Source organism: Heloderma suspectum, chromosome 5, assembly GCF_057233095.1.
Source record: "Heloderma suspectum isolate Gila_16-S chromosome 5, 16-S_ref, whole genome shotgun sequence".
In the NCBI taxonomy this organism is placed as follows: domain Eukaryota; kingdom Metazoa; phylum Chordata; class Lepidosauria; order Squamata; family Helodermatidae; genus Heloderma; species Heloderma suspectum.
Window position 1 is genome coordinate 14,798,276 of NC_139462.1, and position 144,179 is coordinate 14,942,454.

The 144,179-nt window shown below is 46.1% G+C and overlaps 1 protein-coding gene across 1 annotated transcript; it reads right to left on the bottom strand.

The window, feature by feature from the left end:
- Positions 1–46,668: 46,668 nt before the first annotated feature.
- NPFFR2 (neuropeptide FF receptor 2) lies at positions 46,669–115,418 on the bottom strand. The gene is made up of 5 exons (XM_084860198.1): positions 115,175–115,418; positions 67,016–67,090; positions 60,662–61,004; positions 56,425–56,524; positions 46,669–50,589 (listed from the first exon to the last, which is right to left on the bottom strand). The coding sequence occupies exons 3-5, from the start codon at positions 60,990–60,992 to the stop codon at positions 49,743–49,745; spliced, it is 1,278 nt and encodes a 425-aa protein (XP_084716324.1). The 5' UTR covers positions 60,993–61,004; positions 67,016–67,090; positions 115,175–115,418; the 3' UTR covers positions 46,669–49,742.
- Between the last annotated feature and the right edge of the window lie 28,761 nt (positions 115,419–144,179).

The window sequence follows — 144,179 nt, forward strand, 5'->3', positions numbered from 1 at the left end:
CATAAATACCTACACACAGACCACATCTCAAGCTGCCCTGAAAGTAGGGATAGGGGAGGAATCCTCCACGGACCCCAGTGAGGCCAGATTCAAAAGAATCCAGCCCCCCGAGCCCGTCGACGATCAGAAGACTTACCTCTGCCTCCACTAGGAATCCTTGCTGGACAGATCCTCCCTGCTGGCCAGCTCTGAAGTGCCAGCAATACAGCCACCATTGCCATATCGCTGGTGGGCTGGATTGACTGCAGCTGCAAATGGTGTCCCAGACACCATTTGCGGCCGCAGTCAATCTGGCCCACCAGCGATACGGCAATGGTGGCCATATCGCTGGCACTTCAGAGCCGGCTGGTGGCTTCGCAGACTCGGCTGGCAAGGATTCCGGGGGGGGGGAACAGCTGCCCCCCCTGCGGACCCCCATGGAGTCCAGGTAAGTGGGTTTTGTACACCCCTACCCAAAAGTGCAGCCTCAATACTGTGGGTCCATTCTCAGGTCATTCTCCCATCAAAAGGTTTTTTCTCCCATCAAAAATGAGACAGTATTTGCAGCGGGACTAGGAGAATTTCTTCATATTCTTGCCTCTTTAAGAGGGTGTATTTTAACAAATGGCAGAATAGCTCATGTGTGTGCATTCCTCTGGCAACAAATTGGTCCACTACTGCTTGTCATGAGCATCCCTATAAGGTGTTGTGTCCTCTTAGGGATGGCAGAGAATTCTGCCACAGATCTCAGTGAGGCCGAATGCCAGCGCATTCGGCCCCCCGAAATCTGTGGCGGAACGGCCTGCCCCCCCCCGCCCCCCCCCCCGCAGATCCCCTCCGGGATGAGACTTACCTGGGGCAGATCTTCCGGGTGGCAGCCGCCGCCATTTGCAGACTTGTGGTGTGTTTTTTTTCAAGACGTGATAGGCTACGTAAAGATTTACGTAGCCTATCATGGCTGGGTAAAAAATAAAAATAAAAAACGCGTATGCAAATGGCGGTGGCTATGGCCACCGCCATTTGCGTTACTTATTTTTGGTGTCTAAGTCTACGTAAATATTTACGTAGACTAAGACGGCGAAAATAAGGGGAACGCAAATAGCCTAATGGGCGCTATTTGCATCCCTTTTTGATTCGCCATTTTAGCCTACGTAAAGATTTACGTAGGCTAAAATGGCGAATCAAAAAGGGACGCAAATAGCGCTCGCAATGCTATCTGCGTTTCCCTTTATTTTCGCCGTCATAGTCTACGTAAATATTTACGTAGACTAAGATGGCCAAAAATAAGGAACGCAAATGGCAGTGGCCGTAGCTGCCGCCATTTGCGTACGTGGGGTTTTTTTGTTTTTCTTTTTTTACCCAGAGCCCTCCGCGGCCGGAAATCCAGCTGCGGACGGCTCTGGCCTGTGCCTGGCCGGCTGCTCCGTGGAGCTGCCGCGGAGCACAGCTGGCCATCGAGGATTCCGGGGGGGGAGAAACGGAGCGCCTCCCCCCCCCGTCGAGGATTCCAGGGGGAGGGACGGAACGCCTCCCTCCCCATAAACATAATCGGCGGAAAGGTAAGTACATTTCATATATCCCTACTCCCAATGCCCCAAGAATTACACTTGATCAGGACATTGAGTCATTTCAGAGGTGCTGCAGTTAAAAGAAATGGACAAAATGATGGCCCCATAAAAAAAAGATGGTGGTCATCATAGTGGTAGACCTTTTTTGTTTTTGTTTTTTACAGAAGGAAAGCACCCACAGACTGGCTGGATTTTTAAAGAATTTTTTTTAAAAAAAAACTACTGGGGGATGCTGAATTTAAGAAAGAAGCCAACATTTTTGATTCTGCACTAATGCCATCCTTTTACATATCAAAGGCTAAAATATGCTGGTATTTGAAGGTATTTGGGCAAACCCTTTTTATCTTTGCCCCATCACCCTTTGCCTTTAGCACCACCCACCACTAGAATGTGGCCACAGAGAGCTTCTCTGAAAATATGGGGAATGTGGATAAGGAGACATTTTTCTCCCTCTCTCAAAATACTAGAACCCAATGGGGTCATCCTATGAAGCTGATTGATGGGAGATTCAGGACAGATAAAAGGAAGGACTTTTTCACACAGCTGGACATTGTGGAGTTAAACTATGGAATTTGCTACCACACGATGTAGCGATGGCCACCAATCTGGATGGCTTTAAAAGGGGGTTGGACAAATTTCTGGAGGAAAAGTCTATCAATGGCTACTAGTCTTGCTGGCTATGTGCTACCTCCAGTACCAGAGGCAGTGAGTCTATGTACACCAGATGCTGGGGAACATGGGCAGGAGGGTGCTGTTGCACTCATGCCCTGCTTGTGGGTTCCTGGTTGACAGCTGGTTACCCACTGTGTAAACAGAATGCTGAACTAGATGGACCCTTGGTCTGATCCAGCATGGCTTTTCTTATGTTCTTAAAATGGAAATCAGCCCCTGGTCTGGCCTGGAAGAGTTTCAAAACTGCTGGTTTACACTGAACTCCATGCAATGCCATGCAAGTCAATTACTGCTTTTGCAACAGGGCTTCCTCTTCCTCTCTTCCCCCATGCAGCCCTGTGCACCTCTCCCCAATACTGGGCTGGAACCAGACTTAATCATACTTGGAGCTGATGCACTGAAAGCTATGGAACTCAAGTTCACCATGACTAACTCAATTTTACCATGATTTCAAAGTATGATTGAGGCTGGATCCAACCCCTTATCTGGTGAATTATCCCACCCTATGGAGAGGGACAATCCATTGCCCCAGCAGTACTCATTCCATTGCTGGATGGACACCAGTGGAAACAAGACAGTACCATAGGCTACCCTATAACAAAGTTCTCAAGGTGAACAATTCATAATAGGGACGCTGGAGAAATTTGAGAAAGACTAAAATGAGCTCAGCTTTCTAAGAATCTGACCTACATGCAGGGTCCGTGGACTTTTGGATTTTTATTTTTTTACTTTCCCGAAATTTACACATATTTATTCATACAAAAATCCACACATTTCTGCTGTGGAAAAGTTGAATGGAATGGTGGACAATACGCTAAACGTTACATCCTAAGGTAAATTATGTAAATTTTTACAAAATCTCTTAGGTAATTATTTGCGTATTTTTCCACGACAAAAAAAAATTGCATCCATCTGTGAACAGATGATGGAACAAAAGGTGTCTGACAAGCCACGAAACACAGCTGGAGCAGACTTTACCCTGTAAAAATTGGAGAGGACTTTGGCCTTCATGCCCTGTTTGTGCACTGCCCAGGGGCAAGTGCTTGGCCATTAGTGAAACACAGGAAGCTGCCTTAGTTGTACTTTTCATCCATCTAGCTCAGTATTGTCCACACTGGTCTTCTCCAACCTGGTAACCACAACTCCCATGACCCCCAGCCTGTATAGCCAATGGTCAGAAATCGGGGGAATTGTAATTTGAAACATCTGGAAGGCACGAGGTTGGGAAAGGCAATGGGTCTCCCGGATTATAAGCAGGATTCTTAGCCAGCCGTATTGGAAGATGCCAGGGATTGAACCTGTGAGCTTTGGCATCCAAGGCATACACTCTCTACCTGAGGTACATGATGCTGGACTAGCTTATGGATGGAGGAGTAATGTGATCAGTTTACATTTTAATACAAATGTACCTAATTTTCCACTTTTGAATGAACATGTGAACTGGAGCGCAGTTATTTTTCAAAATGCACAATGGAGTTATCCATTCCCCCACCCCTCAAAAGTGTACAGTCCTTTGTATATGAGGGAAGTGTGCACAAAAATGCATACATTAGTGAAAATAACATTAAAAAATCCACTGTATTGGGGAAATTGAATGCAAAAACATACATATCATGCAAAATTGCATGCACAAATTCATGATTAGAAGAAATACATATGAATTTTAATGCATTTTTTCCCCTCAAAGTTCAGGGTGAATCAAATTTAGGATTGGAAAAATCTCAAAGTTTGTAATGCACTGAATTTAAGATTGGGAAGCTGAGAGAAGAAATGGAAATAGACAGATACACACATCCTTAGAATGGATGAATGTTTGGTCTGATCCAGTAGTTCTCTTACAGTAGGTTATTCCAGGATGAGGACATGATTTTTTGCTCAAGATCTGTGGTATCCTTCCCCAGGCCAATATTTCACTGTTCCACCTTTATTCTAGATACCTTTGCATTCCGAGAAACTGAACTCAAGCTTTTCTGCTCTTTTTTCCTTGCCTTTCTGTTGTTTCTCACTCCACATTGCCTTTTGCTGTGGCTGGTTATAGGGATGTATGAACCCCCACTTTCCAGTCTGGGGTCCATTGTGGGGCAATTTGGACTTCTTGGGGCCCTGCAGAGTCCTCCGGAGCCCTGCCACATCTGCTGGAGTTGGTGGAGTGGCTCTCAGGCTTCCTATAAAATGCGATAGATTAATGGTGGCTGCCATTAGCTTATTGCAGGAAAACTACAGCCATAAATGGCATATTTTACAGCATTTGTAATGGAACCAATTACCTAGGGAGGTAGTGGGCTCTCCCCTCCTGGAAGCATTCAAGATGAGGATGGACAGCTGTCTGTCAGGGATGCTCTGACTTGGATTCCTGCAATGAGCAGGGGGTTGGACTTGATGGTCTTGTAGGCCCCTTCCAACCCTACTATTCTATGATTCTATGATTTGTGGCTGCAAAGCACTTACTTTTACCTAAATTACAGCTTTTAATGGCTGTATTTAGGTAAAAGGAAGTGCTTTACGGCCGCAAATGGCATAAAATACACCATTTACGGCTGTAACTTTCCTGTGATAAGCTAATGGCAGCCGTCATTAGCATATTGTGTTTTATAGGAAGTCAGAGAGACCTCATGGGAACTTCTCCAGACCCAGAGGTGAGCGTGGCCAGTCTTGCATGGATTCCAGCAGTTGGATTCATTGGAATCTGGCCTCATTTGTGTCTGTGGTGGATTTCTCCAGCATCCCTAGCTGGTTGCCTCTGATATAACAGATTCAATACCATTTAGTTAATCTAAACACCATGGCAACTATGTGGAGCATAATGAAGTATGGGAGGGGGTGAGAAAATAAGAACAACTCCTAAGAAGCCATTGTGCAGATGAAGAGGAAGGACATTGTGGTAGGTTTGAGCACCATGAAAATAAAAGGTATTGCTACAAAAATGTTAAACACACACACACACAAATAGCGTTCAAAGCTGGGATGCTGTGACTATTTGCTGGTTTCTTGTGGCCAATGTAAAAAGAAAAGGAAACGCACATGCACACACACATTTGCCATTGTGGATAAGCATCCCAAACAGCGAGTTGCTTTATAGTCATGGAGTGAGAGAAAAATAGTGACTGAATGAGCAAGTCAGTTGCATGTGGGATGCAGATCAATGACTGGATTTCTATTGCTTAGGTTTTGTCCTTTTGATATTGGGGGAATCCCAATGGGAATACAATTTAGTGTCTCTGCATTTGCTCACCTTCATTCAAAAGGGTGATTACTTCCTTGTTTCATCTTGCTTGGCCAACATTTACATTGTAAGCTCTGTAGGATGAGAATCTGGGTTGGGTTGTTTCATAGGGATGTAGGAAACCCCTACCTGCCAGTCCAGGGGGAGGGGTCCACGGGGGGGGGAGGCAATCCATTCCTCCCCCCGGAATCCTCTTCAGCCAGCTCTGCTCCATGGCAATTCCGTGGAGCCGCCAGCCAGCTCCGAAGTGCCAGAGATATGGCCGCCGTGCCGTATTGCTGGCTGAAGGGGACTACTGACTGCAGATGCAAATGGTGTCTGAGACACCATTTGTGGCCATAAAGGCCTTAGTTTAAGGTAAATGCAGCTGTAAATGGCTGCATTTACCTTAAACTAAGGCCTTTATGGCCGCAAATGGCATCCAGGACACCATTTGTGTCCATGCTTTTCATTAATGCGATAGGCTACGCAAATATTTGCGTAGCCTATCACGTAAAAGCAGGGATGCAGGGATATTGGACTGCATGGACTCACTGGAGTCTGTGGCGGAATTCTCCGCCATCCCTATTGTTTCGTTTTAATTAAATTAGGGGTGTTAGAGAAATCCGCAATGGGATCAATTGAGTTCAGATTTCTATGAATCCAACCCACGGATTCTGTAACAGACCAGCTTTTCCTGAGTCACACAGAATCTGTGGAACTGCTGACTTTATAAATTTAAAAAAAAAAACTTGCCTGAATTTTTACACAAACTTAGTCATAGCAAAATATGTAAAATAATAATAACCACCACCACCACCACCTGCTGAAAAATCCTCATTTCCCCCATAGGCTAAAGCATGAAAATGAATTTTGGGGGGATTTGTGCATTTTGTGGGATGGGGGTTGTGCACCGGGGGGATTTGTGCATTTTTGCAATTGTGAATTTGTACAAATGGATTTGAGCAAATTCAGGAAATTCAGGAAACCTAGTCCTGCCAATGAGAGGACAATGGAACAAAAGGCTCCTGACAATGGGCAAATCGCAGATGGAACAGATTTTACAAAACCCATACATCCCTAACTTAAACTACTTCATAAGGCATCAAGTATATGGATGAAGTATGTGGAGAAGGCCCGTAGCTCCTTGGCAGAGCACATGCTTTCCAGGCTGAAGATTTGACCTCCAATAGTAGGGCTCAGTAAGGAAGGAAATTTTCTGTGCCTGAGGCTTTGAAACTAAGACCTTTACGGCCGCAAATGGTGTAGCAGACGCCATTTGCATCCACAGTCAATCTGCCCAGCCAGCGATACAGCAATGGTGGCCATATCGCCTGCGCTCTGGAGCCAGCCAGCGGGGAGGATCCGGCCAGCCAGGATTCCTCCTGGAGGCAGAGGTAAGTCTTCCGATTCTCCATGGACTGGGGGGGGGGGGATTCTTTTGAATACCACCTCACTGGGGTCCATGGAGGATTTCTCTTCCATCCCTAGATTTGGCAAGTCTAGCCCACTTTGAGCTAGTTTGCTCATCAGGGTATCATGGGGCACTTTGTTGAAAGCTTTGCTGAAGTCGAGGTATATTATGTCTAGGGGTGTACGAAACCCCGCTTACCTGGCTCTGCCGGGTTCTGCTGGGGGGGGAGGCATTCTGTCCCTCCCCCCAGAATCCTCACTGGGTGGGAGGCGCTCTGCTCTTCCCCCCCGGAATCCTGGCTGGCCGGCTCCACTCCGCGGCCAAGCCGCGGAGCCACTGGCCAGCTCCGGCCGCCCGCAGCCGTACATCTGGCCACTGGGCAGCCCTGCAGGGATGCAAATGGTGGCTGTCGTAGCCGCTGTCATTTGCGTCCCTTTCTTTCGCCGTGATAGGCTACCTAAATGGTGGCTACCGCCATTTGCGTACACTCGGGTTCCCCCCCCCCTCCGTGATAGGCTACATAAATACTTACGTAGCCTATCATGGCCTCCAGAGGGATGCAAATGGCGTCCCTGCGTTAGCCGTGATAGGCTACGTAGGTATTTACGTAGCCTATCACGGCTGAAGAGGAGCAAGCGAATGGCTTGCTTTTTTAAAAAATGGCTTTTTTAAAAAGCGCGTACGCAAATGGCAGCCCTCATAGGGAGCCGCCGTTCGCGTTCCTTATTTGGTCGCTGTAGTCTACGTAAATCTTTATGTAGACTAAAGCGAAAATAAGGGCAACGCAAATAGCGTTGCCCTTATTTTCGCCGTAGTCTATGTAATCTTTACGTAGACTACAGCAACCAAATAAGGAATGCGAATGGCGGCTCCCTTTGGGGGCCGCCATTAGCCGTACGCTTTTTTTTTTTAAGTCACCCGTGATAGGCTACGTGGCGATTTACGTCGCCTATCACAGCTGACTTTGCAAATCTAGCCGTGATAGGCTACGTTAATCGTCACGTAGCCTATCACGGGTGTGTGTGTGTTTTTTTTACTTTCATTGGAATGGCGGCGGCGGCAGCTGGTCAAAAGACCGGCTGCCGCCCCCGCCCCAGACGAAGACCTACCGAACCGCCGCCGGGAGGGACATTCGGGAAAGGTAAGTCCCATCCCGGGGGGGCGGGAGGGGTGGAGAATTTCTCCCCGAAACTACTTCGGGGGGCCGAATACGTTGGCACTCGGCCCCCCGAAGTTTCGGGGAGAAATTCTCCCCCATCCCTACATTTGCGTCCCTTTCTTTCACCATGATAGGCTACCTAAATGGTGGCTACCGCCATTTGCGTATGCTCGGGTTCCCCCCCCCGCGCCGTGATAGGCTACATAAATACTTACGTAGCCTATCATGGCCTCCAGAGGGATGCAAATGGCGTCCCTGCGTTAGCCGTGATAGGCTATGTAAGTATTTATGTAGCCTATCATGGCTGAAGAGGAGCAAGCAAATGGCGGCCGCAGGATGGCCGCCAGTTGCACAGCAGTGCGGATGGGAGCAGGTAAGTGCTCCATTTCGCATGCCTTTCGTGGGGTGGGGGGCAGGGGCTTTGTTACACGACGGGTTTCGGGGGGCCGAATGCACTGGCATTTGGCCTCACCAAGATCCATTGCAGAATTCTCTGACATCCCTAATTATGTCCACAACATTCCCACGGTCCACAAGGGAGGTGACTTGATCAAAAAATGAGATCAGATTTGTCTGGCAGGACTTGTTCTTGACAAATCCATGCTGGCTTTGAGTAATCACTGCATTGTTTTCAAGGTGCTTACAGATGGATTGCTTTATCATCTGCACCAGAATTTTCCCAGGGATTGATGTCAGAGTGACTGGTCTGTAGTTCCCAGGTTCTTCCTTTTTACTCTTTTTGAAGCTAGGGACCACATTAGCCCTCCTCCAGTCATCTGGCACTTCCCCCATCCTCCATGATTTCTCAAAGAGAATAGACAGCGGTTCTGAGAGTTCTTCTGCCAGTTCCTTTATGACTCTAGGATGCAGTTCATCTGGCCCTGGAGATTTGAACTCATTCAAAGTAATTAGGTGTTCCTTGACCGTATGCCTATCGATCTCAAGCTGCAATCCTGCCCCTTCAGCCTGTACTTCACCTTTGCCAGGGGGGTCATAGACCCTCTTTTGGGAGAAGACTGAGCCAAAGTAGGAATTGAGCACCTCTGCCTTTTCTTTGTCATCTGTTATCATTTTGCCATCCTTATGTAATAGCTGAACAACCATTTCTTTCCTCTGCCTTTTACTATGCACATAGCTGAAGAAAGCCTTTTTGTTGTTTTTAGCATCCCTCGCTAATCTCAGTTCGTTCTCAGCTTTAGCCTTCCCAACGCCATCCCTGCAATTCTGTGCTACCTGCCTGTACTCTTCCCTTTGTTGCTTGGCCTTCCTTCTACTTCCTATATTTGTCCTTTTTTGTTTTCAGGTCATCTCTAAGCTTTTTGTGAAACCACATTGGCTTCTTCTGTTGTCTTCCACCTTTTCTTCTTGTTGGAATTGTTTGTAATTGTGTCTTGAGAATTTCCTTTTTTAAAAGCTCCCACCCATCTTGGACTCCTTTTCCTGTTTCCAGGGAGTCCAGGGAGTGGTGGATTGTGTGTCTGTGTTTGTAGTCAGCTCAATGTATGGAAGGCTGGGTTTGATCTACGACTTTTGGACTTCCCTCTGCCAGAACTTATACAGTGTGGAGTTGCCAATGTGAAAGCGGTGGCCTGGAACTCCTTGCATGTGTGGGTATGCCTTTCCCTTGAACTTGCTGGGCCTTGACCATGCAGCCTGGAGTTATCAATAAAAGATTCAAAGTAGGACTCTCTGTGGGTGTGGGTTGTTTAAGCCTTTCAAGAAGTTATCCCTTGATTGCCTGATGGGTTCATTCCAGGAATCATTCCCTTTCCATGTCTGGGGTTGGAACCCCATGAAAGGATTGTCTGGGTTAGGTACCCAGGAATCCAGAGTCCCTTCCCTTGTGTTCAGAAACGTGGAGATGGCAATGGAGTAATCACGTTGATGAGGATCTCAGTCATGGTAGTAATGTTTAGCTTTGGACTGTGTGGGAATTACATCTGGCCTATAGCTACTGACCATCAGCTATATGATTTCTGAAGGGTGTAACCATTAAGCTTTTGCTGTGGAATTCCCTGCAATAAAGAAATCTCACTGATTTAGGTGTCCAGTGTCAGACTGCCTGAGTGCATGCACAAGAAACGTGCGCAAGATCAAGAAACCTGACAATAAGCTTTTCTTTGTATTTTAAACATCTTGGTTATGTTTTTAAACAACTTTATATAGAAGTAATACCAAAATGAGTTTGTTTGTGAAAGTTATATTATATTGCCCCTAGGGATGTATGGATTGTGTAAAATCCACTCTGTCTACATTTCACAGAATGTCAAGTGCCTTTCGTTCTGTTATCTACTCATTGACAGAATCATTTTTATTTTATTTTTTTAGTTTCTGAATTTGGGCAAATTTGCAGTTGTGCAAATCCACACTTGCATAAATTTGCACTTGTGAAAATGCACAAATCCCCCCAAATGTGCAAATCCCCCCAAAATGTTCTTTTTTATGCTTTAGCCTCCTCCCATATGTGCCTGCCTGGACCTTAAGATCATCGTCAGCGGCCCTTCTCCGTGAGCCCCTGCCAAAGGAAGTGAGGCGGGTGGCTACTAGGAGGAGGGCTTATTCTGTTGTGGCACCCCGGCTCTGGAATGAGCTCCCTAGTGAGGTTCGCCTGGTGCCTACATTGTACTCCTTTCGGCGCCAGGTGAAGACCTTTTTATTTTCCCAGGCATTTTAGCATTTTAGCTTTCTAAATTTTTATCTTTGCTGTTTTAAATCTGTATTTTAAACTCCTGTACTGCTGCTAGGTTTTATTGTGGTTGTATTGTTATATTGTGGTTTTAATGTTCTATATATTTTAAATTGTTTTATTGTGTGTTGTTTTGTTTTAGTTTTTGTGAACCGCCCAGAGAGCTTCGGCTATTGGGCGGTATAGAAATGAAATAAATAAATAAATAAATAGCCTATGGGGGAAATGCACATTTTTGGCCAGTTTTTTTTAATGCATATTTTTCTATTACTAAATTTGTGCAAAATTTCAGAAAGCTAGAAAAACAGTCCCAAGTCTGTGGAATCTGCCTGGCTGGTGAAAAGCTGGTCCACTATGGAATCTGTGGATCAGAGTTGTAAACATCTGAACTCATTTGATTCTGTTGCTCATTTCTCCAACATCCCATATGTTGGAATTCTCCAACATTCCTGACATGTGACATCTTAACAGTCAAGGCATACCTAGTCTGTTTTAAGTGATACTGAACATGCGGGGCCAAACGAAGCATGAACTACATGTGACACATCATCATCATCATTTAATTTATATGCCACTTTTCCACAAAAGTGCCCAAAGTGGCTAACAAAACAGCAATACAAAAACAAAAAAGCATATCAATTTGTCATTACAGTAGTACATTTATTACAATAATAAACAACTATTTCACTAATACTAACATTATAACATTTCAAATTAATCACAAATAGGCGAAATCAAACATTACAACATAACATCAATTAGCATTTATGAGTAATGCACAAACCAGAGCCAATTAAATGAAACTGTTCCTATGTATTAAGGCTTGAAGAAACACTACAAAGTGCAAACAGCTGGCCCAGGAATACAGAGTTCAGAAAATAGCAACCAGATTTCTTATCTCATGCTGTTCTGTCGTCCGTGCACAGATTCTGATTTTTTGCGTTGTGCAGAAAAATAAGCAAACAATTCGTTAAGAGGATTTGCAACAATTTCCATAATTTACCTTAGTATGTAACATTTAGCATACTGTCTCCCATTCCATTTAAGCTTTTCCCCAAGTATATTTACCAGTCTCAGTGGAAACTTATGCATTTTCTTACAAATAAATATGCATAAATTTCAGGAAAGTTAAAAAAAAAAAAGATCCGGAAGTCCATGGACTCTGTGTGGCCTGAGGAGGTTGGTCCACAGCAGATTCCGCAGGACAGATTCGTCGAAACATTTTGGTCCATCTCAAATTTCTCCAGCATTCCTAGTTGAAGTCTAAAATGTTCTGAGTGCACCAAGTTGGGGAACGGTGCCCAAATGCACACATCCCACCCCATAGTGTCTCATAACTCAAAAATGTGCAGATTAACCTGTGAAACTGTCTCCATGGCCAGTTCCATAATTACATCCAAGGGAATGTGGGGTGATTTGCAAGCACATCATCTAGTAGCCACATGTCCCATGATTTAATTATGTTTCCTGTGATGAAACTCTCTCTTTGTTCCGAATGCACTGCCAATTTCCTGGGATGCCCGTGGAGTTCTAGCACATGCAGAAGCAGGAAATAATTTCCAGGATCCACTTTCTCCAACTGCTTGGTGTCTTCAGGCTGTAACAGTCCTATAAGTAGTTATGTGCTCATTACATCTTACATCAAAGCTAACCGCATCCCAGCACCCTTTGAGATCAGAGCACATTATCTTGGCCACAAATGAGTTCACACTTACCCAGCAGTTTTTCAGACTCTTTAAATTTTTGTCCATTCATTTGCTTCTCCCAACTGTCATGAGAATGAGATCTTTCGCTGATGGAGATGAAATGTTAGAAGGCAGCAAGAGTGGTTGGAAATGGTGCTGTTATTATAATGAACCAGAATTCTCGGAATTTAACTGAGCAAGCACCCAGCTCCTTAGCGAGCTGCCCTTTTGCAGGGAGAAGGGAGACTTGCGCACAAGGATTGGTGGCGGGCAAGTCCAGCACCTGTCATTGTACGCATGTCTCCCATTTTGCTTGCTGGTGCCCCAGCGGGGAGAAGGGTGACTTGCTCACAAGGCAAGGGGGCAGGCAAATCCAGCACCTATCATAGAATCATAGAATAGTAGGGTTGGAAGGGGCCTATAAGACCGTTGAGTCCAACCCCCTGTTCAATGCAGGAATCTAAGTGAAGAGGCTGTCACTGCACACAACTCTCTGTTGGCACACCAGCAGGAAGAAGGGAGACCTGCACACAATGATAGGCACTGGACTTGTCCCACCGCCTCTTGTTGCCATTACCGCCTCTCGTTGGGGCTCACTAAGGGCCAGGCAGCCTTGCAGTGCTCACTAGGTGCTCATTGGGCCATCCAGGGCTTGCGTGGTGGGGCTCGCGGGGGTGGGCAGCAAGGGCAGCTCCACGAGCACCCGGCAACCATGGATGGAGGTAGATCTGTCCATCCCTATTCTCCATTATTCTGAGTTCTCATTTTGTACTTAAAACTGCTGCGTAAGTACAGAACTCCTTGCCCAGTAGCCAGTGCCCCCAGCTGCATTGCCCCCCTTCTGATCTCATCTTCCTTGAAACACTGTGTGCATCCACTCCTAGCAAGCGTGGCTGTCTTCAGAGACAGTGTTCTAGTCTGACAGCACTTCCTGGAATGCCCATGTGACCACGCCATGTGACCCTCCCTGGTATGGTCACATGACTGTTCCAAGAAGGGCCTTTTGGGCTGAAACGCCAGCTCTGAAGGCCACCACGCTGCTACAAGCCCGAAAGGCTCCCTAATGTACGAAGAAGTTTAGAAAAGCTGCTTTCTGGCTGAAAGGACTGAGAGAAAAGTTATGCAGGCCATGCAGGTGCTGAACATCAATCTCGATTTGAATAACAGAGTTCGTTGGTTAGCCATCCAAGCTCCGTACACATACAAGAATTATAAGCATAGTGGATTCTACTTACGAACCACATATAAGTGTAGTGGTTAGACTGGGACTCAGGAGATCCGGGTTCTAGTCTCCCATTTGGCTGTGAAGCTCACTGGGTGACTTTGGGCTGGTCACTGGCTCTCAGCCTAACTTCTCTCATAGGGTTGTTGTAAAGATGAAATGGAGACAAGGAGGGGGACCATGTGAGCCACTTAGGTTCCTTGCAAGAAGAAAATAGGCAGGATATAAATGTAACAATAAATAAACAATTTTGAGTTTTGCAGGTATCGCTGCCATTTGGACCTGACTCCTGGCTTATTCCACAGCTTCTGGTTCCTGCTGGCTCACTTCAGACTGCTCCCACAGCCCAGACCTGAGATGTACTCAGACTCTTAGACAAGCCATTATCTCTCTGCCTCAGTTCCCCTTCTGCAGTATGTGGATAATCAGATGGGCCAGTTTTACAGAGCAGTTGTAAGGGATACCCAAATCTATGTGAAATTCTTTGAAGACAGAAAACACAATATGAATGCTACGTTGTTGTTGTTTTACCGTGACATAAATTGGAACATGATACTTGGAAAATTACATTAACTACCCTAATACATCTGAAGATCAACAATGGGAAATATGTGTGAAACATGTTTAATTAATATCGTCAAGAAACAGGCTTATGGTAATAATGAAATATCTGATTAAGCAGCATGGTTTTATTTGTTCATTTAAAAAAAATCCATCAGTGGACATAATCCATCTTAAAGTGGATTAGCTTTACTCGCAAATGCTCACACTTCATTAGCATTTTATCTTCAGTTTGAACATGTGGCCCTTAAATGTAAAAATATGCAAATGACACAGGAGCTTGGCAATAGCTGCTATTTGCCCACATGGACAGGATTTTTATTTTTTTTTAAAGAGCCATCTTTTGTACTATGGGCATTTTTACGTGCAAATTTTAAGCCACTTTTCTTTTCAGCCTTTTTTGCACTGTTAGATAAAGGTAGAATTGCTCATTAATGTGAAACAAAAAGGTGGAAGAGAAGCATATCTAATCTGAAAGGACATCCTTAGAAAGGACATCCAAGCCAATGACTGTACCAATTTATATTCCCACTGCAAAGTGATTTAGACTGCGGAAGTGCAGTTTAAATCTCATTTCTTCTCAGGATTGTGGTGTATTAAAGTGGTGACTTTTTGCCTCTGGATGCAAATCTATGCCACATTTCTCAAACTGGAACTTCTCAGACTCCATTTCTCTGGAAGCATCTTTCTGAGCATAAGCCATTTGATGTGAGATAGGCTAAAAATATTCTGACTCTGTACTCGCCTATATTGGCTTTCCTTCTTTTGTTCTCTAAAAAAAAAAAAAGATTGTATTAATTTTCCAAATGTATGAATAAAAACTAAAAGACAATTACACAAAGTTGACAGACAGTGGTTCATTTAACCTACTTTCCCCACTTTACAGGTAAAAAAAAAAAAATATGGGTGGAATCAGTGGTGGCTGGTGGCTCCAGTTCTGGAGGGGCTGTAATTCCATTCTGTGTTTTAGTTACCACCAGCCACAACTCTAATGGTGCTATCCAATGTGCTGAAACATGCTATCCAAGGTGATGAACCTCACCCTATAAACAGGTTCAGTACCTTGGATAGCACCTTTAAGGCCCTGGATAGCACCACCAGTTTTGGCTGGCGGTAAGTAAAATACAGAATGGAATCACAGCCCCTCCAGAACCGGAGTCACCAGCCACGACTGGGTGGACTCCATTGGCTTCTTGGATATTTTCTTCATGATTACTCATAATTAGGGATGTATGGATTCCCCACCGTCCATTCCGGTGGAGAATCCATGGGGGGGGAGGTGATTCATTCCTCCTCCCCACCCCGGAATCCTGTGGAGCAGCTCCGCTCCATGAGAATTCTGAGGGGGGGAGCCTGGCTTGGGGGCCGTTTAGCTTGCCACCTGCTGGCCAGAGCCATTCACCTACTCCCTGCCGATCACCATTTCTTTTTTAAAAATGGTGATCAGCAGGATGTGCCCACAGACTTATACGCAAATAGAGCCATGAATCTTGCATATAAGTCTATAAGTCTATGTGTCCATAGGCTTATACGCAAGATTCACAGCTTTATTTTGCATTTAAGTCTATGGGCACATCCTGCTGATCACCATCTTTTTTTTCAAGAAATGGCGATCGGCAGGGAGGTGGCGAACGGCTCTGGCCAGCAAGAAGCAGCCAAGTGCTGTTCTACCTCCAATCCTCCTGGAGTGGAGGCAAGTGGTGCCAATCTGCCACAGATTCCTCATTTGAATCCCCTGTGGATTTCTCCAACATCCCTACTCATAATAGCAAATTATATTTTGGGCATAATTCTATGGGTGCCTAGCCCAGAGGACAGAAGGTTCTGATCTTGGAGCACTCCATCCATTCTAAGCCCCAGCCAGCTTGGACAATGTTCAGGGATTTTGGTATTTCTGGTAGTTTTTGGACTTTTGGCTGCCCATCCCTCTTGTAAGGCAAAAGGGGGAAGAGACAATGGTCCCTGCCCCATTTTGCTTTCAGCCTCACCCACCACTGGAATGTGCCCCCTGAAAAGTTCTTCAAAACTGAATTCACCCCTCAGAATGAAAGAGGTTTGACATACTTGTTCTAGGGTCAGGACCTCTTTTACATGAACAACAGTTGAATACCCAAATGGGGGGGCAGGATGGAATGGAGAGCCTCATGCTGGGGAACGAAGCTGGACTGGAACCTTACTAGAATCTGGCAGGTTTTACTGGAGGTCTAGGAGGGTTCTTCATTGTCACAGAGCTAGCTGCACCAGAACGATGCAATGCTGTCATCATACCTCAACAACACAGGAGGTCCTCTGAACATGCTCAACATGGCCTAAATACCTCTTTACTAAAGATGATAGTAATGGCTAGATTTTGATACATTTCTTGGTAAATGGATGGACATCCAGAATCCCAAATGGATTCTGGCTCATGGTCACAAAGCTTGGCAGAATCTGGGCTGGAAATTCCTAGTTCAATCTTCCTTGAAGAGGATGGATGGTTCCCCACCCTTCACTACTTTCCCTAATTGAAGATTTATAGAAAGATATGAGTCCATCTGACAAACAGTCAGGTTTTTCTAACATTCCGGTTAAATGTTTGAAAAGATGTGTTGGGTGAACTGCAAGTTCTCTCTTTCTTGCCAGTCTCCCCACTATGGATGGACAAATACGTCAATTTCAGTGCCTCTCAGTTTTTCCAATCAAGTTTTGTGAGCTTTTGTTTTGTTTTAAGTTTACATGAAAAATCATAAACATGGTGTGCACATTTATCCTAATACATGTATTTTATACATCTTTTGCCTAATCTACACAGTTTTACCAAGCTCTTCTCCTAAAAGAATTCATATTTGACGATTATTTTATATAATATACACAAGTTTGTATATTTTGTAAGGGAAGGGCTGAATGAGTAGGGATGGGCAGGCGGCCCCCCTATCTGGGTTCTCCAGGTGCCTGCCCAGTCCCTGCCCCTGTTCGCACACACATGGACTCATACTCAATCTCCCCGCTGCTCACTAAGTGAGCTGGACAACCTCGTCGAGCTCCACGATCACCATTTAAAAAAAAAAAAAAACATATTTGCATATATGCAAAATGGAGCTGTGATACACCCATTCCTGCAAGATTACCATGTTTTCTTGCATGTAAACTTGCGTATATGAGCCATTCACAGCTACATTTTGTATATACACGAATATGTGCATTTTTGACACTGCGCATATCCACATATATGCAAATTGGGGGCACGAATAGCCAATATGGGCAAGATTACAGGCAAGCAAACACTATCATCTTGTGTATATAGGCTATTTATAGCCCCATTTTACATATATGTGAATATATGGATTTGCAAAATGCACATATTCACATATATGCAAATATGCACACAAGTGCCTGTAATCTTGCCTATATGGGCTATTCACTGCCCCATTTTGCGTAAATGCAAACATGAGCTTTTTCATGATCATAATTTTTTTCTCAAAAAATAGTGACCATGGAGCTCGTAACATCACCTGGGTGAGTGCGGATGGCTCAGTGACTATGGGCAGAATGCGAGCAGGGGCAGGCACTTTCTGAGCACGGCTCAGGGGTGCGGGCGAACGTGCCATCCCTATGAATAAGTAGTGTGGAAGTTCACGTCATCTTAGGAGAGGCTCCACAGGAGATCTCTTCAGGTACAAATTATGGAAAGAATATGATTTTGTGCTGGAGATCGTAAATTATAAAAGGAGATAATATATACAAGGACAAATCCTTCCTTGTGGATGGTGGGAATGCTGTGGACATAATATACCTCAATTTCATCAAAGCTTTCGAAAAAGTGCCCCATGATATCCTGATGAGCAAACTAGCTCAAAGTGGGCTAGATGAAACAACAATCCGGTGGATCCACAGTTGGCTACAGAATTGGACTCAAAGAGTGCTTATCAATGGGACCTTCTCAAAATGGGGAGAGGTAACGAGTGGGGTACCGCAGGGCTCAGTCCTGGGCCCAGTGCTCTTCAACAGTTTTATTAATGACTTGGAGGAGGTGGTGCAGGAAATGCTGATCAAATCTGCAGATGACACAAAATTGGGTGGGATAGCTAATGCCCTGGGAGACAGAAACAAAATTCAAAGTGATGTCAATAGGCTGGAACGCTGGTCAGAGAGCAACAGAATGAAATTTAATAGGGATAAATGTCAAGTTCTGCACCTAGGAAAAAGAAACCAAATGCACAGTAACAAGATGGGGGATACTTGGCTCAACAGTACTACAAGTGAGAAGGATCTTGGAATTGTTGTAGATCACAAGCTGAATAGGAGCCAACAATGTGATGTGGCTGCAAAAAAGGCAAATGCTCTTTTGGGCTGCATTCATAGAAGCATAGCTTCCAAATCCCAGGAAGTACTAGTTCCCCTCTACTCAGCACTGGTTAGGCCTCATCTGGAGTACTGTGTCCAGTTCTGGGCACCACACTTTAAAAAGAATGCAGACGAACTGGAGAGCATTCAGAGGAGGGCAACAAAGATGATCAGGGGACTGGAAACAAAGCCCTATGAAGAGAGACTGAAAGAACTGGTCATATTTAGCCTTGAGAACACAAGACTGAAGGGAGATAGGATAGTGCTCTTCAAGTACTTGAAGGGTTGTCACAGAGAGGAAGGCCAGGATCTCTTCTCCATCATCCCAGAGTGCAAGACATGAAATAATGGGTTCAAGTTACAGCAAGCCAGATTCTGGTTGAACATCAGGAAAAACTTCCTGACCGTTAGAGCAATACGACAATGGAACCAATTACCTAGGTAGGTAGTGGGCTCTCCCAGACTAGAGGCATTCAAGATGAGGCTGGACAGCCACATGTCAGGGATACTTTGACTTGGATTCCTGCATTGAGCAGTGGGTTGGACTAAATGGTCTTATAGGCCACTTCCAACCCTACTGTTCTATGATTCTGTGATTCTATGATCCTATGATAATGATAGATTGTAAAAGGGCCATGATAGATAGATTATCAATATTTATTTTATTTCTATACCACCCAATTGGCAAAGCTCTCTGGATGGTTCACTTAGATGGTTCACCATTTGCGTTCCTTATTTTTCACCGTCTTAGTCTACGTAAATATTTATGTAGACTATGACGGCGAAAATAAAGGGGAACGCAAATAGCATAGTGGGCGCTATTTGCATCCCTTTTCGATTCGCCGTTTTAGCCTACATAAACATTTACATAGTTTAAAACGGCGAATCAAAAAGGGACGCAAATAGCGGCCACTACGCTATTTGCGTTCCCCTTTATTTTCGCCGTCATAGTCTACATAAATATTTACGTAGACTAAGACGGTGAAAAATAAGGAACGCAAATGGCAGCGGCCGTAGCCGCTGCCATTTGCATACGCGGTTTTTTTTTTTTTTTACCCAGAGCCCTCCACAGCCGGAAATCCGGCTGCGAACAGCTCTGGCCTGGGCCTGGCAGGCTGCTCTGTGGAGCTGCCGTGGAGCACAGCTGGCCATCGAGGACTCCGGGGGGGGAGGACCGGATTGCCCCCCCGGTGAGGATTCTGGGGGGGGGCGGAACGCGTCCCCCCCACCATGAACATAATCCACGGAAAGGTAAGTGACTTTCGTACATCCCTAAAGATAAGAGCCACATGAAGCAGTGACAAAATGCAGCTCCTGCCAAGCACTTTGCAAATGGGGCCAGAAACATTTCTGGGAATGATGCTATATCATCATGTGGCTTCCCTTCCTGGAGCATTTTATGGGGAGGAAGGATGCAGTTACCTTTGTCAGTACATTGCTGCAGGAGACGTATACATCATCACACAGCACAGACGTGGGGAACCACTTTCAGCTGGAGGGCTGCATCCAATTTCCAAGAAGGTCTCGGGGGCCACATTCCAGTGGTGGGCAGGTCCAAAGACAAAAGGGGTGGGGCCAAACTGCAGGCATATTTTAGTTTAAAGCTCCTACTGCCAGTAACCATGCCTTAGGAGGGTCAGGTTTTCCCCACTCCTGATATAGAATTATTCCCAGGAATATTTTCATAGCCACTTGAAGCAGCTCTTATCTAGGCTATGCATTAATGCCCTGTAGTTTCTTATTTTTTGTATAATATTTAAATATGTTTTCATTTGTATCTTTCTCTTACTACTTGATATATAATTTAGATAGCGGTCTATCGTGTATTCTCTTACACTGATAATGTTTATAGTCTTCCTTGTGTTTGTGCATCAAGACTCTCTTGTAAATACCAGTGACAATCAACTTTTAAAAGGTGCAATTAAATGTGTGTAAAATGCAGGCACCTTCTTAAGACTAAAAATGCACCTGTTCAAAACATTATCGCTCCAATATTTAATCCCCAGATGAAAAGCCTTCCTGCTTTAATGCGTACTAAAGAAAGAGACAGAGAAAAACATCCTTTCATGTTAATGCTTTCTGCTCAACAGCTTTTATTCACAATTTAAGTGGTAGAAGAAAGACCTTGAGGCAGTAGACTTACATACTTGACTCTGCTAGGGACAGCGATGAACCTTTTACAATTTTGCCACCAACTATTTAATTGTATCTTCTCTTGCAGGTTTTCTTTCTTTGTTGCCTTTCATTCTGTTAGATCTACAAAAGAACAAAGTCCACGACTCATTTCCCCTGCCAAATGAGGTGAGGTGTGCAAGGGAGAGCCTTTTTACTGGTGTCATCCCATCTCTGGAATGCTCACCTGGTGCCTACATGATGGTCTTTTCAGCACTAGGTGAAGATCTTTTCTTCTTTTTTCTTTTTAATTTTCTCAGGCATTTTGGGAACTGTTTTAGTGCATTTAGATCTTTGCACTTCTCCCTGCTGGTTTTATCTTGCATGTATACACACACACACACACACACACACACACATATACATACATACATACATACATACAGATGAGATAGAGATAGAGATAGAGATAGAGATAGAGATAGAGATAGAGATGATGACAGATGGATGGATGGATGGATGGATGGATGGATGGATGGATGATTACCAAATCACAGAGCAGTGTACAAAGAATTGTGTGGTGGGACCTTCCATGGAGCCTTTGCTCTCATGGAAGGCTGATCCTGGATCATCTACCACAATAGGGATGGGCGGATTCCCTACCTTCCGGTCCATGGGGAATCTGCCCTCAGGGGGGAGGAGATCCATTCCTCCCCCCAGAATCCTCTTCAGCTGGCTCCGCTCCGCGGTGATTCTGCAGAGCTGCTGGCCAGCTCCGGATTTCTAGCAATACAGCTGCCATGCTGTATCACTGGCTGAAGGGACTGACTGCAGACGCAAATGGCATCCAGGACACCATTTGCGGCCATAAAGGCCTTAGTTTAAGGTAAATAAACTAATAATAAACTTAGTTTACAGCCACAAATGGCATCCTGGATACCATTTGCATCTGCAGTCAGTCCCTTCAGCCAGCAATATGGGATGGCGGCCGTATCACTGGAAATCCAGAGCCGGAGGATCCGGCCAAAGAGGATTCTCTGTTCTGTTCTGAAGTGTTCTGTTCTGCCACAGACCCCAGGTGGGGGCAGATTCTTTAGAATCCAGCCTCATTGGACTCCGTGGCAGAATTCTCTGCCATCCCTACACCACAAAGGTAAAAATAAAACAAAAAGTCTACTAAACTAGGCATAAAAATCAGCAAGTCCCTGGATAAACAGGCGCCAAAACACCATCAAGGTCCTCACCTGACACACTGCAGGCTTGGTTTATTGTAATTACTTACATTGATCTCTTTTATAATCATCTTACTATCTTCCGGGAAGAGGCCAAGCTGCCATTTGCGCAAAAATGGTGGCTGTCAGTGTCCCTGTCACCACGCACCAACCACTGGCCCCTCTCCTCCTTGCAAGGAGGTGAGGAGTGAGCAGGTGGCATGAAGCAACAGGGACTCCTTGCAAGGAAGGAGACCTGGAGGGCTTCAGAGCTGGCAGCCACCAGAGTCCCTGTCACCACACACCAACAGCTTGGTCCTGTCCTCCTTGCAAGGAGGAGAGGAGTGAGTGGTTGGCACAAAGTGATGGGGACTCCTTGCAAGGAAGGAGCCCCAGAGGGTTGGTGCATGGCAACAGGGACTCCAGCAGCCACCATGGTTCACAACAAGGCCGAGCTGCTTCTAGCCACTCACCAAACCCCAGGGCAATTGGTGACTGGCTCTGCAAGCGCCCCACAGCATGGTGATCAGGGTCCAGGGGGTGAATATGAGGGAATCTGCCAGACTCCCAGACCCAGGCAGGTGCTCACGACATCCCGAGCTGCAATAAAAGCCTCACTGAAACCTGCGCCTCAGTGTCGGAAATCAGAACTTGACAATGGGAGAGGGCTATTGCCTCATGTCTTACTTGCGGGCTTCCCATCAGCATCTGGTTGGCCACTCTGGGATAAAGGGTTGCTGGACTAGACTGGCTTCTGATCTGATCCAGCAGGGTGCTTAAGTTCCCCAGAAATGGATATAGAGCAGCGTAGACAGTTGCAAGATTATTAAAATTCACTGAAATCGCTGCTTTGAAACTATAACTTCATTATTATTATTCTTTGCAACATAGATGGTGGTTTCTTTGCTGTTGTTTTTAAAATAAGCTGGTCGATGTCAAGTGGAAGAGTCAAAGAGATTCTTATGCAAGACCTAGGCATTTCAGTTGGGCTTACTCAGTAAGAGTTTCTAGAAGACCTTGTCCAAAGGAGTAACTTTTCCTGCCAGGCAATGTCATCTCAGTGTTACTGAATGAGGTATTTAGCTCCTTGAGGAATAGTACTTCTGCTGCTTCACTCACTGGTGAGTTTAGCTGGTTTTGACATCTTCCCTATTCACACCTAATGCAGTAGCTCTAGTAATTACATTTTGGACAGAAGGTAGAGCAGACTGCAAGGAACACATCTCTTCACATTCTTCACATCCTCTGACACATTCAGGCTACTACCTCATCACTTCTAAAGAGAATGAACATTGAAGTGACACTTCCAAGGGAAGTTTGAGCTAAACTTTTACAAGATGTGCTATGTTCAAGAGTGCGTTGGACACATTTATTTCCTGTATCTGTGCATTGCAGGGAATCACTGGATGATTTTCTTAAAGCACTGCCTTGAAAGACTGCCTCTTCCATGACTCTTCCATGCTACCACATGGATTGCTTGTGTAGTCAAGCTGGCCCTGGCCATAGAAAGTTTAGATCAGGGGTGTTGAAGCTCACCCTGATCTAGATTCCTCCATCCATTCACTCACTCCCTTCCCCCTGGCCACCACTCATTTGGTGCTTTCCTGGCTTTTTTGCCATTTTTTTCCCATTCTAAAAGGTCAGAATGCCTCTCCTAAGGCTTCATCAGGCTCAAAGTTGGGGTGTCAGAGGGATCTGTCTGGGGTGGTGGTGAAGCTCACTGAGCTTTCATCAGCTTGGCCCCCTGGACTTCAGCTCATTTCCTGCAAGCTGGTCTGACTCAATCTGCATTGATTCGGGACAGCTCATGTCTTTCCCATTTGTTTTTGTGGGGGGATGCATAATAAGAAATTTGCACAAATCACAGCCACAATTTGCAGTTTCGCAGACTGCAACCATCATTTGCATAATTTGTGCAAATTGTGGCTGAAAATTACAGTTTCACAAATTTGCGTAATTGTGGCTTAAATCTGTGCAAATTTCTTTTTACACAAAAAAACAAACAAACCCCAGAAAGTTCCCAGATTTCAGGGAAAAGCAGTGCAGCTCGGCCCACAAATGCAAGCTGAGTCAGGTGCTCAGCAGGAGTGTGTGAAGCTCCCAAAGGGCCAGATTTCACACTGACGGACATCCCTTGCTCAAATATACTGGGGTTTTGGCGTTTTTGGCATTTTGGCCTGGCCTGCTTTTGTCTCCAGCCCCACCCACCAATGGAATGCAGCCCTTGAGAGCTTCTCCATTGGGCAAAAAGACCAACACCCCTACTTTAGATGATGGTGGTGGTGGTGATGGTGGTGGTGAGAACAACTAAATAATATTGCTATACTACTTTCAAAATTTCAAGGTGCTTCACGTGCATTATCTAGTGGTAACACTTTCAACAACCCTGTTAGACAAGTCAGTATTATTATCCCCCCATAATGCAGAAGGGGAGATTGATGGTGACAGAGAGGGAGGGAGGAGCTTGCTTAAGGCTACCTAGTGATCTCAGTGCAGAAGTGAGATTCAAATTGGGCCTTCCTGATCTGTACCTCAGTCTCTTAGCCACTACACTACAGCAAGAATTTTGTCAGCGCATGCTTGTCTCTGATGTAATTGACCTCTGGGCATGTCATTGTTGACTATCCAAAGGAAGGAAGAGGAAGCTAGTGAGTAATTGATTGAGGTTACTTATCTCCAAAGTGGTATGATTAAGGGTGCAATCCTACCAGGAACTAGGGCTGTGCAGGGACCCCCTGATCCAACTCAGAAGCCACTTCGCAGCTTCCAAGGTGGGCCCAATCCAGCTCGGGCAGATTGGGGGGGGTGACCCGCCTTGGCCCTGAACCTGCAGGGTTCAGATCTCTTCCTTACCTGGGCAGCCGCCTCCTCTGCTGCCACCGCTGCTCCTGTCTTCACCGCCTCCTGCCGCCGCTGCCATCTACTGAGGCCTAGATGCGCGGCAACTTGTCTTCTTCCGGGGAGTCACCATTTTTAAAATGGCAACCTGCTGATAGTTCCAGGACTTGGAAGTGCCGGGGGGGGGGGCTGGGCAGGGGGCCGAAGCTCCGAAGCACACCGAAGGGGCACAAAGTGGCCTGAAGCAGCCCGCTTCAACTTGGGGTTCACACCTCGGGCCGAAGTGGTGCACAGCCCTACCAGGAACGCCGTAAGCCTCTGAAGTCGGAGGCTTATGTCAATCCAGTGCAGAGCAGGAGGAGCAATGGAGGCGATCTTCGCCTCCATGCCCCTTCTGCTCTGCATTTTTGCTAGACAGGCTTTTTCGCCTGTCTAGAGTGTGAGGGAACAAAGCTGAGGCAGCCTGGGATACAGCATAAGCCAGCCTCCCCAGTCCCCTCCCCTCCCTGCCCACCAGCACACCACACACTCTGTTCTCTCCTCCAAGGTCACCTTTGCAGCTCATTTCTCTCCATGCCAGCTGGGAGGGGCAGGGGGTAGGTAGCTCGGACTCCTGGGTCTGCGGTCAGAGTACTGTCTCTGACCTCAGATCCAGGAATCCAAACCATCCTATGGCCACACTGACTCTTTCTAGGGGCTATACGATTGCTCCCTAAACTTACTTATGATTACAATACAGAGAAATACAGAATTTCTTTTGTTGCTCTCTTTGTTCACTAACATCTCTATTGTTTTTAGGGGAGTTGTGTGGAGGGGTGTATAAGATAGTTCTTTAAAAATGGGGGGAGTTTTTAAAATGCACACACGTTCTGTTTATGAAAAAGGGTGTGCAAAGATTAGAATGTCAAGGGGACAGATAAAATCCCATCAAGGCAGAAGACAAAACAGCCAGAAATGGAACCAACCAGTCAACCTTTGCCAAGGTTAATTGGCATAAAGACAACAGGTAGGGATCTCTTGCAGAGGGCCTTTCAACCCTGGCATTACAATGGGGAAAAAATCTGCTTCCTTCTTGTGCTGGCGAATCTAGCTTCTCCATGTGATGGCATGTGAAGCAGGGTCTTATTTGCAAATCTAGACTGCCAGGAGGATTCACATAGGGGGAGATGCTTTCTGTGATAATCAGTAGCCAAGGCCATTGAGGACTTTGAGAGTCAAAACCGGCACAACAAATCAAGCCTGGAAATGAATTGGCAGCCAATGAAGATGTTTTGGAATAGGTAATATACAGGGATGTGGGAGTAATTCAATCACCTAATTTTGCAATTGATTTCTCCTATCAAAACTATCCAAAATGTAGGATAATGGCCCATTTATGACTGCAATATTACATAGATGAGGCCTGTATGGTGCAATATTAGTTTTATGGAAGTTCCCGAAGTGCCATTTTTCCCCCCACAAAATGGCGACCACGGGAATGATGGGAGCTCAAGGATGGCGCAGGGTAGGTGAGGGTAGCTTGGTGAGCACAACTCAGCAAGTGCGGGAGGGGTGAGCAGGGGTAGTAGCTCGTCTGGCGCAGCCCGGAGGTGCAAGCAGGGGGAGGGAGTCCATCGGACTCCCGGACTGGGTCAGGCACCCGTGCCATCCCTACTTAAGGCTCTGGAGGCCTATGGAAGTTGAGAGAGCCCCCCAGTTCTAACACATTGCATATCAAACATCTTCTTACTAATTCTGTATAGGGCAGATACTAGGGATGTCAGAGAATTTTGCCACAAATCTCAAGGAGGCCGAATGCCAGCGCATTTGGCCCCCTGAAACTGGTGGCAAAACGGTCTGCCACCCCCCCGCCACCCCCGGGACGGGACTTACCTTGGGCAAATCCTCCTGGTGGCGGCGGCTCCGGCGGCGGTTCGGCGGCGGCGGCAGCTGCGGCGGCCCGTCTTCTGACCGGCTGCTGCCGCTGCCATTTCCAGTAAAAAAAAAAAAACATGATAGGCTACGTAAAGATTTACGTAGCCTATCACAGCTAGATTTTTTAAAAATACCGTGATAGGCTAAGTAAATGTTTACGTAGCCTATCACGGCTGAGCGAAAAAAGAAAAAAAACCGGGCGTATGCAATGGCGGCGCCCATGGGCGCCGCCATTTGCATTCCTTATTTTGGCACATCTAGTCTACATAAACATTTACATAGACTACAGCAAAAATAAGGGGAACACAAATAGCATAGACGCTACGCTATTTGCGTTCCCCTTATTTTCGCAGTAGTCTATGTAAATATTTATGTAGACTAGATGTGCCTAAATAAGGAATGCAAATGGAGGCGCCCATGGGCACCGCCATTTGCGTACGCGCAGTTTTGTTTTTTTTTTCACTCAGCCATGATAGGCTATGTAAATGTTTACGTAGCCTATCATGGCTGAGTGAAAAAAAAGAAAAAATGCCGCCATTTGCGGCCCAGCCGGCCAGGATTCGGGGGTGAAGGGATGGAGCGCCTCCCCCCCGGCCAGAATTTCGGGGGGAGGGACGGAGCGCCTCCCCCGCACCGCAAATCAAATTTCGATACAGGTAAGAGACTTTCGTACTTCCCTAGCTGCCGCCACTGCCATTTCCAGATAAAAAACAAAACAAAAAAAGTGATAGGCTAAATAAAGATTTACATAGCCTATCATGGCTAGATTTAAAAAAAACACTGTGATAGGCTACGTAAATGTTTACATAGCCTATCACGGCTAATTAAAAAAAAAACACGCGTGTACACAAATGACGGTGCCCATGGGTGCCGCCATTTGCGTTGCTTATTTTGGCACGTCTTAGTCTACATAAACATTTACATGGACTAAGAGGGCAAAAAAAAGGGGGAACGCAAATAGCGTAGCGTCTACGCTATTTGCGTTCCCCTTATTTTCGCCGTCTTAGTCTACATAAATGTTTACGTAGACTAAGACGTGCCAAAATAAGGAATGCAAATGGTGGCGGCCATGGCTGCCGCCATTTGCGTATGCATGTTTTTTTTAGTCAGCCGTGATAGGCTATGTAAACATTTATGTAGCCTATCACGGCTGACTGCAGGGACGCAAACGGCGGTGGCTACGGCCGCCACCATTTGCGTCCCTGCTAGCCAGCGGCTGGATGTCCGGCTGCTGGCAGAGCTGGCCAGTGGCTCTGCAGAATCCCTGTGGAGCGGAGCCGGCTGGCCAGGATTCCAGGGGGGAGGAACGGAGCACCTCCGCCCTGGCCAGGATTCCGGGGGGAGGGACGGAACACCTCCCCCCAGCATCAGCATAATCTGCGGAAAAGTAAGTACCTTTTGTACATCCCTAGTCAAAACATGACAAAAATTTAATGAAGCCCATGTCCGCAATTATCATCTAGATAAACCCTCAGGACATATTTTCTGCATTAGAGCTGTGATTTTGTCTTGTTTTAAGTATTTGGTTCCTGTACATATTCTGTTTCCAACTTTTAGCTATTTTTTATGGGCCAATGGAAAAACAAGTGAGTTGTGCTCAACTGATCAAGGAGCCCATCCTTGGAGATTATGGTACAGAAAAGTAGTGGTTGTACTTGCAAAATTCCATTGTTCCTTTCCAAGGCTGCTTTAGTAGATGCCTCATTTTAAAATGCCTGCATGACACTACCCAAAGCTTACCTGACTAGGGTAAGGATGGATGAGGATTTGGTTTTCAGTTCATTCTTGATAAGAAATGACCAAAATTTGCAAAGTTCTCCATAGTCAGGACAAAAAGAATTTGAGACTGAAATAATTTGATTGTGGGAAAAATTGAAGCTGACACATTGGTCCATCCTGGCACTAGGAATGTCGGAGAAGTTCGACATGGAATAAAATGAGCTCGGATTTCTAAGAATCCACCCTGCATAATCTGCTGCAGAGTAGGGATGTGTGAACTCACCCCCATCCAGTTCTCTGGATGCCCTCCCAGCCCCTGTCCCCACTCACTGGTCCCCAGACCATGCTCAAGCCCCTCCCATGTTCAGCAAGCAGCCCACACTCACCCCAGCGGCCTTGTCATGCTCTGTGGTGGCCATTTTTTTTGAAAAAGACGATGGCGATCACAAAAATGTGCATGTGCAAATATGCACATTCACAAAATGCACATTTTTAGACGTGCACAAATATGCACATTTTTGCGATCATCATTTAATTTGTCAAAAATGGTGGCCGGGAAACTCACCTAGGCCACTGGGGTGAGTTGCAGGCCATTCACCGCACATGGACAGGGTGTGAGAAGGCAGGAGCTTGGTGAGTGGGGCTCAGGGGTGCAGGCAGAATGCATCATCCATCTGTAGGCTATAGATAGTTAAATCTGTCTGTATCAGTTTCTCCCTCATTTACTTGTTTGTTTGTTTTAATATCATGTTCTTTCTCTCCCAAATATTGAACTTGTGAATTTTGGTAAATTGTTATCAGGAATGAACTGAAATGAGATTCGCACCACCTAAACTCAATAGAAAAAGCTATTCCTACCATGGAATAGGTTCTGCCGGATTCCAGGACTGACTCAGGCACCCATGCCATCCCTAATGTGGAGTGACTCCGCAGGCCACACAGAATCCGTGGATTTAGGGGAGGTGTCCAAAAATGTATGCATATTTATTCGTAGGAAAATATGTAAGTTTCTGCTGATGAAAAGTTGAACGGAATGGGGGATAAAACACTAAATTTTACATACTAAGGTAAATTATGTAAATTGTTATGAAAACTCTTACATAATTATTTGTGTATGTTTCCCCATGATGGAAAAAAAATCACATCCATGTGAGTAGAGATTTTACATGGTCTGCTCATCCCTAGGCACAGGATTTTTGAGTGCTTTCCTTTGAACACTTCTGCATCAACCATGTTAGTGCTTAGTGAGGGTTGCACCCTGTTTTTTCTGACAGACGCCTCATCTTTCACAGCTCTATGGCAAGCATGTGCTTTTGGGCCCGTTCCATGGTAGGAATAGCTTTTTCTATTGAGTTTAGGTGGTGAGAATCTCATTTCAGTTCATTCCTGATAACAGTTTACCAAAATTCACAAGTTCAGTATTTGGGAGAGAAAGAACATGATATTAAAACAAACAAACAAGTAAATGAGGGAGAAACTGATACAGACAGATTTAACTATCTATAGCCTACAGATGGATGATGCATTCGTTACATCAAGGGGTTGTTGCTGTTTTTACAGATTTACCCATTTGCACCTCTCAAGTCTGTAAGGTAGCTAAGACAGATTTGCAGAACAAAGTCAGCCTTGTTGCATGCTTTGTGACACAGCTCACCTCAGAAAAAATGCACACCAAAAATGTGTATTTTAGGGGAAATTGCACACAAAATTTGTAGGGCTTTGCACTGCTTCGGCCCAAGGCCTGAACCCCAAGTCGAAGTGGGCTGCTTCGGGTCACTTGTAGGGATGTACGAAAGTTCCGCCATGGATCTCGGGGAGGCCGAATGCCAGCGCATTCGGCCCCCCGAAATCGGTGGCGGAACGGCCCGCCACCCCCCACCACCCCCCCCGGGACGGGACTTACCTGGGGCGGATCTTTCTGGCGGCAGCGGCTCTGGTGGCGGCTCTGGCGGCGGCTCCAGCGGCGGTGCGGCGGCGGCGGCTGCGGCAGCCGGTCTTCCGACCGGCTGCCACTACTGCCATTTCCAGGTTAAACAAAAAACAAAACAAAAAAAAGTGATAGGCTACGTAAAGATTTACGTAGCCTATCATGGCTAGATTTTAAAAAAACACCGTGATAGGGTACGTAAATGTTTACGTAGCCTATCACGGCTGACTTAAAAAAACAACGCGCGTATGCAAATGGCGGCGCCCATGGGTGCCACCATTTGCATACGCGCGTTTTTTGTTTTGTTTTTTTAATCAGCCGTTTTGTTTTTTTAATCAGCCATGTTTACGTAGCCTATCATGGCTGACTGCAGGGATGGCCGCCATTTGCATCCCTGTTAGCCAGCGGCCAGATGTCTGGCTGCTGGCGGAGCCAGCCGGCGGCTCCGCAGAATCGCTGCAGAGCACAGCCGGCCGACCAGGATTCCGGGGGGGGGAGGAATGGAGCGCCTTTCCCCCCCGGTGAGGATTCCAGGGGGAGGGACGGAACGCCTCCCCGCGCACCATCAGCATAATCCCCGAAAGGTAAGTGATTTTCGTACATCCCTATTCACTTGTGCCCCTTTCAAGGTGAAGCAGAGGGGGCACAAAGCAACTTGGAGCAGGTCGGGGACTCTCCAAAGCACTCAGTGCACTTCAGAGCTTCGGCCCCCCTGGCCCAGCCCCCCTCCCCGGCACCTTCAGTTCCTTCCTGGAGCTGCTGCTGCTGCCAAAGCAGCTTCCAAGTCAGATTGGGGGCCCCTGCACAGCTCTAAAACTTTGTATATTTTAGGAAAGTGCACATAAAACTTCATTACAGCAATGTAAAGCATTTTGATCTGGGTTATGGGACTGAATCAGCCTTGGTCACCCTGATGGATGACTTTTATCGAGAGAGGGACAGGGGAAGTTCAGCCCTGTTAGTTCTGCTCAACCCCCCATCAGCTTTTGATACCATTGATCATGGTATCCTCTTGGATCAACTCCATGGGATGGGTATCGGAGGCACCGTGTTACAGTGGTTCCAGTCCTACCTACAGGACTGATTTCAGAGAGTAACACTGGGTGACTTTTCCTCGGCCCCTTGGCAATTGAGCTATGGAGTGCCGCAGGGTACCATCCTGCCCCCAGTGTTATTTAAGATCTATATGAAGCCAATGGGAGTGGTCATTAGGGGTCTTGGAGCTAAGTGCCTTCAGCATGCTGATGATACACAACTCTGTCTCCCTGTGACATCTGAATCAGGAGAAGCTGTGCAAGTCCTGGATCAGTGTCTAAACTCAGTAATAGGCTGGATAAGGGCCAACAAACTGAAGCTGAATCCTGGCAACATGGAAGCCCTGTGGGTGAGTGGTTCCCGAGTCTGGGAGATAGGGACATTGCCTGTTCTGGATGGGGTTGCACTCTCTCTGAAAGATCAGGTTCATAGTCTGGGGATACTCCTAGATCCATCATTGTCACTGGAGGCCCAAGTGGCCACAGCAGTGCCTTTTACATTCACCAGAGACAGCTTCTCCTGGACAGGATAGCTTGGCCACAGTGGTACAGGCATTAGTAACCTCAAGACTGGATTACTGCAATGCGCTGTATGTGGGGCTGCCTTTGAGGCTGCCCCAGAAGCTGGAGCTAGTGCAGAATGCAGCAGCTTAGCTGATGTCAGGAGCTGCCCATTTTCAGCATGTAATTCCTTTGCTGAGGCAACGGCATTGGCCACCTATTCACTACCGGGCCCAGGTTAAACTATTACTATTAGTGTACAAAGCCCTTGGGACCAGGATACCTGAGAGAGCGCCTTCTTCTTTACCAACCTGCCTGGTCACTGAGGTCATAGAATAGAATAGTAGGGTTGGAAGGGGCCTATAAGACCATACAGTCCAACCCCCGTTGGAGGTCCTTGGAGGGATTGTTCCTGGTAGTAACACATGGACCTATGGCATGGCTGGAGTCCACCAGGAAAAGAGCCTTCAGCGTGGTGGCCCCCTTCCTGTGGAACTCCCTGCCTTTGGAGGTCAGGCAGAAGCCAACCTTGTGTTGCTTTCAGCACCTCCTGAAGACATGGTTATTTCAACAGGCCTTCCCTGAGTGATCAGGCACCATTTATTATAAAGTTCAGAATCTGTTCTTTTAAAATGTTTTAATTGTTTTAATTATGGGGTTTTATTTGTTATCTTGTTGTTCACCACTCCAAAATCTGTGATGTGGAGTGGTATATAAATATTGTAAAATAAATAAATAAATAAAGTGCGGGGGGGGGCAGAAATGCATACATTTTAAAAATACGATAAAATGAGCATACATTAGGAAAAATGTACACAAAAATGTATGAATTTCTGTTTTGTTTTTTTAAAACACAATAAAATAAAATCGCAAGCTGTCGCAGAAATGGGACAGAAAGAACTTCATCTTAAAAAACAGTCACTGTCAGCTAGGGATGGACGAAAGTCACTTACCTGATCCCGAAGCTTGCTTCGCAGTGGGGGGGAGGCACCCCGTCCCTCCCCACCGAATTTCTGGGAGAGAGATGCACCCCATCCCTCCCCGCCAAAATTCTGGCCGGGGGGGAGCGCCCCGCCTCTCCGGCCGCGAAAGTTCTTCTCAAGCCGGGACGCAAATGGCAGCGGCTGTAGCCGCCACTGTTTGTGTCCCTGGCCTGCAGTCAGCCGTGATAGGCTACGTAAATGTTTATGTAGCCTATCACGGCTGAGTTTGGGGAGAAAAAAAAAGCGCGTACACAAATGGTGGCGCCCACGGGCGCCGCCATTTGCGTTCCTTATTTTGGCATGGGTAGTCTACATAAATATTTATGTAGACTACCCATGCCAAAATAAGGAACACAAATGGCGGCGCCCATGGGCGCCGCCATTTGCATATGCGCTTTTTTTTTTTTCAAAGTCAGCCATGATAGGCTATGTAAACATTTACGAAGCCTATCACGGTGTTTTTTGAAAGTCTAGCCGTGATAGGCTACGTAAAGATTTATGTAGCCTATCACATTTTTTTGTTTTTTTTTTACTTGGAAATGGCGGCGGCAGCAGCCGGTCGGAAGACCGGCCGCCGCCGCTGCTGCCGCCGAACCACCGCCGGGAGCCGCCGCCGCGAGGGACATCCGCCAAAGGTAAGTCCCATCCCGGGGGGTGGTGGGGTGGTGGCGGACCATTTCTCCACCAATTTCGGGGGGCCAAATGCGTTGGCATTCGGCCTCCCAGAGATTCATGGAGAAATTCTCCGACATCCCTACTGTCAGCTACATTGACAGATTAGTCCATCCCTGTACCTTCCAGTCTTATCATCAGCTTGTTTGCTAATAACCTGGCCCCAGAAACCCTACTAATGAACCCTGTTCCCGAGGGACATTTACCTCTTTTCTCAGTCATCACATTGCTCTTTCTATGTGAAAGCAAACGTGTCAAGATGACATTTCAAAATAGAGCACTCCCATGCCTACTCAAGTCATAAATTGGTTTTCTTGTGATCCCATAGCTCTGTAAGTGTTGCAGCTACTGGTTGGTAAATTTATAGGAATGGGGCAAGACTTCAAAAAGGCTGCAGGCTAAAATGTGAACTTCCTACACTAGCTTGGTGTTATTTCAAGCTGTCCCCATCCTCTTTGAGCTGGATTGGACTCAAAATAGTGACCACAACCATACTCCACCATTTCCCTACCCTCCCTGGCAGTCTTCCCCTCCCCAAAGTGGGGGCTTATCAATGGGAAGGGGGTAACAAGGAGCACAGGGTCCCTTTGGCTGCTAATGATGTACATCTTGTATGTTCTACTGATTTACCATATAGATTTCAATGTTTTGACCATATTAAAATGTCAATCTGAGAACATGGTTATAGGGTGGCATATCCATTGTATTTTAATATTTTTTACTTCTCAGTACAAAAGCATGCTCACACTACCCTCTTCTTTCCCACTGGCCATTTTCAGTTATGATCTTAGTAGCACTCACGATCTAAGTTTGCTATTAAAAGGAATGATAGAAAAACAGACATATGTGAACAAACTAAATAAACAGAGATGGCCCAACATTGGGAGTGAGGAGGGAGGTGACCCACATCCTGTCCTCCATCCCACCAGCCTTAATGGGCATCAGCCACCACTGTCACTAAATGATGGGACATAATCCTCTCCTGGACACCCGTGGAACCAACTGGATTTCAGAAGCATTGGGGGGAAATGCCACTGACCTTATCAAGAACTTTGTTGATGGCCTATTGGAGTCGGAACAAAAAGTAGACCTTGTCTGGCAACATAACTGTTACAATTTCTCCTTTTCTTGGTTCTACCCTGGTACAAGAAATTTCACTTGTTCTATCATATCTCTTTCTGCTTCACATAGACATCCTCAGATGTTTCACCCTGCACTTCAAAATTTCACCCACTTCCAAGTTTTGAAGCTTGTAGTTTTCACCCACTAGCAACACTAGTACATAAGACATTCTACTACAGATTCACAAGAAATTATTTCTCTTGCCAAAAATCAGTACAGTCATCCCCTTTTTATATTGTATATGTCCTTGTGCTTAATGCTTCTTTTATTAACACAAATTTCTACCATCTGCTACTTCAGATAAACTCGCAGGGCAGTTGTTGATAAAATGGCATTGCATTAGCTCCCTCCCAGGCCTTCTGGCTGGTTCAGGATATATGGGCATGAATGATTGTGACTGGATACAGAAATGTTAATTCCTTACTAAGAGAAGCCAAGAACTTGTTGTCCCATTAGGCCAAATCCACATTCTCTCCTGTATAACTTTCCAGAGGGCCAGTGGTGTGTATGGCCAAAGCCAAAAGTGGTTGGACCAAAGAACACTTTCTATCTCCCTCTCTTTCTCCTGTTACCTGCCTCTTCCCCCTTTTCTCTCTTTCTATCTGCCATTCTCTCACTTTCTTTTCTTTCTCACTCTTCTCTCTTTCTTGCTCTTTCTACCTCTCCTTCCCTTTCTTAGGGAAGTATGATAAATTTGTTTCAGTTTGTTTTTGACCAGAATTCACCTATTCTGCACCTCCTGGACCTGAACATGGACTTGAATGCAATCTGTGGTGGAAATCTGTACATTTTCTACCTTGTTATGTGGTTGATGCTGACAATCAGGAACGCAAATGAGGCAAACCAATTTTTGCAGAGGAATTTGCAGAACCTCATTGAGCTCAAACATCTCATGTCCGCCCATCCCTTGGAGAAATGCACAGTAAACTGTGTATTAATTTCTGCCCTGGTTTTGCTGAATTTGCAAACTGATATGGAAAAGGGCTAGAATTAACTTAAGACTGGAAAAATGGGAAACTGAGCAAAATTAAAATGGACAAATTTGTCAATTCCTACTGTGCACCTTTGGACTGGAAGCTCCTTTGAGCCATGGGTCTGTCTTTGTGCTTCCTTTTTTTAGGGCAGGGGACAAAGCAAAGGTGGTAAACCAGTGCTTAAAGCCTGGCCTATGTAGGGATGTGCAAACCCACCCGTTCCCTGGGCACCCACCCAGCCAGCCCCTGCCCCTGCTCGCCAGTCCTCAGACTGTGCTTGAGCCCCTCCCACACTCAGCGAGCAGCTTGAACTCAGCCCAACAGCCTTGCCAAGCTCCACGATCATTTTTTGAAAAATAAAATGGTGATCGCAAAAATGCACATATTTGTATATACATGAAAATGCACATTTTTGCAAATGCCTATATTTGTGTATATGTGAAAATGAGCATATGCAAATATGTGCATTTTTGCAATCGCCATTTTATTTTTCAAAAAATGGCAACAGAGCTTGATGAGGCCACCAGGGTGAGCATGGGCCACGCGCCAAGCATGGGCAGGGGGAAAGCAGGGGCAGGGGCTCAGTGAGCAAGGCTCGAGGGGGTGGGCAGGGGGGTGGGGTTCTGCCAGATTCCTGGATGGAATAGGGCATCCACACCATCCCTAGGCCTACATGCTGGCTGACTCCTTTGAAGTGTGGTAGATGGAAAACTCCTCCCCAATTCACAATTCCAGAAAACAGAAGAGGACACCCATTTGTGTGGTTAAGGCAGGGGTGCAGAACCTCAGGGGCATGGGCCAAATCCAGCCTGGCTTGGGTCCCAACCAAGCCCTCCTGGATTCCCCAAAGACCACACCCACTTTGCCTGGCCCAGCCCGCTTTCACCAACCATCAATCATTTGGTAGCTCCCTGGATTTTGTGTGGTTTTTGTCCCAGTCTAACAGGTTGAAATGTCACTGTGCATAACAAACACTCTCTTCCAACAACCTAAGAGACAACTTTATATATGGACTTCACCAGACGGTCGACACCGAAATCAGATTGACTACATCCTTCATAGCCAAAGGTGGCGGACATCTATGCAGTTGGTAAAAATAAGACCTGGAGCTGATTGTAGTTCAGATCACGAACTTCTTATTGCACAATTTAGAATCAGACTAAAGAGAATAGGGAAGACCCACAGATCAGTTAGATATGAGCTCACGAATATTCCTAATGAATATGCAGTGGAGGTGAAGAATAGATTTAAGGGACTAGATTTCGTAGATAAGGTCCTGGAAGAACTATGGACAGAAGTTCGCAACATTGTTCAGGAGGCGACAACAAAAAACATCCCAAAGAAAAAGAAAACCAAGAAGGCAAGATGGCTGTCTGCTGAGACACTGGAAGCAGCCCAAGAAAGAAGGAAAGCAAAAGGCAACAGTGATAGGGGAAGATATGCCCCATTAAATGCAAAATTCCAGAGGTTAGCCAGAAGAGATAAGGAATTATTTTTAAACAAGCAATGCGCAGACATGGAAGAAGATAATAGGAAGGACAAGAGACCTCTTCCAGAAAATTAGAAACATTGGAGGTAAATTCCAGGCAAAAATGGGTATAATCAAAAACAAAGATGGCAAGGACCTAACAGAAGCAGAAGAGATCAAGAAAAGGTGGCAAGAATATACGGAAGATCTGTATGGGAAGGATAATAATATTGGGGATAGATTTGACAGTGTGGTCAGTGAGCTAGAGCCAAACATCCTGAAGAGTGAGGTTGAATGGGCCTTAAGAAGCATTGCTAATAACAAGGCAGCAGGAGATGATGGTATCCCAGCTGAACTGTTTAAAATCTTGCAAGATGATGCTGTCAAGGTGATGCATGCCATATGCCAGCAAATTTGGAAAACACAAGAATGGCCAACAGATTGGAAAAAATCAACCTATATCCCCATACCAAAAAAGGGAAGCACCAAAGAATGTTCAAACTATCTAACAGTGGCACTTATTTCACATGCCAGTAAGGTAATGCTCAAGATCTTGCAAGGTAGACTCCAGCAATTCATGGAACAAGAATTGCCAGATGTACAAGCTGGGTTTAGAAAAGGCAGAGGAACTAGAAACCAAATTGCCAATATCCGCTGGAGAATGGAGAAAGCCAGGGAGTTTCAGAAAAACATCTCTTTCTGTTTTATTGACTATTCTAAAGCCTTTGACTGTGTGGATTATAACAAATTGTGGCAAGTTCTTGGTGGGATGAGGATACCAAGTCATCTTGTCTGCCTCCTGAGGAATCTATGTAACGACCAAGTAGCAACGGTAAGAACAGACCACGGATCAACGGACTGGTTTAAGATTGGGAAAAGAGTATGGCAGGGTTGTATACTCTCACCCTACCTATTCAACCTGTACGCAGAACACATCATGCGACATGCTGGGCTTGATGAAGCCAAGGCTGGAGTTAAAATCGCTGGAAGGAACATTAACAATCTCCGATATGCAGATGATACCACTTTGATGGCTGAAAGCGAGGAGGAGCTGAGGAACCTCATGACGAAGGTGAAAGAAGAAAGTGCAAAAGCTGGGTTGCAGTTAAACCTCAAAAAAACCAAGATTATGGCAACCAGCTTGATTGAGAACTGGCAAATAGAGGGAGAAAATGTGGAGGCAGTGACAGACTTTGTCTTTCTAGGTGCAAAGATTACTGCAGACGCTGACTGCAGCCAGGAAATCAGAAGACATTTACTTCTTGGGAGGACAGCAATGACAAATCTTGATCAAATAGTGAAGAGCAGAGACATCACACTGACAACAAAGGTCCGCATAGTGAAAGCAATGGTATTCCCCATAGTAACCTATGGCTGCGAGAGCTGGACCATAAGGAAAGCTGAGCGAAGGAAGATCGATGCTTTTGAACTGTGGTGCTGGAGGAAAATTCTGAGTGCCTTGGACTGCAAGAAGATCAAACCAGTCCATACTCCAGGAAATCAAGCCAGACTGCTCACTTGAGGGAAGGATATTAAAGGCAAAACTGAAGTACTTTGGCCACATCATGAGAAGACAGGATACCCTGGAGAAGATGCTGATGCTAGGGAAAGTGGAAGGCAAAAGGAAGAGGGGCCAACCAAGGGTGATTTGGATGGATGATATTCTGGAGGTGATGGACTCGACCTTGGGGGAGTTGGGGGTGGTGACGGCCGACAGGAAGCTCTGGCGTGGGCTGGTCCATGAAGTCACGAAGAGTTGGAAGCGACTGAATGAATAAACAACAACAACAGGTTGAAATGCCTCTCCTAATGTTAGGTTACTAGCAGGATGTGTGTTAAGCTAAAATATCTTGCTTGTTTTGGTATTTTGGCCTCACCCCTTTTCCTTTGGCCCCACCCTGTTTTGCATTTGGCTCCGCCCACCACTGGAATGCAACCCCTGTTTCTCCAAAACCAAATTCAGCCCCCAGGCTGAAAGAAGTTCAATGCTCCTGGCTCAAGGAGATGTATATGAACCACACTTGCTTTTCTGGAGCTGAATCAGATTTCCAGGTGTGGACATAGGTCATGTCTACATTGCATCCAGACTGGATTATTGCAAAGCAGTCTACGTGGGTTTGACCTTTGAAAAGTCTTTGGAAGATTCAATTGATCCAGAGTCTGACAGGAAGGATGTTAATGGGAATTCACCATGGGATGATATTTCATCCATCCCGCGAGAGCTGCACTGGTTCCAAATTAATTTCCAAGGATGGTTTAAGTGTTGATGATTACCTTTTAAAACCCTAAGTAACTTGGCTCCAGGATATGTTATGGCCTCCCTCCTCCTGATCCATCCTTTCAAAATGGCCTGACCCAGCAACGCACACATTATTTGCAATGGTAGCTGAAGCCAAGCAATCTGCAGAGTTAATTTTTATAAAGCAGTTTTTGTGGGGTGGCCGGGGAATTTAAGGACAACATCTTTGCGTAGTCAAATATGTCTAGCAAAAAGTATCTCTTTTTATTTTTTCAGATTCTGCATTCTTTAAAAAGAAAAAGAAAAATCTCAACTCAACAGGTTTAAGCAGGAGAAGCCAGCCACAGCACAAAAAGTAACAAAGGCAGATGCCAGGAAGTAGAAAATCAACACAAGCACAGGAAAGCCTGAAAATCCTCACCATATGCTGGTTCACAGCCAAAGCAAAAGGAGCAAGACAGAATATGCAATTACCCAGGCAGAAGCCACAGAAATGCAAATTGTCCATTTACCTGGTAGCTGGCCAAAATGAATGCTGGCCTAGGCAAGTCTACCTCTGGAGTGACTGATCATGGGGGCACGAGAGATTAAGCCCATCTCGAGACAGACTTGGAAGTCTGGAGACAATGTTTAAAGCATCATTTCCAACAGAGGCTAGTGGTTAAGCATGCAAAATGTATAGTTTAAGATTGAAAAGAAGTGAAGGCAGGTTGGATGGGGTTCTCTTTTAATGAAGCTTTGCTCTTTCCCCTCCTTTCTGTTTAGGATTCATTTACACTACAAATGGGAAGCAGTTTGGAAACTCTTATGGTCCCGTCCCCCTCGCAAAGCACCATAGGGACTCTCTTTTGGTATCGGCACTGAACATTCTTGGAAGGGGATAAGAATATAAGAAGAGACCTGCTGGATCAGGCCAAGGTCCATTTAGTCCAGTATCCTGCTTTCAACAGTGGCCCATCAGTTGCCTCCGGGAAGCCCACAAGCATGGCATAAGGTGAATAGTCCTTCACTATTGCTGCTCCTCTCAGTAGGGGTGGGTAAGAATTTCATTTCCATTCATTTTTTAAAAAAGAATTTACCAACATTTGCTAATTTCTTCATATCTAAAAAGGAAAGATTGTTGTTGCTGTTTTTTTTCTTTAAAAAAAAAAATGATGTTGGAAAAAATGAACCTGAGAGATTTTTCTATCCCTACTCCTCAGTAGGGTTGTATGACACACACACACACACACACCACCGCCAATGTCCAGTCCGGGAGGTGGGGGCAGTTCTCTGCTGGGCAATTTGGGCTGCTTGGGGCCCTGCAGATTCCTCTGGAGCCGTGCCACATCTTCCAGAGTTGGTGGACCGGCTCTCCAGCTTTCTAAAAAATGTGATATGCTAATGGTGGCTGCCATTAGTCTATCACGGGAAAATTACAGCCATAAACGGCATGTTTTACACCATTTGTCGCCATAAAGCACTTACTTTTGCCTAAATTGCAGCTGTTTACAGCTGCATTTAGGTAAAGGTAAGTGCTTTACATCCACAAATGGCGTACAATACACCATTTATGGCAATAATTTTCTTGCAATATGTTAATGGCAGTCACCATTAGAGTATCACTTTTTTAGAAAGTTGGAGAGCTGCCCCACATGAATTCTTCCAGATGCGGAGGTGAGTGCAGCCAGTCCACATCAGACTCCAGCGGTCAGATTGTTCGGAATCTGGCCTCATTTGAGTCCCCAAGGATTTCTCCAGCATCCCTACTCCCCAGCAACTGGTATTCAGAGGTGGTGTCATGGACCAGTACCCGAAACCATCATCCTCAAAGGATTCCAACCCCTCATCCTCAGAAGAGGCTCCTGAGTCAGTAGGAGAAGATTCAGCCCCAGAAAGAAATTATGAGACTTCTATCTCCCTAAGACCTAATTGTCCAGAGGATCTCCAAGGGGTGGCTCCCCTCTGTAGTCTGTCCAGAGGAGGCTCCATTACCATCCTCAGACTATGAGGATTCAGGCCATGAAGACACTTGCATGCCACAACCACTCCCACATTGCCACAGCCTGAGGCTGCTTAAACAGTCCAGGCCCCTTTTAGGGTCAAAGCCTCAGTAAAGGTAAAGGCAGAGCTAACCAGCCTAAAGGCAGTTAACTTCCTATTTAAGCTTCATTCTTGCTATGACCATTGCTGGAGAAACACACAGATGACTCTGTGTGGCTTCTAACCCCAGCACCACTTGGAGCTTTCTGTGGTGCTGATCTCTTTCCACCTTGCTTCCTGAGGAACCTGACTTCTGCTCAAGATTTGATCCATAAAAAAAGAATCCTGCAATCCACCAGAGCATCATCAGAATGCCTGGTCTGAAATGGTACAGGTACACTGTATATGAACATAGAGGTTCCACATAGACATCATGAGCAGCAGCTATCAACGGAGCTGTTGTCTTTGAATTTGTCTGAACCCTTCTTTGGCAATCAATCCCATTAATTAATTATGTGAGATGAGAGAGAGAGAGAGAGAGAGAGAGAGAGAGAGATCACATTGTGCAGAGGTGCAGAACCTCAGGCTTGTGTGCCAAATCCAGCCCTTCTGGTGTCCCACTCTGGCCCTCTGGGGTTCCCCAGATAGCCATGCCCGCTTTACCCCAACCACCAGTTGTTCAAGTTAGTTAAACTAATGATTGTTATATTTTATGATGGTACTGTATTTTATGGTTTAAATTTGTTTTGTGAATTGCCCAGAGAGCTTTGTCTAATGTGCATTATACATACATAATAAATCAATACATCATCACACAGATTTATCACTTGTTGAGTGAATGTCCAGGATCATGACTCAGCAGCCAGAGATTCCACATCCCAACCTAGCTTCTTAGGTCATAATGTCACAAAGACTGTGCAACAGTCAGGGGGTAGATGAGATCCTGCCAAGGAAACAAGGCAGGAGCCATGATGATCTCCTAATGGAGATTGGTTTGAGCGTTGTGTGATGGTTGAACATAAAGGCCCCAGAGGGGAGAAAGGCTCCAGGGAGCATGCATAGTCTGTTGGGCCTTATTTAGGCCCAAGGAAGATTGGCCCTGTGAATCAGTAAGACATCTGGGAAACTAAACAAGGTGTCCAGAGAATTTTTCCCCTCTGTACACATCTGTAGCTTTGGGGGAGGTACAGAGGCAGGATGACCCAACAGGCTCCACAAAGGAAACATGGCAGCAGTATCATTTATCTTGGATGCACACATGATGCAGAACCAAGCAGTGACTTGAATGGGCCAAGACAGACAGAACGCACATACCCGAGGTCAACACAGCCACAATGCCTTCTCTTTTTTTGGACAGAAATGGTTTTCCATGTTCAAGGATACTGATGCCGCCAAATTGAAATTTCATAATTAGTTGGCTTGTTGGTTGAAAGTCATGCATTCGTAATGCTCACCTTTGTAGCGAGCTTGGGTCTCTGTCTTATGAATTCGTTATTAATTTCTGCTTGGATTACAAGCTTCAGAGCATGCACAGTCTGCATCTAAACTATGGCATTTCTGTGCATGCACTGAGTTGGCTGGTTTATCCCTTTTCTTCCAGGAGGAAATGTGATGATGTCACTTTAACCCTTTAGGGAAAGGTTGGCATTTGAACTCTTTCCACAAGCCAATCGTGCTTGAAGAAAGAGCTGTATAGGTTGTATACACCACCATATACTGATTCACATCTCTCTCCTCCATATACCAATCAGTGATGGCGAGCAAATATTACATAAAAAGACCATGTGGAAACAACTGATCAGCAAGGGGTATATAATGTGGTAATGCATGACATGATGATGCACCACGCAATTCCAAACTACAGCTCCTGAGAGGCAGTTTGATACTGCTCATGCCAAAAAACTCATATACACAGAGTAAGATTTCAAATGAAAGAAGAACTGTCATCCAGGATTCCATAGATGAATTTGTTATTTTCCAAGGAAATAAATTCATTTCAACTAAGTTTGTTCATCACTACAGATTTGGGGTCCAGTGTCAGATTGCCTGAGCATGTGTGCTTGGCAGATCAAGAAACCTGACATGTGAGAATATGACCACAGGAATGGGTGCAAGGAGACAAGAAAACATTATTTGTTCCATGATGGACTTCACCATGGGAGTTTGGGCTTCAAATCCACCTGCAGCAGTGACTCAGTGGGATACTCACAATCTCCTGTCCTCACTTCTCCATCAATAAAATGGTGATAAATATAATCCACTTTGCTGGGGATATTCTGCAGATGAAAAAGACATGTAAGTCGCTTACTGTAGGCCTCGGGGTCCCAGGTTCACACACACCCTTTCATTTCAATGGAGAGGAGCAGATCAGCGCACCCACTCTTTTATGAGCATGGGTCTGTGCCATCCACTGAACTGAATGAGGTAGCCATAAGACAAGGGGCTCTGGATTAGAACCATGAAGCCACTCAGAGAGCAATCCTATAGTTAGGGATGGCGGAGAATTTCTCCCCGAAACTTCGGGGGGCCGAGCGCCAACGTGTTCGGCCCCCCGAAGAAGTTTCGGGGAGAACTTCTCCACCCCCCCGCCCCCCGCACCCTCCCCCCGGGACGGGACTTACCTTTCCCGAATGTCCCTCCCAGCGGCGGGTCCTGGCGGCGGTTCGGCAGGTCTTCGTCAGGGGCTATTTGCGTTGCCCTTATTTTCGCCGTAGTCTACGTAAAGGTTTACGTAGACTACAGCGACCAAATAAGGAACGCAAATGGCGGCTCCCTATGGGGGCCGCCATTTGCATACGCGCTTTTTTTTTTTTAAAGTCACCCGTGATAGGCTACGTGACGATTTACGTAGCCTATCACGGCTGACTTTGCAGAACTAGCCATGATAGGCTATGTTAATCGTCACGTAGCCTATCACGGGGTCATTTTTTTTTTTTTAACTTTTAATTTCGCGGCCGGGCGAGGCGAGGCGCCTCCTCCCCGGCCTGAATTTTGGCCGGGCGAGGTGGGAAGCCTCCCCCCTGGCCTGAACTTCGGGGGGAGAGCAGCGAAGCGCCTCCCCCCCACCACGAACAAGCTGCGAGACCAGGTAAGTGGCTTTCGTGCACTCCTACCTATAGTCCCTGGGAGAGTATCTCAGGGACCACAGCATTTTTCAGAGTCCCCCTCCAGAGGCAGTAGATCATGTCAGAACCTCAGGAGGGAGACTCTGGGTTCAGATCCCTCCCTCCCTCCCTCCAACCCAGCCCCCACCCCTCACAACTGCTGCAGAAATATCTGTGGTGGCTGCTTCATGAGGTTGCAAATGTGCCTTTGGGGAGAGGAAAAAGGGGCCATTCTGGCGGGTGGGAAGAGAAGAGGAGATGCCAGGCTCTCGTGAATCCTATGGCCTCTCCAGTGCCAGCACTGGTCCCAACAGTATGACTCCTCTGGACAGGGTCAGAGGCCTGTCTAGAGGATAAAAGCAAGGAGAAGGATGGAGAGGTGAAGACCACCTCCATTGTTCCTCCTGCCCTGACAGGAGCAGCCTAGCAGAGCTTAGGATTCTTGGAAGCCTCCAAGAACAGAGGCTTCCTTCTAACAGCTCTTTAGGGCAAGGATGAGCAGATGGTAATCAAGGTCTATTGTATTAGATCTCTGAGTGTTTGGGAGTAGAACATAAACAGTTTTTGACTCCCAATTCTTTAACAGTAGAAACAAAAAAAAATGACTCCCACCCCCTAAATTATATTGCTGAAATGGGGGGAGCACCATGGGAGGGGCAGTAACAAGGAGTAGATGGTTATGTCCTGGTATTCAAAAGAAATTCGTGGACTCAGAATTCTTTGATTCTAAGTGCATGCCTTTTTGCACGTAGCCCTGGTTGGTGGATCTCAGGATTCTTGAGATGATGATGATGACGCCGACAGTAGATCCTACAAGCCTGAAGTCTGCCCTCCCCTGTTTTAGGGCAATTCAACTGAACTTACAGAGGGAAACAGGTTATGTATGGCAACCTATAGAAATTATGAAAACTAAACCCACCACTGTATGACATAGTACATGAGGTGTTAGACTATATGACAGCTAGAGAGGAATCCAAACCATCATTTTAGTTTCACTTTCAGTACTGTTGAAAGGGGGCTCCATTATTTCCAGTGTACTTTTGAGTATAACCTCAACATTTTGTTCATTTTTCATCCAAGTCTAGGGTAGCCACGTTTCCTCTATTTGAAGGACAGTCATCTATTTGAAAGGCTATCAGAGGTTTAGAGTCCAAATCTTGTTTAGAGAACCATAAGAAGGGAAAGCAGGGCTCTTGAAGTTGCCCATCAGCAGTCAGCACCTAGAGAGCAAACTGAGTAGGCACAGAGGTCACCTGGTCATACTCTTCTCTCCTACGATGAAATGTATTATTTCTATTTAAATTAAAGGAATTCTTTATAAATGTGCATCTATACATATAAGTTAGAATAGTCAGATCTTTGTCTTCTTTTTTCATGATCCATTTCCTCTTTTTTTTGGGGGGGGATGCATAAGTGTCCATCCTATAACTTCATGATGCGAGAAGGACCAACATGAAGCCACCTGAAGGTTGGCGTTTGAGACTCTTGGAATGCCACAGTCCTAGGACACAGGTCAAAGAAGAGTCCCAGCCTCAGGAGCAAAGGACCCGTGCGATCGCTAAGCTTGTCCAGCCAAGCCTAAACAAACTCCAAGCATTAGGCTCCCACAAATTCAGAAGCATCTGGGGTTTATGCGAACAAACTGTGGGATTCCACAGCTCCCTTATTCATAGGACTTCCTTGATCTATGCCCTGTGGGGCTTTTGCATAGCTCTGACTGAGCTGTGATTAGTGCCAAGGACTTGAACAGGCAATTTTGATTTCCATGCGATTTGGTTAATGGTTCCACAAGAGCTTCTCCCCCATTGACACATGAACATTGAAACTCAGGAAAGTTCAATTCACTTTGTTCTACCCCTCCCCATTCAGCCACTGGGGTCATCAGCATCTCTCAGCCTGATTTACCTCAACGGCCCTTGTGAGGAAGATGTGCTTGACTGTGTGAGGACACTCTGGCCCCAGTCAGATGTTAGTCATGACAACATTCCATCAAAAACAACAGAACAAGTTAGGCTTGATGTCAGTGGTACTTAGAGCACAATCCTCTACATATTTATGCAGAAAGTTAATTAGAATGGGTTGGCTCCAAACTTAATAACAACTAACTTAAGTCCCTTTGATTTCTATGGATCTACTCTAAGCACGGCTAAGCCTGGATCCAACCCATTGTGCAGCTTCTCCCAACCTGGGGCCTTCAACTCCCATTAGCCCCATCACCATGGCCAATGATCAGGCATGCTGGGAGTTGTAGTCCCAAACATCTGGAGGGCACCAGGTTGGAGAAAGTTGTCATCATGGTTAATGGGTCTTACTCCCAGTTAAGAGTTACAACTGACTTCCATTTATTCAGTATGCCCTGTGCATGCCTTTCCAAGCAGCTTGAAGAAAACATGTTACAAATGTGATTTTTAAAAATTACAAACAGAATCATCTTTAAAATACACTCCATTAAAAACACCACATTCTTTACAATGTCCAAACAGCATTACATCTGAAATTCACAATGAGATTTTGCAAGACTTAAAACAGTTCTGTTTTTCCTGCCACTGCTTTGGCAAAACACTTCCCAAATATTAGAAAGTAGGATGTGCACCAGCTGTGCTTTGGCATACATCACATTCACAAAAGTGATAAGCAGATGTTGATTACATGCAAGCAAGGTAAAAATTAGCTGCACAGGATACTTCCAGTATTTATGGAAACTCTTTCTTAAAAACCCTTCGTAAGAATGTTTGCATTAGGGGACACTGTGGAGTGATGATAATAATTGGGACGGCACGAAAACCAGTGGTCCCAAATTTTGGGAAGCAGTAAAATAATTTGATATTAGTTGCCATACCACAGCCTTCCCCAACCTGGTACCCTCCAGGTGAGTAGGACTACAACTCCCATAATCCCAAGGCAGCACAGCCTGAGAGGTGGCCTCCTTTCCTGGGCCTATTATTCCCTACACTGATAGATTTCTTCATAATACCACCCTGAGCCTAAGAACAGAGACGTTAGGGGTAAGCACTTCACATTCACATTTACCTCCTTTCTTTCTGGAGGGTAGGATCACCTCGCATGTTATCACATACAGAAGACAGGGAGCCAAAGTGGCACATGCCTAGACCTGTGCTGAATATTCCCTCATTTCCATTTTTGTTTTGAAAGGGCCCATTCGATATACCCAAATTAATTATTATTACGGCTTTAGGCAGGCACCTGATCACCATCGAGGATAGTTTTAAAGTAGTGCGTAGTGTGTTACGCTATTTCTAACAACAGCGGTTGCCCATCCTGAACTTCCAAGATATAAACTGAAATGTGATCTAAATACATATACACCTGTGTGCATGTATATACACACGAACATGTAAACCAGGGCTGGGGAACACATGGCCCATGAGCCACGTGTGGGCCATTAAGGCCCTTTCTGCACCCCCCAAGGGTGCCCCTGGGGTACCGCTGAATTGCCACTGAAATGCCCCCTCCCAGGGCAGAAGAAGCAGCCCCTGTTCTGTGGTGTTCCATGCCCCAAGCAGACTCACCACTGCGGCATTTTCAGCAGCCAGCAGTCTTACCTCTGTTCTCCTTGTACACGTATAAGACACTCTGGTCTGTTCTCATAGGGCTTTATGGTGCAGAAGGATGCTCTTTTAGCCTCCTTCACCAGAAAGTTGATTTTACTGAGCTGGGTACCATCAGCTCTATGGTACAGGATGGTGACAGAGTGTCCTCCTGCACCATAGAGTGCTGTGAGAACAGACTAGAGTGTCTCATAGGTTTCCAAGAGAGAGCGGTAAGATTGATGGCCACTTCTTTTCCTATGCAGTGGCAGTTCTCTGGGGGAGGGGCCACTTTTTTTTCCCTGTGTAGCAATGCCGATTTTGCTCAGAGTGGTGCTTTCTTGTCTCGGTGATTTGTAGCAGCGTCACTGATGTGGGGGCAATACTACTCAATAGCACTAGTATGGGGGGTGAGGTTAAAGCCCTCCCCCCATGATGCTACTGTAGATCTGGTGTGTGTGTGCAAGTATGTGTATGTGCCTTGGGTGTTTACAGCCCCCAGCCGCCATCCCAACACCATATGTGGCTCTCGAGGCCATAGACGTTGCCCACTCCAATATAAATAAATGATTAAAACAAGGGCAGTACTGTATCTAGCTGAAGGGAAGAGGTAGTACCGAGCCAAAATCTGTCCTCCAGTTCCCTGCAAATTTTCTTCCCCCATGAAAAAGGCTTCCATTGTTCTGCCTCATTCTCAGGGTGTTTTATAATTCTTTTGTGGGTGTGGCGTTTTTGAGCTTACCTAATCACTGCTACCCTCCCAGGCTGCCTGCACCTCCTGATCTGAAAAGGCCCTGTGGAAGGAAATACCTCATGAAGTGAAGGAAGCTGAGGAGGATAAAGGCTGCTGAAGAAAGGATTGTTAGGGATGGCACGGGTGCCTGACTGGGTCCAGGAACCCACTGAATCCCCCACCCCCATCTGCACCCCCCAAACCCAGCTCAGCGAACCCACACCCACACCTCCTGTGCCACACAAGAAGCCAGGACTTACGGCAGCCACCCAGTATCCTCGCAAGCCCCATTTTAGCACAAAATGGGGACTCTGTATTTTTCATAGATCTACCGTTGCACACAACAGTGGCCATAAAGGGTCATTGCAGCCATATTAGAGGCCTCTAATATGGTTGAAATGGTCCTTCATGGCAGGTCCTGGCCATCTCTAATGATCGTACCATGAAAAACAGGACATTTGCACTCATTCGTTGGCCACCTCCTGAAACCCTAACCCAACCCAGGAGAATTTCTCTGAAATTTGTTCATCATTGAATATCTTTTCAAAAGCAATTTCTTTTCTATCAAATTAAATGAGAATGGTCAGGAAAAAAATGTGGGAGAAATTTCCGGCACAGCACTAATACATATTAAATAAATAACACCACTGGATTTCAGACCAGGCACTGGAAGCCAAGGGGACAGTTCTGTGAGGGTGGAGAGAATTCTCTGGGAGGCAATATCTGCTATGTAAGTGATATGAAATATTTTAAAACAATTAAAAGCAAAGGTAAATGTTTTTGCAGTATCCTCCATGTTAAGGCAATGGGGTGTTTGGGTGTGTTCACTCTATATCCAAGAAATCTCTTATGTCCAGAGACTGGAAATATTCTAAATCTGAAGAGTTTCAGTCATCTAAATGAAAGTATCTCTTGCAAAAGTTGTTCAAGCTTTTTTAAGAAAACCTCACACACACACACGGATGTATTTGCAATTAGCTGCATCCTGCTAGAATCCAAAGCCCATTTGTAGCTATGACTTTTGGACTGTTGCAGTGGTGGAATCAAAATATTAGTTTTAGATGAAGAGGGAATCACTCCTGATTCATATTTGACACTACACACTGTACAAGCAGTGAAGCCCAAAAATAGTTGCTGTTGTTTTTGCCAGGCAGGGTTTGAATGCCATGAGTAGTTCAACAAGGTCATCAAAATGAACCGTTGAGGTAGCTTATACCAAGTCTTGCTTAATGCCATTGTTGTTAGAAGTGTTTTCGAGATTTTCCATCATCAAAACTTGTGTTTTGTCCACCCAGTTCCCTTTCTGAGCCGATGCCCCTGTCCCTGTTGATGTAAGGTGATGGCCCGGCTGCTGAGGAACAGCTGCTGGTAAAACAGCATTGCTTTGTCCCCGCTGGGAATAGATTTCCCTGGGCACAGCATCCCCTGAGCAGAGCTGAAAGCGGAAGGCTGCTTGGAAACCTCGGCGGAAGTTTTCATTGAAGAAGCCATAGATGATGGGATTGACACTACTGTTAAAGAAGGCCAACCAATGCGCAAAAGGGTAGACATATATATTGATGATTTGCAGGTGCTCTTTGCTCAGGTCGGCATAGTCAGAGAGCATTGCCAAGGTCCACAAAGGTAGCCACGAGAGGATGAAAAGCAATGCCACGATGATGAGCATCTTGATGACTTTCAGCTTCTTCTTGTAAACAGAGCGGCGTTCTTGGCCTTGCTTCCCACAGGCAGGCACTGCTATGTTGAAAAGAGTGATGCCTATCCGAGCGTACATGATGACAATGAGAGAAAGAGGCGCCAAGTAGATATTGGCGAAGAGTACAGTGGTATAGATCTTTCTCATGTCCTGGTTGGGCCAGTCCTCCCGGCACCAGTAGATGGGGCTGGTTTTGTTGCCATAGCCAAGCACCACTCTGAAATGCTTTTCTTCTTCCACTTTCAGCATCACTGCAGATGGGCACATAATGGCAATAGCCAGAACCCAGATGACGGCTATGATAACAACTGCCGTCCATATAGTGAGCTTTTGTTTGAACGGATAAACAATGGAACGGAACCTGTGATGGAGAGAGAAAGCACCATTATTTGCAGCTCAGATTTCAAAACACACCTTCCTGTGACAGCGGAAAAGGAAGGAAAGCATGAAAATCAGCACGGTCCCACTCAGGGATATGTGGATCAGGAAAACTCAAGCTTGTCCAGGTTCTCCAAGTTCCATCTTGAAGCTCGTTCTGACTCATGCCCATATCAGATTGTGAGCATTATTGTTTGTTTGTTTTTTCCCAATGTACACACAAACTGTGTGCATGTTTAAGATGAAAGCATTTTCTCCCACTGTTTAAAGTGTGTTTGTGTGCATTTTTCAAAAGTATGCATTTTTCATGTGCTTTTTTCAAATGTATGTATATTTAAAATGCTTTTTTGTTGTTGTTTCTTTGCTTTTTTTCTTTGATGCAAATCAAAGGCTCAGAAATGACTTTGACCATATATTGCATTTGGATCTGTGTTCAGGTCTGCATTCGATTCCAGGAAGTGGGAACTGAGTAAATTCTGGTCAGAACCAAACTGAAACTAATTTTGCATACATCCCTAGGTTCACCCACCTACCAGACTTCTCCACAATGTCCAGGACTCCATTTGCCTTCCTAGACAAACAGAAAAATTTCATCTTAACTACCAGGTATCCTGCAGAAAGCCACTAGAGGAATGCTCTGAAGGCTGCTAGCTAATTTGGAAGGGATAATCTATCTGGTGAAAGCGTATATGTGTGTGTAATCCCAAGCTTTGGAAGTCCACCCTTTGACCACATGATTATTCTTATCTGAAGATAAGAGTGGAAGCATCCACTTCCATGTGTTAAACTCACCAGTTTATCATTACAGCCAAACTGGGACTATAGTTTGTGGAAACAAGCCATGATCACACCATGGTTTATGATGCTAGCTTGTTAACAAAGCATAGTTTAAATTAATCAGAATTATCCCCCATTTGGACAGCAAGATCAACTCCAGGTATTTTTAAAAAAGGAAGTGGATGCTACAAATCACCTCCTTGGGGTTGTGTCAGAGGACGAGAGGGAAGCCTGCTTCTGCTCATTCACATAGTTCTAAACTATGGTTTACCATTACATCCAAAATGGGCCATCAAGTCAAACCATTGGTCCAGTGTATTTCCTCTGATTGCAAGCAGCTCTCAAGTTCTCAGATAGAAGATCTTCTCAACATGGTACTTGACCAATTTTTAAACTGAAAATGCCAGGGATTGAACCTGAGACCTTCCACATGCAAAGCATGTCATCTACCCTGTGCTACATCCCCATATTTATAAGCCCTGAATCCTGCTGAACCATCTACCTACACTGATAGTCTCCTTGCATGGAATCTCCACTCTTTATCTCCTTGTACATCTTTTTTTCCATGAAGCTTGATGTGCAATAGTTCTGGACAGGACTTCTCATCCATCCTTCCAGTAGTTAGAAGAGGGACAGAAAGGGAAAGAAAAATACTCCGGGTGAATGACTGGCTACAAAGCTAGTGCTGGCGCAAGAGATTTGGATTCTGGGACCATCTTCCTGGAAGATCGACTGTTGGCAAGGGATGGGTTGCACCTCACAAGGTCTGGGAAGAATGTGTTTGGCCACAGCATGAAGAACTTCATCAGGAGGGCTTTAAACTAAATCCTACGGGGGCGGGAGACATAGAGTTGGGGGTAACAATGGTCAAAGGTTTATGCACCACAACAGAGAGAACAGCTCAAGTACTGCCCAATAATAGTCTTCCAAAAAATGTAGGAAAAAAACCAGACTATAAAGCACATGATCTTTGATGTCTATATACTATTGCCCAGAGTATGGGAAACAAACAGAACAAACTTTAACTCTTTATACAGGAGGGAAAATATGCTTGATAGGTATAATGGAAATGTGGTGGGATGACTCCCATGACTGGAATACAGCAATTAAGGATATACTGTAACTTGTTCAAAAGGAACAGAAAGGGAGGTAGAGTTGCACTATATGTTAAAAATATATATCTCTGCACTGAAATACAGGAGGATGAGCTTGGTAGCCCCATCAAGAGCATCTGGGTTAAAATAAATGGAGCAAAGAATAAAAGGAACATGGTGGTCAGAGTCTACTACCAACCACCCCATCAAGGAGAAGGCAAAGATGAAACTTTTGAAAAGCAAATTGCCAGCGTTTCAAGAAAGCATGATGTAGTAATAATGGGAGACTTCAATTTCCCCGATATCTGTGGGAAATTCTGCAAAACATGGCCCCTCCAAGAGATGCCTGACTTGTGTTGCTGATAACTTCCGCCTAGGGATGTTAGAGAAATCCGCTGCAGATTCAAATGAGGCTGGATTGTTTGGAATCCGGCCTCAGGAATCTGCGGCGGATCAGCACCACTAACCTCCACTCCAGGAGGATTGGAGGCGGAACAGCGTTCGGCTGCTTCTTCCAGCAGAGCCATTCACCTCCTCCGCGCCGATAGCCATTTCTTTTTTAAAAAAAATGGCAATTGGCAGGATGTGCCCATAGACTTATATGCAAATAAAGCCATGAATCTTGCTTACAAGTCTATGTGTCCATAGGCGATCAGTGCGGAGGAGGCAAACGGCTCTGGCTGGCAAGGTAAGTGGCCCTATAGCCAGTGCGGCTTTGTGGAATCCTTGTGGAGCGGAGCTGCCTCTGTTTGATTCTGAGGGGGGGGGAGGAATGGATCGCCTCCACACACACACACACACACACACACACCACGGATTCCCCACCGGAATGGACGGTGGGGAATCCGTACTTCCCTACTTCTGCCTACAGAAAGTAGAGGAAGAAACTAGAGGATTGGCTATCTTTGATTTGATCCTAACCAACAGAGATGACTTAGTGGATAAAGTAGCAGTTATGGGGGAAACTGACCATGTTACATTTGAAATTCTTGGTTCTAAATGGGGTGGGTGGACGCCTTACCTCTGGGTCGGGGGGGCATCCGCGGGGGGGAGGCAATCCATCCTTCCCCCCAGAATCCATCCAGGCTGCCTCTGCTCCACGACGATCCTGTAGAGCCGGCCACTGGCTCCTCAATGCTAGTGATACGGCCGGCTGCCATTGCCATGCCATATCGCTATGTTAAATATCCAGATGCAAATGGCGTATTGGGTGCCATTTGAGGCCATAAGGCTGGTGCATTAGCCTAAATGCAGCCGTAAATGGCTGCATTTAGGCTAATCCACCAGCTTTACAGCCGCAAATGGCACCCAATACGCCATTTGCATCTGGATACTTAACATAGTGACACGGCATGGCAATGGCAGCCAGCCGTATTGCCAGCATTGTGGAGCCGGTGGCCGGCTCCGCAGGATCACCGCAGGGAGGGAGCTGACCTGGACAGATTCTGAGGGGAGCCAGAGGTGAGTGCTCCATTCCGCCACAGGCCCCAATGGGGCCAGATTCTTGTAATCCAGCCTCATTGAGGTCTGTGGTGGAATTCTCAGACATCCCTAGTTCTAAAGGAAGCAAAAGCTGAGTGTAGCCAAACCCATACTCTGGATTTTAGGAAAGCCAATTTTAATAAACTCAGAACAATGATAAGTAAGGTCCCATGGCAAGTGACTCTAATGAGAAAAGGAGTCTAAGATGGGTGGGGGTTTTTTAAAAAGGAAATTCTAAAGGCACAACTACAAACAATTCCAACAAGAAAAAAAGGTGGAAGACAACAGAAGAAGACAGTGTGGCTTCACAGAAAGTTTAGAGATGACCTGAAAACAAAAAGGGACACATTTAGGAAGTGGAACAAAGGCCAAGCTACAAAGGAACAGTATAGGCAGGGAACACAGAATTGCAGGGATGGCATCAGGAAGACTAAAGCTGAGAACGAGCTGAGGTTAGCGAAGGATGCTAAAAGCAACAAAAAGGCTTTCTTCAGCTACATCCATAGCAAAAGACAGGGGAAAGAAATTGTGGTTCAACTAATCAATGAGGATGGCAAAATGATAGCAGATGACAAAGAAAAGGCAGAAGTGCTCAATTCCAACTTTGGCTCAGTCTTCTCCCGAAAAGGTAATGTACAGGCTGAAGGGGCAGGATTGCAGCTTGAGATCAGTAGGGTTACTTACCTAATTACTTCGAATCAGTTCCAATCCCCAGGGCCAGATGAACTGCATCCTAGAGTAATAAAGGAACTGGCAGAAGAACTCTCAGAACCACTGTCTATTCTCTTTGAGAAATCATGGAGGACAGGTGAAGTGCCAGATGACTGGAGGAGGGCTAATGTTGTCCCTATCTTCAAAAAGGGCAAAAAGGAGGAACCTGGGAATTACAGACTAGTCAGTCTGACATCAATCCCTGGGAAATTCTGGAGCAGATGATCAAGCAATCCATCTGGAAGCACCTTGAAAACAATGAAGGGATTACTCGAAGCCAACATGGATTTGTCAAAAACAAGTCCTACCAGATGAATCTGATCTCATTTTTTGATCAAGTCACCTCCCTTGTGGACTGTGGGAGTGTTGTGGACATAATATATCTCAACTTCAGCAAAGCTTTTGACAAAGTGCCCCATGATATCCTGATGAGCAAACTAGCTCAAAGTGGGCTAGATGAAACAATGATCTGGTGGATCCACAGTTGGCTACAGGATCGGACTCAAAGACTGCTTATCAGTGAGATCTTCTCAAACTGGGGAGAGGTAACGAGTGGGGTACCGCAGGGCTCAGTCCTGGGCCCAGAGCTCTTCAACATTTTTATTAATGACTTGGATAAGGAGGTGCAGAGAATGCTGATCAAATTTGCAGATGACACAAAATTGGGCAGGATAGCTAATACCCTGGAAGACAGAAACAAAATTCAAAGTGATCTTGACAGGCTGGAGCACTGGGCAGAAAACAACAGAATGAGATTTAATAGGGAGAAATGCCAAGTTCTGCACCTAGAAAAACGAAACCAAATGCATATACAAAATGGGAGATACTTGGCTCAACAATACTACAAGCGAGAAGGATCTTGGAATTGTTGTATATCACAAGCTGAATATGAGCCAACAATGTGATGTGGCTGCAAAAAAGGCAAATGCTATTTTGGGCTGCATTAATAGAAGCAGAGCTTCCAAATCATGTGAAGTCCTAGTTTGCCTCTACTCAGCACTGGTTAGGCCTCATCTGGAGTACTGTGTCCAGTTCTGGGCACCACACTTGAATGAAGACAACCTGGAGAGGGTTCAGAGGAGGGCAACAAAGATGATCAGGGAACTGGAAACAAAGCCCTGTGAAGACAGACTGAAAGAACCGGGCATGTTTAGCCTTGGGAAGAAAAGACTAAGGGGACATATGATAGTACTCTTGAACTACTTGAAAGGTTGTCACAGAGAGAAAGGCCAGGATGTCTTCTCGATCATCCCAGAATGCAGGATACGGAATAGTGGGCTCAAGGTACAGGAAGCCAGATTCCGGCTAAACATCAGGAAACACTTCCTGACTGTTAGAACAATACAGCAATGGAACCAATTACCCAGGGAGGTGGTGGGCTCTCCCACACTGGAGGCATTCAAGATGAGGCTGGACAGCCATCTGTCAGGAATGCTTTGACTTGGGCTCCTGCATTGAACAGGGGGTTGGACTCTATGGTATTATAGGCCCCTTCCAACCCTACTATTCTATGATTCTATTAGTTGAAGGACAATCACTAAATCCCACCTTTGCAATGATCAAGATTCTTTGCAGGGTGCCCTTTTACTGACCAATAAGCTTTCATATCACCCCATCACTCTGCAGTTACATTGCTTGTCATGTGTGAGTTCTTCCTGATGTCACCGCACAATGCTATTGCTCCCAATGAATGTTACCTTGGGAGAAACGGGAAACCAAACTGCATTGATTTCTAGGCTCTTATACAGTCATACCTGTCAACTGCAATTGCCACCAAAGTGAAGATGGAAGCCGAGACAGATATCCCCTGGACCATCCCATTCATCTTGCAGACAATATTCCCAAAGGGCCACCCTGGAATATACAATATTGCATCAGATGAAGATATCAAGACTCACTTCATATCATATCAACAGTAAAGGACATATAAGGGCCCATCTAGATGGGAGCTGCCACATGTTTAATCTTGTGCTGGCCTTTTTGATGTATTAAGTCAGGGGTGAGGGGGTCTAATGGTTACATCAGAAGGGTTGCACAAGTGAGGGGACATGAACATTTTGAATTTTTGAAATGCTAAGTATTATCATCATTTTTGTGGCAGATCAAGCAAATCTTTTTATATATTTGCATCATCTTACCCCTGCTGCTCAATTAGGAAATTCTATAATCAAATGGCTCCTAGAGAATTCTGGAATTAACAACAAGATTCCAATGCCCGGTACCACCCAGTGTAGCCTTCTGACCCAGGAGTAATAAAAATGTCTCATCTCTGCAGTTTGCCAGATGAGAGACAACTGTAACAGGCCATTAGAAACAGATCATCAGCACCCTGTTACTGATCAGAAAGGAATCCAGATAAGGAGGTGTCAGTGTTATATTTAGAGTCACAACTTTCACTTAGCAGGGTATAGTGAAACAGTGAGGCCAGATGGGCCATCAGATAAGTGACAGAGGGACCTCATTCCATACTGTAAATATGTAAGAAAAACAAGTTCACAAAACAGGATGATGTCAAGGAAATATGTTTGCATCAAAAACACACCTGTAACATGTCAAAGAGAGCTAAAATGTTTGGATGAATAGGTTATGTGCATTAATCTCGATAAGAAGCTTCAAACTTCAATAATCATATGAAGACATATGACATATGAAGATTTAAAGCAGAAAGGCTATCTTTGGAATTCTTAGATAAAAATATAAACTGTAGTAAAAACAGGTTGGACATATTTTATAGCATCCAAAAAGTATATAAAGGAGTTAGAACACACAACAGTGGAAGCTATCCTTTTAAGATCAGATTTCCTTAATGTGCTGCCCGTAGAATCACCCTGGTAAGCTTGATACTGATTATCTTTGGGATGTAGCAAACGTACTTGACTCTGCTTAGAAGCCCTGTTTAAGAATGATGTTAGATATTTCACGTATTTGAATTTATGCATGCATAAGCTCTTTTATTGGTACTGTTATGCTAATACTTTGTAGTAAAAAGACAAAAACACAAATCTTGTCCAAAAGAGTTTTTCTTAAGAAATAGAATTCTGTATCACCCATATCAAGAGTGAAGTATTGAGCTTACTCTTAGATGGTATCTGGTTTTAGAAGAAATCTGACTGTATACAGTAGACAGGTAAACAGTGGTTGCCAACGTACTGACAATATAGTTTGAGAGGATCTCTGAACCAGGGCATATGCCACATTATTGTTCAGGGAGGACTCTTTAGGAACAATAGCAGGGCTGGGCAACTTGGTGAGGGATAATGGGAGTTGGAATCCAAAAACACGTGGCGAGTCAGTTTTCCCACCCTTGAATTATAGAAATCAAAAGCAGAGCTAGGATGCAACAATTTTACTTCTTTGAAATTCATCTTTTTAAAGTGGGAATATTTTCTCCTTTTCTTAGAGGAGTAGTCTAGGCTGGATCCAGACTAAGATAGTTGAACTTGGTTCTCACTGAAACCAATGGAACTCAAGTTAAATTGTGACTAATGTGTCCTATTGACTTCAGTGGGACTTAGGGATGTTGGAGAATTCCGCCATGGACTCCAGTGAGGCCGGATTCTTTAGAATCAGGCCCACCGGAGTCTGTGGCAGAACGGACTGCTCCCCCCGCCACCGTGCAAAGTCCCCACGGACCAGACCTACATGGCGGCGGCAGCAGCTCCGGCAGCAGCAGCTCCGGCGGCTCTGGTGGTGGCTCCGGGTCGTCTTCCACTGCCAGGCTGCTGCAGCTGCAAATGGCGGCCGTCGTAGCAGCCACCATTTGTGTCCCTGCCAAGCTGTGATAGGCTACGTGAGTATCTACATAGCCTATCACAGCAAAAGACAGGGACACAAATGGCGCAGCGGCCACCATTTACGTTCCTGCCTTTTGCCGTGATAGGCTACGTGGATACTTACGTAGCCTATCACAGCTAGGCAGGGATGCAAATGGCAGCTGGCATAGCAGCTGCGATTTGCAGCTGCAGCCCGGCTGTGGCCAGACGTCCGACTGCGGCTGGCCTTGGTCAGCAGCTCCGCGGCCTTGCCGTGGAGCGGAGCCAGCCAGGGAGGATTTTTTGTGGGGGGACGGATGGATCGCCTCCTCTCTCCTGCGGACCCCAGCAGACGGAGGTAAGTGGGGTTTTGTATACCCCTAGTGGGACTCATGTTCAAGTCTGATATCAAACCCATGGAAAAAAGTACAAAAGTAATGCTTTTACTTTGGAATGACCTCTACAGACTACGGGTGGGAGAACAAGTGATGTTTGAGCTCACCAAAATACTCTGAACATCAGATGACTTCTCATCTCTCCTTCATTTGTGCTTCAGTTTGCAGTCGCTTGTTCATTTTGCAGAAATGTGGACATTGCACAGAAAAACCCAAATTTACACAAATTTCCTCCATAGACTAAAGAATGGTGTCAAATCCCAAACCCTCCTGGCATGTTTGTAGTCAAACAAAGAAGTCAATCTCCAAGTAAATAGGCTTTATTATGCAAATCAATCAGTCCAACAGCGGTTCAGGTTAAAGACCTTGTCATCCTATGGCAACCTAATGCTAACATCCCTGATTAACCTGGCACAACACTAAATGGCCTATCTAAAGATCCCTTTGAGGGATGCATAGGGATGTACAAAAGTCACTTACATGGTCTCGCAGCTTGCTTCGCGGTGGGGGGGAGGCACTTTGCTTCTCCCCCCGAAGTTCAGGCGAGGGGAGGAGGCTTCCCGCCTCACCCGGCCGAAATTCAGGCCAGGGAGAAGCGCCCCATCTCCCCAGCCGCGAACTACGAAAGTAAAAAAAAAAAAAAGACCCCGTGATAGGCTATGTAAAGATTTATGCAGCTTATCATGGCTAGATCTCCAAAGTCAGCCGTGATAGGCTACGTTAATCGTTACGTAGCCTATCACGGGTGACTTTGGGGGAAAAAAAGCGCGTACGGAAATGGCGGCCCCCATGGGGCGCCGCCATTTGCATTCCTTATTTGGTCCTGGTAGTCTACGTAAACCTACGTAAGTCTACGTAGTTTTTTACTACGTAAAAAAGATTTACGTAGACTACGGCAAAAATAAGGGCAACGCTATTTGTGTTGCCCTTATTTTTGCCGTAGTCTACGTAAAGATTTACGTAGACTACAGGGACCAAATAAGGAACGCAAATGGCGGCGCCCCATGGGGGCCGCCATTTGCGTACGTGCTTTTTTTTTTTCAAAGTCACCCACGATAGGCTACGTAACGATTAACGTAGCCTATGACGGCTGACTTTGGAGATCTAGCTGTGACAGGCTACGTTAATCGTTACGTAGCCTATCACGGGGTTGTTGGGGTTTTTTACTTCAGCTGTAATGGCAGTGGCAGCGGCAGCCGGTCGAAAGACCGGCTGCCACCCCCGCCCCCGCCAAAAGCCCACCGAACCGCCACCGGGACCCGCCGCCAGAAGGGACATTCAGCTACGGTAAGTCCCATCCCGGGGGGGGCGGGGGGGCAGAGAATTTCACCGCCGATTTCGGGGGGCCGAATGCGTTGGCGCTCGGTCCCCCGAAGATTTGGGGAGAAATTCTCCGCCATCCCTAGGGAGGCACTTCTTTAGGAGAGACAGTTGTTGCAAATATGGCACCAGTCTGCAGCATAGAAATTGAAAGGATTTCTCAGTCCCGCCCTCAGGGAAGGTCTTCTTCTAGAGACCACTTGCAATGGGCCAAGTTTGTGTGCATTTTTAGAAAGTTGTGCATGTTGAGAAACTTGTGTATTTTTCAAGTACACAATTTGTGAACGCAAGTTCGGGACTTTGCGAACATTTTCAAAGGAAATATACTCCCATTCACATTCGTGTTCAGGATTGCAAAAGGGGCATTTCTGAGCGATTTGCAAACTGAAACAAAATACAACTTTAAAATAGATGTAGTAATTCAGAAAAATGCAACTGTTCACATGGCTCGGATCAGATTTTGCAGGCCACCTTGCCTGAAGCGATGCTAGTCTCCAAATATCAAGGGCTGTGACAAGACTTACCAGATATAATGTTATCCAGTAAGGTGGTGGGCATGCAAAATATCCCCACCAGCAGATCACTGACAGCAAGATTCAGGATGAACAGGTTGGTGACGGTGCGCATGTGTTTGCTCCGCAGGACAATAAAGCACACCACTCCATTGCCAATCATGCACAGGAGAAAGATGAAAAGGTAGGAGATGATGAAGACCGCAGCTACCAGTGGCTGGTGGAGGTAAAAATCCACATAGGAAATGTTGGTCTCCATGTTACAGGTGCTTATACGTCCGCTGCAATTTCTCACAGGGGGTCCATTGATCGAAGAACTCAGCTCCAGGTTCTTGGTATCCATGTTAAATTGTGCCTTACAGCAGAAGTAAAACAGAGTCAAGGAGGAAGGGTAATGATATGGCTGTTCTAATCAAATATGACTGATGCTCTATAAGTGTTCTATGATGTTTGCTTTGAACAATTACCAGTTCTTGGATTCCTTTCATTTTGTTTAATTCAAATGTGCATAGGATTATGATATATCTACCACAACAATCTTGGCTGTGATTGTTTATAAGTTTATTATTTGCCCATTAAGTAAGCAGGTGTCATCCCCTGGACTGCAAGGAGATCAAATCAGTCAATCCTAAAGGAAATCAACCCTGACTGCTCATTGGAAGGACAGATACTGAAGCTGAAGCTCCAATATTTTGGCCACCTAATGGCTAGGGATGGCAGAGAATTTCTCCACAAATCTCCAGGAGACCGAATGCCAACGCATTCGGCCCCCCCGAAATTGGTGGTGAAATTCTCCACCCTCCCCCCGCCCCCCGCCCCGGGATGGGACTTACCTCTGTCGAATGTCCCTCTCGGCGTCAGGTCCTGGCGGCGTTGCGGCGGGCGCTGCCGCCGTCACCATTTCCCCGTAAAGTATTTAAAAAAAAACACGTGATAAGCTACGTAACGATTTACGTAGCCTATCACACCTAGATTTTCAAAGTCAGCCATGATAGGCTATGTAAATCGTTACGTAGCCTATCACGGGTGACTTTGAAAAAAAAAAAGCGCGTACGCAAATGGTGGCGCAAATGGGTGCCGCCATTTGCGTTCCTTATTAGGGCACGGGTAGTCTACATAAAGATTTACGTAGACTACCCGTGCCCTAATAAGGAACGCAAATGGCGGCGCCCATGGGCGCCGCCATTTGCGTACGTGCTTTTTTTTTTCCAAAGTCACCCGTGATAGGCTATGTAACGATTTATGTAGCCTATCATGGCTGACTTTGAAAATCTAGCCGTGATAGGCTACGTAAATCGTTACGTAGCCTATCACGTGTTTTGTTGTGTTTTTTTTACACTTTATTTTTTTCTTTCGTGGCCGGGGAGACGGGGCGCTTCCCGCCGGCCAGAACTTCGGCGGGGAGGGATGGGGCGCCTCCCCCCCGGCCTGAATTTTGGCAGGGAGGGGCGGGGCGCCTCCCCACCCACCAAGAATTTTCGGGGGGAGAACCGAAGCGCCTCCCCCCCACCCTGAAAAAAGCTGCAGGACGAGGTAAGGGACTTTCGTCCATCCCTACCTAATGCAAAGAGAAAACTCTCTGGCAAAGACCCTGATGCTGGGAAAGATTGAAGGCAAAAGGAGAAGGGGACGGGAGAGGATGAGATGGCTAGATAGTATCACCGATGCAATGAATATGAACTTGAGCATGCTCCGGGAGAGAGCGGAGGACAGGAAGGCCTGGCGTGCTATGGTCCATGGGGTCACGAAGCGTCGGACACAACTGATCGACTGAACAACAACAACAAGCAGGTGTCAACGTCGGTCTGATTAGTAGGCAATATTCAGATGTCTTGACCACCTTGAGCCCCACCTCCCCACACACACCTTAAAAACACTTCCAGAATCCCTGGATATTGCTGGTGTTTCTGTGAGCCCATCCTGCCCTTACCTATTGGCCAAGTTGTTCCAACCATAGCTCAATGGTAGAGCATTTGTTGCACGCAGGAGGTCCCAGGTTTTGACCCATTTCTAGTCAAAAAGTTCAAGTAGCAGGTAATGTCAAAAGCCCTGGAGGGCCACTGCCAATCAGGTTATCCATTACTGGGCTAGACAAACCAATAACTTGTGCTGAAATAAGTTACCTTCCTGTGAGCTGCTGTGACATACTGGAATCCATGAGCATTCTAGTTCTACCACATTAGGGCACCCAGTTAGGGAATGCTGGCTTAGGGTGGAGGTGTCAGCAAGAGACAAATGGTGTGGCTTTGGTAAGGGAAATGAAAGATCAGAGTGGCTGGCAGGGATGCAAGGAGCTCATTTTCATTAGTAGAAAGAGGGACAGAGGGACAGGTGCTAAGCTAAGAGGGAACAAAATGAAGTTTAACTAGCATTTTCGGAGGAATCTGTCGGGGGGAGAGATTGATGAGCTTTCATTTGGGGTGTATGAAACCCCACTTACCTGGCTCCGCTGGGTTCTTTGGAGGGACGGAGATACTTGCGTAGCCTATCACAACAAAAGCAGGGATGCAAATGTTGTAGCGGCCGCCATTTGCATCCCCACTTTAGCCATGATAGGCTACATAAATATTTATGTAACCTATCATGGCAAAAGACAGGGACGCAAATGGCGTAGCAAGAGCAATTTGTATGAATTATGCAATTTGCAGTCAAAATTTGAATAAATCATGCAAATTGCACCCCACAATTTGCATACATTTGTATTTATGTAAATTTGAAAAATGGGGAAAGTTCTCCAATTTCGGGAAAAGCCTTGAGGCTCAGCCCGCAAATGAAAGCCAAGTTGGGTGCTCACAGGGAGTCCATCAAGCCCCCAAAAGGGCAGGATTCTGTAGCGATGGACATCTCTAAGCTTAATCCAGAAAACAGAAGTACTTTTGGTCAGTCAAAAGCAAGATCAGGGAAGAGGGATTCAACCTGTGCTGGATGGAGTTACACTCCCCCCAAAGACTCAGGTTGGCAGTTCAGGTGTACTCTTAGATCTGGCCCTGAACCTGGCTGCCCTTGGCAGTGTCTCAGCAGTGGCCAGGGGTGCGTTTGCACAGCACAGGCTATAAGGAAACAGGACTCCAGGATGCACAGGCTCTTGAGAGCTGCAGCCAATAAATTCAGCCAATGAGCAAAAGTTATCCTGCCCAATTGCTGCCCGATTGAGCAGAAAAAAAATTCATATCCAAACATGGGACATTAACAGGAAAAACACTACAATTACTGTAGGAATCTATATGGATGGTGAAGCTGCACATTATATTTTGCAAGTGCAAAAACATGGAGTGGGGGACATGTGCAAAAGCCCCGCCAAGTTTGAGGGGCATGGGCTAAGGTGTTTACCCATCCTATCCCTGTTCTCTGCATCACCCTCCTTTTTTTTTTTTAAAGCTAGCGGCAGCTCTGTCACCGGCAGTTCCTCCTCCTGCTGCCACTGTTCTACCAAAGGGAAGAACTATGGTTGTGGCAGCCAACCAATTGAGGCTGCAGCCCTGTGGTGCACCAGTTTAAATTAAAGTTTTTCTTTTTTATTTTCTTTTTTGAGTGGCAGCAATCTGAACCAATCAGACACTGCTTTGGGGTGGGGGTAAGAGGGTGCAGCCCTTGAGGGTGCCAGAGAGGTGAAGGGGCAAGTCCTCACATAGGGATGTATGCGAATGTTGCTTTTGCTCACAAAACTTGCAATCATGCCCTATGCAATGCTCCGAACACAGGCGCGAGCATGCGTCCACCGAAAATATCCACAAATGGGTGAACACCTGCTTGCAATTGTCTCATTCCTCATTCCCAGATTGATTGATTGATTGATTGATTGCATTTATACCCCGCCTTTTTTCCTCTTGCAAGGAACCCAAGGCGGCTTACATTATCATTCTCCTCTCCATTTTATCCTCACAACAACAACCCTGTGAGGTGGGTTGGGCTGAGAGTCTGTGACTGGCCCAAAGTCACCCAGTGAGCTTCCATGGCCGAGTGGGGACTAGAACCCGGATCTCCCAGCTCCTAGTCCAACACTCTTGCCACTACACCACACTGAGCAAACATCCTAATTTGCGTGAATTTCCTCAGCTGACTGAATCAGCCCCACAGCAGTCTATGGAGGAAATTTGCACAAATAAGGAAATGTGCACAAATTTGGGGAGTTTTGCATGAATTTGCGGAGAGTTGCGCAAATCTCCCATTCGATCACTTCTTGATTTCTACAAGTTTCCCATTTGTGCAAAGCGAGCAGCAATGGCAAACGGGAACAGGAGCTGGGCATCAGACCAGCAATGAGATGATGTTCGGAGAATCCTGGCGATCTGGAACATCACTCGTTTGCCCACTCCTGTCTTTGCACTGCTCCGGGGCCCTCACTGGATGTGATTGCCAAAGGTAGTGTCTGACAGGTTCACATCGCTGTTCCTCAAAATGAGCAAATAACAATTATTTAATTTAGCATGGCTCACCGTGGGGACCAGGCTGCAACCTCAACTGGCTATCCAGCAATGCCACAGCACTTTCCCTCGGCCACCTTTTTTTTTTTTCAGCAGTGCAACAGCAGCAGCAGGAGAAGCTGCCACTGCTACCACTGCTGCTGCCAGTTGTCCAGGCATTGTTTGGGGCTCTCCCAGACTGCAGGGCCTGAACCCTCGCCATGTGGTCTGGACCGGTGCCTCTGTGTGTGCGTGTGCGTGTGTCTGTGTCTGTGTGTGTGTATGGTGATTATTTCAGTGATTCAATGGCATGGTGTTATCGATTAATGAACCCAATTCAAATTCGCATTACAGCAACTCAGTACAAAGTCTAAAAACAGAAAATTGCAATCTGAAACCTCACTGCCAGGGCTGGCCCAAGACAGTTTGCTGCCTGAGGCAAAGAACAAGATGTCCCCTCTCTCATTCTATGTACAGAAGCTGAACGAACTGGAAGATGAATCTGTCTTGAACACTGATGGTAGGACAGTGTCCTTCTCAGTGGGCGCAGAGCAGTTCACACGGCCCGTAGTTCTGTCCTGCAACACTTTCTGCCACCTCCCAGAATCTGCCACCCAAGGCAACTGCCTCACTCTGACTAACGGTAGGGCTGACCCTGCTTGATGTGCTACATATACAAAGGGAGAGTTTGCCTGCCCCAAATACTCTCCAAAAGACTCTCTCTCTCTCTCTCTCTCACACACACACACACACACACACACACCAAATATACTATGCCTTTTCCATACTGCCCTTCATGGCAGTGCTTCAGTGCATTTTTTGGAAAGAGGCTTCCTCTCCTTGCTGGCTATATTTTATGTACGTACGTACGTATGTATGTATGCATGTGTGATACTTATATGCTGCTTAATATCAATAAATCTCTAAGTGGCTCACATTTAAATATTAAAACCACATTTAAAATACAATATTAGAAACAATTCTAATTACAGTAAGAGCAATACAAGGTGGCGCGGCACAATTAATTTAATTACAGGCCAGGGAAAGCCTGGACAAACAAGAGAATTCCCAGGAGGCCTTTGAAAGATGCCACATTTTCTGCCGCCCAAACTACATGGAGAAGGGTTTTCCAGAGGGTGGAAGCTGCTACTGAGAAGTCTCACTGCCGAGGTATTATGTGGAGAAATTCCATTAATTTTGGACTAACCAGCAAGGCCTCCTATGACAATCTTAAAGGTTGGCAGGGTATACGTAAGGGAAAATCTGCTAGTTATCCTGGTCTCAAGTTGTTTAGGGCTTTGTATGACAATAATATAACCTTGAACTTGGTTCAGTAGCTAATGGGCAGCCAATGCAGTTCTTTTATCGCAGGTGTCATGTGAGCGTAGCCGGATATCCTGGTGACCATCTTAGTTGCTGCATTCTCCACTAGCTGCAGATTCTGAACCAGGCACAAGGGCAGCCCCACACAGAGTGCATTACAGCAGTCTAATCGTGAGGTTACCAGTGCATGGATCACAGTGGCTAGGCTATCCTTATCCAGGAACAGGGGTATTTGGTGTACCAACCAAAGTTGGCAATGTTTCACGTTATCATACTGCCACATTGCCAATCTGATTGGGCTATATGCTAACATCACAAGGCCAGGTCAGAGTGATGGCAATGTTTCATGCATATTATTAATCATTTATAAAGCACCAAACATTTTCTAAAAGCTGCACAGTCTTTAAGAAAAACAAGAGAGTCCCCCTGCCCTCAGGTTTACAATCTGACAGGCATGATACAAAAGGAAAGAGGAATGGGGAGGGAAGAGAAAAATAGTCAAATACAGGGACCATTTCTTAAAGTTCCATAACCTATTTCATAGTGAGGAGCTGGAAGGATCACCGAGATGAGTTCTGGAAGAGGAGTGAATGGCCATTGGTCCAAACCTAGGCCAATGGAATGGACCTCAATGCCTCACCTCAGGATGTATGGACCGCGTAAACTCCTCTCCGTCTGTATTTTGCAGATTGTCAGGTGCCCTTTGTCCTGTCGTCTGCTCAGAGATGGATACGAATATTATTTTTCATCATATGGAAAAATACATAAATAATTATTTAAGTATTTATGCAAGTATTTACATAATCTACCTCAGTACATCACATTTAGCATATTCTTCCCCATTCCATTCAATGTTTCCTCGGCAGAAACGTACGTATTTTCCTACAAATTTATATGCGTAAATTTCAGGAAAGTAAAAAAAACCATCCGAAAGCCCACGGACTCCGGGCAGCCTGAGGGGGTTGCTCCACAGCGGATTCCACAGATCAGATTCTTAGAAATCCGAGCTCATTTTAGTCCATCTCGAATATCTCCAGCATCCCTAGCCTTACCTCTTCCTAGGACAGCCACTTACAAATCACCAGGAAAGAGGGATTGCATCTCCCAAAAAACAAACAGAAGAGACCCAAAGAGGGCACCATTTTGTATAAAATTCCTATGGGGTAATTTATCAGTATGGATACAAATTTAGAAATTATTATCATAATTTACCTAAAAATATAATACATCTCACTATAGTGGAGAAGCCTGTGACCTGGCAACCTCTCTCTGCCTGCTCATTCGGCTGTCTACCTGCTGATGGGCAACTTCAAGGTCCCTTTTCTCCCTTCTCAGGGTTCTTTATCTTTAAAATGGACTTTGATTGTCACTAGGCAACCCTTTAAAGAGAGAACCCCTTCCAACAGAAGACTTCTCTCTGTAAAGCAGGACACATGGCCATCCTACCTCTTCCTCTGAGGCAGCCAGATTGAAATGGATGTCAGAGGACTCAGGAAGGGAACCTGTGCCAATCGTAAATAAGAGCTGCCTAGTAAGCCAAGTTGACATTTGTGCACCCCTGACCTTCCTACCCCCTTACCTATAACGCATGTCACATTTCTGACACAGAGTTGGATCCAGACCTTGGCATACTTGCAGCAGGTCCATTGAAATGAATGGGAGTAAATTTGGCTGTGACTAACTTGTCCTGCTGAGTTCAGTGGGTCTATTCTAAGCATTACTAAGCCTGGATCCAACACATTATTTTTAGTACTGTTGTCCCAACTCACAAATCTATATTATTATTTTAAAAAAATTAATCCACACTGAGAAAAAATAGAGAGAAAAAGTAAGAACTTAGATCAGCAGAGAAAATTCCTTTCTCTTTCCTTTTTCACTCTGCTTAGCTTACAAAATATTTTCACTATATGTTTTTGACACAGTATGATCCATCTTTACGGAAATACACCAAAGAATCATCTCTGGTTCATCCCAATACCATTCTTTCTTTGTATTTTCTTCCTGATTTTGTTTAACTCAATTCCTGACGTTTGTGTCAAAAAAAAGCAAGGACTAGGGATGTATGAGAAATTCATTTCCATTCAGGTTTGATCAGGATTTACCCAGACCACACTTTCTGGACCAAACATGGACTAGGACGCAATCTGCAGTCAAGTTCTATACATTTCTAAGCTAGCAATGTGATTTGCAAGCCCCAAAAACGTGTTCGACAACATGCGTACATTTGAAGAATGTGCAGGAAAAAAACGTGTACTTGTGAAAAATGTGCAAAAAATGTGCAGCAGTCTATGGGATAAGAATGTGCATATTTCAAAGATGTGCACAATGAATGCATACATTTGGGAAAGTATGCATCACAATATGGATAGATTTTTATGCAACCCCCCACTCCAAGCTTGCATTCTGATACAGACTTGAGTGGGAATGAGCATCAAGAGAACTTTGGAGAACTTACATTTACTAATTCGCACATCCCTAGCAAAGACAAACTTTTTTTCCCCTCTTACACAGAGTAACAGAGAGAGTGCATGTAGAATAAAGTGGGTTGGACATATGAAATTACTCTCCCAGAAAGAGTATCTAGCCATTTACAGTTAGAAGGCAAAGAGTACAATCTTGTTCTCTGTGTGAGGAGGGTAAGGTACAAAGGTGTAAGACAGGGCTGCAGAATCTCTTGCCTATGAATCAAACCTGACCTCCCCCCTCCAGGGTTCCACACATGGCTACATCCCTTTCCTCTCACAGCCAATTGTTCGGTAGCTTCCTGGCTTTTGTGCAGTTCTTTTTCCCCATTGTAAAAGGTTGAAATACATCTCCTAAGGCTTAGTTCCTGGTAGTAAGATCTAAAATATGCTCCTATTTTTAGTGTTTTGGCCCTGCCCACTTCGTCTGTAGCCTCACCCTGTTTTCCCTTTCACTCCACCCCTGGAATGTGGCCCGAGACCTTCTCTGAAATGTAATTTGAGCTGCAAGGTGAAAGAGGTTCTACACCCCCAATGTAAGGGCTAGATAGGGATGTACAAACCCCCCACTGTTCAGTCTGGGAGCAGTCCAAGAAGGGACAATTTGGGCCACTCAGGGCCCCGCAGAATCCTCTGGAGCCCAGCTGCATCTGCTGGAGTTGGCGGCGCAGCTCTCCAGCTCCCTATAAGATGCGATATGTTAATGGCAACTGCCATTAGCCTATCATGGGAAAAATACAGCCATAAATGGCATATTGTATGCCATTTGTGGCTGTAAAGCGCTGACATTGACCTAAATTGCAGCTGTTTACAATTGTATTTAGGTCAAAGTAAATGCTTTACAGCCACAAATGGCATACAATACACCATTTACAGCTGTAACATTCCTGCAATAAGCTAATGGCAGCTGTCATTAGTGTATCATGTCTTACAGGGAGCTGGAGAGCTGCCCCATGGGAACTCCACCAGACCTGGAGGCAAGTGCAGCCACTCCGCCACAGACTCCAGCGGTCGGATTCTTTGGAATCTGGCCTCATTTTTGAGTTTGCAGTGGAATTCTCCAGCATCCCTAGGGCTAGGCTGTGGGGGGCAGTCTGAAGTGAGCCAGGTGTAGGGCCCCAGGCCTGTAAGCCAGCTAATAGTAGTTTTATAGAAGCTTAGAGATCCATAATGCTCTCTGCTTTGGTTCATTACTAGTTGCAATCCCTTGCAGTTGGGCCTCTGGGCTCATAAGATGAGTCAAAGACCAGTGTAGTGCCCCCTCAGCACATTCCAGAGCTAATGAGCTCTGGTACTGTTTATCTTATCAGAGCCTAGGATGTGCCTGAGAGTAAAGCTAAGCCACAGGTGTCTATGCTGAGAAAGTTCTGATAGTCCTGCTTCTGCCAAATATTTCTTACCAAGCACTGCTAAGCTATGCTGGGAAAGTTGTAGATGAACTCTAATTAATGTTTGCACCTCTGATATTACCTCACTGCTATGCCTGAATAACATGTATGATATAAAAGTCATCTTGCAGCACAGTTCTTTGTTCAGAGCTGTTGTCTGATCCAACCGTTGGGTACGCCTGTGTGCTGTAAGTAATCAATAAACGTCTCCTTGTAAGCAAACCTGGATCTGACTTATCACTTTCTCGGCATCTCTAAATTAGGGATGGCGGAGAATTTCTCCCCGAAACTTCGGGGGGCCGAGCGCCAACGTGTACGGCCCCCCGAACAAGTTTCGGGGAGAAATCCTCCGCCCCCCCCCCCCGGGACGGGACTTACCTTCCCTGAATGTCCCTCCCGGCGGCGGGTCCGGCTGGCGGTTCGTCCGGTGTTCGAGCGGGGAGGGAGCGGCAACCGGTCTTTCGACCGGCTGCCGCCCCCGCCATTGCAATGAAAGAAAAAAAAAAAGTCCCGATAGGCTACGTGACGATTCACGTAGCCTATCACGGCAAGATTTGCAAAGTCAGCCGTGATAGGCTACGTGAATCGTCACGTAGCCTATCACGGGTGACTTTAAAAAAAAAAAAAAAAAGTGTGTACGGATAATGGCGGCCCACATAGGGAGCCGCCATTCCCGTTCCTTATTTGGTCGCTGTAGTCTACGTCAATGTTTGCATAGACTACGGCGAAAATAAGGGCAACGCTATTTGCGTTGCCCTTATTTTCGCCGTAGTCTACGTAAACATTGACGTAGACTACAGCAACTAAATAAGGAACGCGAATGGCGGCTCCCTATGGGGGCCGCCATTCGCGTACGCGCTTTTTTTTTTTTTTTTAAAGTCACCCGTGATAGGCTACGTGACGATTCATGTAGCCTATCACGGCTGACTTTCCAGATCTAGCCGTGATAGGCTACGTGAATCGTCACGTAGCCTATCAGGGGACTTTTGTTGTTTTTTTTTTACTTTCGTGTTCGCGGCCGGGCGAGGCGGGAAGCCTCCTCCCCGGCCTGAATTTCGGCCGGGCGAGGCGGGAAGCCTCCCCCCCCGGCCTGAATTTCGGCCAGGTGAGGTGGGAAGCCTCCCCCCCCCGGCCTGAACTTCGCGGGGGGAGCAGCGAAGCGCTCCCCCCCACCGCGAAAAAGCTGCGAGAAAAGGTAAGTGACTTTCGTTCACCCCTACTCTAAATCTTGGAAGCCCATGGCTGGGGCATACACCAGTAGAGTCAGGCCTTCCTTCTATCGTGTGCCTTCTCTAACCCTCCCTCCCCAATGCACTCCCATGTTCTCTTGCTTTGCTTGCAGTCTAGCTCTGAAAAGCCTTTTATTCATTAAAATAAGAATCATAATGCACCAGGGCAGACACATGAGTTGCTGGAGAAATGGAAAGTGGAATAATGTCATTATTGCCTATAGCAATAATAACCTAGTGATGGGGTGGGGGTGTGGAACTGGATCTTGTAATGTGCACGTTTGACAAGGGCATCTGCTGAAGTTCATAATTAATTGCTTAGAATACAGAGATAGAAGTGAACAGGAGGCTGAGGGTGGGAGTGCCGAGACTTTAAAAATACTAATTAAAAAATAATCCACAAGCAAAGTTCACCACTTTCTGCTGATGCAAATCAACAGTGTTCCACCCAAGGAGACACTGTTCCACTCAGTGTTCCACCCCATGTCTTGCAAGGAGACATGGGGTGGATTTATTTCAACCAAGGTAATTTAATTCACATAGAATGAAGACCAATTTCACTCCGTGATTTAAATCAGATTTCCCATTTTGCAAGACATTTATTTCCAAAGAAGTGGGCCTGCATGACAATTGGTCATGCTGAAACAATTAAAGCACATCAGTTTGCAAGGTGCTCCAGCTGGTCCAGGGACTACAGAAGCAGGCAAGGTCCCAGAGAGCGAGTGAACAGACCGAGCGAACAGGGGGAGCAAACAGGAGTTGGCCAGGGGAGTTGCAGTGGTTGAAGAGACAAAGGAGACAAAAGAGACAGAGGCTAAGAGGTAAGTGGGCTGCAGGAAGCCCGGCGGGCTGCCCTTTATCCTTCTGATTGGCTGTGAGCTCACCAGGTGCTTCTGAGAGCTCCAACTGAATTGGAGGGGTGTGGCCTGAGTACTCCCAGCAGCTGAGTGGGTGGGAAGCTTCAGTCTGTTTCCCGCCTCCCAGCTGAGCAGAGCAGTGCAGAGCAGAGCAAGCTGCTCCAGCTGGTCCAGGGACTACAGAAGCTGGCAAGCTCCCAGAGAGCGAGCGACCGGAGCGAGTGAACAGGGGGAGCAAACAGGAGTTGGCCAGGGGAGTTCAGCAGGGGAGGTCAAGGGGGAGGCCCCTAACATTTTTTTTATTTTTTATTTTTTTAAATAACTTGTTTCCATTTATTTGTCTTGTAACACACATTTTCACACCAGTGGGACTCTGCTTTTAACCTCTAGTGAGTAGAGGAGCAGGCACAGGCTAGTCTAGAAAAATCACAAAGCTAGACACAAAAAGGGAAAAGAGGCTATGGAAGGACAAGACTCTCCAGTGGTGGTGACCTGCAAGGTGTGTGCAATGTTTGTTTCCTTGCCTGAGAACAACATGGCCTACACCTACAACAAGTGCAAGTTGATCACACTGCTGGAAGAAAAAGTAAGTGGACTGGAGCGGCGACTGTCGACCCTCCGGGGAATAAGAGAACACGAAGAGTTCTTGGACAGAATGGGGGAACTACAGCAGCAAAGGGAAGACCAGAAGCTTGAAGAGCAACAGGAAGATGAGGCAGTGGGAAATGCTGAGGTGAAGAAAAATGGAGTAGAGAATACTCCTTGGAAAAGGGTGACAGTTAGGAGAAGAAGAACTAGATGCCATTCTGCACCAGTGGAAGCAGTGGAGCTGTGGAACCGATTCCAGGTACTTGTGGATGAGACTGGAGGACAGCCTGCAGAGGAAGAATCACAGGGGAACCTGCATGAGAGTGAGCAAGAGGCTGAAGGTCAGTCAAACAGAGGCGATGAAACCCAGGCCTACAAGAAGACGAAGAGAAGAGTGGTAGTAGTGGGAGACTCCTTGCTGTGTGGGATCGAGACTAGGGTTGGCGGAGAATTTCTCCCCGAAACTTCAGGGGGCCGAGCGCCAACGTGTTCGGCCCCCCGAACAAGTTTCGGGGAAAAATTCTCCACACACACCCCGCACCCCGCACCCCCCCCCCCGGGACGGGACTTACTTTTGGCGAATGTCCCTCCCGGCGGCAGGTCCGGCCGGCGGTTCGTCGGGTTTTCGTCCGGGGCGGAAGCGGCAGCTGGTCTTTCGACCGGCTGCTGCCACCGCCATTCCAATAAAAGAAAAAAAAACGCCCCCGTGATAGGCTACGTGATGATTAACGTAGCCTATCACGGCTAGATCTGCAAAGTCAGCCGTGATAGGCTACGTAAATCGTCACATAGCCTATCACGGGTGACTTAAAAAAAAAAAGCTTGTACGGATAATGGCGGCCCCCATAGGGAGCCACCATTCATGTTCCTTATTTGGTCGCTGTAGTCTACGTAAAGATTACGTAGACTACGGCGAAAATAAGGGCAATGCTATTTGCGTTGCCCTTATTTTCGCCGTGGTCTGTGTAAAGATTTACGTAGACTACAGCGACCAAATAAGGAACGCGAATGGCAGCTCCCTATGGGGGCCGCCATTTGCGTACACGCTTTTTTTTTTTTAAGTCATCCGTGATAGGCTACATGACGATTTATGTAGCCTATCACAGCTGACTTTGCAGATCTAGCCATGATAGGCTACGTTAATCGTCACGTAGCCTATCACAGGGGCGTGGGTTTTTTTACTTTTAATTTCGCAGCTGGGCGAGGCGAGGCGCCTCATCCCCAGCCTGAATTTCAGCCGGGCGAGGCGGGAAGCCTCCCCCCCAGCCTGAATTTCGGCCGGGCGAGGCAGGAAGCCTCCCCACCAGCCTGAATTTAGGCCAGGCGAGGCAGGAAGCCTCCCCCCCCGGCCTGAACTTCGCGGGGGGAGCAGCGAAGCTCCTCCCCCCCACCGCAAAAAGCTGGGAGACCAGGTAAGTGACTTTCGTGCACCCCTAATCGAGACCCAAGTATGTTGCGAAGACCCGTGGACTTGCCAGGTATGTTGTCTCCCGGGAGGACAGATTAGAGACGTGACTGAAAGGTTGCCTGCACTCATCAAGCCCACTGACAGGTATCCCTTTCTTCTCATCCATGTGGGAACAAATGATACCACCAAGCGGAGCTATGAAGAAATCACATCAGACTTTGAAGCTTTGGGAATGAAACAAAAAATACTCCGGGTGAATGACTGGCTGCGAAGGTGGTGCCGACGACAGAGATTTGGATTCTGGGAACACGGGCTATACTTCCTGGAAGATGGTCTGTTGGCTAGGGATGGGTTGCACCTCACAAAGGCTGGGAAGAATGTGTTTGGCCACAGCATGAAGAACTTCATCAGGAGGGCTTTAAACTGAATCCTACGGGGAAGGGAGATGTAATGTTGGGGGTAACAGTGGACATAGGCGTATGCACTGCAACGGACAGAACAGCTCTGATAGCGCCCAATAATAGTCTTCAGACACATGTAGGAAGAAAGCCAGACTATGAAGCACATGGTCTTCGATGTCTATATACTAATGCCCAGAGTATGGGAAACAAACAGAACGAACTTGAACTCTTAATACAAGAAGGAAATTATGACCTGATAGGTATAACTGAGACTTGGTGGGATGACTCTCATGACTGGAATACAGCAATTGAAGGATATAACTTATTTAAAAAGAACAGGAGGAACAGAAAGGGAGGTGGGGTTGCACTATATGTAAAAAATACAGATCTCTGCACAGAAATACAGGAGGAGGAGCTTGGTAGCCCCATCGAGAGCATCTGGGTTGAAATAAATGGAGTAAAGAATAAAAGGAACCTGGTGGTCAGAGTCTACTACCGGCCACCCAATCAAGGAGAAGACAAGGATGAAACTTTTGAAAAGCAAATTTCCGATGTTTCAAGGAAGCATGATGTAGTAGTAATGAGAGACTTCAATTTCCCCGATATTTGTTGGGAGACAAATTCTGCAAAACATGGCCCCTCCAGGAAATTCCTGACTTGTGTGGCGGATAACTTCCTCCTACAGTAAGTAGAGGAAGGAACTAGAGGATCAGCTATCCTTGACTTGATCCTAACCAACAGAGATGACTTAGTGGAGAAAGTAGCAGTTACAGGAACTCTGGGGGAAAGTGACCATGTTATACTTGAGTTCTTGGTTCTAAGGGAAGCAAAAGCCGAGTGTAGTCAAACGCGTACCCTGGATTTTAGGAAAGCTGATTTTAATAAACTCAGAACAATGATCAGTAAGGTCCCATGGCAAGCGACGCTAACGAGAAAAGGAGTCTAAGATGGGTGGGAGCTTTTAAAAAAGGAAATTCTCAAGGCACAATCACAAACAATTCCAACAAGAAGAAAAGGTGGAAGACAACAGAAGAAGCCAATGTGGCTTCACAAAAAGCTTAGGGATGACCTGAAAACAAAAAAAGGACACATATAAGTGGAAAGAAGGCCAAGTAACAAAGGAAGAGTACAGGCAGATAGCACAGAATTGCAGGGATGGCGTCAGGAAGGCTAAAGCTGAGAATGAGCTGAGGTTAGCAAGGGATGCTAAAAACAACAAAAAGGCTTTCTTTTACTACGTGCATAGTAAAAGGCAGAGAAAAGAAATGGTGGTTCAGCTATTAAGTAAGGATGGCAAAATGATAACAGATGACAAAGAAAAGGCAGAGGTGCTCAATTCCTACTTTGGCTCAGTCTTCTCCCAAAAGAGGGTCTATGACCCCCCCCCCCCGGCAAAGGCGAAGTACAGGCTGAAGGGGCAGGATTGCAGCTTGAGATCGATAGGCATATGGTCAAGGAACACCTAATTCCTTTGAATGAGTTCAAATCTCCAGGGCCAGATGAACTGCATCCTAGAGTCATAAAGGAACTGGCAGAAGAACTCTCAGAACCACTGTCTATTCTCTTTGAGAAATCATGGAGGACGGGTGAAGTGCCAGATGACTGGAGGAGGGCTAACGTTGTCCTTATCTTCAAAAAGGGTAAAAAGGAGGAACCTGGGAACTACAGACCAGTCAGTCTGACATCAATCCCAGGGAAAATTCTGGAGCAGATGATAAAGGAATCCATCTGGAAGCACCTTGACAAGAATGCCGTGATTACTCGAAGCCAACATGGATTTGTCAAAAACAAGTCCTGCCAGACAAATCTGATCTCATTTTTTGATCAAGTTACCTCCCTTGTAGACCGTGGGGATGCTGTAGACATCATATACCTCGACTTCAGCAAAGCTTTCGACAAAGTGCCCCATGATATCCTGATGAGCAAACTAGCTCAAAGTGGGCTAGATGAAACAATGATCCGGTGGATCCACAGTTGGCTACAGAATCGGACTCAAAGAGTGCTTATCAATGGGACCTTCTCAAGCTGGGGAGAGGTAACGAGTGGGGTACCGCAGGGCTCAGTCCTGGGCCCAGTGCTCTTCAACATTTTTATTAATGACTTGGAGGAGGAGGTGCAGGGAATGCTGATCAAATTTGCAGATGACACAAAATTGGGAGGGATAGCTAATACTTTGGAAGACAGAAACAAAATTCAAAGTGATCTGGATAGACTGGAGTGCTGGGCAGAAAACAACAGAATGAGATTTAATAGGGACAAATGCCAAGTTCTGCACCTAGGAAAAAGAAACCAAATGCACAGTTACAAGATGGGGGATACGTGGCTCAACCACACTACAAGTGAGAAGGATCTTGGAATTGTTGTCAATCACAAGCTGAATATGAGCCAACAATGTGATGTGGCTGCAAAAAAGGCAAATGCTATTTTGGGCTGCATTCATAGAAGCATAACTTCCAAATCCCGGGAAGTACTAGTTCCCCTCTACTCAGCACTGGTTAGGCCTCATCTGGAGTACTGTGTCCAGGTCTGGGCACCACACTTTAAGAAGGATGCAGACAAACTGGAGGGGGTTCAGAGGAGGGCAACAAAGATGATCAGGGGACTGGAAACAAAGCCCTATGAAGTGAGACTGAAAGAACTGGGCATGTTTAGCCTTGAGAAGAAAAGACTGAGGGGAGATATGATAGCACTCTTCAAGTACTTGAAAGGTTGTCACAGAGAAGAAGGCCAGGATCTCTTCTTGATCATCCCAGAGTGCAGGACATAGAATAATGGGCTCAAGTTACAGGAGGCCAGATTCTGGCTGAACATCAGGAAAAACTTCCTGACTGTCAGAGCAATACGACAATGGAACCAATTCCCTAGGGTGGTGGTGGGCTCTCCCACACTGGAGGCCTTCAAGATGAGGCTGGACAGCCATCTGTCAGGGATGCTCTGACTTGGATTCCTGCATTGAGCAGTGGGTTGGACTCGATGGCCTTGTAGGCCCCTTCCAACCCTACTGTTCTATGATTCTATGATAAACAGAGTCTCCTAACTAGGAGCATAAAAGAAACCCATTGGCCATGTCTTTTGCATACCCTCCAACATTTCACAGATGAAAACAGTGTCACACTTGAAATACCCCTATATTTCCAGCCAGGGTCTACAGTGTTCGCTGGGCTTTCTTAGCCAAGCCAAAAAATTGTGATAGCTATGTTGGAGCACTCCAAGGAGTGCCACATCTCGATGCTCAAGGAAGTCCCTCAGAGTGGAAGGTGGTGGCTCTGATTTCGGTGGGGCTGTGAATCCATTCTGGGTTTCTCTCAGAACCATCCAGAACTCTAAAGGAGCTAGCCAAAGTGCTGAACCTATTTGGGGGAAAGGTGTCAGCACCTTTGATAGCTCCTTTAAAGTTGTGGGTCATTCTGACTGAAACCCAGAACGGATTTACAGCCCCACCAAAATTGGAACCACCGGCCTCCACTGGTCCCTCACCAGCCTCCCATGTGGGAAAGGCTGGCAGGGATGGGGGAAGAAGGCGGGGGATTTGCCTGTTTTCGCACTTTCAAACCTATACATAAACATAATCAGTTATGCTTTGAAATTCGCATTTCTCCAAATTTTGCAATGGAGTTCTCCTTTCAAAAGTGCATACAAAAATGTGTGCATTTGTGGAAAGTACACACAAAAATGGGTATTTTGGTGAAAGATGTTTTACAACTGAATTTATGCATGCACAGGAAAATTACTTGCAAAAATGTGTATATTGGGTGAAATGGCATACAAAATACATGTACTAGGACTAGGAGTAACCCACACACAAATGAACACTTAAAAATAAAATAAAATCTCAACCTTTGGGATGACCCAAATTTAAGATTGGCAGACTTTTCAAAATTTGGGGCAAACCAAACTTGGAATACTGAGAAACTGAAAGAAACTGAAATTGACAGATTCATCCATTCTTAAAGGCCATTGGGGACTTCCCAGCATAGGGGCTCCAAGGTGAAGCATAAGGTGTCACTAGGGAAGTACAGATTGTGTAAAGTCCATTCTGTCTCTGTTTCACAGATTGTCTGGCACCTTTCGTTCTGCAGTCTGCCCATCGAGAGAATCATAGAATCATAGAAGAGTAGGGTTGGAAGGGGCCTACAAGGCCATCGAGTCCAACCCCCTGCTCAACGCAGGAATCTAAGTCAAAGCATCCCTGACAGATGGCTGTCCAGCCTCGTCTTGAACGCCTCCAGTGTGGGAGAGCCCACCACCTCCCTAAGGAATTGGTTCCATTGTCGTATTGCTCTAACAGTCGGGAAGTTTTTCCTGATGTTCAGCCAGAATCTGGTTTCCTGTCACTTGAGCCCATTATTCCATGTCCTGCACTCTGGGATGATCGAGAAGAGATCCTGGCCTTCCTCTCTGTGACAGCCTTTCAAGTACTTGAAGAGCGCTATCATATCTCCCCTCAGTCTTCTCTTCTCAAGGCTAAACATGCCCAGTTCTTTCAGTCTCTCTTCATAGGGCTTTGTTTCCAGTCCCCTGATCATCTTTGCTGCCCTCCTCTGAACCCTCTCCAGCTTGTCTGCATCCTTCTTAAAGTGTGGTGCCCAGACCTGGACACAGTACTCCAGATGAGGCCTAACCAGTGCTGAGTAGAGGGGAACTAGTACTTCCCGGGATTTGGAAGCGATGCTTCTATGAATGCAGCCCAAAATAGCATTTGCCTTTTTTGCAGCCACATCACAAGGTTGGCTCATATTCAGCTTGTGATCTACAACAATTCCAAGATCCTTCTTGCTTATAATATTTTTGAACCAAGTATTCTCCATCGAGAGGATTGGATTTTTTTTTGTTCCCGCATTTGTGCAGATGCTCATAATGTGCATTTATTCGTACATGCAAAAATGCACAAAATCCCCCCAAATCTGTATTTTCACAATTTAGCCTATGGAGAAATGCACATTTGGGGAGGTGGGTTTTTAAAATGTGTATTTTTCTATGACAAAATTTGTGCAAAATCGGGGAAGTTAGGAAAACCATCTGCAAGTCAGCGGAATCCACCCAACAGGCTAGTCAGATTCATCAAAATCCAAATTCATTTGGTTCCATTGTGGATTTCTCCGATATCCCTAGGTGTGTCAGGTACCCCCATCTGTGCAGAAGTAAATAGTCCACAACTTTCCTTGAAAACTTGGAAAAGGGACAAGGATCATCACATGACCGTCAGGAGATTCCCTACTCTGCTTACGGCAAGGATTATCACATACATACACTCACACACACACACACACTTTCGAAGACTTTGTTCTATCCATTGCATTTTACCTTATCAAAATATTTATACCTCACCTTTCCACCCCATGAAAGCAGCCCTCATGATGGATTACAACTCATAACACAGCAATTAAAAATAGTAACAACATGAGATGGAAAAAGTCACATGGCAGCAATGGAAACACAAAAAATCAGAAAGTTCCCAACTAGCTTTAGGGAACAATTCAATGCCTCTTAGACAGAGAAAAGTCCTACAACTCTCAGCATTCCCCAGCCAGCATGGGTGTTGCTGGAAGTTGTAGGACTTTTTTCCGTCTAATGAATAGGATTTTACCCTGAGGCAATTAGTTAATGCAAAAGCATGCTTTTTTGCTTTTTTTAAGGCACTGTCTTGCTCTGATTCCAGAGATCAGGTACGGGAAAAACAGAGATCAGCCAAGGTTTCCCAGGTGAATTGTACAACACATTTGCCGCTACCAAGAAGGCCCTGTCCTTTGTCCTCGACCCACCACATCTCAGATCAGATGGCAGAGGAATATGGATCAGGAGGAGTGTCTCATGAATGAAACTCAAGGGTATGTATATTTGTGAGAGGGACAGTCCTTTTGCCTTAGGATGCAATCCTATTCATGTTAAGACAGAAAAAAAAGTCCTACAACTCCCAGCATTCTCCAGACAGCCATGCTGCCTGGGGAATGCTGGGAGCTGTTGGATTTTTTTTCTGTCTAAACATGAATAGGATTGCACCCTTATTCATTGATTCTACATTAGCCTATCCTTCACTGATAAATGAATTTATTATTTTAAATTTATTTCTTGGGTTAAAGGTATATCAGAAAAACACAGTTGTCTGAGATGATGTTATAACTGTTCAAAATATATCACACAGCTGCAGTTTGGAGGGAAATGAGGCTGCAGAAAGGGAAAGTTGAGGGAGTGTTCCTGTAGCAACTCGCAAGGCTTTTTAAAAACATTATTGAACTGACTTCCCCAAATTGCCAGGGTGAAAAGAAAAAGGCAAGTTTCATTCACTTCTTAGTAATTTCTCTTTGATGACAAGTAAATTGCTAAAAGGGAGAGAAACAGTTCAGCCATCTTTTCTTGTTTCTCTGAAGTAGAAACTGGAAGCACACCAAGGAAAGAGAAGGACCATATTATTAAAAAAAAACCAAAATGAAGTGTGAAAGGTTCGCTGTTATCAGTAACTGGAATTATGCCCTATACTCCTTGCTCTCTTTTCAAGGGGATGGGGCAGAATTAACCAGGAGGAACACATGGGGGGGTGGCCTTTTTCATCTAAGTCAGGAGAAATTGCTCGACACCCTTTAATATGCAGAGCAAACCTGTTCTGTTACATTTTGATCACATTGGTGGTGTTGATATATGCGGTGTCAGAGAAGGCACTTGACCCACAAGAAAAATCACTCCACCCCTGTTCCCCTGTGGTTGCTTAAAGACAAGGCTTATGCCCCCCAAATGTACTTTGCTCCTTCTATGTCCTTCCCAATATTTTTTTCTGGTGGCACTACTGGGTCCTGACAGCAAACCCCAAACCACTTAGGGCTGGTTTACACAGGGTTGTTTATCAGTTAATGACTTCAGGGTCAAGTCATCACTTGAATGTGTAGATGGGCCATCAAAGATGAATTGACCACAAATGGGCACAAAGGGACTCTTTTTTTTTTCAATAGTTCTCAGTTCTCCAGGGATTTCTTCTATTCTATTGCAGAAGGGCAGCCCTGCTGGATCAAACTAAAGGTCTGTCTCCTCTGGCATTCTGTTTACCCACAACAGGGGCCACGGCTGAGTGGTAGAGCACCTGCTTTGCACGTAGAAGGTCCCAGATTCGATCTCCAGCACCTCCAGGCAGAGCTGGAAAAACTCCTGCCTTGAAACCCTGGACAGCCACTGCCAATCAGTGTGGACAATATTGGGCTAGATGGACCCAGGGTCTGATTCAGTATAAGGCAGCTGCTGCCTACGTTCCTAGCTAATCATTTACCCCGAGGAAGCCCATGAGAAGTTTCTCAACAGTTCCACGTCACATTCTGCCTTAGGTTCTACACTGCCTGAATTCTGGTTGAATGGGGTAATGTCCAAAATTAATTCCACAACTAGAATGCAGAGTTTGCTGCAGCTTCCAGTTTTTTCACTCCATTTTTATCCCCTTTATGTCACCAGGGTGCATGGATGAAACTATGCAAAACAAACAAATCACCAAAATTCTTGGTGTGATTATATATACTGGGGGGGGAGGTGTGGCCCATGGGCCATATGCCATTTTTGTGGCCCCCCACAAGTTCCCCTGTGCCACCACCACACTGCTGTGCTGCCCTGGAGCAGTAGGCTCCCACCAGGCCGCCAATCAGCTATTCAGCAGGTTGGTGGGAGCCCAACGCAGCACGGAAAGAGAGGACACAAACAGCCATCCCCAAGTGTCTATTCCTGGAGAACTGGGCTTCTGCCAGCCTCGCATACAGCTGTTCAGTGAGCTGGTGGGATGCTGCAAGGAAAAGGGGCACATGGGGATGATTACTCTTTCCCTGGTGAAGTGCTGGGATTGGGGAGATGTTAAATCTTGCCCCCATTGCATTGGAGTGATTCTCCAAGAAAAGAGGGTGCACAAGGAGTCATCCCTGTATACTCTCTTTCCGTGGAAAATCACTATGATGGGGTTGGGGCAGATTGAACCCTACCCCTCACTGTTGGGGAGAAATCTGCACTGGAATCCAGTTAGTTTGGATTTATATGAATCCAACCCATAGATTCCACAGCAGACCAGCTTTTCCCGAATCGCATGGATTACCTGGACTTGCAAACTTGCACAAATTCAGGAAATTGAAAGAAATCTGATTCCGTGAATGAGTGGACAACAGAATGAAAAGTCCATGAAATGCAGATGGAACGGATTTTACAAAATACAGAAATCCCTACCCCCACCGCAGCTATCTTCAGCAGCATTGCTGCGACAGAAGGGAGGCTTTAACCTTGCCCCCATGCCAGCAATATTACTCAATATTGCTGAGATGGGGGAACAGTTGACTCTTACTCACAACCCAGCAACCTTCAGCACTATTGCTGCAATAGGAGGGAAGCTTTAACCCTGCCTCCATCCCAGCGATGCTACTGAATAGTATCAGCACCTCACTTTGGTTGAGTTCTGATCTTTAGTTACATCACCAGTAGAAGCTTGCTAGAAAGAAACAAACAAAAATCAATGGGAGTTCATGCAGTGTAGTGGTTAGAGTGATGGACTGGAACTCAGGAGACCAGGGTTCTAGTCCCCACTTGGCCATGAAGCTCATGGGGTGACTTTGGGCCAGTCACTGAGCTCTCAATGTAACCTACCTCACAGGGTTGTTGGGAGGATAAAATGAAGATGAGGTGAATCATGTAAGCTGCCTTAGAAAAAGTTCCATTGACAATGGAACCAATTACCTGGGGAGGTGGTGGGCTCTCCCACACTGGAGGCCTTCAAGACAAGGCTGGACAGCCATTTGTCAGGGATGCTGTGACTTGGATTCCTGCATTGAGCAGGGGGTTGGACTCGATGGCCTTGTAGGCCCCTTCCAACCCTACTATTCTATGATTCTAGTCTATGAAAGACAGGATATCAATGTAATAAATAAATAAACAAACATGACAGCAGACATTCTCTGACTTCTGACTTCTGCAATTTCAGAATTTCACATGGTTCTGAATATGAGCCAGTTTCAACATAACTTTGTTTTAAGGTGTTTAAAAAGTCATGCTCTAAATATATACATTTTTCACTGGATTATGCAAGTAAGATTCAATCCACCACGAAGTCATCTCCTTTGCAGAAGCCATGCTGGTTTCTCTCCAGCAAGACCTGTTCTTCTGTATGTCTAACAGAACAGTTAATAACAATGTCTAATAAGAGAGTATACATGTGCAGTTACTGGCAAAGGTTCTCAAGTCAAGCAGAAAATAGTCTGCAGAACCAGTACCATATCCAAGGGGGCACTGAGCAACCTTGATGGCCTTCCCTTGTTAGCTTACCAGGCAAAGAAAAATGGGGGTTCCTTCATTCTTCTCTTTTAAAAAACATTTTTACTAGGGTGACCCTGATGTAACAGAGCCCAGAGGCATTCTGGGGAAATACAGATGGAAGGTGGCTGCAGCCTCTTTCAGTGCTCCCCTTTGCAGCATGCCTGCCACCCTAGTCAACATGCAAAAATGAAAGAAGAAACGGCAGCAATCAAAGTCACTAGTCTGATAGCCTGTCTCATGGGTCTGTCTTTGAGATGTTACCGCTTCCTCTGGAGGCCCCAAGCCAAAACTTAGAAAGTCCAAGCCGCTTGCTGTTAATGTTTTTCCCATCTCTCTTATCAAAAATTACACCATCTATCCTCATCTCTCTTCTAGAATGTGGATTTATATTATCTCTTCTTCCAAAGCTCTCAGGCAACCCCACCCCACAGACATGTCCTTGTCATCTTTTGACTGACTGTCTCCAGCTTTGCAAGCATGTTATTTGGAGGGATGGAGGAGGAGAGAGGGCAAATAGAAAAACACAACTCTTGGTTCATCACGGCATCCATTTCTCTTCCGTGTAAGCCAATGTCCACTTGTACGAATGTGATTATCAACCACATTAAATGGAATCAATGTAGAATGTAACACTACCCCTTCAGACAAGCTTGAATCCCTAAAAGAGGGATGAGTGGACTCCCCAACTTTGCGGGGGGGGGGGGCAGGGATAGGACCATGTGTGAAGTTAATTAGCCCAGCTCACCACTTCATGAAATCCCAACTATCAAAATCTCCGTAATTGGCTGACCCTTATACTGTAAGATGCAATTTTTATTTTTGCTGCAGAAGCAACAAGAAGTCATTGAATTCTCAAAGAGAAAAATGCAATTAAAAAACTAATAATAATATATCACATAGACACTGACCTGCCTTGACCAACCTACCTATTATTTCCCATTTCCCCTCAAACAAGGTTCTTGTTATGTAGCTTGCTAAATATAATGTCACTTAGAGCTCAGGTGTACATTTCCAGGGGACACAATTGTGGTTTGCTTTGGGACAGGGGTGTGTGTGGATGAATCATTGTGCAAGAAGGGAGCTCTGAGGATTTCAAGAAGATGAGCAGCAATGGACCTTAGGCTGATTTTAATAAAAACACAGAAGTTGCCTTCTTGAATGTATGCAGAACAATTCTGCATTGAAACTTCCCAACTCTCTTTAGTGAGTGATGTGGCATATGGTGCAATTTAAGGCTATATCTTCTGTTGATGCAGCTATAAACTGTCAAATTTGATGGTTGCTGAGGAACAGAAGAGGGAGGGTGGTAATGCATACATGTCCTGTTTGTGGGCTTCCCACAGGCATCTGGTTGGCCACTGTGGCAGCAGAATGCTGGAGTAATGTGATGATAAAGCAGGTTTCAAGTTTTCCTATGGTCAGCGATCAGTTGGCTTGTAGGAAGTCAGAGAATGAAGAAAATAATCAGCAAAGGATGGAAACTTCTTTCCCTTTCTTTGATAGAGTGCCTTCCTTATGCTAGCAGTTTAAATGGTAACACATCTTTTCAGGATTGCTTGCATTTCTAATTAAAAGCTAAAGGCTGCATTTTGGCTGGCTGAAGGTCTCCTGTGAAAGCTCAACATGTTATGCAAGTTGAATCTATAAAGTCAGAACTAAGAACCACTGAATACAACGGATCATATTCCCAGGTGGTTAAACACAGGAGAGCAGTCACGCTGTGATATGAATCCTGGTTGGATCTTTGCATCTTCCTGCCAATTGGGCAGGGGGGAATTAAAGTATGTACATGCACAGACACATTTTCCTGGGATGGGACTATGGATTCTCCTTGGGGTTGTGGCTTCGGGAGGCTCTCATGATGAGCTCCTGTACTTCAAAATTTACCACTCACCACTGCTCATGTACATACTGGGAACTCTCTGTGCAGCAGAATTGTAGCCCCAGAAGCCTTATTTTTAATGATGATGATAAATGCCCCCCCACATACATACATACATACACACACACACACACACACACACACACATATTCCCCTCTTCTACTGTGCCTTCAGATTGCTTTGTTTTCTCGTTACCTTAAAATACTTTGTAAATTAAATATCTGCTTGGCTCTGCAGACTCCACAGGCCAAGTAAAAAAAAAAAAGTGCCTATTTAGGATTTCCCCATCATTTAATGCATAATGGTTTTCTCATGGTCAAGGCCCCCATGGAAGAAGAAACAACCACTTCAAACACCTCATTAGATCAAAGTGGTAGATGTGCATTATGCCTAGTTGGGCCTTTCTGCATTATTGCTCATAGGAAGCCAGTTAGTGAAAACATATTCTGAAAGCTTTAAGCCTGCTTCCCTCAATCAATCTTGCTTTTTAAATTATATTTAGCAGGAACACGGGGCATTCTGACCTTTATGTTTTTGTTGAAGCAGAAGGAAGAAAGTGTTTGGTTTTTGCAATTAGTTAACTCAAGCAAGGTTTGAAGACACTACTGGGCTAAAACAGCCCATGTTTCTCTTTTATGAATGTCTTGCTGTCTATATTCCATAAAGGCTCCGACCCCAGGCTTTCTAGTCAGTGTGCTGAGAGCTGAACACTGATCACCGAATTTGCCATTTGGCACTTATCATTCATTTGCTCTGTTCAATCACATTTCAGTGGGGCTCATTTGGTGAACATATTGTCAAATCCAGGCCCAAGAGGATATAAATTGCATGGCTTGTCAGGGTGAAGGGCAGAAAACAAGCTTGGAATACAAGGAAGGTGCAGATCTGCAGAAGAACCCAGATTGGTTGTACATCAGTAGAGAATACAAGTACAATGGGGCAGGGGAGGGGGATGTCAACAGACATGCCATTTCTGATTACTGAGGGCCAAGCTAAACATAACACTAAAAACATCACTTGCTGTAGTGTCTTTGTTAAAGCAATTAATAACAGGCATGAGGAAGGGGCTTTAACTCTCTCCATCCCCACCACAGTCCCAACAAAATGTGTCCATGCCTGACCCAACAATGATTAGCCCCACAAGGGAAGCTTCCAATGGGCCCTGAGAATAGCTCCTAAGTCAGGGCTAGCATCAAGAGTAGGCATCATTGGGCTCCTGCTGAGGGCCCACACCCAAGCAGGGGTCCACTGAAAAGAGCCCCTGGAGAAGGTCCTCCTCATTACCATCACACCTGGTTGTTCACCTGCCTCTCACTCTGGCCCAGAAAATGGTGGTGCTGAGAAGAAGGAGCAGTAAATACCTCTGCATACTTGCTCACTGGTTGGATGAGGATGAAAAGCAAGAAGAGCTAGTAACAATGGTGGTGAGAAGGCAGACTCACTGAAGGAGGGACCCATGGAGGGTGTCTTGCCCAAGGCCCTTCAAAAACCTAGAGCCAGTACTGCCCTATATGCAGACATCTATACAGGCATATTTTCACTATGTCTGAACATGCAACCAGCAAGGAGAGTGGCCAGAAAACATGTTGGCAATGGAAGTGGAGCTAGCTGGTGTGATCTCGTGAGGGGGTGTGCATCTCCCCTGAAGAGAAATTCATTCAGGATCAGTGCCAAGCTGAAATAGTGGAAAGGGTATTTGTGAGACTCTAAAGGGGGCTCTTTGGGGGCATTTTTTCAGGGACCATTGCAAAAAGGCTGAGAAACTGTTCATTTCTTAGAGTGATCCACCATTGGCCCCCAGGAAGCATCACAGCAAAGGAAGCACAGGTGCAGAAAAGGGCTGTTAATGTGATCAAGGGGCTGAAGCAACTCCCCTATGTGGAAAGGTTGCAAGATTTGGGGCTTTTTAGCTTAAGAAAAAAGAAAGTAAGAGGGAATATAATAGGGGTATATAAGATTGGGTGTGCTGTGGAGATCCTGGATTGGGAGAAAACCTCTCCCATGATATTAAATCAAAGGGTCACCCAATGAAGCCAAATGGTGGGATTGTCAGGACAGATACTTCTGCCCACTGTGCAGAGTGAGACTATTGAATTTGCTACCACAAAGAGTGATGGCCACCAGCTTGGATAGCTTTAGAAGTCAAATTCATGGAGGATAAGGCTATCAGTGGCTACTAGTCATGATGTCTATATACTACCACCAGTGTTAGAGGCAACATGCCTCAGAATATAGTTGCTGGGGAACAAGAGCAGGAGGGAGCTGTTGGCCTCATGTCCTACTTGTGGGACTCTCAGAGGCCTCTGGTTGGCCACTGTGGGAACAGAATGCTGGGTTAAATAAGCTTTGAACTGATCCAGCAAAGCTGTTCTTATAATCAGTCCAGGAAACATCACTGTCACTCTAATGGGATTCATTTGCCCTTCGTGATGGCAGCACTCGATCTTAGTGAAGTCTAACTGACTAGCACTGTGGCTTCATAATTTTTAGTACAGAATTCCTTAAACTGCGACAACTCAGAGAGGAATGTAATGGATGGAAACAGCCGCAGAATGGAAGACTGTGGGGAAAGAGTGGCTGCAAATAGTTATGAACAGCCATGAAAAAGGTAGGCAAAAATAGTTCCTTTTCAAGGAAGTTCCCCACCCAAATAATTAGCCTCATGGCAAAAATCAAATCTGAACATCATTTGGGTCAGCACTACTCCAAACAAGCCAGGCTTTGTATCATTTTCTGCAACCAAGTTCCTGAAGCCACAGGACATTTTGGACCTAGGACGTTTCTGGTGAGAAGGCAAGGAGTTAGACAGATTGATGATGCTTTATGAACCAGCACTGTTCCCCCCAAAGCAAATACCACATGCCTGGAGCCTCAAAGGGTTAGTTCCAGTTTTAGTCATACTTAAAGTAGACCCACTAAAATCAGTGCAGCTCAAGTTAATTGTGACTAACTTAACCCCATTGCTTTTCATGGATCCATTCCAAAGATGGAGGGGCTTGAGCCCAGAGAACCAGGATGGGGGTGGGTTATCACATCTTCCAATACCTAGTATCTATTGAGATCAAATTATTAGCTATCAGTAAAAAAAAAAAAAAGGCTAGAGAAAAGGTCATAATCACTTGAAAGCAAGCTATATCGGAATCCTACTGTAAATAATGAGATGGCCGAACAGTTTTTGAAAACCAGCTTTTTGTGAGACAAGATCATGGAATTGGAATAATCAATCATGTATATTTTTCAAATATGGACCAGAATTCTCAATTACTACAACTCTGGAAAAAAATATATATAATTGTTATGTGGGTTGATGATTCTTAAAGAACAACCTAGTGACAAGGAATGTGCCCAAAATGGGAAACCGCTAGAAAGGGACCCACTTTATATTCTTGTGCTTTTGTGGGAAGATTAGGCATCACAGGTAATTACAACTGTAACAGAAAATTACAAGATATATCTACCATTGCACCAGCTGTATAGTTTCTGAGGATATTTACAAAAAGTCTCATAAAAATTAACAACATGAGAGACAGTAGTTTACTGCCTTGGCGGGAAGGAAGAATTTGCTTCTGAATGCAAGGGTAAGAAACTATGCAATCCTATACATATCTACTCAAAAGCAAGTCCCATTGAATTCAACGGGACTTAGTCTCAGATAAGTATGTATAGGATTGCAACCTAAAGCTACCTAGGAACAACTTTAAATTAATTAAACCCATAAGTCTACTTAAAAGGAGGAGATAATCACATTTTGTTCAAGCAAGGTGATTCCCTTTTTACATTTTTACTAATGTTGCTTGAAAAAAAAATTGATTACCTCCCCCTTCTTTTAAGTAGATTTAATTAGTTCAGAGTTGTTCCTAACGTTCTGTAACATTACGAAATAGGTCGACTATGGTTTCTACTTGCTGCTGAAAAAAATAATCAATGAAAAATCTCAGTTATGGGGGTGGGGGTAGACACAAATGAGAATTTCCTGGAGAAAACACATACACACCAAAGCTTTTTGATTTCTTCCCAAATTCTAATGTGGATGGGCATCTATGGGCTAGGGATGGACAAATCAGTTTATTTCTGGCACCAGGACCAGCCCTCCCATGAGGCCGGGTGAATCCCTTGCCTCAGGCAGCAGATGAGAAGGGGTGGTTGGATCACGTGCTACTATCACAAGGAGGGCCTTGCACTACCACCACCCAGTGCTACCGTCTATACCCATTTCTTTTTATTTGTTTGTTTGTTCATTTATTTATTTATATGCCACCCAATAGCCAAAGCTCTCTGGGCAGTTCACAAAAATTAAAACCACAAGGTACAGCATTAAAAAAAATATAAAATATGAGCGCTTAAAACCACCACATAAAAGTACAACCAGAATAAAACCTAGCAGCAATGCAGAGATTTAAAATACAGCAGAGATGTTTAAAATAGCAGAGATAAAAGACTAGAAAGCTCAAATGCTGGGAAAATAAAAAGCTTGTCACTTGGCACCCAAAGAAGTACAACGTAGGTACCAGGTGAACCTCTCTAGGGAGTCTACTCCACAGCTGGGGTTCCACAGCAGAAAAGGCCCTCTTTCTGGCAGCCACCCAGCTCAATTCGTTTGGCAGGAGCTCCTGGAGAAGGACCATCTGAGCTGATGTCTCACTCTAAGGAGTCCTCGGAATGAGGCATTAGGTGGGCTGGCTCTCTGGAGAGCTGTGCCGGCTGTTTTTCAGCTGTGAAAGTGCATATTGCTTGTCTCCTCTCTGGTCCACATCCCTTCCACTTCTTTATTCATTGGGAGAAGGCACTACCCAAGCTGGGGCCCATGCTAGTCCCCCCCTTACCTCATCTGCCCAAAAGGGCAACCCCTCCCTGAGCAAACACTCTTCCCATCTCTTGAGAAATGGACAGAATGGAAGAGAGGAAGCGGGGTCAGCCATAGTGTGCGGAAGGATGAAAGGTCACTTCAAATGAGCTTCATGATGTGGAGGATCAGATGGAGACTGCAGGGGCAGCCTTTAGACACCACCCAAGGAAGGAGAACAGCTGGAAGCCCCAGAAAGATGGAGAGTAGGAAGGCGTAGAGATGTGAGGCTCCCTCCCTTGGAGAAAGAGAAAAAAAGGGAGGAGAGAGAGCGGTGGAGAGGGAGGGAGAGAACATACAAGCAAGGAGAGGGGCAGGACTCTAACCTAGGAGTGAAGTAAATCCCTTTCATTTTTTTCCCCCTCTAGGTAAAGAGGGCTTTGTGGTGGTGGTGGTGTGTGTGTGGGGGGGGGTGTCCTAGACCTTGCATGCCTTCTAGTGGCCACTTATGGGAGTGCAGTTACTCAAAGCTCTCTTACACCCAGGAAGGCCTCTTACCGGGGGGGGGGGGGGGTGTCCAGGCAACCCAGCCATACGTTGAAATAATATGTGAGGAGGCTGTCATAGGGTCACATGAGCTAGCTCGGCCCCACCAAAAGCCTGTCTAAATAAAAGTGAATTTGCCTGCTGGAGGAAGGGCCACAAAGATGGCGTTAGCCTCGCTTCCTCTGGCAGGAAGTTCCAGAACCAGGGAACATCCTCCAAGATGGCTGCCTCTCACTTCCCTGCCAAATGTGCTCTGCGTATATACATTTGTTTGCATGTCAGACCCCTTCTGACACACTCTAAACATCTGGATAGCAAGTGTGTGATGGGACTAGTCCAAGTGGCCCTGCCACATCTCTAATGTTCTCTTTCAATGCATGTAGGGAGGCTATCTCTAATCTCAACCCCATATACTTTTGGCTTATATAGCCCTTGCCTGTTCCTTTGACCAGAGGAACTAGAGAAACATATTCGGTTTTCCTCTTGCTTCACTGTCTTAAGGGCTATCCCCACTGGGAGTTGGGAGCCCCAGAGAATTGCACACTCTTATTTCCATGCTCTAGCCCTTTCCATGACCTGAGCCCAGGGCGGGGGGGGGGGCTGTTACATCCATAATTCAATTCCATTTCCACATTAATCTGCAATTTAAAAAATAACCAAAAATACCCTCTCAATATACATATTTAAATATGAATTTGAAAATATACTTAACTTTGTAACTTCTCTTTCAAATGTGCATGTTCTCTCTACATATTTGAATGTGTATTTTGAGAGGTTTAGACTAGTGCTGCGCCGAACCATGTCCCCTATTTTCGGGAATATTTTATCTTCCTGTGAAAGAGGAATTGTTCTGAATGTCTCTCTGCAGAAATCCTCTCTGCAAAGAGCTCTGTACAACTGCAAACAAGATCAGAGTTTTTTTAATGCTCTAAAAGACCCGTTTGTTCTTGTAGCAGCCCAGGACTCTTTGCAGAGATGTTCCTGAAACCCAGGAGTGCTTCTTGAATGCCTATGAGAGAGGGTGAGGTTGTGTGGTCTCATGGGAGGTCAGGAAGAGCTATCCAGCTGGAGAAGCCTCTCTGGAAAGAGTTCTGGCTTTTCAAATAAATAAATAAATAAATAAATAAGTGAGTAAGAAAGAAAGAAAGATAGATAGATCCCTCAGCCACTGCTTATGCCTAAAAAGGAAAGCGGAAATCCTGTCCTCCTCCCCAAGGAGAAAATTATTCAAAATTCTCACCTCCCCAGCCTCTTTCACCAGAGTTCTCATTTCACTCCCCGATCTACACTTACCTTACAAACTGCTGAAACTGATAGAATTGAAATATTCGGCACAGAGCTACTTTAAACTGCTGAGGCCTGCAGCTTGACATGTGGAGAAGAGCAAAATCCTACAGATAATTAAGTTCCCATCCTCATCATCATCCAAAAGGGGCTTTGGGCCACACCAGGGAGAGCATTCCAAAAGAAAGTCCAAGCTGCAGTTCAGGGGCACTGGGCCCGTGGATCTATTCCCCAGAGCAATGAGTATCCATTGGTGCCTATGGGAGGTTTTTTCCTTAGCTTAATTGTCATGCAGAGGACAGTTTGCAGTGGGAATTGCAGCTGGGGAGGGAAGGGTTAACTCTCCCCTCCCCACACGTTGCAACACGCACACACACACACACACACACACACACACACAAAATCTCTCCCTGCATGGCAATTAAGCTTAAGTTTGGGATGACTTGGGCCAGGGTGCAAATTAATGGATTATTTTATTTGAGATGATTTGCATGAGAAATTAATGGCCTCCTTTGGCCTCCAGTGAAATTTAAATAAATCTGAGCAATTATTTCTACATTTGCATATATAGATATAAATAAACCTATACACATTTTAGACAGATGTGTGTCCCATCTGTCTAATCCTTAGTCCTTTAAGTGCCTAGCAGTACCCCTGGTGCAGTTGCTAACCCCTTCTGCCAGCTCTATCTGGTGAGAAAGCTTTAGAACTAGATCTCCCACGTAGACCTGACAGTGACTATCATTCTTATCTTTGTAACCATGTGGTGAGACTACTGTAATGTGCTCTATGTAGAGCTGCCACACTGAGTGTCTACAAGCTGCAGCATTTGAAGAATGGGCTGTTCCCAGATGTGCCACTTTAGCCCAGGGCTCTAACATTTCCACCGGCTATTCTTTCACAAGCCCAAGTCAAAATACCAGCATTGACTGTAGAGCTCTCTGTGGCCCATCAAGAGTGTACTTATACAGTCATTTATACCTGGCTTCTTCTGCTCTAAATAGGGCCCTCAGAGCAGTGTACAAATATTGTGTTAAAAGAGAAAACAATATTAAAAACTATAAAAACTGCAGAACAGTCCATAAATCATGGCAAATCCAGCCACAGCCGCAACTGCACACAGACGAACAAAAACCAAACAGCAGCCATAGGTCAAGAAAAAATGGCAGGCTCAAAACAAAGCCATCGAGTTGTGTCTCCTGAACATAAAAGTAAGAACAAACTACTAAGTATCCCAGGGTGGTAAACTCCACAGACTAGGCACTGCTAATGAGAAGGTCTGATCCGGCATCTAGGGATGGATGGACTCGCCCACGTTCACAGTTGGTGGGCGCTTGAGGAACTGCCACTGCCGCCCACACCAGTTGGGCCATGGGAGCCCCTGGAGAGCTCAGTGAGTGGTCTGAGAGCTCCCTGCAGCCTCCTGCTCCTCCATGAGAGCTGCCATTTTAACACAAGATGGTGGCTCTAGTTTTTCATATATCTGATGTTGCGCACAGTGGTGGCTGTAAAGGGCCATTTCTGCAACATTACAGGTCTCTTATGCTGCAGAAATGGCCCTTTACAGCCACCGTTGTGTGTAACATTAGATATATGAAAAACTAGAGCCCCCCTCTTGCGTTAAAATGGCGGCTCACATGGAGGACCGTCATCTCCCAGGCATGATTGGACAGGTCCAGTAAGTCCTGGCAGCTCATGGGTGGGAGCAGTGGCTCACCAAGCAGGGTTCAGGGGGGCTGGGAGGGGAGTCCAATGGACTCCCAGACCCAGTCAGGCAGCCACAACATCCCTAGCTGTATCCCTCACCTTATATGGCGATAAGACATGTAACAGGGCATCTCCCGACAAGTGGAGCAGAGAAACGGACTTCCAGTTCCTGGGAAGACTGATCAACTGAAGCCTGAGGAGGATATGGTTCTGGTACCACCACATGTTGTACCTCCCTGCCATGTAAGTGTTAAAGATGAGGAGTTTGTAAAAAAAAAAAGAGAGAGAGAGAGAAAAAATCAGCATGGAAAAGATAGTTGAATGAATATGCATTTATTTACTACATTTCTGTACCACAAATAACCAAAGCACTCTGGGCGGTTCCCAATAACACACTTCAAACTTTTAACAGTTAAGCACTCAAAGCCAAGGATGGGCAAATCTGTCAGTTTCACTTTCTCCCACATTAAAACTTACTGCGATTTCAAGTTCTTTCAGTACCATTTATGATGAAATCCGTGAAATTTGACAAGTTGTTATCAAAAATACCCAAACTGAACAAAATCCTCATCCTTCCCTACTATCATGCTGTTGTTCCACAGCAACTGGTCTTCAGAGGCATGCTGACTCAGATTCTGGAGGCAGCATAAAGGCATCACAAGGCCATCATTAGTAGCCATCAAAAGCTTTATTCTCCATTCATTCATCTAATCCCCTTTAAAGCCATCTAAAAAACATTTTAAAAGCTTTCTAAAGCCATCCCCTTTTAAAGCCAATTAGTTTAGACCACATTGTGTAAACTAAAAAAACAAAACAAAACTGAGATGCTGTGACCTTTTCTCATAAGGGAACTGCTGGGGGTGTCAGAGAAATCCATTTGGGGGGGTGGAGTTTGATGTGTTTTCCTAGGTTCGCACACACACGCCGGCTTCGTTCTGGACCCCGTTGGGTGCCTGACTCCATCTGCAGTGAGTTGGGCCAGTTCACGGATTTTGTGGGCAATTTGAGCATTTTCTCCCTGCAGGTTCTGCAATCTGTGCAAATTTCTGAGCAGTTTGTGCAAATTTGGCCAAATCAGACATTTGCAGGAATTCCTCAGAAATTTGTGCAAATTGCAGAAGCTGCACACACAAAAATACGCAAAATAAGTTTCCAGAATTTGGGAGAAAGCCTGCAGCTCAACTCACAAATGCAAATCAAGTCATACATGCCGCAGAACTCTGTTGAGTCAAACAGAACCAGATTTCCCAGTAGCTGACAACCCTAGGAACTGCTCCAGTACCCTCATCCTTTGGGTTACTCTTTCCTGCACCTTTCCTACAATATACTTTGTTAAAATTAGATCAGGGGTGCAGAATCCATGGCCCATGGGCCTAATGTGGCCTGCCAGACTACCCAATCCAGCCCATGGGACTGTCTGGGGTGGGGAATCCTCCATAGCAGGACTCCAGGCTGTTATCACCAAGCTCAGATTGGAGATAACAGCAGGGATACAGATGGTGGGGGACTCAGCCAGCACCGTCTGAGTCCCTTTTTCCATGCTGGAATAGGCATGCAACTCCATGCTTCCCTCAGCACGGAAAAGGCTAAAATGGCCGGACTGGGGTGATGACATCAGTGGCCATGGCCACACCCAATGACATCTTCTGTCCTGTGGAGGTCTATTGGTGTGGGGTGGCAATATGGCCTCCCACCCAAATATTTTTCTGTGCTCCTGATTTAGATCTTGTTCTGGAGCACCCAATGTGAACTTCTTTCCTGATCATGCCACTTGTTGATATGTTAACTACCTTTCGCAGGTATACAATTTCACAGAGCATTTGCTAACATTTCAGTTTGGGACCATGTAACTTAAGAGTACTTCCTAGCCAAGTTGCAAAACTTGTGCTGTTTCCCCCCTGCCTCAAGGGTTCACACATGCAGACACACAGACCATTACCTCCCTATAGTTGCTACTGAGAACGGCTAGCCAGACAGCTGAATGTTGATACAAATTGGATCGCACTGGAAAAGCTCTTGTTAGGGTTTCCTGCACAGACTGGGTCCATGCCAAGCTCCACAATGGGTGGTAGTGGGGTGGAACAATCACTGAGCCTCATCATCATTCAATCACAGGTGATTTTAGACTGAAATGCCACTAGCTTATCTATCTAATAACAATGTCAAATGTGAAAGCGTTTCTAGAAAGAAGGGTATTCATCTAAATAAAGACATTAGAGGTCTTTGTAGAAGAGGAGGAAAATCACTGCTTTTTATGTTACTTACATTTGGAGGGTGGCATTCTTGGCAATACTCACAAAATTTTTGAAACACTCTCCGGATCTTAGAGTTCCAAATTACATAGGTGCTATTTTGTAAAAACAGTCCAGTATTACCATTCTCACTGAAAATAATAATCATTCAGATGGTGTTCAGACCACTGCATGGATGTAGTTTTGCAGCAATTTTCAGTTTATGCCCCACCTCCCCTTACAGGTTTCTGATGTGCTCCAGCACATGGGTGTACACATTAAATTGCAAGGGTTCATAACACAAGGTGGGACATGTGCTGCTCCCTAGTTATGGCAAATATACTCTCCTTCCTAGCCCAAGGAACTATAGATTTGCACAAGTGATTGATGCTTTGAATAACCATCCAAACACACTGGCATCTACATTTGTCTGCATGTAGGATCTAGCTGGCATATAGAAGGGGAAGAAATGGAAGCAGTGACAGATTTTACTTTCTTGGGCTCCAAGATCACCGCAGACAGTGACTGTAGCCATGAAATTAAAAGATGCTTGCTCCTGGGGAGGAAAGCTATGGCAAACCTAGACAGCATAGTAAGAAGCAGAGACATCACCTTGCTGACAAAGGTTCGTATAATCAAAGCTATGGTTTTCCCAGTAGTAACGTATGACTGTGAGAGCTGGACTATAAGGAAGGTTGAGCGCCGAAGAATTGATGCTTTCGAACTGTGGTGCTGGAGAAGACTCTTACGAGTGCCCTGGACTGCAAGGAGGTCAAATCACTCCATCCTAAAGGAAATCAACCCTGAGTGCTCATTGGAAGGACAGATACTGAAGCTGAAGCTCAAATATTTTGGCCACCTAATGTGAAGAGAAAACTCTCTGGAAAAGACCCTGATGCTGGGAAAGACTGAAGGCAGAAGGAGAAGGGGACGGCAGAGGATGAGATGGCTAGATAGCATCCCGATGCAATGAATATGAACTTGAGTATGCTCCGGGAGAGAGCGCAGGACAGGAAGACCTGGTGTGCTATGGTTAGGGGTGGACGAAAGGCACTTACCTTTCGTCGAAGCTTGTTTGCGGTGGGGGGGAGGCGCTTCGCAGCTCCCCCCGCGAAGTTCAGGCCGGGGGGGAGGCTTCCCGCCTCGCCCCGGCCAAAATTCAGGCCGGGGAGGAGGCTTCCCACCTCGCCCGGCCGCGAACTCCATTGTTTAAAAAAAAAAACAACCCGCCCCCGTGATAGGCTACGTTAATCGTCACGTAGCCTATCACGGGTGACTTTAAAAAAAAACAAGCGCGTACGCTAATGGCGGCCCCCATAGGGAGCCGCCATTCGCGTTCCTTATTTAGTTGCTGTAGTCTACATAAATGTTTACGTAGACTACAGTGACCAAATAAGGAACGGGAATGGCGGCTCCCTATGGGGGCCGCCATTATCCGTACGCGTTTTTTTTGTTTTTTTTTAAGTCACCCGTGATAGGCTACGTGATGATTAATGTAGCCTATCACGGCTGACTTTGCAAATCTAGCCGTGATAGGATACGTTAATCGTAGCATAGCCTATCACGGGGGCGTTTTTTTTCTTTTCTTTTCTTGGAATGGCGGCGGCAGCAGCAACCAGTCGAAAGACCGGCTGCCGCTCCCGCCCCGCTCAAACACCCGCCGAACTGCCGGCCGGACCCGCCGCCAGGAGGGACATTCAGCGAAGGTAAGTCCCATCCCGGGGGGGGGTGCAGGGGGCAGGGGGATGTGGAGGATTTCTCCCCGAAACTTGTTCGGGGGGCCGAACACGTTGGTGCTCTGCCCCCCGAAGTTTTGGGGAGAAATTCTCCGCCATCCCTAGCTATGGTCCATGGGGTCATGAAGAGTTGGACACGACTGAACGACTGAACAACAACAACAAGGATCTAGCTAGATCCTGGTTGCAGATCTAGGATTGTCTGGTTGCAGGATTTCACTTTCCTACTTGCAGGGTTTTTTTTCTTTTCTTTTATTACTGCACTCTGGTTGTTTGTTTTTAGGAAAAGACAAATCCATAGAGGTCAGATAGTATACTTTAATAGATTCTAATTTTTTAAGTCTGTTGGTTTAAGAGAACAATTAAAGCACCTAAGTTTACTCATGCATGAGAAAGCATGGGAATTGTAAGTTAAAACCCCCAGCTTCAACCTCTGCATTATGTAAAGAGCAAACATGTTCAACAGTCTCACAGATGCTGTGCTTTCTTGCAGCATCACCTCCACGCACCTACATTTTCCCCAAGTCTAAAGCACAGCACATGCAAACCACCAATATCAGCCTCCATTTCAGCCACACACACCCCTCCCCCTCTTCCCCTCTTCCCCAGGGCTTAATGCGCATGAAGACTCAGCCTGAGAATCTGTTCGCAACACTAGCCTTAAAATAAGCAAAGGGCTAACAGACCAAAGTGCACTCTAGAGTATGTGCAGAGTGCCTTGCCTACACCTCTGAAATAATCGCAGTCCGTCCCCTCCCCTTTCAGACTCTGGAACAGAGCTCTTTGGCAAGTGTGACAGCTCTTGACTGCAACATCACCTGGAATTTGAGATGCTCCAAGGCTCAGCCCAAGGGAGGGAGCAAGGTGTCTGCTCTCTCCTCACAGCTCCAGGGTAATTGCTGCCCTTCTCCAATCCCCAGAAGAACGTGTGGCTCTCACCAAAGTTGAGAGAATTTATGGACACAAATTTGAAAATTTGAAATGTGACTGACTGCATGCCAGCCATGTCATATGGAGACCCTCCTTTCCATAGCAAGACAAGAGTAGTAAGCCTGAGTCATCAGCACTTCTTGCTTGCACACAAGCAGTTATCACAGTGGCACAATTGCTTCATGCGCCCTCTTGAGGTTCTGTTTCCGGCTGCCTGCACTTGCAGCATATGGCCAGGGGGAGCACCTTGGCGATGTGGCACAGTTGGGTGGGGACAAGGGAGAAGAAGTTCTCTGGAGTCCTAACCCATTTGGAGCTTAAACCCTAAGGAGATGCTGCTTTGGGCTTACTGCAATCCATCCCCAAAGGCACAGTCTTCCAGGATGTTCTCCTGAAAGATCCTCACCAAATCAGTGGGAAACCCTTCAGGGATTGTGTGACTGGACTCTGCTGTGCGCACACATCATTCTTCTTCATTTCATGCACAGTGAGAGAGAAATGAGTCAAAAGGGGAGACTGTAAAGAGATGGGACAGAGGCCACGGAGCCCAGTTGAGTGATGGGCACGGAATTTGTGTCTGTGCAACTGTAACGAAAAACCAAAACCAAAGACACATGCACTTTTAACAGCCTCGCGAGGGCCACTCTTGGAATGCCAGCTGCCATGCAGTAAAATGAAAACAGCAGCATCAGGATTCTTGGACGGAAGGACGAAATTCAATACAGACCAACCCTAGTCCTGTAAAAAGTGCAACCTTGCTGGTGACTGCTACGGATTGATCAAAACTAGGAATGTACAGATTTTCTTAAATCTGTTCCATCAGTGTTTCATGGACTGCCACATTGTCCACTCACTGACAGAATCAGATTTAGATTTTTGATTCTCCCCTCCCCCTTTTTAAGGTATGTTTGAGAAATTCATTCCATTTGCATTAATATGCATTACCACAAGTGCAAATTTGTGCAAGTGCCCCCCCCCCCCGGGTTTAGAAAAAATAGTCTGGAACCCAGGGGAATCCATGAAACTTGAAAAAAAACAATTTCTTGCAGATCATATTCATAGAAATCCAAACTCATTTGAATCCATTGTGGATTTCTCTGACATCCCTAATCAAAATACTCCAGAGGAACAATCCCATGTGGTCAGAAGCTAGGGTGAAGAGCTACTTTAAAAAGAACAATCCAACTTTACAAAGGACAGTCCTCTATTTTGGACAGCTGGCAGAGGACAGTCCTTGATTTGAAAATGTCCTCTGTTTGATGGTCTATCCAGTCAAAGTCTGATTGAAAGATAAAGCATCATAAGAAGGGAGAGCAGGCAAGTTGCCCATCCACAGTTAACACCTGGACAGGTCACCTAGTCAGTCATCTTGACTATGGTGAGATAAATTATATTTCTATTTAAATTAGCAGTGTGCTGAATTTTTTGACCTATTTATTTTTGACTCTTCATAGGGGGGAGGGGGGGAGAAACTGGACCTGAACATTGTGGGAAGGGATGAGGATTTTGGAGAGATTTCTCAGGGTGCAGGGCTTCAGTACTTTTCTTACTGGAAGGAGGTGGCAGAGGCTCTTTCTGCGTGCTCTTTCTTTTGCCATCCCCCCTTCTGTCCTTGCAGCCTCTCACTGAGCTTCTCAGAAAGCCCCTTGGAGGACTTAGCCAGGACTCCCTCCCTGGGGGCTTTCCAGTGCTGCTGCCTGTTGAGCGCCTGAAAGCTGAGAGAGGCAGTTTGGTTTTGCTTTGTCACTATTAAAAGTCCTGTTAATAACAAGGATAACAAGAATGACAGCAACTCCTCTCTGTTTTCAGGCACTGAACAGGCAGCAGCACAGGAAGCCCCCAGGGAGGGAGTCCTGGCTAAGTCCTCCAGAGAGCTTTCCAAGAAGCTCAAGCAGCCGGAGAGACTGTGGCTGGATCTACACTTACCGCCTTTTTTCACTTCCAATGAGGTTTCACCGCCCGCCTTTCACGCTACGCAGTAGCCACCTTGAATTGGAACTAGAATTTCCCACTTCCGTGCTCCTGCTTTCAATATCCTAATATCCCGGTATTTCCCCTTAATGTGCTCTGATTTTCTGCCTTCGCTACCATATCCGGTCGTAGTCCCCTCCCCCGCCTGTCCATATGTGTCGGTGTTTGTATTTCCCTCCTGTCCAATCACAGCTCTCGACGGCCCCATGTCTTCTTCCGGCTACCAATTGCATAGCTTCCTCAGCAGCCCCCGTTTCCTCAGCAACAAGCAAAGGGCTGGATGTGCATGTGCTTGTCTGATCTTGGAAGCTAAGCAAGGTCAGTCCCGGTCAGTGCTTGGATGGAAGAACGCCTGGGAATCAGGCTTCCTGCACTGAGCAGGGGGTTGTTTTATCCCTTCAAATGAGATGAAAAGTCAGCAAAGCTTTTGACAAAATGCCCCATGATATCCTGATGAGCAAACTAGCTCAAAGTGGGCCAGATGAAACAACGATCTGGTGGATCCACAGTTGGCTACAGAATCGGACTCAAAGAGTGCTTCTCAATGGGACCTTCTCAAACTGGGGAGAGGTAACGAGTGGGGTACCGCAGGGCTCAGTCCTGGGCCCAGTGCTCTTCAACATTTGTATTAATGACTTGGAGGAGGAGGTGCAGGGAATGCTGATCAAATTTGCAGATGACACAAAATTGGGAGGGATAGCTAATACTTTGGAAGACAGAAACAGAATTCAAAGTGATCTTGATAGACTGGAGCGCTGGGCAGAAAACAACAGAATGACATTTAATAGGGACAAATGCCAAGTTCTGCACCTAGGAAAAAGAAACCAAATGCACAGTAACAAGATGGGGGATACATGGCTCAACCACACGACAAGCGAGAAGGATCTTGGAATTGTTGTCGATCACAAGCTGAATATGAGCCAACAATGTGATGTGGCTGCAAAAAAGACAAATGCTCTTTTGGGCTGCATTCATAGAAGCATCGCTTCCAAATCCCGGGAAGTACTAGTTCCCCTCTACTCAGCACTGGTTAGGCCTCATCTGGAGTACTGTGTCCAGGTCTGGGCACCACACTTTAAGAAGGATACAGACAAACTGGAGGGGGTTCAGAGGAGGGCAACAAAGATGATCAGGGGACTGGAAACAAAGCCCATAAAGAGAGACTGAAAGAACTGGGCATGTTTAGCCTTGAGAAGAGAAGACTGAGGGGAGATATGATAGCACTCTTCAAGTACTTGAAAGGTTGTCACAGAGAAGAAGGCCAGGATCTCTTCTTGATCATCCCAGAGTGCAGGACACGGAATAATGGGCTCAAGTTACAGGAAGCCAGATCCCGGCTGAACATCAGGAAAAACTTCCTGACTGTAAGAGCAATACGACAATGGAACCAATGACCTGGGGAGGTGGTGGGCTCTCCCACACTGGAGGCCTTCAAGACGAGGCTGGACAGCCATTTGTCAGGGATGCTCTGACTTGGATTCCTGCATTGAGCAGGGGGTTGGACTCGATGGCCTTGTAAGCCCCTTCCAACCCTACTATTCTATGATTCTATGAGATTAAGTTTTACCCCCTTCTATCCCCCTGCTCTGGATGTGTGTGTGTGTTTTTTTAATTCAAGCATTATCCTCGCAGAATCAGGGCTTCTCCACAATGTTTTTTTTTCTAATTGAGGCATGATCTTCGACGCTTCGAAGTTGTGAAGCTTCACACATTTCAATAGTACTTATTTCTAAATCTGCACCTATCCATATAAATTTGCATGTACCAATGCCATGCAAATTGGTTCCCTCCTTTTGATGATGCATAAGTGGCCACCCTATGAGAAGCAAAAGACAGGGGACTTCTCTCTACACGCACACGCACGCGCACATGCACATGCACACACACACACACACACACACACAGTCCTTCCAAAGCGGAGACCTGCTTGGTGGAAGGCAGGGTTCCCAAATACTTTTTCGCTATCCTGCTTCTGTCATCTTTTAATGACAAGACTGGTAAACTATGGAAAATGCTATGCATCATACTTCCTGGAGCATTTAATGCACTGCGAAAGGGAAATGATACCTCTCCATGGGTTTTATAGGACATTTACACAGAACACTGTATTTTTATTGTCAAACATTATGATCTACATGCAGGTCTTCTTGAAACAATCTGGATAGGGGCTTTGTAAAAGCTTATAGCAGTTCTAATCTAATCATCACAGCTGGTGTCTATATAAGACCGTGCTCAGCATCCTGCTTTAGGATATGCAAGCCGAGCATCACCACTTCGGCAGCAGCCAGGTCCACTCCTGATGGTGACACCTGCCAGGGCCTCCAAGTCAGACCCCTGTTGTATTCTCCATTTTTGTAACCCCAACAGGCAATGCTCTGGAAGTTCCATCACTCTGGGGCTGGGGTCTCCAATGCGGTTCCAGTGGGCACCAGAGTGCCCACAGACACCTCTCTTGGCACCTACGAGGCTCCTGGCCCATCCCAAATTTTATTTTATTTCTGAAGATTTTTAAAAAATATATTATTTGTTTTTAGTGGGAGGCTGCCATGGTACAAAGCAAAGTGCTGCTTTCCAGCACCATTTTTACTTAGGTTCAGAAGAGTGGTTTTGTGTTTTGGAGCTCAGACTCCACCTCTCCCTTTTTCTTGGACAAGCTATTTTTTGTTTTCCTCTCACCACTTTGCCTGATGGGAAATTAATGTTTTCTGACCAGCCGTGCCCACCATGGCAGCCATTTTATCAATGAGCAAGCCCATCTCATGGGAGCCATTTTCTAAGATTGCCCACAACACTCTGGTTTCAAATGCGCTCACTGTCCCAAAAGGGTTGGGGACTCTGGGTTTTCAGAGAAAAAAATGGTCACAAAAATATGTCTACGGGGGAGGGGGCACCATGTTTTTGTGGCAGTGGCCATTCTTTTCACCCATGATGCCCTGGAATGACGGAACATCCAGAGCATTGAATTTCCCAAGCACTAAGGCTTCTGGTCCCTATTTCATGGCCCCCGAACAGCACCTCCTCAACCCTGGAGCCAACTCTGTCAGGAGTAGGTATGTCAGAGAAATCTGCTGCAGATTCAAATGAGGCTGGATTCTTTGGAATCTGGCCTCAGGAATCTGCAGTGGATCAGGACCACTTACCTCTGCTTCAGGACTGGAGGCGGAACGGCACCTGGCTGCCTCTTGCCAGCCAGAGCCGTTTGCCTCCTCCCTGTCCCTGCCGATTGCCTTTTTTTTTTTTTAAAGACAAGGCAATCAGGAGGATGTGCCCATAGAGTTATACGCAAATAGCGTGATGAATCTTGTATATAAGTCTGTGTGTCCATATAGGCTTATACGCAAGATTCACAGCTCTATTTTGCATATAAGTCTATGGGCACATGCGATCAGTGTGATGCGCCCATAGACTTATATGCAAAATAGAGCTGTGAATCTTGCATATAAGTCTATGGGCACATCCTCTCGATCGCCTTTTCTTCTTCTTTTTTTAAGACATGGCAATCGGCAGGGACAGGGAGGAGGTGAATGGCTCTGGGTGACAGGAGGGAAGGTAAGCACCCCCAAGCCAGTTCCCCCCCCCTCCGAATCCAAGTGGAGCGGAACTGCTCTGGAGGATTCCGGGGGGGGGGAGAACAGATCACCTCCCCCGCCCCATGGATTCCCCACCGGAACATACACCCCTAGTCAGGAGGAGCACTTTCAGGAGGGGATGCGCCAGCTAGGGATGTATGAGAATTTTATTTTTGCTTGCAAAACATGCAAGCATGCCTTGTTCGAAGCCTGAATGCGAATGCTAGCGGAGGACACGTCCACCAAAAATGTTTGCTAATTGTCAAACATGTGCTCATGGTCATCTAATTCCTAATATGCACAAATTTCCTCAGTAGACTGAATCAGCACCACTTTAGTCTATGGAGGAAAGTTGCACAAATTAGGAGATTTGTGCAAATCTCCCATTCGATCACTGCTCGATTTGCCAAGTGTCCTTTTCATCAGTGATGGCTGGTGAGTCCAGTTCTGCAATTCCATTCAGGGTTTTAGTTACCACCAGCCAGAACACTTAATAGCACTATCCAAAGTGCTGAAAGGTGCTATCCAAGGTGCTGAAGCCTACTCCCAAAATGGGTTCAGTGGGTAGTGCCTTTCAGCATCTTGGATAGCACAGTTAAGAGTTTTGGCTGACGGCAACTAAAACCCTGAATGGAAATTCAGCCCCTCCATATCTGGAGTCACTAGCTGCCACTGCCATTTGCACAAAGAGAGCAGTGATCACAAATGTGAATGGGATTTGGGCATGAGCCAAGTGGTGGGAGGATGTTCAGAGAATCCTAGGGACCTCTAACATTGCTCGTTTGCTGATTCCTAGGGCTAGACCCTTCCCCATTCCCCAAAGTGATTTCCCAACAAAGAAGATTTCCCTCCTCACACCACTCTTGTCTTAAGATGCGATGGGGAGTAGCTGATACTCTACCCCAAGGAGACCATTTGGACCTTTATTGATCCCTACTATAGAAGGCATTCAATGGTCTGCATTAAATATCAACAAGTAAAATGGGAACATAAGAAAACACACACAGGAGGATGAGGCTTGTTTAAGATGTTATGTTCCTGCTTGCTTGTAACCATGGTTATGCAAATAGAGATACAAGAAAGCAAGCAAAGGGAAACAACTAAATAACAGTCTGTGCTGCATTGTAGATGATAACCTGAATTCTCCCAGTCACACCCCCACCCCCATGGAGATCTTCCCACCAGCAGCCAGGCAGTTGACTGGCTGTAGCAAGATGATACAGATCAAAGAATGTGTGTTTTGACAGGAAGGGACCTTCTATCAAGGCAGGCTAATGTGTAACACAATGCCTGTTATCAGCGCTGCTCGCCTAACCTTGCCTGGAGTGGATCAAACACACACCCCAAAACTATTCATGTCTCAGCAGCCTGCAACCTTTTTCTTTTCTTCTGAGGGAAGTATACTAGGCAATTAGCAGTTGGAACAGAAGTCTTGCAACAGCCAGTCTACTGAGCTAAGAATTCCCAGCCCAGCAGCTGAAGGCACAATGAGATCTCAAAAAAACATTAGTGGCGGCAGAGTACCTGCTTAGGGCATCGCTGTTACGAAGTCTGCTATATGAAATCAATTAAAGCAGGGGCACACGACCTCTTTGGACCGGAGGTTGGCTGGCACTGGGGCACCAGGAGGCACCACAGACATACCACACACACACACAGCCATGCACACAGACAAAACAAGACCAGGTGCTAGCAAGGAAGCCTTTCCATATCTATGATCAGAAGAAAAGGAATGATACTGCTAGCAGTGCACTATCCCCAGCCACTGCCACCCATGGGCCACACCTTTTGCACCCTTGAAATGAAAAGATGGAATAACGTTTTACTTCTCATTTGGGCTCTCCAAGACAAGTCCTGAAGCCAAACGCGAGGACCTTGCCCTGCCCCAAAATACCATATTTAAGCCAGACTGAGACTTCATCCATTGATCACATTATTCTTTAGCGCAGTGAATATTTTTTGCTGTTGTTGTTTTCCAGAGTTTACGTACTGGAAGGGGTTTTGTGACCAATCGATGGGGAAGGCAAGGCATCTCTGTGAATGGCGCACCCAGAGACACATCACCTCCTGGGCTCTTGGCAGCTTTGCCTGTGACAGGGACCCTAAGCAGCTGACAGGGTGGCAGCTGGGACAGGAAGCCTGTAGGGCTGTGGCTGCAATTTTACTCTCCTTCCTCCAGGGTTCTTACCAGCCACATGGTGGAGGTGCTATCACTGAGTGACAGGCAAAGCCACAGGGAGACATCCCCAATGCACACCATCAAATGGATAAGAATACTTCTCAGATCCCAGGAGACATTTTTAGGGGGGTCATATCCTAGATCTCCTTCACATATATTACCTCTGTAATGCCTTACTGCAACCATGTAATATAGGTAAGGATGTCAAAGGAAACCGTCTGTGGGGTGGAGCTCACCAAGCTTTCATCAGCTCAGCCGTCCAGACTTCAGCTCTTTTGCCCACAGATTTCCCATTTTTTTATTTACATAAAAAGTAATTTGCACAAATTGCAGCTGTAATTTGTGCAAATTGCAACTGCGATTTGCACAACTTACACAAATTTGGGGCGTGATTCGTGTAATTTGCATAAATTTCTTTTTACACATTTTTTTTTAAAAATGGGAAAGTTCCCGGATTTCAGGAGAAACTATGTGGCTCAGCCCGCAAATTTGAGTCAAGTCGGGTGCTCATCAGGAATCCATTGAGCCCCAAAAGGGCCAGAATTCACAGCAACAGACATCCCTAAATGTAGGTCAGTAGTAGTAGTAGTATTACAGATGGGGTTTACATGCAAGATAGTAACTTGCCCAAGGTCATCAAACAAATTCATGGCAGTGAAGAGGTTTGATCTGGGGACTTTCTGTTCTACACTTCAGTCCATTATCCACTACATCAGGAGTGCATAATTGTGGCCCACAAGGGTGATTTGACTCCACTACCATCACCAAATTTCCTCCCCCATGATCCTAACAGAGATCACACTTCCCTTGCTGGAGAGTGTGATCTGTATCAGAATTGCTAGAGGAAGGGGCAAAGAGAAGACTCTCTACTCCCTCCCCCACCAATCTGCATAGACTTCCATACACTGCCTTGCGTACCATTTTTTTTTGGTAGAAAGGCAGGGTACAAACAAAATAAATGAAATAATTAATTAATACAGTTCACCCTTTCCCAGATGCTGCCAACAGTGAAGAAAGCAATCTGCATCAGGATTGCTGGGACGCATGCACATGCCTGCATATGTCTATCTGTGTGTATATGCATGTGTTCATGCACACGTGTGTATGTACAGGGCTAGCCATAGGGTAAAATGTGCTCTGGGTGAGGTACGCCTTTAGCAGCATCCCCCATCAGCCTACAGCTTTCTTGTTTAAAAATTAAAAAGTATTTGTAGTGCTTGCTGATGCTGCCTCAAAGTAAAGCAGCGTTCTCCTGGTTTTTCTTCAGTACGATATACATCAAGCTGGAAACTGTGGTGGGGAATTACTTTAAAGCTAACTTATGGAAGACCATTTTTGTAGTACCAAGACAACTTGTAGAACTCTGGAGGAGAAACATTGCAGGCAGTTACTGCATTTTGTCAATATAGCTCATTGCAGATAGTACACTAAAAAATACCATCATCAAACTCTTCTTTGTGCCCCTTCTGCTTGGTGTACAGGGCGAGCACTCAGCACACCCACCCCTAAAGCTGGCCTTGTGCATGCGTGCAGCCCCTCATCCCCAGGCCAGCATCACAAGCAGCATGGCTGCACTACATTATAGTAAATCTCTCTCTGCTGCATCCACTTTGGCTTAGAGGAGGGATGTCCGGAAAATCTCCAACACATTCTAATGCCTTCAGATTTCTATGAACCTGACCTGTGGATTCCACAGCAGCCTTTTTTTACTTTGGGGGGAGATTTGTGCAAGTGTGCACTTGTGCTTATGTGCATTAGTGCGAGTGCACATTAGTGTGAGTGCATTTAGTGCAAATACGTATTAGTGCTAGTGCACATTAATGCTAGTGTGCACTTACACAAGTGTGCATTAGCACAAATATGCATTTGCAATCCAGAACAAAATTCTTGTACATCCCAGGGGGGGGAGGGGAAAACATCCAATTCTGTAGATGAGCAGTTGATGGAGTGAAAGATGCCTGACAGTCCACAAAATACAGAGAATGGATTTAACAAAATCCATACATACCTTGCTAAGAGACAAAAGAGAAAATGCTTACCTTCCATGCATTTGGTTTCTTTCTGAATCGAATAGTTGTGTGTGTGTGTGTGTGTGTGTGTGGTGTGAGAATACAGATCCACATCCCACACCTTCATGCTGCTATAATTGGATTAAGAGTTCTGCACTCTTAATCTTACAATATATTGCACTCATGTAAGCAGCGTAAAAGCAGAAGTCCTAATCCCTCAAAAAGAATTGGGTTTTTTGCCGGTGACTTTAATGGAATCTGGATGGCAGCTCTGAGTTAGATAAGCATGCACTTACTGGCATCAAAAGCCACACAGAGGAAAACACATTCATTACTTTTGTCACTGCTTCAGACCTGAGAGCATGCATATTTTAAGACTGGAACCTAACCAACTGCAGCAGCTCATCCGAGAAGTATTGCAAGGGTGGTCCTATCATTTTTCAGATAGTTCTGAGATCTATTTCAGCATTCAGGACCCTGGCTAGTAACTTCTTTCTTTCTTTCTTTTTACGGCAAACTAGTTTCATTTTGCGAATGGAGTAGTGAGCCAAGGCTCCTCAAAGGGAACTGCTGAGAAGTCCAAACATGGCCACAGGTAATGCTCCCTGAACACACCCCTTGTTGCCTTCCTCTGGGTCGGTAACAGGGAGAGTGGCAGTTTTGACCCAGGTGCCACCAGCCGCTGATCTCCAAGAATATGAGCAACAGCTGACCAGGTTCAATGTAGCAAGAACCATTATGAAGTATGAATCTCTTTAGACAAGTGACCACTTAAAAAGGATGGGGAAATTGACACAATAATACCAGTGTGCTGTAGTGGCAAGACTGTTGGACTAGAAGCTGGGAGATCCGGGTTCTAGTCCCCACTCGGCCATGGAAGCTCACTGGGTGACTCTGGGCCAGTCACAGACTCTCAGCCCAACGCACCTCACAGGGTTGTTGTTGTGAGGATAAAATGGAGAGGAGGAGGATCATGTAAGCCGCCATGGGTTCCTTGCAAGAGGAAAAAAGGTGGGGTATAAATGCAATCAATCAATCAATCAATCACTGTACATTGTACAGTACATGTACACAGCACCAGAGAGTTACACACTATCAATCGTAAAAAAGAAAAAGTATGAGCGGACAACTTGGTGGCCTCCCAATGTTTTGTACTACAACTCCCATAAGCCCCGTCAGTGTGGCCAACAGGCAGAGACTGTGGAAGTTATAGTCCAAAATGTCTGGAGGGCACTAGGTTGCCTACTCCTGTAATAACGGTTCCTGTGTCAAAGAGAGAATTTGGGCAAAGACAGAGTTTTTGTTATGTTACTCCAGGGGAGTCAAAATGTGTACCTGTAAAATGTCACTGAGATAAGGAGAGCTATAAATTGGCATGAAATGTGCATGTGCAGTGTATGCAAATGTTATTTTTAGACACATCCACACCTAGGGATTGATGAGTCTCTCAATTTTGCTTCTTTGAGTGTCTTTTAATCTCAAGTTATTTCCATCCCGTTTGTGAAGAACTCTGCATATTTTGGCAAGTTGTTATCAAAAAACCAACTGGACAAATTTCTCATCCATCCCTATGCACAACACTGAACCCCAAAGAACACAGGCATAAGCCTGAAAACATACTAAGCCCTCAAACTCCAGTTTAACTATCTTGGGAATTGCACAGTCTTCTTCTTACAAAATATAAAAGACAGCACTCTCCTAGTAACCTCTGTTCCCTCTTCCTCCCTAACTTGAAACACTCTTTTAAATGATTTTTTTACACATTTCTTTGATCAATGCCAGCCCTTTTAGTACTGTCAAACAATTACTCAGGAAGAATCAAAGCCTTAGATTAAAGATGATCTAATGCTCAGATCAAGGACTCAGATTTAGAAATCTTGTTCGTTGATTTTGGGAAGGCTGAAATCTTAAACACCAATATCATCAAAGCTTCACAGAACTGAAGGCACCTGTGCTGTAAATAAGCCTGAAACTCTGCATAATACTCCATGCATCTAACAAAGTGGGCAATAGTCCACAAAAGCTTATGCCATAATACATTCATTAGTCTTTTAAGATGCCACAAGACACTTCATTGTTTTTAGCAGAGCTGTTTCTGCACACAGGATCCCATTTCCCTGCAGAAAGCTAGACCAGGTTATCTTTAGTTAATATCTGTGGGATTTAATGCCTACACCAAGGGAAGCTCAGAAGATGGCAGCAAAGGAGAGGGCCTTCTCAGTGGTGGCAGTGGCACCCAAGTTATGGAATGTTCTTCCCAACGAGGCCCACCTGGCGGCAACACTGTTATCTTTTCGGCACCAGGTTAAGACCTTTCTCTTCTCCCAGGCATTCAGCAGCATATGACAAGTTTTAATCGATCCTGGAACATCTTATGGTTATGGTTGTTTCCTTTTAAGATTGTTTGTTTGAAGTTGTTTAAGATGTATGTTCTTTTGTGTATATTGTCTGTTTGTGTCTTTTTATGTAAGTGATTTTTCATCTCTGTCTATTGTATTTTTAATGTTTTTCATCTTTGTAATCCGCCCAGAGAGCTTCAGCTATTGGGAGGTATAGAAATATTAACAACAACAACACCTGTCCTTCTGGTTTAGAGAGATCCAACTTTAAAAGGATGAGCCATTCCATACCCTTGCAGCTGTAAAGTGGCCCCTTTTGCTGTGCACTTGATTTGCCTGTGGCTACTAATACCAATTCATTCTGTTCTACAAAGTCGTCCCTTCCTACCCTTCCCTCTTCCTTCCTCCCCCCCCCCCTTTTTCGCTACCTGAACTATTGGAATTTTGTTTCCAAATGCCTTAGGGCAGAGGCCTGTCTTTTATCTTATATTGCTCTGTAAAGTACCACATATACTGATGATGCTGTAATAATATGCAATGATGGTCAGCCCTGGCTAAGGGGGATTAAAGTACAGCCACCATTGGCCAGAGTTAAGGGGATTTTAGGAAAGATCAAGCATGACATCAGCCTATGAACTCTGCAGACAGGTTTTCAGCACCTCCTTCACGAGGAACGTTCCTGTCCCTGTCCCTAGAAGAAGCAAGCAACCCTGTGCACATTTACAGCTCGGTCTACAGCGAACACCATAAGACTTACCTCTGCTGCAAATAAACCAGGCAGGACTGCTTTGCCAGAGGCCATGGTTTTGGTTTAAGAACCTGAGAAGAGCCCTGCTGGATCAGACCCAGGGTCCATCTAGTCTAGCATTCTGTTCCCACAGTGGCCGACCAGCTGTCCACAGGAAACCCACAAGCAGGATTCGAGTGCAACAGCATCCTTCCACCCATGTTCCCCAGCAACTGGTGTACATAGGCCTATTGCCTTTGAGACTGGAGGTAGCACAGAGCCATCAAGATTAGTAGCTATTGACAGCCTCCTCCTCCAGAAATTTGTCCAATCCCCTTTTAAAGCCAACAGAAGCGGTGGCCATCATGGCATCTTGTGGAGGTGAATTCCATAGCTTAACTATGTTGGGGGTAACAATGGACAAAGGCTCATGCACCGCAATGGAGAGAACAGCTCTAATAGTGCCCAATAATAGTCTTCACAAACTTGTAGGAAGAAAGCCAGACCATGAAGCACGTGGTCTTCGATAGCTATATACTAATGCCCAGAGTATGGGAAACAAACTGAACGAACTTGAACTCTTAATACAGGAGGGAAATTATGACTTGATAGGTGTAACTGAAACTTGGTGAGATGACTCTCATGACTGGAATACAGCAATTGAAGGATATAACTTGTTCAAAAAGAAGAGGAGGAACAGAAAGGGCGGTGGGGTTGCACTATATGTGAAAAATACATATCTCTCTGCACAGAAATACAGGAGGAGGAGCTTGGTAGCCCCATCGAGAGCATCTGGGTTAAAATAAATGGAGCAAAGAATAAAAGGAATATGGTGGTCGGAGTCTACTACCGGCCACCCCATCAAGGAAAAGATGAGGATGAAACTTTTGAAAAGCAAATTGCCAAGGTTTCAAGGAAGCATGATGTAGTAGTAATGGGGGACTTCAATTTCCCCGATATTTCTTGGGAGACAAATTCTGCAAAACATGGCCCCTCCAGGAAATTCCTGACTTGTGTGGGGGGGAACTTCCTCCTACAGAAAGTAGAGGAAGGAATGAGAGGGTTGGCTATCCTTGACTTGATCCTACCAACAGAGATGACTTAGTGGAGAAAGTAGCAGTTACAGGAACTCTGGGGGAAAGCAACCGTGTTATACTTGAGTTCTTGGTTCTAGAGGAAGCAAAACTGGAGCGCTGGGCAGAAAATAACAGAATGAAATTTAATTGGGACAAATGCCAAGTTCTGCACCTAGGAAAAAGAAACCAAATGCACAGTTACACGATGGGGGATATGTGATTCAACAACACAACAAGTGAGAAGGATCTTGGACCTGATGTAGATGACAAGCTGAATATGAGCCAACAATGTGAGGTGGCTGCAAAAAAGGCAAATGCTACTTTGGGCTGCATTAATAGAAGCATAGCTTCCAAATCCTGGGAAGTACTAGTCCCCCTCTATTCAGCACTGGTTAGGCCTCATCTGGAGTACTGTGTCCAGTTCTAGGCACCACATTTTAAGAAGGATGCAGACAAACTGGAGAGGGTTCAGAGGAGGGTAACAAAGATGATCAGGGGACTGGAAACAAAGCCCTATGAAGAGAGACTGAAAGAATTGGGCATGTTTAGCCCTGAGAAGAGAAGACTGAGGGGAGATAGGATAGCGCTCTTCAAGTACTTGAAAGGTTGTCACAGAGATGAAGGCTAGGATCACTTCTTGATCATCCCAGAATGCAGGACACGGCATAATGGGCTCAAGTTACAGGAAGCCAGATTCTGGCTAAACATCAGGAAACATAACTCCCTGACTGTTAGAGCAATACGACAATGGAACCCATTACTTAGGGAGGTGGTGGGCGCTCCCAAACTGGAGGCATTCAAGACAAGGCTGGACAGCCATCTGTCGGGGATGCTCTGACTTGGATTCCTGCATTGAGCAGGGGGTTGGACTCGATGGCCTTGTAGGCCCCTTCCAACCCTACAATTCTTCCCACAGCACATAGAATCATAGAAGTACTGATTCAGCCTTCCACAATCTAGTGCCTTCCAGGTGGGCTAAATCACAACCCCCATCATCCCTAGCCAGCATGAATGATGGGAGCTGGTGCTCTCCATATGTGTTTGACTCCAACTCCCATAATCCCCAGCCAGCATGGATGATGGGAGTTGTCACCCAACACAACTGGAGAGAGCACGCGCTTGGCAAAGGAAAGAACTAAGGCTTAACCAGGTAATGGATCACAGCCTTGTAAAAGTCTCCTTCATCTTCTAGCCTAGGCTGGATTAAAAGAGCCCCGCACCATTCCTCAGCATCAGTTAGCATCCAGCATCTTGTCCCTGTCCTCGGATCTCACCTCTCCCCATAGAGACAGATTTATTTCCCAGGCTGTTCCTTTGAGCAGTTTAAGCAAATGCTGTTTCTTCCAGCTCCAATACATCCTACCTGTCCTTCAGGAGGGGATTCAAGGGAGGCCTGCAGAACGCAATGGTGATCATCCTATCCCCATTGACTTGGGAACAATTCCTACTGTTCTGGGTGGGGCTACTCACAAGTAAAGAAACAGAGGAGGTAGGGCTGTCAAAGCAGGCCAGGGCTTACCCAGTTGTAAGCCAGCCTCCCTCAACTCAGTGCCCTCCAGAGGTGTTGGGCTAGAATTCCCATCATCCCCAGCAAGCATTGCCACCGCTGCCTTGGTCTCCCCACCCAAACCCAGTCTCGGAGTATTATTATTTATTTTATGCTGCTCTTTCATCTGTTGCTGATTTTATTGTAGGCGTATCACGTTTCAGCTCTCTATTAACGTATGTATGTATGTATAGCGAGGAGCCCCAGGAAAGCTATTTGCGACGCGTATTGACCCTGGGTGCAAATGCTGGGAATGAAAGGAAACAAAATAAACCCATTCCCCAGGGCAGCTCTCAGTGCAGAACCTCCAGAAATAGAAACACCTCCTCCAGCGTCTCGGTGCATGTCCAGAGCGCTTATTACATTGAGGGAGTGACCACAGCAGCCCCCAGTCAACGCCTCTGGGAGTGACGGAAAAGGGGTGTGTTCAGGTCGCTCAAGGTGTGGCCCGGGGAAGCTTCAGCCCCGGAACCTCCTCGCTTTTAGAACTTAAGAAACGAAAAAGCAAGAAGAACGGGTGTGAGGGCTGAGGAGCAAGTCCCTGATCTTCCGCTCCCCTGAACCCAGGACCGCGACTTTCCCATCGGTGTTGCAACCCGCCTGTGGAGGTTGCTCTCCTGCCCCCAGCAAAAACCACACACGCACGCACCTTCTCGCGCGCGCGCGCTCTTTCGATGCACTCACCGGACTAGGACAAGACCCCCCAGGGGAGCGGGGCTCCGGGGCGGAGGGCGCCCCCTGGGCGGGGCTCCGCGAAGTTGCCCCCGGCCGGCGCTCGGCTCCAGCGAGATCTGCCGCTCCGCGCCGGTCCCGGTTCCACGTGCTCCATGCCCGGCTCTCCTCGCAGCCTTTCCCCCTGGCCTGCGTGTGCCTGGGCAGGAGGGGCGCAGCTTGGGCGGCGCGCGCTGGCGACCGGGCGGCGCCAGCCAAGCGAGCGCTCTGCCGCGCTCTGCCCGCCCCCGTGGCGTTTTGAGCACTATGCGAGAGGGGCGGATCTGGGCGGCGCCCGCAGCCGCCCCGATCCTCCGAGGCAACCGAGCCCCCCCCCCTCTCTCTGGCCCGCCCTCCTCGGCTCAACCCGATCGCCCGGGCGGGGCGAGGTCGGACTTGCTCTGCTCTCCGAGCCGCATCTTTCCAGACAAGGCGGATGACATCGCTGAACGGGACGCGTTCTCGATCCAAAGCGAGGGGCTGCCCTGTTTAGTTTGAATAAGTCGCTAGTCCTCGTTACTGTGCAAACGGACACGGGTAGAGACAACAGCGAGAACGCTTTCCCATTTGCGATGTCTGCCACGTGCCATCTCTGAGGTGCGTGGACCATCTGCTACAAGGAGACCCCATCGGACGCAGTTGGACACACCGAGCTCTGAAGCCTCAGCGTGCTGGGAGTTATAGAACTTTTCCCTGCCTGGACATACATAGGATCGCAATCTAAGCCTGTAGTCATATATACCCGCTTACCTAGGAGTAAGCCCCACTGAATGAGGACTTACTTCTAAGTACACATGCATAGGTTTGTGCTGTTAAAAAAGTCTGATCCTAGGTAGAGGTCACTGATTATGACTGGGGTAGCGGGTAGCACCCCAGCATTGCATAGAATCGGGATGGTAGGTGCAATCCTGCCTTATTCAGAAGCACATCCTACAAAATGCAGTGGTGCTAACGTCAGCGTAAAATTGCATAGACTACACACACACACGTATGCTGCAGTCCTAACACAATTTACCCAGGAGTAAGCGCAATTGAATTAAATGGGACCTGCCTTCTGACTACTAGACATTTAGAGGATTTTGCTGTTAATATAATAATAATCCCACAAAACTCTGGGACTGACTTCTAAAATAACCACGCATAATATTACAGTGTTATGATCCAATCCTATCTTGCTTACAAGTACGTCCCATGGAAAGTGAGGTTATTTTTTCCCCCTCCCCTAACAAGCTCGCTTTAGACTGTAGCCTGAAAAGAAACACAGGCAATCAAATATTGTCTCCATTCAAGATTAATCTGTGCTCTTGCAGGCATGGTGAGGGCTATCCATCAAGTGTAGATTTTGATTCTGGAGCTCCGCTGATCGTGGTAACCTTCACCTGATGATGATGATGATGATTTCAACTGCACCGGTGACTGTAGCCATGAAATTAAAAGATGCTTGCTCCTTTGGGAGGAAAGCTATGGCAAAACCTAGACAGCATAGTAAGAAGCAGAGACGTCACCTTGCCGACAAAGGTCCGTCTAATCAAAGCTATGGTTTTCCCAGTAGCAACATATGGCTGTGAGAGCTGGACTATAAGGAAGGCCGAGCGCCGAAGAATTGACGCTTTCGAACTGTGGTGCTGGAGAAGACTCTTACGAGTCCCCTGGACTGCAAGGAGGTCAAATCAGTCAATCCTAAAGGAAATCAACCCTGAGTGCTCATTGGAAGGACAGATACTGAAGCTGAAGCTCCAATATTTTGGCCACCTAATGCGAAGAGAAAACTCTCTGGAAAAGACCCCGATGCTGGGAAAGACTGGAGGCAAAAGGAGAAGGGGACGGCAGAGGATGAGATGGCTAGATAGCATCACTGATTCAATGGATATGGACTTGAGCACACTCCAGGAGAGAGAGGAGGACAGGAAGGCCTGGCGTGCTATGGTCCATGGGGTCACGAAGAGTCGGACATGACTGAACGACTGAACAACAACCATCAATGAATATGATGGCTTATAGAGTTATGCAGGCAACACTGACAGGTTCCTGCTCTTAAGGAGTTTAGGATCTAAAACAGACAGTAGGGAAACAAGTGAGGGGAGAGAGGAGACTGTAGGAAAATTCCTTTAAGTACATGAAAAGCTTGGAAATGAGGGTTAAGAGAATAAAGCAAAGGTGTTTCCAGTTGCCTGCCTTTCCACACCACATCCCTGGCCTTCAGTCAGGAACTCAACAGGAGCCCTTGTCATCGTGCTACAGCTGGGATCCTATGTTCAGGGATGAGTCAGGGTTCAACCCCACTGCCCCATCTGAGTCAACAACATTCAGATGTTGGGGTTGCAATCACTTAGCCTTAGCTGCTGAGACTTTGGAAAGAACAAGAGTGCACTGCTTTTTGTGCATGAACAGAGTGCCTTTTGCTTCTTTTTGGACTAACCAAGTGGAGAAAAAAAAAGAGACATTGAGATCAGTCAGATGGACTTCCGGTTTGTTTTCAGTTCCCATAAGTCTCCTTTTAGAAATTAAGAACGGTGTGAAAAGAATCGTACTGGCTGATTTTTCTCACTGTGGCATAACTGTTGAGCCACAGGCATTTTCATAGGCAGCATTGCAAACATCACTGATCAAAAGTCATTTTTACCTCTGGCTAGTGATGGCAACCTCACCAGCAAATGCTAGATCAGGAACGAGTGGCCGTGGGCTGCCCACTGTTTCCATCCAGTGACCTCAACATATTACTCAGCTGCTGACTCAGGCAGGGTCATTTCCCCAAAATATGCACATAAGGCAGACCTTTTGCATGGAAGCATTCAGTGCTCCATGCACAAATTGAAGAGGAGTGCAAGTGTCCATTACTGCTGTAGACCAGAAGACAGCCATCACTTCCCATGGAGAAACCAGACTTGCTACCTGTGGTCTGGCACATGTACTGTCCATCCATTGGATAAGAGAACAACTTGCAGCCCTCCAGATCTTTTGGGTACACCTCCCATACCACAAGGGAGAGGGCCTTCTCAGTGGTGCCCCCCCCCCCAAGTTACGGAATGATCACCCCGATGGGGCCCGCCTGGCACCAACATTGTAATCTTTTCAGCACCAGGTCAGCACCTTCCTCTTTTCCTAGGCATTTGGTAGCATATGATGACTTTTAATTGATCCTGGATTTGTCTTATGGTTATGGTTGCTTGCTTGAAGTTGTTTTTATATATATGTTGTCTTTGTGTATATTGCCTGTCGCTGTGTTGTTGTTGTTATGTAAATGGCTTTTAACCTCTGTTTACTGTGTTTTTTAATGTTTTTAATCTTCATAAACTTCCCAGATAGCTTTTGGCTAATGGGTGGTATAGACATGCAATAAATAAAATAAACTCCCACAATTAGCTACACTGGTTAGGGCTGGGAGTTCATAGAATCATGGAACAGTAGGGTTGGAAGGGGCCTATAATACCATCGAGTTCAACCCCCTGCTCACTGCAGGAATCCAAGTCAGAGCATCCCTGACAGATGGCTGTCCAGCCTCATCTTGAAGGCCTCCAGTGTGGGAGAGCCCACCACCTCCCTAGGTAATGGGTTCCATTGTCATATTGCTCTAATGGTCAGGAAGTTTTTCCTGATGTTCAGCCAGAATTTGGCTTCCTGTAACTTGAGCCCATTATTCTCATATTCTGTGTCCTGCACTCTGGGAAGATTGAGAAGAGATCCTGGCCTTCCTCTCTGTGACAACCTTTCAAGGACTTGAACAGCGCTATCATATCTCCCCTCAGTCTTCTCTTCTCAAGGCTAAACATGCCCAGTTCTTTCAGTTTCTCTTTATGGGCTTTGTTTCCAGTCCCCTGATCATCTTTGTTGCCCTCCTCTGAACCCTCTCCAGCTTGTCTGCATCCTTCTTAAAGTGTAGCACCCAGAACTGGACACAGTACTCCAGATCAGGCCTAACCGGTGCTGAGTAGAGGGGAACAAGTACTTCCCGGGATTTGGAAGTTATGCTTCTATTAATGCAGCCCAAAATAGCATTTGCCTTTTTTGCAGCCACATCACATTGTTGGCTCATATTCAGCTTGTGATCTACAACAATTCCAAGACCCTTCTCTCTTGTAGTATTGTTGAGCCAAGTATCGCTCAGTTGTAGGGCAAAGCACCTGGAGGACCCCAAGTTGCCCAGTCCTGCCTTATCAGCCACCAAGACAGGTAGAAGTTCAATCAGTTTAGCTTTCTCAGGATGGAGATGCAATGAAATGCATCTACCCGAGAAATGTCTGCCTTCCATGGAGCCCTGCTTGGCAGGAAGATGGCAGGCCCAGGAGAGAATGGGTGGGTAATGCAAGGTAGAGTCATCACAAAGACTCATCTCTCCCAGAAAATGTGAATCTTGGAGGGCTCATAATGCCCCCCATAAGGCAAATATCACAACCCCCAGATTCTTCTCCAGTTGGTATGGGAGAATCAGTAAGGCCTTTGGTCCTCAAGGTTCGCCAAGTTCCATCTCGAAACTCCATCTGCCTTGTTCCCATTCCCAAATGCAACATTTTCATTCCTGATGTTCAACAGGAAAAGTGCGCATTTGGTTGGGCATTTTTTTAAACATGTACTCAAATGTAAACTCCTCCCCCCACTGACTAAAGCATGAAAATATGTAGATTTTTTTTCCAAAATGCATTTTGAAAGTGCACATTTTTCTAACAAACACATTCTGTGAATACAATTGCAAGCTCAGGAATATGCAGGCTTTGCCCAAAAATGTGCTCGCATTTAGGAGTGCAAACAGGGCAGGTTCTGGTCAAACCAAATTAAAATGAAATTCTCATCCATCCCTGTTCCAGATCAGATTTAATGTGAGTCGGAATTAAACTCTTTTGCTGGAGATCTTCAAGCAGAGGCTGATAGTAATCTATTGGTGAGGATTTGGCAGAGGGGTGCAATCCGGATCTTTAAAAGTCCATCCTTCATGCTAGGGTCCCAGTTGTGATTGGCCCAGTCCCCCACTTCCACTCTAGAGTGACAACAGAAGAAAAAGAAAGGCATGGCTTTAAAGAAATGTCTGTTTGGGCCCTATGCAGAGCTTTCCCCCCAACAAATCGGAAAACAGCTTCTCTTAATCCGAGCCAGTGCAGTTCAGATCTGGGGGAGCTCACACATGAGTAGCCACAACTTCACATTGAACAGACCCAAGAGGGTCAAATGTCTTTTGTTTAAAGTGGACCAGGGGCATCCCTTAATATGCCATAAAAAGATCACGGATGCTGAGGTCTCTTCTTTCACACTCATCCTCCAACATGCCGAAGTCCTTCATGCTGCAAAATAGATTCCCAATCTGAAGGGGGGGGACGGCTCATTTCCCCCTCCCTGTTAATTGATCTGTGTTTAATCAACATGTATCCAGCCCAATGCAATCAATTCCCCATTTGCACAAATGTGACCTGACCTGTACTTGGTCTTAAAACCCAAGCCCTGCTCATTCACTGGCAATGTATTTATTTACAAAGGCTTCAGGGGACAGAGAGTCTCTATTAAAGTAATTGCAAAGGAACCCTTACCATAAAGCAGGATCTACCATGCCTGGCCATTCCTCTCTTAGGGGCACACAGTAACAGACACACATACATATGCATTCTGTATCATAGTAACCCAATTTCTCTTCAAAGAAGATCAGCCATCTGCAGCTTGTATGCAAGGTTGTCAATTGACCATGAAAACATGGTCTGGCCAGCTCTTGTGCCTTAAACAGCAGCTTGCTCTGAAAAACCCAGCAGGCAAAGTTTTTCACAGCATGGAGATAAACTTTGTGTTTGCAGTTTGCACATTAAGCTGCTGCTAAAAGCATAGTTGCAGAGGTCAGTTGAAAAGTTGGCAACCCTGGGAACCACGACTTATTTTGTTTTATCTGAGGCATGTACACCCCACTGTCTGATTTTAAAAGCCAATAAGGTAACTTACAGAAGAAATTAACTTAAAAGAAACGATTACAGTAAAATATTTATAAAGAACAGCAGACAAACAGCACAATATAGCACAGCAGAGCAATAAAAGCAAGAGGGGTTTTTAAAGGTGACTATCAATGTAAGAGTTAGATACAATGTAAACCTTTAAAAAAAAACGGAATTGCATTCCATCGCTTTATGCCTCTGCCACGAATGATATGACAAAATGACAGACCTCCCTGTATTCATGGCATACCGAGGCAGTTGCGGCACGAAGCAGAAAGGGAACCGCAGAATGCAAAATGAGATTGGTTGTATGGAACAGCTGGATCCAGCATCTTGTGACAGCTGGCTAGCTGCCTGGGGTCCCAATCCTGCCCCCTGTGATTATCCAGATGTCTATGCCCCTTTTCCCTGGCCTGCCCGTGCCCGCTTTCCCTGCCCACTAGCCCTTTGGTGGTTCCCCGGCCTTTGTACATCCCCCCCACTCCGAGGTTGAAATGCCTCTCCTAAAACTTCATTGCTGGCAGTAAGAGCAAGAGCGTGAACAAATTCATGGAGGACTACTAGTCACAATGGCTACTAGTCACAATTGCTACTAGTCACAATGGCTATATATTAGCTCTAAATGATGCCAAAGATACTATGCCTCTGCATGCCAGTTGCTGGGGAATGTGGGCAGGAGGGTGCTGTTGCACTCATGTCCCGCTTGTGGGTTTTCCATGGGCATCTGGTTGGCCAGCGTGGGAACAGAATGCTGGACGAGATGGCCCCTGGGTCTGACCCAACACGGCTCTTCTTATGTTCTTACATTTAAGCTACAGTATGCTAGTATGATTGGCATGTCGAGGCCTCCCATTTTGCATTTGGCCCTGCTCTATTTTGCCTTCAAGCCCAATTTATTACAATCATGTGGACCCTGAGAGCTTTTCTGAAATTGAATTTGGCCCATGAGCTGAAAGAGATTCAACATCCTGATCTATATGGATGCTCCCCAGATATAACAGCCTGTAGATCCTGTTCGTGAATAGCTTGAAATGGGAGATTAGGCAAAAGGGGGATTAGGCAAATATGAATCCTCCATATTCAGAAGCAGTATACCTCTGGATGCCAGATGCTGGAGACAAAGAACAGGGCACATTGCTTTTGTGACTGTCTTGAAGGCTTCTTGGAATTATTTGATTGGCCGTTGCAGGAAATAGAAGGGTGGATTAAATGGATTTTCTGTTTGATCCAACAGGCCCAGGGATCTTTATGTTCTTATATACAGAGTAGATACAGAGTAGATATTCTCCAGCTTATATACAGCTGGAGAATATATTGAGTGCCAACAAACATTCGCAGATAATTTCTGTGTGCAGCTTCATTTCAGCTCTAGCTGGAGAGGAAATGTATTTCTTCAGCCTTGCTCGCTTGTGTTCCTATTGATTGCACAGCAACAGAACTTGGATGGTCAAAACAAGATGTGCGAAATGTAAAGATTCATTCTGAGACCACCCCAAGTATGTGGCCAATGATGATTTACCAAAGGGACTATAAGCTAGCTACTAACTTCAAATAATGGTGGGTGGCAGAATGTATAAGATGAATGGTAATAAAATTAAACGTGATGAATGTCTTCCACAAAATGGACAAGGAAATTGCAGTAGATGAAACAGACGTTATATGGATCAATGCATTTTATTGGCCTTGGCAACCAGCTCACCACAGACAGCTCTACAGAGAAAGAATGACTTGCAGTGAGGTTTTTGTTATTATCATTTATATGTGGCACTTTGCAGAGTTTCATGGGCAATGGCAGGTAGGTCTCTCCTCCCAAAGTGCTTGAAAACTAAAGCAACGATGGAGAAAATGGGGAGGGGGAGGGAATATCTCTAGAAGTTTTTCCTTTAGGAATGAGCTTTTGGCCCTACCTTTTTTTTAGCTTTTAAGGGCACAATCCTGTCCAGATAGGCGGCCACCTCTGAACTTGGAGGCGACCACCTATCCAAAGCAGCGCAGGAGAAGCACAGAGCGGATCGTTCCCTCCGTGCTCCACCTACCCTGCATTTCCAGCTAGACAGCCAATTGCGGATGTCTAGCCGCGGGAGGGCAGAGCGGGGGAGGAGGCTGCTGGACGACACAAAAGATGTGTCGTATCGGCAGTTACACCCTCCCTGCCCTGGAACGCCCCCAGCCACACCCCTTTCCTGCCTCCCTGTGCTCCTCTTGTGAGCGTGGAGGATGGGGCTGTTCCACGCTGCCTCCGAGGCAGCACAGCAGTGGAGGGAGGGAGGTTCTCCAGGAACCGACCTCGGAGCATGGGCTCCAAGGTCGGTTCCCAGATAACATGATATCCTATGACCATCTAGCTGCTGTGTAGCAGCCATAGAATTGCTCCCTAAGTCGACTTTAAAAACTTCTTTGGTTCCAATCTGCATTTTTGTAGAAGGGTTACATCAGGCTTTTAAACTGCTGCCGTTCTTACTTTTGCAGCTGAATTGTGTTTCAAACACTGCTTTATGTTTTAATTATGACTGCAAGATGCCTTGGAAGGGCTTTGCCCTGAGTGGTGGAATATGTATTTTTTAAAAAACAAACAAAAGCCAGAGGCCTCAGGGTCATTCATCCTTGGCATTAAAGAATTTATAAATGGATGCATCTGTCTCTTTTACAAGGCTCAAATTCTTTCTGTCCCTAATATGAAGACATTAGCGAACGTTGGCAAGTTCATTTCATCTTATAAAAAATAACTGAAACAAAATTTCACCCATCACGCACCAGCTAAATTAAATCGCTACGGTGATTCCCAGCATGGAGAGGACCATTACGCACCTGCCTGCCAGGCAGCTGTTAAAGATGTAGAGCCTGCCAGAGAAAGAAAGAAAAAAGGGGTGGCAACCCTAGTTAAGCACATGGTTGAATACTTAGGGATTCAGACCCAGACTTTGAAATACTAAGCACTCAAAGCCCAGGGCCTGGATGAATTAATCGCTCAGTTTCAGTTTCTCCCACGTTCATTTTTTAAAAAAAATGTTTGTTTTGCACCAGATAGGAAGAAATTTCAATACTTTGGTAAATTCCTATCAAAAACAAATGGAAACAAATTCTCCCATTAGTAGGGGAGAGTGGCAGGCAGGGCCCTCCCCTTGTTATCCCTGATCATAGATTGGAGGAAACATGGGCGTTCCTATCTCATCCCAGGGGTAGGGCTTGGGGAAGGGGGGTCAACAGAGGAGACCAGTCCTCCACAGGCCAGATTGCAACCCCTCCCATAGGCCCAATTGGGCCCGTGATCGAGAGGTTCCCTTCCCCTGGCCTATGAGGTGTGGAGTGTCAAACTGCCCAGCGTGTTTGCAGTGCAGGAAGTCAATCTCTTAGCAAATAGCCTTTATTATGCGAATCAGTGAGATCAATAGCATTTCATGTGACAGATGTCCCCAACCTCCAGCAGCCTAGGGCTGAGTTCTCTAACTAGCTTTTCACAATACCACATAGACTATCCAAAGATCCCTTTGATGCCATGAAGGTTGCAATGGAACTGGCAGCAGCCCAAAGTAAAAAACAAAACAAAAACCATGAGTGACTTTTCCAGTCTCATGGTGTTCCCCTAGGGACCTCTTTTGATGGGCTGACTTTGTCGAATGACTTACTTCCCAAAGCTGCTCCTCCCAACGCCTGATATTGGCATCCATGACTCCCAACTCCTCTCTCCCGGTAAAATCTTGTACTCCCACAGATTGCAAAGTTTCTGTTTGGCTTTGAACTAACTGATTAACTGGCATCTGGAAAGATTCCTCTCCTCCCCTGTCCCCCTCCTCTATCTCCTGAAACCTTGGCAACTCCCCCACCGCTTCACTCTCTTCCTCATGGACTCTGAGTCAGTTCCCATGCCCTCTCGAGATGCTTCTGCAGAGGTGCTGGGCCCAATCCTCACATGGGGTGAGTTCTGGTATCCCTCCATTTGCCATAAAGGCACCTTTGGGTGCTCACCTATGCCTGACTCCCTAGGTGTCCTATCCACACTTCCCACCGGTGCTGATCAAGCCCGCCTTTTTAGCTGCTACATCCCATGACTGCCAATGACATCCTGGTCTCCTCAGTAAGTAGTAGGCAGGAAAAGCCAAGCACCCCAAAACAATCTGGGTGCTTAACTAAAAAAAGTCTGACTCAGCCCTAATGCGACCAGCAACACCCGTACTGACACCAGCATCTGTGGGGGTAGGGGAAGCCAGAGAGGAAGTGTGCACAGGGACAGGGCTGGCTTAAATAGCCCCCTCCTGCCCTGCCTGCACTATGCTGCTTTGCATGCTCACCCCACCCAGAGCAACTGGCCACAAATGCCAGCTCTCCCACTGAGTGGGCTTCTGCCCATTGCTACCATCGCCGTTCTTCAGCATCCATCTCCCTGAACCAGGTGGATAGAATGTAAATGCATGAGTTGTGTTGGTGAGGTTGTGTGGACACATCTTATCTCTAAAGCACAGTCAGCGTACACATAGGCACATCAAGGTGCCAACTCATTTGCAGGCTGTCATTCACTCCCTGGCGAGGCTGATTTTGAACCATTGACTAGGGATGGGCAAATAAGTGACTTTTGCCATCACCCCAATTCTCTGAACACCAATTTGAAGCGTGCCTCATTTTCCCACATTCATTTGCACCCTTTTCTCATTTCAGTTGAATGGGGAAAGTGCGCATTTTGGATGGCGAAAATGTGGAAGTTTAAAAGAGTGCACCCCAAATGTGCCCTTTACCCGCATAGAGTAAAGCAGGAAAATGCACATTTTTTAAAATAAGAAATTAATGAACAAGCACACAACTGTAAATGGGTAAGGTAATACTAGTATAATGTTGTAACAATATGAAAACACACAATGAACGTAGTGGGTGTTAGTGATGTTGTTGTTGTTGTTAATATTGTTGTTGTTGTTATTTCTATTGTTATTATTGTTGTTGTTATTGTTGTTGTTGTTATTATATTGTTATAATGTTGTAACAATATGAAAACACACAATTAACATAGTGGGTGTTAGTGATCTATTTAAAATAGGATTGTTGTTGGAACAATATAATTATACATATGAAAACAATGTGAATACAATTGTACATATATTGGAAGATAACATATTTTAAATAGATCACTAACACCCACTATGTTCATTGTTTGTTTTCATATTGTTACAACATTATACTAGTATTACCTGACCCATTTACAGTTGTGTGCTTGTTCATTAATTTCTTATTTTTAAAACTGCACATTTGTTTAAAAAGCACATTTTTAAAAGTGCACTTTTTCAGCAAGTTTGGGAATTTGTGAGCATTTGGGGAGAACATACTCTCCTGCTCACGTTCATGTTCAGAGCTGTGATCATGGCATATTTGCATGATTTGCAAACATTAACAAAATTCTCATACTTCCCTGCCATGGATAATAGATTGTAAGGCAATTATGATTTTCTAGCATTTCTTTAACCAAAAGGGCAGGCAACATCTTGCTTTTTTTTAAACAGTGCAGGAGAAACTATTGCTGAATAAACAAAAAAAGCCCACAGCAGATGAAATAGACCTTTCAGCAATGTGTAATGGAGTGCCCTTGTGGGGGGAGTCTTGGGCAGGGGTGGGCAGAAGGTCGATCTCCAGAAGCTTGGGACTTCAATTCCTAGCATTCCTGACCATTGGCCATGCTGACCCGGGCTTCTGGGAGCTGAAGTCCAAAACTCTGAAGATCTATCTTCTGCCCACCCTTAGTCTAGGGCATTGATCCTGAGTATGGGAATGAGGGTATGAGTGTGTCCCTGTTTTTGTCTGTGAAGTCTTGGAGAGTAGGGCACAGTTTATTTTGGACCACAGCACAGATGCCGTAACAGATATAACCAGTGCTTTTTTCTGGAGAATAAGGTACCGGAACTCTTGGATTACGCTTCCTCGGGAATAGATGGCGATGAAATTGTAATGAAGAGTATTAAAATAGTGTACAGACACAGCACACACACACCCCAGTATGAAAATGGCGGCGGGGGGGTTTCCTTAATAAGATGTCATCAGGAGAATGATTATCATTATGCATATCTAGTGTGTGACTGATTGCAGAAGCATCATGCTTTTGAATTCTGGCTGCAGCTAGAACAAAAGCAAGCCACCTAGTAATGGGATGGCCATCTCCCTGCTAAGTTTGATGTGTTTAATATACCAGTGATGATAACATCCTTGTTAAAACCTTGCAGTTCTGATTAGCTGAGAAAAAGAAATTAAGGAGCAGTTTGCAGCTCGAGACAAAGGGTGTTGAAGGCAGTATGCCAGAGGCAACTTTTCCTGCAGGATTCACATTCATTTTCTTTCTGACTTGCTGTTGCCTGTTGAGCTTTGCAGGTTTCCATAGTGCTTCAGAATCTTGCAAGAGCTATAAGTAAAGACAATTATCCAACCATGGGTAATGCCTAGCCCACAGCCAAAGATATGCAATATCCATCATAGCCAACATTTCATTTTCATCACAAATTAATTATCAACTAGACTGTAACTTTCTATAAGCTGGAAATAAATGGCTTACGTCAGGGTGTAGTAAGCCATTGCATCTCCAATACACTCACAGTTCCGGGAGTATTCGATTTAGGGATGTATGAAAGTCACTTACCTTTGGCAGATTATGTTGATGGTGGGGGGGAGGCGTTCCGTCCCTCCCCCCGGAATCCTCGCCGGGGGGGGAGGCAATCCATTCCTTCCCCCCAGAATCCTCCGTGGCCGGCTGTGCTCCGCAGCAGCTCCATGGAGCAGCTGGCCAGGCCCAGCCAGGCCAGAGATTTCCAGCCACGGAGGGCTCTGGGGGGGGGGGGAACCGCATATGCAAATGGTGGCGGCTACGGCCGCCACCATTTGCGTTCCTTAGTTTGGGCCATCTTAGTCTACATAAATACTTACGTAGACTAAGACGGCGAAAATGGGGAACACAAATAGCATAGCGGACACTATTTGTGTTCCCCTTATTTTTGCTGTCTTAGTCTACGTAAATATTTACGTAGACTAAGATGGCCCAAACTAAGGAACGCAAATGGCGGTGGCCGTAGCCACCGCCATTTGCGCATGCCTTTTTTTTTTTTTTTACCCCAGACATTTTAGTTTTTACGTAGCCTATCACGTCTCTGTAAAAAAAAAAAAAACTGCAAATGGCGGCGGCAGCAGCTGGTCAGAAGACCAGCCGCCACCGCCGCCAGAGCTGCCGCTGGAGCCGCCACCGCCTGGAAGATCCACCCCAGGTAAGTCTCGTCCCGGGGGCGATCTGCGGGGGCATGGCAGGCCATTCCGCCACAGATTTCGGGAGGCCGAATGCACTGGCATTCGGCCTCACCGTGATCCGTGGCGGAATTCTCTGCCATCCCTAGGCCTGTTCTCTTAAATGCTGTGGCAGTTCTTCGCACATGGTTGGTGTAAGCAGAGCAATCACCAACACAGAAGAGAATGAAACTGCTCCTAACCACTGGGAGCACTGGGTGAACACTGGTGTTACGGACACAGCAATGGCATTTTGAATCGGCGGTGCAAGGCCGTTCTTAGCTGGTGGAGCAGTTTGTCTGATTAATTCCATGAACAGATGAGATGCTAGTGTAAGGGGGGCGGAATATTGAAGCCAATTGATCTGATGAAGAAGACTCCTCCTGGCTTACTAGAGACAGGCCTTTATTTCCTGTCTGTTTGGATTAGGTTCAAAGATGTGCTCTGCCTCGGTTGCTTTGGAAGTAATGATCCACACAGACGATGACTTAAAACGCTAAAGAATGCTTTTTGTAAGGTGCAAAGCATCGTTCACATGCACCATTCATCCTTTATACAGAAATAGAAAGAAAGTAAGAATAAGCTCACAATATTTTGCTAGCAAAGGTTCTGTCTCCTCTCAAACACCCTCTCAAATGGAACAGAAAACACACACACACAATCCAAAACCCTTGTTTTACACCTTCTTTTATACCCTGTGCCAGCTTCTATGCCCGTTACTCTAAATGGAAATGAAGGGCGCAATCCTATCAAGGTAGTTGGTCACCTCCAACCTCCTCTGAAGTCGGAGGCGACTGCCTATCCAATGCAGAGTGGCGGAGGCACGGAGGAGAGGATTCCCTCTGTGCTCTGGCTGTCCTGCAGTTTGCCTTAGACACCCGATTTCAAGCATCTAAGCACAGCTCCGGCGAGGGAATGGGGCTGGAGGCTGCATAGAAGGTGTCTAAAGCAGCTTCTGTGGTCTCCTCCCTCTGCACCCCTGGGAACGCCCTGTTTTTGCCCGCTCCATGCTGCAAGCACAGAGAGGCATGGAGGGGCAGCCACCACAGTTCTGTCTGTGCCAGCTATGAGGGGAAGGGGGTGGGGAGCGCCGTTTCCCAGCTCTGAGCTCTCACCACTGTCTATGAGCTCAGAGCCAGGAAACCAAAGAATCCTATCTCCCCCAGATTCTGTCTGGAGGAGATAGGATTTCTCTCCCCAATGCTTTAAGCTTGCTGATTGGTTACAATCAGGGTGGTCTAGCCTCCTCAAGGACCCTCCTCAGCTTCAGGCACTACCGCTTTTGTTTACAAACTTGGCCACGTCTTTAGTGTTGAACCTTGCAGAATGTCCCCATATTTCTCAACCTGTTCTTTTGCAGTTGAACCCATGATCATTCCTGTCTGACAGTTGTCCCCATGGGCAAGAAGCCACAGCCAGTTCTCATAAACTTCTCTTTTTCTCAGCTTGGGATGACCCTGCTTGCTAGGAAAACAACTTTGGTTCAAACAGCATCTTGAAGCAGCTTTTTAGAAGCCTTTTTTTGGTTGGTCTATATAACTGTGGCCTTAATAAGGTTTTTTGCATTGCATTTCGAATTCCTTACACTGGTCTGTTAATTAGATGTGATACCACTGAGCAGATGGCTTAAGGAAGAACATAGAAATCTGCCTTATGCCCAGTCAGACCATTGGCCCATTTATTTATTTATTTATTTATTTCATTTCTATACCGCCCAATAGCCGAAGCTCTCTGGGCGGTTCACAAAAACTAAAACCAAACAACACACAATAAAACAATTTAAAATATATAGAACATTAAAACCACAATATAACAATACAACCACAATAAAACCTAGCAGCAGTACAGGAGTTTAAAATACAGATTTAAAACAGCAAAGCTAAAAGTCTAGAAAGCTAAAATGCCTGGGAAAATAAAAAGATCTTCACCTGGTGCCGAAAGGAGTACAATGTAGGCGCCAGGCGAACCTCACTAGGGAGCTCATTCCAGAGCCGGGGTGCCACAACAGAAAAAGCCCTCCTCCTAGTAGCCACCCGCCTCACTTCCTTTGGCAGGGGCTCACGGAGAAGGGCCGCTGCTGATGATCTTAAGGTCCGGGCAGGCACATATGGGAGGAGGCGATCCTTGAGGTAACCTGGCCCCAAGCCGTTAAGGGCTTTGAATGTTAACACCAGCACTTTGAATAGGGCCCGGAAATGGACTGGCAGCCAGTGCAGCTGGAAAAGTACTGGCGTAATATGAGCTCGCAGGCCAGTCCCTGTTAACATTCTTGCTGCCCTATTTTGGACCAGCTGAAGTTTCTGGACCGTTTTCAAAGGCAGCCGCACGTATAACACATTGCAGTAATCCAGACGAGAAGTTATCAGAGCATGGATAACTGTAGCAAGGCTATCTCTGTCCAGATAAGGGCGTAGTTGGTATACCAGCCTAAGCTGATAAAAAGTGCTCCGTGCCACTGAGTTCACCTGTGCCTCAAGTGACAGTTCTGGATCCAAGAGCACCCCCAAACTACAAACCTGATCCTTTAGGGGGAGTGCAACCCCCTCCAGAACAGGTTGAATATCACCTAGCCGGGCAGACGAACCACCCACTAACAGTACCTCCGTCTTGTCTGGATTGAGTTTCAGTTTATTGGCCCTCATCCAGTCCATTACCGTGCCCAGGCACTGGTTCAGAACAGCCACTGCCTCACCTGGTTTTGATGAGAAAGAGAGGTAGAGCTGGGTGTCATCCGCATATTGATGGCACCTCAGCCCACACCTCCGGATAACCTCCCCCAGCGGTTTCATGTAGATGTTAAACAGCATGGGGGATAAAATATTTATTTATTTATTTATTGCATTTATACCCCACCTTTCTCCCTCTCGCAAGGAACTCAAGGCGGCTTACATTATCCTCCTCCTCACCGTTGTATCCTCACAACAACAACCCTGTGAGGTAGGTTGGGCTGAGAGTCTGTGACTGGCCCAAAGTCACCCAGTGAGCTTCCATGGCCAAGTGGGGACTAGAACCCGGATCTCCCGGCTCCCAGTCCGTCACTCTCACCACTACACTACACTGGCTCTCATAGAGAGCCAAATAGAGCCCTGTGGAACCCCATGGCACAATTGCCATGGCACAGAGCAATAATCCCCCAGCACCACCTTCTGGAATCGGCCATCCAAGTAGGAGCAGAACCACTGTAGTGCAGTGCCTCCAACTCCCAACCCAGACAACCTATCCAGAACGATACCATGGTCGATGGTATCGAAAGCCGCTGAGAGGTCCAGGAGAATCAACAGGGTCGCACTCCCCCTGTCCCTCTCCTGGCAGAGGTCATCCCACAGGGCGACTAAGGCAGTTTCCGTTCCAAAACCAGGCCTGAAACCCGATTGAAATGGATCTAGATAATCCGTTTCATTCAAGAGTGCCTGGAGCTGTCCTACAACCACCCGCTCAAGCACCTTGCCCAGGAAGGGGATGTTGGCCACTGGTCTATAATTGTTAACATCCTCTGGGTCCAGGTTAGGCTTTTTCAGGAGTGGTGTAATTACTGCCTCTTTTAAAGCAGCAGTCACCACTCCCTCTCTCAAGGAGGAATTTACAACCTCCTGGACCCATCCGGACAACCCCTCCTTGTTTGATTTAATAAGCCATGAAGGGCAAGGGTCAAGCACACAAGTGGTCGATCGGACTTGGCCAAGCACCTTGTCCGCATACTCAGGCCTCAGTAACTGAAACTCATCCAATAAAACTGGACCAGACGGTGCTCTGAACGCCTCTACCAATGGAACTGCATTAATGGTGGTGTCCAATTCATGACGAATCTGAGCGACTTTATCCTCAAAGTGCCGCGCAAACTCGTCACAGCGTGCTACCGAGGGTTCCACCGTCTCTCTCCCTGGCCCAGAATGTAACAGGCCGCGAACCACTCGGAAAAGCTCCGCTGGACGACACTGAGAAGATGCAATGCTGGTGGAAAAGAACTGCCTCTTTGCCACCCTCACCGCCACAGAGTAGGCTCGATAGTGGGCTCTTACCTGTGTTCGGTCAGACTCAGCACAAGTTTTCCTCCACCTGTGTTCTAGCCGTCTCCCCTCTTGCTTCATTGCCCTCAGCTCAGGTGTATACCAAGGAGCTGGCCGGGCTCTGCTCAGAGGGAGAGGGCGCTTGGGTGCGATCGTGTCAACCGCCCGAGTCATCTCTGCATTCCACAGAGTGACCTGGGCTTCGACAGGAGCACCAGCCATACCAGCAGGAAAATCCCCCAGAGCCCTCTGGAATCCATCGGAATCCATTAATCTTCGGGGGCAGACCATTTTAATAGGTCCCCCACCCTTGCAGAGGGGAAAGGCCGCCAGAAGTCTAAACCTCAGCAGGAAGTGATCTGACCATGACAAAGGGACAGATATTAATTCCTCCACTTTCAGATCACCATCCTCCTGCCCAGTCGAGAAAACCAGATCAAGCGTGTGTCCTTTTATATGCGTTGGGCCGATGACATGTTGGGACAGCCCCATGGTTGTCATGGCGGCCATGAAGTCCTGAGCCGCCCCGGATACAGCGGCCTCGGCATGGAAGTTGAGATCCCCCAGGACCATCATCCTGGGGGTCCTCAACACCAAGTCCGAGACCACCTCCGTCAGCTCAGGCAGGGAGTCCGATGGGCAGCGGGGTGGGCGGTACACCAACAGAATCCCTAATCTGTCCCGGGTACCCAACACAAGGTACAGACACTCAAGATCTGCACTCGAATGAGCAGGAAGCCTGGAGAGGGAGATTGAATTCCTATAGACCACGGCAACCCCCCCTCCCTGACCCTCAAGTCGGTGTTGGTGCTGCACCGAGTACCCAGGAGGGCACAGCTGGGAGAGAGTGACCCCTCCCAGTTCCCCCACCCAGGTCTCAGTAATACATGCCAGGTCAGCCCCCTCATCCACAATCAAATCATGGATGAGGGAGTTCTTATTTTGGGCCGACCTGGCATTCAGCAGCAGCACCACCAGACCCGAGGGCAGACTGGTAAGGCTGCCAGGAACCATCAGGTTGGGGGAAGAACCAGAAGAGGGGACAGCTGTAAGGTGTCTAGCCCTTCTTCTCCTCAGCTGGCCTGTTAATCCCCCAACGCCATACCTCCCCCTGCCCGTGACCACAGTTATGGTGGCACCTCCCCCACCCCCTGAGTTGCCCAATAGTCCTCCCAGGCACATATTAAAATATTAAGATATAAAATATACAACAGTTTAAAAGAATATAAAAAAGATAAAAGAGAACAGCAGCTAAGAAGGAGCAGATAGTCCACGTTTGCCCCTTCCCCTGGTCTTTAAAGCTGCTGCCCTCTGCTGCTGCTGCTATTTGCTGCTGGTGTTGTGGCTGCTGGTGTCTCTGGAGAGGCAGGTGGGTAGATCTTCAGGTCCTACGCGACTCCAAGTGCGACGCTAAGTGCACACTTAGTGTCGCACTTGGCGCAACGCCGAGGCGCACGCCGAGGTGCTGCCTCTGGCAGCCCCGCCTCAAGTACCTGTGGGCGGGGGCAGAAGCAGGCTCAGGCTCAGGATCCACCTGGTGCAGCTGCTGGCTGGTCCTCCTTCCCCAGGCTCCTTCCCGAGCAGCCTCTGGCAGCCCCGCCTTAAGTACCTGTGGGCGGGGGCAGAACCATCTGGCCCACAATTGTGTCTTCTGCTCCCATATGGGGAAGGGTAAGAAATTTACTCCATCATTTTTTTTTTCAGGTTTACCCAGTCTAAACTGTCCAGAACTGAAGGTGGAAATGGATGCAATTTGTGGTCAGAAATCCATACATCCGTGGGCTTGAGATCTGTTCCATGAAAGAAAGAAAAATGTGTTCAACCATGTGTGCACATTTGAAAAATGCACAGAAAATGTTGTATACATTTCAAATGCACAGAAATACACTCTAGGCAATGAGTCTATCAACGCATCCATTAATGCATCCATTTGAAATTTGAGCACCAAAACGCATACAGATTGTGTTTTAACTGTTCTTTTCTGTTAAAAAAAATTCAACATGGAACTGGTGCAGAATGGACTTGGAGGTGGAGAAAAGAGGATCTCCATGGAAATGGACTTGACAGATCTTCCCTTCTTTACTCCAGGTTCCCAGGCAGAGGTCACATTTTCCACCATCTTCTACCACCTCTTAATTGGAGATGTTTGGGATTATACCTAAGACCTTCTGCATGCAAACATGTACAGTACATAAGGATGTATGAGAAATTTGTTTTGGACACATTTACCCAGTTCATATGTCCAGAACTGAACACAGAGCTGAACACAATCTGCAGTCGAAGTCTGTACATTCCCACGCTTGTTGTGGGATTTGTGGACACACACACCCCAGATGCATTTGACTGCATGTGCACAGTTGAAAAGTATGCATGAAACAAGTGTTGAAAAATGCACACAGCATCCTTTAATCAGTGGAAGAAGATCAGGTACATTTCAAAGCTGTGCACAATTGATGCATACGTTTGGAAAAAATATGTGCAAAAATATGCACAGATTTTTCACATATGAAAATTGTAGGAAAGGTGTGAGAATTTTTTGAGAAAATTTTTTTGAGGGGTGAGGCTCTGATGCTTACTTTGCTAGTAGGAGGTCACCAAGAGGTGTGTGTGTGTATGTGTTTCTTCCTTTTACATTCCACATACCCTGTACTTGCAAAGGCTCTTCCCTCCCTTGTCAGGCAGGGAAGTGGTTGCTGGCACTTCCCTCCAGAGTGGAAATAGTGCAAAGGGCTTTGCAGGCACAGCGTCTGGTGGCTGTCAGCCAGTCATCTCTTCCTACTCAGGGAGGGAGATGGCTGCTGTCGCTTCCCTCCTGAGCAGGAAAAGTACCTTGCAAGCACAGGGTATGCTGACTATCAGCTGGTGCCCCTGTGCTTGCAAAGGCTCTTCTGTCCCTGCTTGGGTGGGAAGCAGCTGCAGCAACCCCCTCGCCGCTTGGTTGGGGAGAGCATTTGGCAAGCACAAGTCATGTTGGCTGTAGTTAGGGATGTTTGTGAATTCTGCAACAGAATCAAATGAAGTTGGACTTTTATGAATCTGACCCATGGATTCCAGAGCAAATCAACTTTGTCACAGTTGGGCAGATTAAGAACATCAGAACATCAGAAGAGACCTTCTGGATCAGACCAAGGGTCCACCTAGTCCAGCATTCTGTTCACACAGTGGCCAACCAGCTGTCGACCAGGGACCCACACACAGGACACAAGTGCAGCAGCACCACCCTCCCACCCATGTTCCCCAGCAACTGATATACATAGGCTGCCGTCAGGAAGGCTAAAGCTGAGAACAAGCTGAGGTTAGTGAGGGATGCTAAAAGCAACAAAAAAGCTTTCTTCAGATACCTGCATAGTAAAAGACAGATGAAAGAAATGGTGGTTCAGCTATTAAATACGGATGCCAAAATGATAACAGATGACAAGGAAAAGGCAGAAGTGCTCAGTTCCTACTTTGGCTCAGTCTTCTCCCAAAAGAGGATCTATGACCCCCCTGGCAAAGGTGAAGTACAGACTGAAGGGGCAGGATTGCAGCTTGAGATCGATAGGCATATGGTCAAGGAACACCTAATTACTTTGAAGGAGTTCAGATCTCCAGGGCCAGATGAACTGAACCCTAGAGTAATAAAGGAACTGGCAGAAGAACTCTCACAACCACTGTGTATTCTCTTTGAGAAATCATGGAGGACGGGTGAAGTGCCAGATGACTGGAGGAGGGCTAACGTTAGGCTAACTGCCCCTGGTACTGAAGGTACCACATAGCCATCAGGACTAGTAGCCATTGATAGCCATTTCCTCCAGGAATTTGTCCAACCCCCTTTTAAAGCCATCCAAATTGGTGGCCACCACAACATCCTGTGGTAGTGAATCCCATAGTTTGACTATGTGCTTTGTGAAGAAGTCCTTCCTTTCTGCGGACTTGAGAACCATTTTTCTAACTTTTCAGAATGTTGTGCAAATTTAGTAATGGAAATTTTTCATATTCCAGGCTGAAAATGTGCATTTACACCAGAGGCTAAAGTGTGAAAATGTGGATTTTGGGAGGATTTGTGCATTCTCACCAGTGTGAATTTGCGCAAATTCCAAAACTAAAAACAAATCCAGTTCCACTAATGAGTGGGTGATGGAACAAAAGGCAGCTGGCAATCCATGAAATGCAGACAGAATAGATTTTGCACAATTTGTACATCCCTGCCTGTGGCCAGAGTTGCCTGCCTTGCCCTCCCTATTCAGGAAGGGAGCTGCTGCCACTTTCCTCCTGAGCAGGGAGCTCTGAGTAGGTTGTGACATGAGCTGGGAGGAAGGGACTGCAGTGCGTCTGTGGGAAAATGTCTTCGCATGAGGTCCTTGAAATGAGCTATAACCAGTGGAGGCTGGTGGCTCCAATGTCAGTGGGGTGGTGAATCTGCTCCGGGTTTCAGGCAGAACCAGTCAGAACTAGGGATGCTGGAGAACTTTGAGATGAACCAAAATGAGCTTGGATTTCTAAGAATCCAACCTGTACAATCTGTTGTGGACCAACCTCCTCAGGCCGCATGGAGTCTGTGGATTTTGGGATCTTTTTTAAAACTTTCCTGAAATTTATACATATCTATTCATATGAGAATATGAATGTTTCTGCTGAGACTGGTAAATACACATGGGGAAAAGTTGAATGGAATGGGGGACAATACACTAAATGTTACATACTAAGGTAAGTTATGTAAATCGTTGCAAACCCTCTTATGGAATTATTTACATATGTTTTCTACATAACGAAAATGTATTCGGACGATGGAGCATAAGGCGCCTGATAATCCATGAGACACAGATGGAGCGGACCCTGCCCAATCTGTATGTAAAGCACCTTGCATAGCTCATTTATAGTTCTGACTGAAACCAAGAGTGGATTCACCACCCCATTGATATCAGAGGCACCAGCCTCCACTGGGTATAACACGAATCACACACACACACACACACGCACATACACACACATGCACACACACTCCCAGTCATACCCTCTATTAGCGGCCTTGCCTGATATCCAAACACCCTAAAAAAGTGGAAATGGAAACTGCTGGTTTCTAATGCTGCAAACAAGAATTTCCAATGTTGCAAGCAGGAACAGGAGATGTCTAAAGTTCCAAGAGCATTGAAACAAGTTCCATTCCTGCTTCCAGTAATGCAGCCTTTTCCAAGAGGCTTTTAGTGTAGCAGCAGTTCCTGGAAGAGCTATGTGATCATGTGGCATTGGACATTCCAGGAACGTTGCTGAAGTTAAAGCTGCACTGTCTGTGAGTGCACAGGAGACATTCTGCAAGTAAAAAAAGATAAGTAGAAGTAGGGATGGTGGAGAATTCTGCCACGGACCCCAATGAGGCTGGATTCTAAAGAATGTTGCCCCCCGGAGTCCATGGCGGAATGGAACACTTACCACCACCTCCCTGTGGAATCCTGTTTGGCCGGATCCTCCAGCTCCAGAGCACCAGCAATACAGCCGCCATGACATATCACTGGCTAAGGAGTATTGACTGCGGATGCAAATGTTGTCCAGGATGCCAGTTGCAGCTGTAAAGGTCTTAGTTTAAGGTAAATGCAGTCGTAAATGGCTGCATTTACCTTAAACTAAGACCTTTACGGCCACAAATGGCATCCTGGACGCCATTTGCATCTGCAGTCAATCCTCCTCAGCCAGCAATACGGCAATGGTGGCTGTAACACTGGCGCTTTGGAGCCGGCCGGTGGCTCCGCAGAATCACTGCAGAGTGGAGCCAGCCAAAGAGGATTCCAGGGAGAGGAACAGATCACCTCCCCCCAAGGGCGGATTCCTGGCTGGGCCAGCAGGTAGGGAATCCACCCATCCCTTGGTAGAAGTCTCCTGAGCCACCTCATACACTGAATAAGGTAGATGGGGCTCCTGCCTCACCACTCCCATTAGAAAATTCTTCGATCCCACCCCCCCTCCCCCAGGAAGGAGGCAGAAAAAAGATGCCTTTTTCATAGAGAGGGGAGAATTTTGACAAAGTAGGGCGCAGGGTTCAGCACAGCACAAATTCTCATGCAGAAAGAAGAAGGAAAAAAAGCATGCAATCTGATACAGACTCGAATCAGAATGAGCTTCGCGATGGAATTCAGAGAACCATGGTGAGCTCAAATGTTTGTCAGGAATGAATCTGAGCATGTAGAGATGTCTGGCAGCTCAGAATTGGAATCAGAATTGGAACAGAAAGAACAAAGGGAGGCACCCTCCCTAGTGAGCCCAGATACGGTGAGACGTTCTTCCCAAGACCTTGACATACAGATGGCCCAGTCTGAACTGCTCCCCCATTCCTCCACCATGAGAACTCAAGTTCCAGAGGAGGAGGAGGAGGGCGAAGGGCATGACTTGAGGGATGCTAGGATCTGTCACAGAGCAAATTGGGAAAAGTTAAGGGCAGGGCTCAGATGCTCTGTCAGGTTGGCCACTCATGGAAGCCAACACAGGAGGGAGCCACCCTAAGGGAGGGGCATCCCTGTGAAGAAAGTCAGGCTGTGAAGTTCATGCCCAGACTGCTGGCAACTTCTCTAACTTCCACTTTCGCTCCTCTATTGATATTCGTGGATGTGTGAATTAGCTGGTTCTCTGCAGTCTGAGAGTTTCCTAGAATCTGCATTTGTAAATAAGCTAGTCGTTAACAAATAAAGTAGTGTTAGCCTGAAGCCTTGTTTCCTGGAGTGCATTGATTGCGAAGGGAGAGGATGTAGGAATGTGACAGTTTTGCTGAATCGCACATCCCAACGTGTACTCTGCCACTGAGCTATGGGAACTTCCCCTTTAAAAGGGGATTGATCAAATTAACAGAGGGGAGATCTATCGACATGATGACAACTAGGACCTTGAAGCTCAGAGCCAGTTTGCTTATGCCAGGGGTACAGAACCTTTGACCTGCAGGCCAAATTCAGCCCATCTGTGGTCCCAGTCTGGCCCTCCAGGGTCCCAGTTCCCCAAACAGCTATACTACCTTCCCATGCTCCCTCCCTGTCTTCCCTGGCCACCAGTTTTTCAGTGGTGTCCTGACATTTGTGAATCTTCCCCCTTCCTAAAAGTCCAAATGCCTCCCTAAGGCTGTGTCACTGGCAGTACGAGCTTTAAGTTAAAAGACGCTGGTAGTTTTGATATCTTTGCCCTGGCATCTTTGCCATTGGGCCCACCTAATTTTGCCTTCAGCCCCAGCTACCATGGGAAAGCTTCTCCAAAATGGGATTTGGCCCTCGAGCTGCAAGAGGTACTGTGCACCTGCCCTATGCAGTTGCTAGGGGTAAATAATGGGGGGGGAGCTGTTGTCTTTGCATCCTACCTGTAGTCTTCCCAGAGGGCATCTGGCTGTCCACTGTAGGAAACAGGATGCAAGACTAAAGGCGCAGTCTTATCGAGATGCCCCTCAGCCTCTGAACTCGGAGGCTGACAGGCATCCTATGAAGAGCGGGATGAGCATGGAGGTGATCTTCACCTCCGCCACCTCCTGCTCTCCATATTTTGCTAGGTGGGCCCTTTGTCTGTCTAGTTGTGACTAGGGATGCTGGAGAATTCTGCTGTGGACTCAAATGAGGCCAGATTCCAAAGAATCCTACCTCTGGAGTCTATGGAAGACGGCTGCACTTACCTCCGGGTCTGGAGGAGTTCATGCAGGGCAGCTCTCCGGCTCCCTATAAGATGTGATACACTAATGGCGGCTGCCATTAGCATATCACAGGAAAGTTACAGCCATAAATGGCATATTGTATGCCATTTCCAGCCATAAAGTACTTACTTTGACCTAGATACAGCCATGAACAGCTGCTATTTAGGTCAAAGTCAGTGCTTTACGGCTGCAAATGGTGTACAATGCCATTTACATGTGTATTTTTCCCGCAATAGGCTAATGGCAGCCACGATTAATGTTTTGCGTCTTATAGGGAGCCAGAGAGCCACTCTGCCAACTCCGGCAGACATGCCTGGGTTCCGGAGGATTCCATGGGCCCTGAGTGGCCGAAATTGCCCCTCCATGGACCTCCCCCGCCCCAGTAAGGGGTTTTTACATCCCTAGTTGGAACTCTGGAGAGCAGGAGTGAAGGAGGCTGGGGAGGCCAGAGGATTCTCCATAAGGTGCCCTCCCCAGTCCACTCCCTGCCTCTCCCCACCCAGAAAACTGTCCCCTTTCCCTCCTCTCTGAGGTCACTTTTGCAATCTCAGAGAGGCAGCCTGCATAGTTCTCTCCATGCCAGCTGTGCGGGGGAGGGGGAGGTGGTGGGAAGCTCAGACTCCTGGATCCAAGGTCAGAGTGATGTTTCCGACCTCCGATCCAGGGATCCAAACTATCCTACACACACACACCCATGCTGTCTAGGGGCCACAGGATAGCTCTCTAAACAGGCCTTTGGCTGGTCCAGCAGAGTGTCTTCCTATCTTCTTATGTTAAATTGGATTAATAATTACCAGCAGAGTTATTTTGTAACCATAACTGCACCGATGGCAAGTCATCATACTTCATGAAGCCAATAAAAAAAGATCCACAGGCTATAGATCTATATCACACTGCTATTTTATATGCTTGCTTGAAAGCTGTTTTCCAAAGAATGTGTTGACTAGCTGGGAAGAGCATACAAAATAAATGACTCTCTGCGGAGAGTGCCTCTTGACAACAGATTAGTGCAGATGCTCATGTGTACAGTTGGTGCATCGTGAAGAAATGCCTCACAGCACTGGCATCATTTGGTGCAATAGCCAAAGTGTGAAAGGGGACAAACTGTTTATAACATTGTTTTTCAGAAGCATTGCAGCAATCTTTTTCCTCTCTGTCAAACTAGAGACTGTGGCGGGTTGTGAATTGGTCACCTGAAGGATGTTACACAGGGGTTCAGGCTGCACAGAGCCAACTGGCTATGGAAACCAGAAGAGAGAGATACAGACAGGAGGCAGGCAGGCAGGCAGACTCTGGAGAGGGAAAGAAGCAGGAGAAGACGACATCAGGCATGTGCTCATGCATGCTCCACCTGGTTTGGTTTGGTTTTATGCATCTGGATTTTAATGGATTCATTTCATTTGATTGTAGGGATGTCTGTGACTGGGAAATCCTTTTTGGGCTCATCGGATTTCCATGGCACCATTAGCTTGGCTTGCATTTACAAGCCAAGATACGGGTTTTCCCAAAAATCCAGGAACTTTTTCCAGGGAGGGGGCGTTCATTTTTGTAAATAGATTCCCCCCCCCCCCAAATTGCAGTTGCAATTTGCATGATTTGGGCAAATTGTGGCCATAATTTGCACAAATTACGGCCACCATTGTGCAAAGTGCTACTTACAAAAGTGTTTAAAACCTGGAAAATGCACAGGCTCACACAACTCAATGCAGATCAAGTTGGGCCCTCTCATGGGGAAATGAGCCGAAGTCCAGAGGGAGCTTGGGGAGATCCACCCCCTGGACGGATTCCTCCAGCATCCCTGTTTCTTTGGTACTGTGAGCCACTTGGAGGAGTTATCAAAAACTGGGGTTCAAATCCATCGAAGGAACAAAGGAACGAATGAATGAATTAATGAATGAATGACTGTGTAGTTCAGGGGTGGACAATTTGTGGCACTGGAGATGCTTTGGCCTACAATTGTCATTAGCCCTAGTCAGCATAGCTGGTGGTGAGGGATCGTGGGAGTTGTAGGCCAAATCATCTGGTGGGCCACATTTCCGACTCCTGCTCTAGTGGCATGAGCCAATTTCCTTGCACCAATAGGCCTGAGCAGATCTGAAGGTATAAAAGCTCCAAGGTCAACTTTGTTTACTGGCCTGAGCCATTCAGGGATTTCTGGTGCTCAGTACAGATAGGGATGGATGAGTGTTTCAGTTTTGCCCTCTCCTGCGTTTGAATTTTTAACACCTCAAGTGGTTTTCTAAATATGAAGAACTTTGCAAATTTTGGAGAATTCCTACCAAAAATGACTTGAAATGAAATTCTCATACATCTGCACCAGTAAAATTCAGTAGGTACAGCTATTCCCAACTTTTACGTAAAATGGTGGCTTGGTGGACCAGCAGGGACTCGATGCATACTGAGTCAGGCAAGCATGGCCATCCACAGAATAGAGTCCAGGAAACCAAGTGAGGGGGAGTCCACCAGACACACACACACCCCACTCAGACTCCTGCGTAGAGATGTCAGAGAATTCTGCCACAGATCTCAGGGAGGCCGAATGCCAGCGCATTCGGCCTCCCGAAATCAGTGGCGGAACGGTCTGCCCCCCCCGCCCCCCAGGACAAGACTTACCTGGGGCAGATCTTCCTGGTGGCAGCGGCTCCGGCGGCAGCTCCGGCGGCGGGGCAGGGCGGCGGCGGCCAGTGTTCCGACCGGCTGCCGCCGCCGCCATTTCCAGTTAAAACAAACAAACAAAAAAACATGATAGGCTACATAAAGATTTACGTAGCCTATCATGGCTAGATTTTTAAAAAATACCATGATAGGCTATGTAAATCTTTACGTAGTCCATCACGGCTGACTTAAAACAAAAAAAAGTGCATACGCAAATGGCGGCGCCCATGGGCACCGCCATTTGCGTTCCTTATTTTGGCACGTCTTAGTCTACGTAAACATTTACGTAGACTAAGATGGCGAAAATAAGGGGAACGCAAATAGCGCAAATGCTGCCAATTGGCTGTGCATACTGGTGACATAGGATGGGCAATAAGAGGTTCAGACCTCCCCCGATATTCGTTCAGCATGAAAGGGAGTAAAATCATGCCTGCTAGCTACATCCTAACACTGGCATGACCACTGTCCCCCTTCCACCCCAGAAGCTGTGAATTCATTGGGTTTTTTTATTTTGTTTTTGTTTTGTTTTGTAACAGAGACTTAAATATTTGTTCAGATATGCAGATGATACCACCCTAATGGCAGAAAGCGAAGAGGATCTAAAGAGCCTCTTGTTGAGGGTGAAAGAGGAGAGTGCAAAAACTGGTTTGAAACTCAACATTACAAAAACTAAGATCATGGCATCTGGCCCTATCACTTCCTGGCATATGGAAGGGGAAGAAATGGAAGCAGTGACAGATTTTATTTTCTTGGGCTCCAAGATCACCGCAGATGGTGACTGTAGCCGTGAAATTAAAAGACGCTTGCTCCATGGGAGGAAAGCTATGGCAAACCTAGACAGCACAGTAAGAAGCAGAGACATCACCTTGCCGACAAAGGTCCGTCTAATCAAAGCTATGGTTTTCCCAGGAGTAACGTATGGCTGTGAGAGCTGGACTATAAGGAAGGCCAAGCGCTGAAGAATTGATGCTTTCGAACTGTGGTGCTGGAGAAGACTCTTATGAGTCCCCTGGACTGCAAGGAGGTCAAATCAGTCAATCCTAAAGGAAATCAACCCTGAGTGCTCATTGGAAGGACAGATACTGAAGTTGAAGCTCAAATATTTTGGCCACCAAATGCGAAGAGAAAAGTCACTGGAAAAGACCCTGATACTGGGAAAGATTGAAGGCAAAAGGAGAAGGGGATGGCAGAGCATGAGATGGCTAGATAGCATCACCAATACAATGAATATGAACTTGAGCACACTCCAGGAGAGATCGGAGGACAGGAAGGCCTGGCGTGCTATGGTCCATGGGGTCACAAAGAGTTGGACACGACTTAATGACTGAACGACAACAACATAGGGATTCCTCTCTGCAGGTAGGGACACTGGACAGTTAGGGTCCATGAAGAAGCCCCAACCTGCATGCATCTTTACACATATAGGGCCCTATCAGACAAGTTCAACCTCTGGCCACTGTGGCATGTGTCCAGTGAGAGAGTCAGCATCAGGAGGTATGGCTAGTGGGCATGATCCCACTCTCCTTGAT

Excerpts from the sequence above, each read along its gene's own strand:
- NPFFR2 (XM_084860198.1), bottom strand. The coding sequence starts at position 60,992 with ATGGATACCAAGAACCTGGAGCTGAGTTCTTCGATCAATGGACCCCCT. Across the intron at positions 56,525-60,661 it reads ACTGGATAACATTATATCTG|GGTGGCCCTTTGGGAATATT; the intron begins GTAAGTCTTGTC and ends TGTATATTCCAG. Across the intron at positions 50,590-56,424 it reads GTGGCAATTGCAGTTGACAG|GTTCCGTTCCATTGTTTATC; the intron begins GTATGACTGTAT and ends TCTCCATCACAG.